This window comes from Hyalella azteca, unplaced genomic scaffold (assembly GCF_000764305.2).
Source record: "Hyalella azteca isolate HAZT.00-mixed unplaced genomic scaffold, Hazt_2.0.2 contig1513, whole genome shotgun sequence".
In the NCBI taxonomy this organism is placed as follows: Eukaryota; Metazoa; Arthropoda; class Malacostraca; order Amphipoda; family Hyalellidae; genus Hyalella; species Hyalella azteca.
The window spans coordinates 122,826-237,041 of NW_025931829.1; the positions used below are offsets into that span (position 1 = coordinate 122,826).

Sequence of the window (114,216 nt, forward strand, 5' to 3'; positions counted from 1 at the left end):
CCAAAAAAATATAACTCAGTACTCACTGCAGTGAGTGACAGAAAGCGCATTTTCTCGTCGACGAAAACTTGAGGTCACGGACGGACGGACAGACGGACGGACAGACAGACAGACAGACAGACGGACATGGCGAGCACAATGGTGCATTTTTTCCATAAATGATAAAATGCGCTAAAAACAAGAAAATGAATATGCGTACTCGATAAATAAATCAAAAGACAAAGCAAATTAAAAAATTATTTAAAAACATTAAATCTCTGTGAAATTGTCAATTGTGAAGAGAATACACGCGTTTTACATCCACTTATTTCACTAAACTATGCACAACAATTCTAGAAGTTCATTACTAAGCCGCATCAAAGTTCGCTTGCTTTCGCAGATATCGCTTGTAAGCCATCCTGTCTTTCAGTACAGTGCAAAAGTTTAATGACAGCAAGCAATTTAAAGTCAGAAAAGTCAACAATTAAACTTAGTAATTCGTTGCTAGACTTCGTATAAAGTTTTTAATCAACAAACTTTAGGCCGCTACTTTCCGTAAATCTTTATTTTCAAGCATTAATAATTGAACTATTAATCAATGGAGAAACGTGTACCTCACATTTTTCTTCCTTTAATGATATACTCGATTAAATTTCATAATTTAATCTAGCCTAGATTAAGTATTAGCCTTTCAAAGCTCTTTCATCTTCGAGGCTGAAATTGGAAAGTTATTAACTTGAAGCATTGGATTATATTCTGTTTTCAAAACAAACATATGGCGATATTCTGAGATAATGTTATTTATTTTGAATAATTAATTAAAGATTATTTTATGGCTGACATAATTCGAAATTATCGACATGGCAAGCTGCGATGCATTGTATTGCAATATGCAACTTCAATGAGAAATATTTTGGAAATATTGTTTTGCACGTTTTTTTTGGACTTTGTTCAAATTTCAATGCGCCTTTTAATGACCCAGCTAATCAGTGAATCAGTGAGAGCCGCGCGGAGCAGAGACCCAATATGACATGATATTCAAATGTCACTCAAATCATTCAAATGTCACTCAAAGAAATGATTGGGATATTGTACGAATAGCGAGGCACTTTCCGCCCAGTGTGGGTCATCCAGACGCACTTTATCCTGGTAAAATGGCGTATCAGTGCCACGAGCTGAAAGTGTATCACCATCTGGATAATGTATCACCATGTATCTGGAAAGTGTATCACCATATGCACACATTTTTTTGAGCCTATTGACAAGTTTTAGACAATATAACCAATTGATTTTACTGATTAATACCTTTAATTGCGTCACGCTAGGCAACGTTCTTCCCTGTACGTATAATAAGTGTACGTGTACTTCTAAAGCACGCAATCTGAGTAGCTCATTTGGCCGGGATAATGGGGCGGACGCAGCCGCCTTGTTTGCTCGGCTCTAATTAAAAACATCTTCTCAAGACCCGCCATGCAATTAATTACAAAAAAAATCTCTTCAAGACTCGACGAGCAACAATGAAGATCACGCGCTTAAGGAAATCTAAAGTCGTTAGTGGCGATGGAGGTCGATGGGTCACAGTAACGTACATGCACGGAGGAAAATGAATGAGACGTATTGTTCAATTATTGACTCACGTGCTTCCCTACAGCACGTGAAGAGAGCAGTTGCAGCACTAATACGCTTATTAGCCGGGTTAAATTGGGTCAAATGACCCGTGCCAGGCGATAATGCGTCGTTGTTTGGACAAAGTCTAACTAATTTCTCTGAATGTACGAAATTACATCATGCATGGTAACCTAAATGTAAATGGTTTACTTCTATCGTGCATTTTATGGCAATTTGTTGGGAAAAATTCACCCATATAAAATAAATAACTACCGGCATTACTTGAGACATTTCTAGAATTTCTCCAGAAGTTTGATCGGCCTTACCTGAATTAGAATTTTTTTATCACCCCTGAAGGTTAGTAAAATCGTATCATGTGTAGAGCAATTGATATTTCACAGATTTTATCCTGAAATTATCCAAAATTGATTACTTGAAATTCTTTCAATTCCGTGGAATAATCACATTCTATTCAAGTAGTTCAAGAGTCTCACGCATCGCACACACTAGATTCCAACGCAACTGGGACCGGAGGCCGGGACCCAATAGTTGACGATTGTCCGCGGAACGGTAAACATTATATTCTATATCTATATATGTATCGCCGAAATATATTATAAGGGTCAAATTTATATTCAATTTTTATTTAATATTCTAAATTTATGCGTGATAAATTTTTCAAACTAAGGAAGAAAGTAAACAGAATAATTTTCATTCGAATTTTTGTTGTTAGTATTTTCTTTCATCATAGTTCATTCAAATAACACGTAACTCTGCCTCCATGCTAACAAATAATATTTTAACAAAATATGAAAAATTCAATGAATACGTAGAATTCTATTATTTATATTTGAATTTCTGTTATAGTACAATTAACAATCCAATTTATTGACTCTAATTACAGATTTATTGCTAACGCAACTTTATTCGAATTCTCTTCAACCCCATCTTCATCATGCAGCAAACCTGAACCAAATACGTATACGAAAAAAAAATCCGAAATTTACTGTCTTCGGGAATACGTTTAAAGAGATTTTTACGTTCCTCCAAGTCAGACGTGGCCGACTTTTGACTATATGCCATTAAATTATGTACCAAACACAAAAATTGTAACAATATATTAACTTTAATGTTTTTGGGAATAATCTTAATGAAGTTTTACCGTTCTTCCAAGTCAGACTTGGTCGAATTTGAATATATACCATTAAATTATGTACCAAACACAAGAACGAAAACATAATCTGAAATTTATTGTTTTTGGGAATAAGTTTAATGAAGTTTTAACGTTCCTCCAAGTCAGTCACTGTGGTCGTTTAAAAGCTGGACAAGTGGTCATTTGAGGTCGTTTTCTTCATGGCAACATCCGGCGCTGCGAGCGCTTGCTTGTATGCAAATGCGACTGGTTGTAAATGGGACTTCTATAAAATATGATCCATTGGAAGAATGTTCTCTGTCTTTCTCGGTTGTGAACGTGACTCTTATAATATATAATACTATGTAGGGGGCTTTGGTTTTATTCTGGTGACGTTGTTATTATTATTTAATATTTGTATTTGTTTGTTTGTTTATGTTATAATTATTGACGTTTATATTTTTTATTGGCCCGTGTATTTTCCAGTATTATTGCGCGATTTATTGGTATTCTTATTGAATGATTTGCACTGAAATCTCCTCATAAGTATTGACCCACACAAATTACATGTAATTAACTCGAAATAAACCCGTAAAATATATTAACTTAAAAGTTAACTTACATGTGAGTAAGTTGTTGTAAGCTGAGACACTTAAAAGTCGCCGTAACGAAGTCATTTATCCTGCGAATGTCTTCTCGTTGCTGTAATTTTTGTTATATATTGCGAAATAAAAACGCTGGATGGAGCTCATTTGGTCGTCAGGCAGAACGTTTACAAAATGGGAATATTTTCATAAGAAAAACCCCAAGACATGTGTTCCTTCATGAAGGTATTGTAAAGGTTAATGGAATGGACGTTCGTTATTGCAGACAATTAGCCTTCAAAGGCAAAGGCCTATATCGAGATATCCCCTGAGGGACGTACAAAAGTTTAGTGGTATCGATAGATGCTCCTTCACATTTGTTACGTAAGTAAGTTACCAAATATTAAAAAATTCTCATTTGTATTACTGTTTCTATACAATATTATTCTGTATTACATAATCAAATCATTCCTTATGGATACTTTCTTCATGAGAAAGAATTTTCTCTGTTACCAGTATTCAAAAAAATAAGCTTTTAGAGGTGTTATGGGGTATTTACGAACAATACAAAAATATTTACAATAACTATGATCAAATACTCAAGACAAAAGTTGCAAAGCGCGGTGCAATTGTAATACTAGACAAAGCATTATTGTAAACCGAACCCACGCCCGTATTTTGATCTACAAACAATACAAGAATATTTACAATATATATTATGAATAATTCAAATCGAAAGTTGTGAAGCCCCGGTACAATTGTATCACTAGACAAAGCATTATTGTAAACCGAACCCACGCCCGTATCCTTACTCGGCACACAATACAATAATATTCACAATAAATTATGAATATTTCAAATCAAAAGTTGCGAGCCCCGGTACAATTGTATCACTAGACAAAGCATTATTGTAAACCGAACCCACACCCGTATCCTGATCCACAAACAATACAATATCCTGGAAAACATCATCGACGACGCTCGCCTCGTCTCGCCAGGAAATTAATAAGGAGACGGCGTCCTGTGAAGGCAGCCTCAGAGCACCAGAAAATGACCACGATGTCTTATTGTCGTGTGCTTTTAGGCTATGTTGTTTTCTGCTATTTTTCTCATTTATGCTGCGTTGTTTTTAGCTTTTGAGTTATTTTTTCGGCAATTTATGATATTTTCTGTTCTATTTCCATTTTGCCTGAAGGCTCTGCTTCTTTGAGAGTGATTTCTAGGAAGATCTTGAATGCATAAATTGTTTATGTTATATTTATCTAGTATCTGTGAGTGATTTGACAGAGACATCAAACAGAGCTTCTTTGCAATGGCACATAACATTGTTGTTCAATTTAATAATAAATATATGAATTGGATTGATATAAGATTGAGCACAATTAATAAATTTAACGTTAAAATGAACGTTAAAAAGTCATTATTTTACTTTTGATCGTTAGTGTCTTGAATTTTACTTTTTTTCAGATTTTCAAAGCCATGGCACGGCTTTAAAAAATACCATTCAGTTTCTAAGCACGGATAGCCATTACTAAAACTAATTTCATTTGATTGAAAAAACTTTATTTTGTTATTAATGCTGGTTATGTTAAATTAAACATAATATGGGTAAACATAATATTAATTAATTATTATTACATTAAAATGCTGATTCATTTTATTACAGAATATTTCCATATAGAACACACATCACAATGATTGGTCGGAATGAATTTTGCTTAAAAAAGTAACAACTGGTAAATTTGAGTGAATTTTTCCGGTTCTGCTGTACATTTCGGTATCTGTGATACGCACCTTTCGCTTCTATTCGTCACCTCGGCTGAAAGTTCATCTGAGGAAAAAGATACATTTTTCGGTGGAACCGCACAAGCAAGAATAAAGCACGCAAATAAAGTTAGAACAACGTCTATTAGTAGTTCACTTTGTTTGAAAAGCGTTGAATAAACTTTATTTCAACGTCAAACGCCTGTTGAGTTGCACCCAACACCACGGCCACGGGTCGTAGACAACATTGTTCATGCCGGCATTGTCGAGCCCTGAGATTGTCGTATATGTCAACAAGGCTCGGTCAGTCGCCGCCACCGAAAACTCCCTCTTGAATTTTCCGAGCCTCTGCCTCCTGAAAATGTGAAGCGTCCTTTCACTGCTGCTTCTTGTATTTTTGAATAGGGGCTTCAAAAGCAAACGAGGAAGCTTGTTGTGAGATATTATTTGTCCTTTTGGAGGAAGCACAGAAAGACTCGAGTGTTCAGTGAATATTTGCTTACTGGACTCTATTTAGAATATATTTATTAGAAAACAAGGCATGATTCACACAAAACAATATCAATTGGTTTAGTTTTCGTTTTGAAAACGTTTAGCTTTTGAATCTTTCCTTTACTTTATTTAAATAATTCGCTGCAGTTCTAAAGAAATTTAATTTAGTGAATTTATTATTAGTTGTTTATTTACTACTGAACTCCGAAGAAATTTTACTGACATTAATCAAAATTTTTCGCTGTAAGTGCAATCTATACATTGATAATTAAAGCCTCTGATGATGAAAATCCCAATTATCCATAACTTGAATAAATTATTTTTGGAGCCGTTGCGAGTTTCGTGTTTTCGAGATATTTTAACAAAACCATCACAGATGGCAAAAATATTGTTATATGAGATTGTTGTCCCAAAAATGTATCATAAATTGGTAACTCGGTATTGTCTTTATTTAGTGTGCGTAGCGCTATGTGATCATACATATTTAATTATCGGCAGAAGGGATAAATTGAGCTCAATATCATGAATAAAAATGTTTCTACTGTAACCGCTGTGAAAAAAACTTAACATACCGAAAAATTAAAACAAACTATTGGTCGATAGTCAAGAAAACCGTAAGCTATAACGCAAATATAGCTATTAAAAAATCTCAAAATATAGTAATGAAAACAACGTGTTCAAGGTAAAGGAGCTGCCAAAATAATTTCTTTTCGCGGTTTCTAGAGATTAGTAATTTTGAATATCCGGTATATGATGATTATGATTATCTCAGATGAATTATTACACTATAAACTTAAACTTAATTTTGTAAATTTTTCAGTGCTTTCCTTAATTAAATGTAACAACAAATAAATGAAAATTTTAGTTTTTGTTTTAAGATAACAATAACTTTATGTAATTATCAAGAAATTCATTATAAATCGAATAAAGTCTTAATTTTTTTCTTTTAATTTTTAGTGAATTTTTTCACCACTCAATAAATGTATAATAACACAGCCTCGAAGCAAAAAATTCAGTAATGAGCTCGTAACGAACCTTGCATAGATTTCTTTTATAAAGATTCCAAGATATTTTGTGGGCAGGAATGAGATCAATATCCTGCAGTTAAAATTAATCTTCATAGCATTAAAACAATTAATTCACGCATGTTCAACAACAATAAAAATGCTCAGCGAGGTCACATTATGAGATTATAATCAATGTTTGATTATACCTCTTTGGCGGTATAACTCTTGTATCTCAACCCCTTGAGGGATAACGTTTCCCATGGGCGCTTGTTACCATGTCATACCGAGCATAGCTAAGCATTACATTAGACTCGGTAACATGACGGGGGACATGAAGCAACACATGATATGCTGTCACACCAAACATGGCAGTCCGTGCGACAACTGTGACAGTGATAAACGCTTTTGTTTTCTGAACGGATAAATGCGTCAGTGCGCAACAGCTTGTCCCATGCAAGACGCTGTGAAGGCGAGCTTACTTCAGGAAAACGACGTTGATCCAACGATGACTGCTAGTTGATTTCGTTATTAAACGTAAAATACTATTCAACGTTATAACTTTATTCCAAATTATAAGATTATTCGTCGTTATTACAGTAATCAACGTTATAACGTTATTCCAAATTATAACATTATTTGATGGTATTACATTATTCAACGTAATTACGTTATTCAACATCATAACTTTATTCAACGTTATTGCAAAGGTTGATGCGGTGCGGTTAGCCCAATTGCAAAAGGGTAAGAGGAGCAAATATGTGAACTGACTTTCTAAAATTTGCACGCTAAATCCAAGATGTTATGTGAAATTTATTTATTTTTTCCGCTGATGGATTTTTGGTTATCTTGATTTTTACGAGCGAAAACGTGGATTTAGGATCCGAAATATAGCGCTAAATAAACGATATTCATCCTTTAAAATTTATTTTTCTACCCACTTATTAGTTTTCACTAGGGTTTAAACAAATAAATTATAGTGTTCTAATTGGAAATGCCGTTCGTCCGTTCGTCCGTTACAATTACCGTTCGTCCGTTGTTCGAGATGGCAATTATTTTAAAGCGATAATTCAAAGCAGTAATTACGTGAATAAACACAATGTCTTGTTTTCGCCATTATGTTAATATTCAAGTGGAATGTTTGGCCTCGTTTGATCTTAGTTGTAATGCAACATTAATCCAATGCAATACGTTATCAGCAAATTGCTAATCGTACATTCTAACCCAAGGATAGAAGGAAGAGATATTACATATGCAAATCCAATTGAAATCTTATTTATTGAATTAAAATTCGGATGAGTAATTGAGATATAATTATTTTATATCTCAAATATTATATTTTATATCTCAAATTATCATTATTTTATATAAATATTGCAAGGAACGGCAGTTTTAACAAAAAATATTTGTAACTCATGGAAGAGAGATAATAAATTTTTTCGGAAAACGCGGTTGCATACAGAGATTTTTCTCAAGATGAAAGTTTAATTACAAATTATTTTAGAAATGAATGACGTTGCTTAATAAATAAATTTGGATTTTAAGTTACCTGAAGCATGATATTGAATACTACCATAACGCTTCACTAGTGAATTCAGTGATTCATCAAGTTTGCTATCATGATTAGTTAGCAGAAACGTTTCCTGATTCAAGTTACATTGCGTATCAATTTCTTCTTTGTGCGAGGCTCAAGTTCCGAAAAGGCAACTGAGATTCGACTTCTGTTAAGCATATGCACCTCCCACGTATGGTGCAACTCGAGTGGACTCAACAGAAACAGATGTTTGCTCCATATCTTGTTGCTGTTTATCTCACCCGCCTCCGCTCTCAATACTCCCACTTCTTCATGTACAAGAAGAATCGAGGTTGGCTTGTCAATGGAAATCTTATTTATACATTTTAAGATAAGGAATATTGAAATGAGAATATGGATATTCTAAATTTAAGAAATAGAAATCTTTATGTGAGAATAGGAATCTTATAAATTTTTTAAATTAGGAATTTAAATGAGAACATGAATCTTCCCGATTTTAACAAAAAATCTGGTCAGGCATAAATATTCAAAGAAAAATACCGTGGTGGAAAGTTAACGTGAATGGAATTCCGCGGCAGTTTTTTGAAAAAATTGTTCCATAATAAATAATAAAACTCGGTTGGTGTCAAAACTCAGAATCCTGTGTGCAAAGCAAATGAAAAATTCCAAGAAAATGAATCCTAAAAAATGTTGGTTACCTGGAAGATTTAAGTTCTATGAGAACTGAAGATTTTATATTTATATGCCTGACATAGTGCAAATTGTGAATAAATGATGGCCAGAATAATATCGTTATTATATTATATAGAAATGTAATATAATAATATTGCATCACAATATATCAAAATATGCAATTACTTCTCCGTTTACTGCAGGAATATAATGGATACAGAGGGAAAATTCAGCGTTAGATACACATGCAATACCATGCATTGAAATACTGTGGACGTCGAAAGGTTGAATGCTGTGGTGTTACGAGTTGAAAGCATAATCAGAATGGTGAATGAAAATAATATAAAATCAAAATGGTCACATATTGTGGGGTTAAAATTGAAAGCGTAATCAAGATAGCAAATGAAAATGATATAAGATCGAAATGGCTTTGCATATTTTAAGGTAAACACATAATCAAATGGAAAATTAAAACACTATCAGCGTCAAAGAGACTCTAAAAGTAAAGAAAAGCTCTCTTCTAGCAGAAAGTGGTAATTTAAAAAAATATATTACCATTTGATAATACGAGTCCTGTTAGGATTTGGGGTGGAAATTGTGTCAGGTTGCCACCAATTTTTTCTCTTCTTTGTGTCACACGAAACAATGGACAATAAATACTGGACCCAATGCACTCAGAGAAATGAATGAGACTTTATCCACATGTAAAAATTTTAAAATCCATGAATAAAAATAAGTAGGTGATTTTGCGGGATGCCGATGATTTGTGGTCACGACGGCATACCGTGACAGCGAAGAAACGGCAGGAACTGGAGTTGAAAAAATGAACAGACTTAACCTACTCGAGCACGATTTACTAATCGATACCATCAACAGAGTGTCCAATCGTTTGATCAAAAGATCGAACGACCTATACGATGATCGACCAACTTTACTTGACTAACCAATCGATTCAGCCACGAACTGACCTTTTACTAATTTACTAACGTCTGTCCAACAGATCGATCGACCTAACCCACCTCTGCAGCAACGACCAATCCCGCAGAAATCTCCTACCGACCGAAGTCTGCGAGAGACCGACGTCTCAACGACCATGTGGGGCGGCCTTAAGACGGCAAACTATTCATCAGTGACAGAAATGACGGACAAACGACGGCTAAACATGCTGAGCTTGTCTAGAGAAGTGCACTGTCACTCAGGCAGACAACAGTCACCGCCTCAAGAAAATCTCGCAAGACCAGGGTGGAATAAAAGTGAAAACAAGACACGATTCTTGCAAGAAACCATTTGTTTTCGTTGTCAAATGAGAAGGGTTTTTCATTACGTGTGTGATTTGTCGGTTGATTTGTCCAACATTTGTTATGTTGTTTGAGAAACGTTCATAATCATTTATTACACTTACATTTTTCTTATGAAATAACTAAGATAGCTCTATCTGGTAAATGATTTAATGTATATAATTTCCTAATGAATGATTTCTAAAATTTTTAATGTATATAATTTCTAAAAACAAAGCAGGATCTTTGTGTTTCTATTTATATCCGAGGGTCTTAGTATTTAAATTTCATACTGCATAAGATTTATTATCAATAAATAAATTTGATAAAAATCGGTTTCTAAACGTAAGTATATAGTCTCAATTTAACTCTAAAGATATAGGCAAGGATATGATAAACAATATCCTCAGAAATGTAAGTAATTTCTTATAGCGCATAAACATACGAGCCTGTGCGTAGAGCAAATCTCTTCTATTTTATTTGGTACATCTCATGCATGCATCTTACGCTGAGGAAAAAACATTTAGGTTAAAGTAATGCAGTAGCGTTATTCATTTAAGTCATAATAATACAGTATTTTCATGCATTCAAGTTAGAGTAATACGGTATTGTTATACTTTTAAGTTATAGTAATATAGTATTCATTTCATTTTAAGCTACGGTAATACGGTATTGCCGTGCATTTATATGAAAATAATGCAGTAGTGTTATGTATTAAAGTTACAATTTTGCATATGTGTCGTGTATTCAAGTTAAGCTGAAGTGTTACGCATTCTGTTTTCCCTACGCGCCGAGCGTCCCCAAGACGTGCAAATCGTGACTGTATAATGAGAGTACTTTGTGTAGTGTATTTTTTATTGTACTTGCTACGTGTAGACGGTAATTGGACAGAACATTGTAACCAATCTCTTGAATGAGATACAAATTGGCGAGCGTGTGAGAGACAAAGACACAGACAGGAATTTACCAGGAAATGTTAGCCGGATTATCTTCGGCCATACAGCGGTTAATTGACAACCAGTGCTGACACGACAATAATTTTTAATAAGGATTGCGTATACGACCGCAGAGTCAGACCGCTGATTTGCAAGTGAAATGCGTTGCTCTTGTAGAGCGGCGACTCTCCATCTTCAAGCAATAAAATAAGTACTATAATGGAAACCATTTACGTGTGTGTGGTCCTGAATCATGAGCAATTGTGGCACTCACTTACAAGTGCTAATTAAACGTGACATAAATATTAATTGAAGCTCGTGTAGAAATGGCTGGTGAAAGCGAAAATAAATTCAGACTATTACATTTTCGCGCTTGGAAACATCGTTTCTTAATCTGCATTAAATTATTTTCTAACCCATATCTATTTAAAGTCAATCAGGAAAATTTATCCTTCAAGGTTGCGCAATTTTTCGGTGAAGAATCGATGGAAGTTCTGTTTATATATCAATCTCAAATCTTTATAATATTTGGTTACGGAATTATTGGATACAAACAAACTTGAAAAAAAAACACTCAAATATTCTTAAATATATTTCTTTTAGATTTTGAGAAACAGATTTTCTTGGATTACTAGATAACGTAGTTTCACTAAAAGACACTTTTAATGGAAAAACTCATTATATAACAGAGAATAGTGGAATATGGAAAAACGCCTTACCTGTTTATAAAATTTTTCCCACGTGTATAACAAATAAATTTGGAACTTAAAACGATATTAGAATTCAGTATTAGATTAAAATGACCAAGCTTTGATTGTATATTAAATTGACATTGAATAGTGATCAAAAATTATTATATTAATTCTAGTCTATGTGAAATTTCCTTTTAATCTTGTTAGTGCACCACATGGATGCAGGGGCAACGAAGCCCATGCGTAATAATACCTCATAAATTGGGAAGGCGCGATGCTGAAAGATCATCGAGGTATTTCCGTTGGTTGATTCTCTTAATTGGAGGATCGCATCGCTTATTGTCATCCTAATTGGATGCTACTATCGCGATGGCATTCCGCGATCCTGCTCTGACAGCGCGATACTGGGAGGCGATGAAGGACAAATGATAGGAAAAGAGGAAAGGGTGGAGGGCGGGGGGACAAATGATAGGAAAAGAGGAAAGAGGATAGGGAGGAGGGCAGGAGGGCAAATGATGGGAAAAGAGGAAAGGGTGGAGGGCGGGAGGACAGATGATGCGAAAAGAGGAAAGGGTGGAGGGCGGGAGGACAGATGATGCGAAAAGAGGATAGGGTGGAGGGCGGGAGGACAGATGATGGGAAAAGAGGATAGGGTGGAGGGCGGACGGACAGATGATGGGAAAAGAGGATAGGGTGGAGGGAGGGAGGACAGGTGATGGGAAAAGAGGATAGGGTGGAGGGCGGGAGGACAGATGATGGGAAAAGAGAATAGGGTGGAGGGCGGGAGGACAGATGATGAGAAAAGAGGATAAGGTGGAGGGAGGGAGGACAGATGATGGGAAAAGAGGATAAGGTGGAGGGCGGAAGGACAGATGATGGGAAAAGAGGATAGGGTGGAGGGCGCGAGGACAGATGATGGGAAAAGAGGATAGGGTGGAGGGCGCGAGGACAGATGATGGGGAAAAGAGGATAGGGTGGAGGGCTGGAGGACAAATGATGAGGAAAGGGTGGATGGCTGGAGGACAAATGATGGCGAAAGAGGATAGGGCGCCGGGATGGAGTACAACTACTGGAAAAGGAGGATAGGGTGGAGGGCTGGAGGACAACTGATGGGAAAGGAGGAGGGCTGGAGGATAAATGATGGAGAAAGAAGAAAGTTCACTTGTGGATTGGATATGATATTGTCGTTTTCAATTATGCAGTTGGCTATACTAATGCGGCAGTGAGTCACCTCAGAGGGACACAGCTTCTTATTTGCTACTGAATTCATTTATTGTTAGAATATCTCTTAGGGCAAAATATGCAAATCGGTCACTCTAAAGCGGTAACACAGCATTTAAAGCCAGTGCGGAAGGTCTTCTCGATCGGAATCAATTCGATTTTTCCGGAAAAAAGATAACTATTGAGTAGTTGAGAAAAACTCATTTAGAAAACTATGTCTGTTTTCAATGCTATTACAAAAACATTTACATCCTAGAAATGAAATTTTATTTGCGAAGACAGTAGCGCCAGGCAGCTTGATGCGGCAAGTTAAGCGGCTTGGGAGAGGCTCAAGACACCGAGACAAGGAAGCGACTCTGTCAAGCTTTGTGGCTTGAATTACTGATGAAACACGAGGCTTGTTATCGCTGCTGAACCAACACACTGTATAGGCAAACCTAAATTTGGAATAACTGGTTCACTACCTACTTTCACGTCGTAATTAAAGTATATTAATTTCCGCATGCACTTGCGAATAATGTATCCACTTTGAATGCAAAAAAATGCGATGTAAATTCTAAGTTATGCTTTTATATAATCAAATCGAATTACAGTTCGCATTTATTTATAATTCAACGTTTTATATATTATATAACTACGTTTTCAACTTCTCCATCAAGAAGTCGATACAGTTACTTATTTATAAATTTTTTTGCAACAAGTTAAGGAGCCGGCATTTCCTATTTACACTACCGAACCATTCTTTATCTTCCTTATTCCGACCACCACGAAAACAGCACCGTCAAAATCTGCACTAGGGACTTTACCATTCCTTTGTACAATATCTTATTCCTACGTTCAATTAACCCGAAATATATACTAATTTAATTTTTTCCATATTTTCTAGAGTCTCATGTTTTTCATTGTCATAGGATTTTATCACAAGTCTCGGTACCAGATACAAGGGCCACAGCAACACAATACTAGCATAGTCGCTCTCCACTTTCTTCTGACGTATTTTTTCCATTTTCTGACACATTTTCCCCATTTTTGGATTTTTTCCTCGACCCGAGAAGTCGAAAAGCAGCTTTGCTCGGCTCGCCGAGGTCGGCTTTACGCTGGCTCGACACCCAAATTCTTATCGAGGATCTAAAGTGCTTCCTTCCCTACGAGGAAACTTGAATACCGCGCCAAGAACTTGGCTGCTGCTTCTGTTGAGGAATTCAAAAAGACAACGAAATTTAACTCTTATTTCGGCTGCCCTCAGCTTGCCATAAAAAATTTATACATCATCGTTTTTCCGTTTTTTAAGTATATTCATTTATTTTCTCTTGTTTTATGCCATGTTTCCGAATGCAAACTAGAACAAGCTTCGACATTTTCTGGTTTTAGCGCCTGCTTGTTGTTACTGGACGAAACTGAAAAGATCACAATTGCCTTTTGGTTTCGTTTTTCGTTCCCTTTGTTTGATTTTAAAATTAAAATCATTGAGTCGTGTATCATGCATGAAGAAGTCACCCAGACCAATTGTTCTGATCAAACCGTAAGGTAGAAACAGCAAAATACTTTTTTTACTTTGCACACCTAAAAGTTTGTTCACCTGTCAAGGATCTTCTCAATTCCAAAACATCCGCAAAGCAAAATTTTTTGATTCACACGCCTATATTATTCATTAGAAGAGTTATACAAAATATTATGAACTATTTGAAGCGTCTCGAGAATTGTTAAACGTATTTTTACTACGAATGACTTAAGTATTAGTAATTTATTATATGTGAAAGAAAATCAAGATAATTTGGATAAATATTTGAGATTAATTCGAATGTGTGAAATGAATTTGTGCTTTTGAGATACGGCGGTTGAACGATTTGCACTCGTTACTAATTTGGTGATTTTTGAATGATTTAATTCACCTTACAATGAATTTAAACGATGATGAGGTTAACTGGAAAATTTTTATTATAACTTTGAGAATTAGATCCGAATTCAAATAAATGAAGATTGGCTTTAGAAACCGGCATGCGTTCCGAAGTGTGTTTTTTATCAATAAATAAGTCAATTGCCTTCTCTGGATGGAATTCAAATTATTACTTCCCATGTCCATATTTTCTCTTAAAATTTCGAAGAAAAACCTTTACTTCCACTTGGAAGTCAAACATCACAAGTTTGTAGGAAATTTCCTAATCCTAAACACGAATTCTATAAACTGTCGACATGAGCCCTGAAAGTTCGATCATCAAAAGAACGCGAGATCTTGGAGCCAATTTACGAATTTCTTGCTGCTGAACGTACCTAAGACCAGGAAGTTTCCCCGCGCTAATCTTCCCATTAATCTAAATCTCCCCAAATCCTCGCCTGTTTTTCATGATAGTAACTTTCATGCCGAGCTTTCTTTGTTAATCCACGCACCTCAAAAGTCGAGATTTTTGATGAGGCCAATTTCTGACTCACTTCAAACTTACGGCTGCCGTGGAATAAATTTTCGTGTTTGCCAATGAAGATGTCTCTTCTTAAACGCTTTATTATGCGCCTAAGAGATCTTGCTCATTGAAGACTGAAAGGGATTCCTTGAGGATAATTTATGAATTCTATATTATTTTTAAAACAAAATAAACAACATATACAACAAACATTAATTGATAATCGAGTTGAAATTCTTGCCTAACTTAGTAAGAATTAACTCCATTACAAATTAAAGTTAGCGCGAAACTCAAAAATCATGCATTTAGATACGTTAACCAATAATTAATATCAGCATAATTAATAGGCCTAAATCGAATTGAGTAATAACTCTCTAACTCCAAGAACTCTTGTCCCAGCCAACATATTAAGTCAGCCCGTGCAGAGAGCGAGCAGTGAAGCGTTGTGGAGCTTCATGACTTTTGCCATCAGCTGTCTGGAACTGCCAGGAGAAGGCGAAAACTTTGATTAATATTCGTGAAGGAATATTGCGCCGGAGATGAAGAGCAGAAGCCACCGAAGATCGTTTACAAAATTCTTCAAACGTAACGAAAGCCGCAAGGATGTACGTATTTCCATCGACCCTCTGAGCAGCTGGGAAAAAGACTGGCCACACTCAGACAACGAATGGATCATAGTGCCCATATAGTGACACACTTAATGCGTGTAGCTCTGATACATTCTTTTGCCGGGCAAAACTTGGTCAGGCTGGACCAGACTAGGGCAAGACGTGCATGGCTATTTAAAAAATGTCTTTCGATTTTCCCGCTTGCAGACTTTATAACGTTTGTGATAACTTGTGTGAAAGTCTTATTTTGGCATGATATTTTATAAAGAGCAATTGAATATCATTTGAATATCGTACTATTAATGCAGAAGGGTAATGTTGCCGAATGTTACTCGAGTTCATGGCGATTGTGCTCTAATTGAGTTAGCATCGGACATTAATCGTGTTAGTTAATTTTAGGGGAAAAGCCACACAATTGTCGCTGTCGTGAAAATCATTATGAGACTAACATGAAATATTAATTTCCCTGCTACATTGGTTATAGTCAAGTTAGTGATAGTTGGAAGTAATATATAATAAGTTGGTGGGTAATGCCACCAATTGTCAACAGAAAGAAATTTCACGTGTGAAACACAATAAATTCCCTCCCCGATATTGTAATAACTGACCAGCTAATATGCTGATATTCATTAGTTTGTTAATAGCCTCTGATTCGCATTAGGGTCAAGTCGAGGAGCATCTATTAACGATGTAAAGCTGTCTTCCTGTTACGTACAGATCGACGAGGTCTGTCGGGAGAAGTGGCTCTGTGAGCAGTGATGGTAGGCGGAGATTAACTGCGGTAATAAAACTAAAAGCTACTGCAGGCGATGTAGTTGACACAAGAAATCGCAATCGGTGGATTGCAGACGTCCTGCAATGGAGAATGGCCTGGCCACTCATTATACGCCTATAATTGTCGCAAGGGTAACAGGGGTATGATTTCAGGATGCCATGGAGATGGATGTCGAAGGTGGTAGACCTCCTTTGAATTAATGCGCCACGTTACCGCTAACTCGTTGATGAACACCTTAAATTAATAAATATTGTTGACCTAATGTGCAACGTGAGAATGCGAATATTTTTTTTTGCGAATATTAGAATACACAAATCCCAACAGTTGTACCATTCCATCTACTGTATGAATCCTAAATAGCAGAAGTCCCTTGTTTTGTAGAAGCACTTAAGGAAATTGTCCTCGAATGAATGCGTAGGAAAACCTCAAAATATAGCATTCCCCGGTAAGCCCTCACATTTCGTGTATACTCACACGCGCATAAAGTCCAAAGGTACGACCAGGCTAGAACTATAATAATTCTAGAGCAAGGCTTATTTATGACCTGGGGCTGCAACAACTGCCTTGCTTTCTCAAAAAGCGACAGAGAACAAGAATTGCTGCAGGCTTATAAAGCAAGGATGCTTTCCTGGATGAAAATTGAGAATAAATGCCCGTATATAAAGTAATGATGGTGACGTGCTTATGAGATGAGCATGATTTGGTGTATGTAAAATGAGCAAAGTGACTGCATTTTAAAGTGAGGCAAGCTTCGTGAATGTATGATGTACGCAAATTATCGGGATATGAAGTGCTGTTAGTTTACGCTAGTTGCTAATGGTAGAAACTCGTTGAACATAAATCCCTATAGCCGGTATATTAGCAAGTTCATATGGCCAGGAAAGTGAAGATAGACTTGTCGTTAATACAGTATTTTTTGCACAAGAAAAGCTCGTAAAAACATATCGCATTTAATGCATATAATATAGATTGAAGACAACTCATTCCTAATTACCAAATCGTGAGCTAAAATCGTATTTACTGTCGTGTCTTGTGTCAGAGTTGTGCCTTCGCCACTACTTAGACCAATCTTTTGTCTGTATCTGGTTAGGTAAAAATCACATTTCCATGATACATAGATCAAATTTTTTACTGTGATAACCTTAGAAGAAATCACTTCCCTCTAGGCAAATTACGTTACACGACTTTGATTTGTTAGTCGATTTTGTTTTAACAACGTTTAATTAACGTTATTTCACCATCAGATGCCTGATGGGAAGCTGCTGCAACCCAACACCGGCTACTTTACTGACCGTGTCAGTTCGCGCCGAGACATATCACTTCCAAGCTACTCCTCTGAGACGCAGACTACGTTTAGTCAGCGTCGGGCCACGTGAGTATCTCATCTCCAAACTACTCTTCCGAAACACAGACCACGTATAGTCAGTTTAGGTCTTCTGCAAACCGCTCCTCCAAACTACTTCTGCAAGAAATAGACCATTTTTGTCTCACCTATATGACTTCACCTCCAAGCAAACGCTCTAAAACAAAGATCTCGTGAAGCACCTTTTTAAACCTTGCACGAAGCTCATTCGTCGGCATATTATTCTCCACTCGAGGCATTTTTTCATGGAGCGCTTTGAAATATTGTCGCCAGAGCACGAGACCGGCCGTTTTTTCAAAGAAGTCTTTATTCCCCACAAGGCAGTCAAAACTGCAAAATTCTCAAAGGTAAGATTAAGACCTCAACGTCTCTCCGCTCGACAAACGTCGTAGCCTTTTGTAGCGTCGAGCTATGATTGTAGCAGTCGAGCTGTTGTAGCGTCGAGCAACAATTGCAGCATCGAGTTGCAAGTGAATTTAGAATCGTAAAAACACGATCGTCGCTAAACTGTGTCGTCTTTACAAGTGAATTTTTTCATAAACACCAGAGTTGATGAAATTAGCCGTCAAACGAAAAAAAAATTGGCTCGAGGAAACGATGTTTACTCAGATTTTCCACCAAATTTCAGCCAAAGGAAAATAGTTCGGCATGAAGTTTCTCGATAAAAAATATCGAAGATAATTCGATCATGAATTATTTTATTTTGAAAAATGAAAAAAATTTATCTGGCAAATTTCGTTAGAGATCCTTTCTACACTTTGGCAGAACGAAAGTTGCTTCTCAGTGCAACGAAGAAAAATTCTAAAAAAAATTTGTTTGGTCAAAATAAAATTTATTACTTTATATTGCATAAAAAATCGATCCGGGAAAAATGTTTACACGAGCATAAAAACTTACAAACTGGAGATCTTCTTCGTGCACGAGCCGAAGCTGCACTCAAACCAAGACTTCGCGTTGGTTTTTCTGATACTTTTAGCTTCCGAACGTCGGCCTGCTCTGACGTTTGCATTCCCGAGCGTAATGTGCTCCATAAAAATCGAATCTGGCCGAGTCATTTGCCGAGTCCAATTCTCACAAAGCACACATCAGAGTCAGTGTTTCTCTTGCCAGGAAAATCCCGGATTATAAAACACACCCAGGGCGGGATTAGCTTCCGGCTTGAAGCGACAGCCTCCATGGAATGTTTAATGTTCGTTTGAAGGCGGCTCGAGAACATCTTCCTGAAAAGATCTATCTTGCGCGATGAAAAATCTTATCCGAGACGGCCAAATTATTTATTCAGAAGCATTTTCAGAGCAAAAAGGACTACTTTTGTTCGAGAAAATAATGACCAGTGAAGAGTTTATTAAAATCTCTCTGAGAAGAAATATGTAAATCGTAAGTTCATGTTATCTCATTTAATCTATACTTCGTCTTGCATTTATGAAACCTTAAAAAGCAACAAGTTTCTTGTAAGATCTGCCGCATTTAAGATTACTTCGATCGTAAAATAAGGCTTCCTACTATTTTCATTCGGTAAGTGAATCAGAAATATTTCTTCGGTACATATCTTCTTCGATTGAAAGGTATGATAAATTAATACTTCCACAGAAAATATGACCAGCTAGCAAGATCACAGATTTAGCTCAGCTCGATTACGAATAAAATCACAATTGCTATTCGAATAGATGAACGGTCAGAAAAAATCGCAGTCAAAAACCAGAAGCGATGAAGAAGATTATTATTCAAAAGCCATCATATGAGTGCGTTAGCCAACACATCGTCTTCTGATCCATTATCAGCGAATTAGAGACGGCCGACTAGCGCCCTGTGGGTGGCCGCAGATGATCCGCTATCATTTTCCTAACAGCATTCACCAAAAGATTACATTCGTGCGCTCGAATCAGTCACTGGAGTCGTACAGAAAGAAATCTGGATTCTGAGCGGAGCACGAAGGCGCTTTTTCTTACTCATGTTGCGAGGTTTTCCGATATGCATATGCAGTCATTTATTCATGTGAAAGAAGCGTCCTTGCAGCTAAGATAGCCCATCAGGGTCCATTTGTGCCGGGACTCCGGCCATCAGTTTTGCTCCAGCTCGGCAGCTAAAGAACTAGAGGAGAGCTTTTGGCCTCTTCTTAAGTAATTACGCCACGGGACTCCCACTGCCGAAACCGAGCCTTCAGAACTTCTTTTTGTCGCATGGATCGACTACTTGACTGGCTTACAGACGCTACGCTTTTAATGGTAGATTTGCCAGCCTACTTGAAGCCGTGTTTGATTTTCCCAATGACCATGAAATGTTCCATTTTTCTCATAGTTTACATTCTAGGTTTGTGATAAATGAAGAACATCTGTCCAGGCAAACGTACAAAATAACTTTTCGAACTATGCTAAGCCGAAACTACATTCGAAATATTTCTGACGTACTTTGGCAAAGAGACTGTCAGCTATTGCAAACTACAGTTGATCATTCCGAGCTGACAATCTCCTTGCCAAGGTAGTCGATAATTTCATAAGAGCACTAAGCTTCAAGAATTTTTCATGAGAGCTTTCAGTCCAGAAAAGTCATGATAAAGCTCATCACAACCTAATATTGAACCCTTAGGCAGAATTCATCGACAATCTTAGCCTTTGTGCCAAATTCAACTTTCGTACCTACCTTTATCGAAACATACCTCTGCAGAAGCCGAAATTAACTTGTATAGCCATTATAGATAAACAAAATGCGACGTTTCCAACGAAAGCACTAAATCAACAGGTCATCAATGTCCTAAGTCACCCATAGCAGTTTTACTTCTCCCTAATTCTGAATGAGAAAGTCGGAATCAACAGTTGCGAAAATGGCCGAATTGCACCTGCACTCTGTCAAGATAACAGATATACGAAAATAAATACATGATGTTCTAATAAATTCAAATTGATCCAAATTCTTGTTGGACAATTTAAAATTGTAATTAAAGGAAAACGGTACAGTTTGATATTAATTACAGTTTCCATATATTGAATTATAGTCCTTTTCAATGGTCAAAATCTCTATCTATAATTCAAACAAGCATTAATAATAGCAGATTTATACAGGGAAACTGAATTCACGGCCACCGTTCTAAAATTCTAAGCGACTAATTTTCGAAAGAGCTTCTCACCATTTGAAATCGCGATGGACTCCATAATAAAAGGTCTTTTTAAAACTCAAGCTGATAGAATCTCAAAGCAAGTTCTCTTTATTGAAGTTTCACCTCGTCTATTGCATTATTCATGTTCAAATCGCACACTTGGATCGAGTAATTCCATTAAAACTCATTGAAAATCTCCTGTTTACCAAGAACTACTGCTTCTAGAGTCGAACAGGGGCTACCGTAGATTTTTGCCGTTCTTGATTGCGTTTGGTAAATTTAAATACCAAGCGAATTTAGAATTCTGAGGGTAAGAATTGTATTTATGGTCAGTTTGTTGTGAAAATTTAGTATTGACTATTTACTTTCACGTGTAAAAGAGCTGAATTGTTATTAAAATCAAGAATATTTGCAAAGTAATTCTTTTAGCATAAATTTGCCTATAAACTAAGGAATAAAATTTAAATAATTTTGATCATATTGCATTCCGCCAACTGTTTTAAAACAGTTGCATGTACACGAAATAAAATTCAATTAAATATCATTCCTTGTTTCCATAGTTATATTAAATAATTTTTCGTTCCGTTCTCAATGGCCTCAAAGGCCCAAAACTTAACCATTGATTACGCGCACATTATTCCATAGAATCCCAAGCTCTGTGTAGGCGGCTATGACTCGAGAAGCAGGTTTAGCTCGATATCGTTTAGCGCTTTGCGTCGGATCGAAGAAGAACGAATATTGTTCGTCATTTATGCAGAGCTTTGCATGGGCTTCCATTGAGGCCTTAAGGAACAGCTATTGAATCCCTATTGGAAAGCACTTGTCGAGTATCGCTGCCTTGATAAACTCAACACAAACGGGTCCTTTTTACGGTCCTACTCAATGAGCATCTTGTGCTGATTCATGGATACGACCGACGGGAACCAAAATATGGAAAATATATAGCACGGCCTTACAACATGGAAGGTAAAAAACTGCGTTTAAAATGTGGTGCGTGAGGTTCTTCTAAAACATTGAGAGAGCGACTGTTTCATATATGCTGCGTGAGTACTGAAACTTGGTAGTAAACTTCTGCTTCAAAATGTGCAGCTTGAGGCAGCCGTGAAACAGAAGGTATGACGACTAATCAAATACGTTTCGTGGATGTACTGAAATTTAAAGCATTGGTATAGTTTGGCGAAAGTTGTTCATTAAATGCAGGTTTGATTGAAGACTTGAGAGTATTTCTTATTAAGAATTGTCTTATTATTATTCTTTATTCATTGAATTAGGCTTTTGATAAGACTTGAAAATTGAAATATAAGGTTTCCAATGGTCATTTTATTGTAATTTGCATCGTTTTGGATTTACTGTAAAAACAAGAAACTCAAGAATTTAATAATGAAAAATAATCCATGCAAAAAGTCGTGAGCACTACAAGAAACCAATATTATTTACAAATATTCATACCAGAAAGACTGTTGTAGACTTCTCCAGAATGAAAATTACATCGGTTTGACCAGCACGACTTTGAGCCGCCGCCTAACATGCCACCTCCAGACCGGAGGACCGAAGAACCACATGAGGGAGGCTCATAATGAGACCCTCACTCGCGCGACTTTGGAGACCCACACCAGAATCATCATGAGATGCCCAGACGCCACAAGACTGGCGATTGCTGAGGCTCTCATCATCAAGCACGAGTCTCCAGCAATAAATTTGCAAACTACCGGATTTGTAAAAAAGACTTTGTAACTGTTGTTGTAATTCAAGCTATGATTTTCAATCTGTATCCATAATGCCCTATGTTTGTTTAAACGTCATTTTCAAAATTTTAAATACAAAATTGTTCCCCTACTTGTTAATGAATGTAGTTGCATTTTACCTTACATTTGAATTTTCAAGTCCTAACAGAAGCTTGATTCACCGAATACAGAAAAAATAAGAAAATCGTCAATAAGAAATACTCTCTGGTCTTCAATGAAACCTGTATGAAATTTAAAGTTAAACCACCGTTAACAATAATAATAGGACGTATGAAGCTGCGCTGAAACTGAAAGGGAATTGCTCAAAAACAATATGCAAAAACTGTAAGGCGAAGGCTAGAACCCACTACAACATGTTTGACATACGCGAAACTGGGAGGTAAATAACTTTTTGAGAATGCCGGCAGTGCTGATTCAAGACTGAAAGACTGCCCTACAAATTTGATTTTTGAGGCTACATTGAAGAAGTAAGTTAATAGAAAGTTCGAAATATAGGCCAAATGACTGCATTGTAACATTGAGGCAACTTTTCGCATACAAATGTGGTGAATTTTAACATTAGGATAAAAGACTGAAATAAAAATTTAGACAACTTTACAAGGTTGGGTGGAAAATAATCATAATCATATTCAGAATCATAATTCAGCTCCATGCATAATATGGATCATGAAGGCTGCTCCGGATTGACATCAGTTTCCCTAAATATCAAGTTCGAAGGAAAGAAAATGTAAGGGATCAGCAGAATCATTCAGATTCAAATACTTAAATTCAGAGTAAAGAATTATTAAAAAACATAAATAACTAATAAAAAAAATTGTTAATACCTGAATTCTTGGAGCATAGAATATTTTACACTTTTTTAAAAGGAATTTTACAGCGGAAAATTGTCTGAAAACCATTTAGTATATACAATTCCGACATTGTTGCATTTATTTATTTATGGTACAACAGTTTTCTCTGTTTCTTGTTTTCTTCCTGGCAGAACATATGGTAATCCTTGAGTCTTATTTCCTCGTGGTACGAACTTGCAGGATGAGGCCGGGCCTGCGGTGATTATATTTCAGGTTCCGTCAGTTCCATCACGTCTCAAAATCTGGGATATTCCATTAACAGCGCCCCCGAATATTTAGATATTTAAACTTCCGTTATGGTTTCCGAGTAAATAATGAAGAAAATACAATTAAGAGAAAATATGAGAAAATAATTAAGAAAATACAGGTAAATAATGAAGAAAATACAAATATAATTGAAAGTAATTAAAGTGCGACCGAAGAAGCAAGACAAACTTTAGAAACAGTTGGAATAGAAATCCAAATGGCATAAAATTTTCATCTAAAAATACTAAGCATATGGACGAGATAAAACCAAAATTAAAGCTAAGAAATTACATCAAAAATAAATACCCCTTAATATGATATTTGGAAATGCTTTTCATGTATCCATCCCACAACCAATAGCAAACAACAAGAAACTTTGAAAATTTCAATTTGCTTGCATTTTCGTTTATATTTGAACCCAATTTAAAAGCATTATAATACCGCAGAGTGCAGATTAGCATTCCAAGTAAACACGTTATCACGAAGCGAAGCCACGTTTTGCAGAAAATATCTTGCATGGGAATGTCAGTTTGGGTTTGGCTTTCACTTCGCACAAACATTTTGCGGGGAAAACTTTACGCGTTTATTGCTCAATCCATTAGCATTAATCTCATTGCGCGAACATTTTATGGAGGCCGAGCTCTCAGGCGCGATCGCTTCTATTAATTTCATTTTAAATCTGCCTCGGCTGGGATTTAAGACGCCTTTAACTGTACAGCCGACACCTCAGTTTCTCATAAAACTCGAATTTTATCCCCTGGTGAGAGGCGTCTTGCTTTAAAGGCTTTTTGAAATATTGCCCCACCGCGCCACAGCCTCTCATTGCCTTCAACGATGCCGCTTTATAAAGTTTTTAATTCAAATGTAAGTCTAATCGAAACTTTGTAGGCACCAAAATCTGTCCTTGATCTCCGTATCAGTATAATCGACAGATGATTAGCACTAAATTTTAATCAATTTAACTTCGTCGGCTACTACTTTTCGACTCAACAGCCAAAAAAACATAACTGTTCATCATTTCATGTCCTGATTATTAGATTATTACAGGAGCAAAATAGATTTAGTTTATTATAACCTAATATTATATTGTTTTACCCAACTAATTTGAAGTAAAAGGTATTTCTGTTTTCATCTCTCAGTGAAACTCACTGTCGGAAATACATCACTTCGCATCACGTAGCACCCACGTGCATCACCATGTAACGCTTAAACTATCATACTGCACTATTGTACCACCACTACTTTGTACCAAATTGCACAACTAATTCTCACCAGATTGTCTACTACATGCCACCTTGAACCACTTCGCTCATATAACACAACTTCACGCCTTTCACCACCTGGCCATAGCTTACACCACTTTACCTTGCACTACTCCGCCTAACTCCAGCCTGCAACACTTTACACCACCTAACACCAGCCTGCAACACTTTACACCACCTAACACCAGCCTGCAACACCTTACACCACCTAACACTAGCCTGCAACACTTTACACCAACTAACACCAGCCTGCAACACCTTACACCACCTAACACCAGCCTGCAACACCTTAAACCACCTCACACCAGCCTGCAACACCTAACACCACCTCACACCAGCCTGCAACACTTTACACCACCTAACACCAGCCTGCAACACTTTACACCACCTAACACCAGCCTGCAACACTTTACACCACCTAACACCAGCTTGCAACATTCACTATGGTTGACTCCTGCTATGATCCGCCGCAGCGGAGCTGGTGTCTGAATGACAGCATGGAAGCGCCTGCGAACATACGTCATCTGCCTTAACAATCACATGTTACTGCTCAATTATGAACAATAATTAATTTTTCGAGGCTTTCCTTTCCAGGCCTGGTTCGTAATTCAATATTTTTGAAGTCTTTTTAGCGCATTTTCTCATTTATGGAAAAATGCACTATTGTGCTCGCCATGTCCGTCTGTCTGTCCGTCTGTCCGTCCGTCTGTCCGTCCGTCTGTCCGTCCATCCGTGACCTCAAGCTTTCGTCGACGAGAAAATGCGCTCTCTGTCAATCACTGCTGTGAGTACTGAGTTATATTTTTTCAAATATATGATGATTTTTACCCTTCCGACAATTATCCTTCCATAATTTCAATGTAAAAAAACCCTCACAAATTCAACGTGAATTTACATCAAGAATTCCACAGGGTGAGTTAATCAGCAACTTTGCCCAGCGCATATCATATTTTTTGCGAACATCCTGAACATTTTTCAGAACTCTGCATCCATTATGCCATCACTAATTGACTGCTCATCGCAATTATTCACGCTATTTTGCGACTGTCTGACATTTTAGGTCGAAACGTTGGTCTCCGGTGCATGTCACTGGTAATAAAGTCTTTAAAAAAATACGTCTCGTGAATTCGTAACGACTGACACTCGGCAATTTTTTATCTGCACTCAGAAAATTAACGTTTCATATTGTCCAAATAGTGACGCACATGATGTGCGTTGCTCTGATTTGTTTTTTTATGGGCCAAAAAGAGTCGACATGACCCACACGAGGATAAAAGTGCATCATTATTTCAATAGAGTCACTTAATATCTCTAATTGTGCGATAATCAGTCTACAATTTTCTGTAGGGATTCCAGTATTAAAAATAACTTCAGGACCAGCGACGGATAAAAATCGGCCACAAGATGGCCTCCTATGGCCCTCCTATAAATTATAAGTTGAGTTCAGGAGACGATCGTGAGTCGTGGTCCCTGAGTGGCGGAGATGCATCAAAAATTCAAGCACGATTTTCCAGTTAGAAAGTTTGGTCGAACTTCAGTTGGGGCAACGACAGCGATGCCCGTCCGGCCAGCCGTTCAAAAAAGTTCCCAGTCACGATACGGAAGAAAAAAGGATAGCGAACATTTGTACACATATACTATGTATATTTTGTACATTTTATCAAGCGACAGTGACGCGGGTTCGGCTAGCCCCTTAAAAAAGTTCCCAGTCACGATACGGAAGAAAACTATAACAAAAGTAATACATATATACTAAGTATTTTCGCACACAACATTGCTGAATAGTTTATGACAATGATCGTCAGACATGGAAACAACACATATTTTTAACAATCGGATTTATATGAAATTTTGTTGCGTGTTGCGAAAGTCGATGTAATTATTTTCATTTTTTAAGCATTTAAAACAATCTCTGAGTGCAGAAGGACTTTCTTATCAGGCACCATAAATGTTATTTTCAGACGTGCTGTGTAACAAATGAAAAAACATTGCATCCTATAACAATTGCTGTGAGTAACAGGATACAATAAGCGCTGTAGCTTGGACAGGATACAATAATAAATAATCATGTTTTTTCCCCACATTAATTCCAGCGAAAATCACATTCTGTTTCTCTCTTCAACTCAAATTTTGTATTTTTGATCCGCTAATTTATCTCAAATTTTTTAATGCTTCATCTATCACAAATTTTTTCCTTAAAGACGTTCCCACGACGTAAAGTTTTATTCTGCATTTAAAGAGACGAGTTTTTTTATACCCAATACAAAGTTTACTGCCAAGAAGGGACTAAGATAACCTCCTCCGGCGCTCAGGAGTTTTATACTCTTAGAGATTTAGCAGAAATTCTGCGCTCACAAGGATAATGCTTAGGGGAGAGACGGACTTTTCTTTAATGAATAACACTATCATGCTAATTATAATTAAGTAAAGAATACAAATGGTCGCGCGGAGACCGGGATTTAAATTTATAATGGACTAAGAACTAACGACTGTGAATCTTTCCCGTCTGACAATATGAAGTTGAGGCAGAGTTCATTACGAGTTGATTTCGGTTAAACAGCGTTTAAAGAACGTTATTTCACATACAGTTGCCTGGTGAGTTATGATTTTATCAATAAAAGAAGAATACAGCCTTAAACGCAGAAATGTACAATCAATTTGTACGTCATGTCTATGGAAACATTTTTTATAGCTAATTTCAGTCGCCAGATAATATAGTGTAGGTTTGAGCAAGGTGAAAAAAGCAAAAGAAACTACAGCGCACAAACTAAGAATTAGACACACTCTTATAAGCCAAGAAAGATATATAGAATATCGACTTACGGCCGACTTTTCCTGGTGAAACCCTGGGGCCATACTTTCTAAACTCGCTAAGTGAACGTAAGTACTTACGCTCTATTTTCTTGTCAATGATTGGTGGATTTGGCTTGAAAGGCCGTCAATGATTGGCGGATGAACTTACGATGTATGGGCCCAGGGTTCATACTTTCAAAAAAAGTTAAGAGATCGTAAGTTCATCCGCCAATCATTGACGGCCTTTCAAGCCAAATCCACCAATCATAGACAAGAAAACAGAGCGTAAGTACTTACGTTCAGGATCTCACGTACGAGTATTAGGTGTGATCATGACCGTTCATGAATCCGAACAATAGGTCCTCCAACCCGCTTACGAACAAACTAGCTCAAAATTTGCTATATCAGTATGTATAAATTCTGAATTTTTCTTTCATCAGTTACGTTAATTTATAAATTAATTACATACTTCTATCTTTAGGCTCCCAGCAAAAATGTTTGCCCATAGTTGCGTCGCCGAGAAATGGTATCGGACAGAGCCCTTGTCAAATGATTCGCTAAATTCTTCAAAAAATGATTCCCCCAGAATACAGTGAATTATTCCAGGAAGATCAATTAAATGTTTCTAGATAGAATTCACCACGTAATCATTAATAATTACCCATATAATTTGTAACAGAGGCAAGCGTGTCATGAGAACAGGCCCGAGGTAAACAATGCTTGGCAGTAGGTTGCGACAGCTCGGCCGAGACTTGGCGCGACAATAAGACTGGCGACGTCGGCTTATTATCATAAGCAGCACTGTATGCTAAATTGTGCGTGACTTGGAATTGAAATGAGTTTCAGGGAGTATGATACGCATTTACCAAGCGCCTGCTGATGTTGCTCTTGTTGCTGGTGGTGGTGGTGGTGGTGGTGGTGTGGTGGTAATGTTTTGCTGTTGATGTTTTGCTGTTGATGTTTTGCTGTTGATGTTTTGCTGTTGATGTTCTCGGTTTTGCTGCTGATGCTTTTGCTCATGATTTTGCTTATGTTATATTTGCTGAGATGGCTGCTAATCTGTTGATGTTGCTGTTGGTGTTATTGCTGCTGCTTCTGCCTTTCCATCACCAAGAATTGCTGCTTTTTCTGTTGTGTTTGTATCCTAACTCCATGTACCCAGCTCATGGACTACTACATTAATATCAAGTTGCCGTCTTAATGTCTTCAAGACAGCAAGCAATTATCGCGTAATTCAAATAAAAACAAATAAAAATTAAATACAACAACTACTATTAGCCATTCATTTCATATATTCGACCTGTGGTGTTAATTTTTTTAAAAGAAATAAAAGAAAAAGGCTAAACGTTTAACTGGAAACATAAAACGAAACCGTCAACAATAAACAGTTTATTAGATTATTAACAACAGTTTATTAACAGTTTATTATTCTTGTAAATTTTTACTGCATGGTTAGCGAGCGAAGCTGCAAGTCAGTGAACCACCTCATCTCTTACGGAAGGCAAGGAAAGACGTGAATATTAATGATAAAAAACAACGTCCAATTTTTCGTCCTTGTCGTCCTTGAAGTGGAGAACGAGAAGTTTTGTTGCGGTCATGCGATCCGTACAGGAGTTAGGACATTGGCAGGAGGTAAATCGGCGCCCTGTATATTGTCGAGAGAAATTGTTTAAAGATGTGTGCTCGTATACGGAACCATACCAAGTATTGAATATCGAGGGTGCTGTACGTGTGGTATAATACAAAATTTGGAACGTATACTGGCGCAAGAGAAAATAATGCTTACTAATAAAGAGATGTTCAAAATTTGCAGGTCTAATAGAAAATTCACACGAAGGATAACAATCTAAAAAATAATACCCCTTCCCTTCGAAATTAAAAATAAAGAGATTTTTTAATTTGATCTCTCGAAGTTATTCGAAATTAAAATACACATAAAAATAGAAGTGAGCACGCAAAACATCAACCAGAAAAGATCTATCAATAATACCCACCAAAATAAATTACCAGTGAATACTAAATTGTGTAGTAATCTCAATCTTGTTATATTTCTAACGTAGTGAAACCCCTAACGAGCTTTATAACGTACCAGGAGGAACAAACAAGGCATCATAACAAAGCTCTGTACCTGGACATAGTTGAAGGCCTGCTGCCCATTCCTGAAGTTGGAGCAGCCAAGTTCCCGAAGCTAGGAACTACAGTGGACAACATCGCGTGCAATCCCATGGCGACGTCCGACATCTACTGGTAGATCCAGTTCTCAGTCCGGACCTTGCAAGAAGTTCTACGAAAAACTCTTCTTCATTACCTAACTTAAACTGCCTTGAGCAAGAGCCCACTTCTGAGACTTGAAGACTTGCACTCGCTAATTTTGAAATGAACGAGCAGGACTTGCCTCTGCAGTCCTCCTGTAGAGGAGCGAGATGGCAAGCAAGCTCAAGCCAACGTCTCTTTTAACTTGTTATGTCAACGTACGCAACTCAGGAAACTTCTGCAGATCTCGGCCGCTGAAATGCTTTGAAATTTTTCGAGTATTCGACATGCATCAGCGCAAACTTGTTCAGCGACGCTGGTGACTACTGTTTGTGTTTCAGTTTTTTCATTTAAATTATATATTTAAATAATTCGATTAAAATGGATTGAGCAGAACGGGATTTTTAATATTTTCACCAAACAGTAGACGGAATTTGTGAATCATGCAACTAGTTAAGCAGGCAACCACACTAGGTTTTCCAAGAGAAAACACTTAAAAGTTTTTTAATTTATTTTATCATGAAAATAATTCAGCTCTTTTGATCTATTCAAATAAACAGCATGAATTTCAAGAGGTGTAACAAAATTTGTACAGTTTCAATGTGACTATAAACTGTACATCTAGTATCTACATGCCTCCCTCACTGCATGCCAAGTAGCTTACAAACGAAGCACCATTCAAAACCGCCCGCGCTTATTTTTCCAGCCTTCACATGGTGGAACATTAACAACTGTGTTATTTTAGGCAGTCGTATTCCATACCAAGTGAGCGAACTGACCCTGCGGACCTCAGAACATTATTATGAAACTTGACCTCACGCGAAGGCCTTTTCAAAAGAGCTTTCTTATGCCCAGCTGTCCAATTCACCTGCTCTGCATAAAATAAAGTTTTCCGGATAGCCCAAGGCTTTTATGGCAGCTGTTTATACATGCGCTTCACGTCGTAGCTCTCATAAGGCTGCAATATTGTGGGGCCAAGGCCCCGAGCTCTATTACCGATCTGGGCGCGGGACCTAGCAGCTATCACCGGTCCCGGTGTGGGCCTCTCATTCCATCCGTTTGTCCGGGCCCTTAAGCTATATTATTGGCCCAGACCCAGGCCACTGCTTTGATTTAACTACAGTACAGGGACTGAGGACTTCATCTCATTATTCCTTCAAACCCGGGCCTATAAAATTGGCCGGAGACCAGGCCTTACGTTCCGTTATTAAACAGGATTCCGGCCTTTGTTCCATAATTGAACCGGGCCCATACCATATGAGCTGCCCACACTTTGCTCTCCATTATGATTCAGGGCCCAGGCCTTGCACTCCATTATTACTTCAGCCCCGGGACTTAAGAAGCCCGGTCCCTAATAATTGTTGATGCCCGGTCTCCATTACTGATGAAGCTCGGACCTTGATTTGACCATTATTATTTCAGCCCCGGGACTTAAGAAGCATAATTGGTGAGGCCCGGTCCCTTAACCTCCATTACTGATGAAGCTCGGGCCTTGATTTGATTTATGTGTGAAGGTTCATACCTTGCTTTACATTATTGGTACTGTAGGGCCCGGACCTTGCACCGCATCGCCTTATTATTCAAGAATAGGACTATTCACTCTGTTCTTAACTTCTGTTATGTCATTGGAAGTCATTCATATCGCAGTCACTTTCGCCATTACATGCCACGGCACCGACTCACCTTTTCATGGTCCGAGCGGATGGTTAAGGTGAGATTCTGTTCGTCTAAGATTAGATTTCAGCTAACAGATTTTAGGACCAGAATCCATATTCAAACTTCAATTTACATCGATGAAAATAAAACTAATCCTAATGCAAAAAAAAATAGTTCTGATCCTGATGCAACAGTAAGATCTAAAACCGTATTAATTTCATAGTTTTTTAAGAATTTTCATAATAATGCTGCTCAACAATACATGAACTTAATAAAATTTAAGAAGCATTACCTCTTTCCATTAGAATTTGAAATTTGAGCGAAAATAATTTGAAAGCAAAGAAAACCGCAAGTTAATTCACCATATCATATGTACTTGGCATTTTATTTTATTATTATTATTATTATTTTTTTTTTTTTTTTGCTTTTAGATTATCAGAAAACTTGTGATTTAAGACAAATGATAACTCATGTCTTAAAATAACTTGCGACTAAAGATATAAGAATATAATATTCATAAGTGTAGTGTGCATGCGTAACAATGGTTATCGGAAGCCGTGCCCAAGCTTCTATGGGGTGCTGCAAATATCGTGGAGCTGACACGAGGGCTCACCGAAACTTTTATACCCTTTTCGCTTCGCTAGTTTTATGCACTTACGCTGCATTGCCTCTGCAATACTGCACTGAAGGCGCCGTTGTTAGCATTGTTAGAGGTTGCGTTTAAAGCTTCTTAGTTTGTTTTGATTACTTACAATTTAAAATTTTCTTCGGGAAATCAAGGATCGTCCCTACTGTGAACAGACTGGGATTCAACTGCCTAACCACGTTAACGAATGATATTAAATTTAACTTCAAAGCTATAGTGGGTTGCATTACAACAAATACTAAAATTTTCATTATAACATTGAGGCAGCTTACGAGCCTCTGTTTACACGATGTTTAAGTAACTGAAATTATTAGTAAAAAAGTTACTATCGAAGCTCGAATGTCATCGCAATGGCTAAAAATTTTTTAAAACACCATAATACCGCTGTTATAATCGGTAATTACACCCACAGTATTATAGTCCCAAGCTTGAGAATGTTGACAGCGTCTGTCATTAAATCCTCTAGATTGAAGACCCATCATAATGTGGCAACTAAACATCGTCTTATAAACCTTACAATTTATTTATAACGCTGCCCTCGAATATCCTTCAGTTCTTGAGAGTGCATAATTCATGATATAACATGACAGCAAGATTATTGTATATTTAGACTTCCAAACATTATTATTATGAACATAACATGATATGGTTGCCTGCCTCTTCTTAAATCTTTTAAACAGAAGCTGCAACATGATATAGCATCCAGCCACTGTTTTAAGATTCATGATAGCAATCTTAAAATGCTGTAACATTAAAAATCTACTCTCTTTATATCTTTCATACAAGATCTGCTACATGATATGGCAACTCTTTCCGTCAAGCTTCAAGATAACTATCTTAAAATAATGTAACATTAAAAAACTGACAGCCTGTCTCTTGTAGGCTTCTGAAATGTAACGAAAACACGATACGAAGGCCATCCCTAATTCAAGTCGGGCAATGGATGCCCGAGCGTCCCATTCTCCACCGTCCACTCATATGCGCAGCTGCCAAAACTCGGCAAAAGAGGCTGGTCAATTCCTGTTAAGGCTGTCGCCCGCATTTACGCGACATTGCTGCCCAATCTTATAGGAGCCTCGCTTCCAGGAGCTGTGACAGAAATAGTGGACTTAGATCGGAGGCTGCAAAGCCTGTTTATCCTGAATGCCTTAGGCGAAAGGCTGCCCCGAGTCTGGCTGTGCTGTTTTTCATGTGAGTAACATGGGTGTTTGTTTCCTAAATAATCTTCTTTATTACTAAGTCCCCTTCAAGTTTTCCTTCCCATTTGCAAATGAACGGGGAAAGTGTCGCGTTTCGGAACGCAGCAGCTGCGATTTCCAGGAAAATCACAAAAGTTCAAGAGTTCTTAAGACTTGCTTTTTAATTGAATATTTTGTTCCCCGAATATATGAGCTTATTTCGGAGCTGAAATTGAAAGTAAACTTCCGTTCTTTGGCTGGGAATGCGAACTCATAAATAAATAATTATTTTGATGGAATTTTGTGTTGGCAATATTGTGGGAAAAGAAGATTGTGAAGAAAATTTGATTCCGTTAAAATAAATAAACTTAAAAGTGTATCAACAAATTATTATATTGAAATTGCCGATGTTCTCCAAACAAAATATGTATTCTGCTCGTTTTTATGGGCCTAAAAGATTGAAAAAAAAAATAAATTCTTTCAAATCTACTAACGGGACAGTTCAATCCGTTTGCAGATATTTTTTTTCTTAATGTGTTACAAATTGTATACGACTTGAATCTCTGATTCGTACTTAAATCTAAAAGATAACTTCATATAATTCAAAATAGTCAATTTAGTTCTTCGTATATTTCTCTGAAAAAATATTATTCAAACTTAGGCGTTAATCAATAGATATATATGTATAATTACTTTAAATTAAAAGTTAGATATTATATTAGGTCAATTTGATTTGACCACAGGCATAATTAATTCAAATACTTTCTGCAACGACTCACACAATGAAGATTAAAAAAAATATGAAACACAAGAAGGACATCACATTTACCAGTAAAAACCAATTTCGCTCAAACTGACGAGTTCGTTTCTAGATGACGGATTTAATAAGGCGTTCTAAGCCCAAAATGAGTTTTTAATCTCAAACACTACTAAAATAAACCTCTGAAAGACTGACGTGTTTGTTCATAAAATATAGTCTGATGCGCTCTATACACAAACAAAAATAAATAAAGCAAAAAAAATCTAAACATACGCTAAAAATACTTAACTTCTCTCAAAGTGGTTTTTTCATTTTTAGATTGCGGTTGTGTTAGGACGCTCTTAGCACAAACCAAATACTCAATCTCAGACAGATTGAGTTACTAGAATGTGGTCTAAATAATGAGCTTTATGTACAACCAAATAAACAATCAATCACATACGCTAATAATAACAAACTTATCTCAAACTAGCGTGTTCGTTTCTATAATATATTCGTGATAAGGCACTTTAAACACGAACCAAATAAACCATGCATCACATTAATCAAGAGGCCATGAGCTAGTAGCCGGTAGAGGGCGCTCGAGTTGCGGTCGCAAGTTTGATTTGTTTTGAGGCTTCGAGTTGCTAATGAGCAGCGGGCTGAAGCTCTGCGGGAGACCGACATGGGAGAGCTGCTAGACATCGTGGGAAGATGTTTAATTAAATCATGAATAGGCAGGGTAAGTTTGATTATTAATTCCATTTAATTATCTCTCCTTATTTTAATTTTAAGTAGATTCGATCTTATATTAGTCAGATTTCAACGGTGAGTTGAAAAGAAAATGTTCATATCTAGAACACTGAATTAAAACAATGGCCTCTTGAATTCTACTTTTAAAGCTTATATATTTACCTTCTACTAGTCGTGGGACTAATTTATGAGAATTTCATTTGAGTTTTCAATATATCACTTCATCTTACATCCCACAATTATGTTTTCTTCATGTATTATACCCCAACATTCCTCATTTACTCATAAACCAACCTCTTTTCTCCCCATATTCTACTCGTCCTCTTCCGAGCTGCAATATGACGTTGCCAATTCTTCAGACTCACTTTATTGAACGGCCTTGCGGAATAAATTTCCATAGTTTTTATAGATTGAGATCCTATGAAGAATCTTTTCGCGCAGACTTAAAGAATTTTCTTTGCCATAAAAAAATTGAATTAAAAACAAACTGATATATGCAGAATTTTACACTAACGTATTTGATTTCTGAGTTTTTGAATTTCGTACAATATTATGCATGAAATTTCGCGGAATTCAAATCTTGTTAGGATTACGTGAAATATTATTGATGATATTTCACGTAATCCTAACAACAACTTTATGGCATGAAATATCATTAATAACGTTTGATTTTAGAAGAGTAGAAGGGCCCTGCAGAACCAATAATAGAGATAATCAGAGCTTTCAAAATCCCTTTACATATATAGTCGCATTCCTTCAAAATCTCCAATAAAAATAATTTGAATGAAAAAGTCTCCTAAATGCCGCCATTTACCAAAAAATTGTATATACATATATTGAAGAACTATTGATCAGCGATTATTACGTGTTGTGTAAATCTTGTATTCAAAATCATTTATAATGCGTGATTTCACTGGATTTCGGTTTCATTTTATACGATACCGCGATTCGATAGATATTGTGATCAATGGCTCGAATAATCGCTTTACATGCGATTATTTTATTATATTATTATACGTATTTATATAGTTACGATTTAAATATACGTGCAAATAAACATAGACACTCCAAATATCTGGGATATATAATATGCTAATAAGGGATAAAATAATTACGTCCCTTTTTATATAAAACTCTAGACATTCAATTACCAGTAGATTACTGAAGAAAAATGTGAATAAATAAAATTGACAATAAAATAATCGATATTTTCATTGAAAACGTTTCAGAGACAAGCTTCCTCAATCAAAAAAATTACACATGTACTGCTGAACTTACGATGTAGCTTGCATGTGTGTGAAAAGATTTAAATGAAAATATGGTACATTTTCAGTGAAATTTATCTACCTTGCTCTATTAATTTCAAGCAAGGATTTATTCTCTTAATTTATACGAGCAGGTTACTGGAGTAATCGGAAATATACATTTATAACTTCGGTCTAGGCATCCATATCATTCATTAATTAAAGAATGGTGACAGACCGCAACATATATTTGCTAAATTAATTTTATCGTCAGGCGATATTCAGAGAAAATTTGGCACGGAAAATTGGACATCATTTTGACACGGGAGTGCTGATGACGTGCCTGAAATCATCTGTGCAAACAAATCCTGCCGAGCCTGAATATTGATGAGCAATGGATGAAAAATTGAGTTCAAAAATTTCTGAGAAAAAGACTAACTCTCAAGTTGAGCGCAGTGCCGGTTTCAACAAGATTTCATTTCTCCTCTGACGCTTGTAATTTTAGGAGAATTTTGTCGCAGCAGATTTGAATATAATATTTCATATAACTTTCTTCTACATATTGATTGTTGAAGGTTAATTTCATGTTCAGAATTTGTTCGGAATCAGAAAAAAGTGGTAATTAAAAAGAATATTAGTAGTATAATGGAGAGTAAAAGTTCATATGTTAAATTGAGTTTATTAATAATGAATGTATATCACATTTGGAAACTTCATTATTTATTATCTATGGCTCCTGCGATTCAGTATGTTTACTCATTGGTTAACGGCTATAGGTACCAATAATATTAACAAACATACACAGAATACATAAAATGTATATAGTCTACGTACCGTGCTTACTCATAATCTTGAATTAAGGAAATGTTTTTATTTTTTTATACAGTTTTTTGAGATCGCTATCAAAGTACAACGGTGGAAAACTACGATGCTTTAGATTAACTTTCAATTAAACATTTTTTTCTGGAAGGCGCACTTGAAGTAATATGTAGAGCAGAATAATGTAATTACGTTATCAGTTAATGCCAAGGCCCAAATATCAGCCTATTTACTCACGTTTAAGTGAAATTAACTTTCACATAAGTTTTAGTAATCGAACAGACCTAGAGTCAGCAATATGGGATTAAAGATACATCAAAGAAAAACAACTCAATTTAATTCAGAAGTTTGTATGAATTGCAAATACCGTTGAAGGATTTCCCCTGTTCAATTACGGGAAATAAAAACTGCATTGAATTTGCTTTGCTGCCCGAGTATCATTCAAAAAATTCCCGCACGTATCAATGTATCAGAATTAAGCGATTTCGAACTGCAGACTAACTGCAGCGAAGCCCCGACAAAAAAAAATATATTTCAATTAATCTAACGAGGCTTTCATTGTGTCGGAGTTATCTTTATTGAACAGAAATTCTGAATGAAATTTGCACGCGCTAACAGCATTTCCAGCACAGAAAAATATTCCAGAATTATTGAATATAACATCGACGACGGATAAATTGGACTAATTAATATTTTCGAACATACAAGTTCGAAGTCGTGGCTGCAGCAAGAGAAGAAGAGGGACTCGAAGAACGAATATTTAACAAAAAATTTTTTATAAACTCAATTTACAAAACCTATACCTTTGAAATATCTTTTCGTTGCAGAAAAAATTAACATTTTTTTCGAAGGTAGTCTGCACCACCAAAAAATAATGGAATATCGAGTATAGAAACAACGATGGGCGAAGAATAAATTCAATCTCTATTAAATTCTAGAGCTTCACTATCCTTGTTTAGGGTCGGTCGTCTTTTGAGACTACCGCGTTATTATATGAAAAAAGTAATGAAATGCATACAAATAATACAAAAACATGACAGGATGATTCTTTGAAAATCTTAGGTAGATTTATTAGTGGCCACCCATGCTGATCAGCCGAAGCTAATTCAAGAATGCCTCAAGTGCTCATCCTTTATCCATGCAGCAGACAGCCCAGAAATCAAGTAAGAAGTCGGGCAGAAACTCAAGCAAGATGCTAGGCAAGAAGACAGCCTAAAAGTTAGCCAAGAGAAGAAACAACAACACGTGCCTATAATGTTATACAAATAGCTTATTGTCCGGTATTTCATCTATTCGAGATCGACGTGCCTTTAATAAAAATATCCTAGAATATAGGGACTACTACAGATCTTCATCCTATGTGGTCCATCAAACTGTACAATATCTACAGAAAATCCAATGTGCAACAGCTATCGGAGTATCCTTTATACACAAGGAAATAAGGGAGGATATTGCGGAATGAATTTTTCTTCATGGTTTGTTCTGCATTTACAAGGAATTTTTATGCAGAGCGAAGAAAATAATTCGCTTGAGATATTGAAATTATCGAAAATTTATTTCTGAAATTAAATGAAAATTTGTTATTCTCCTTTCTTTAACATTCTGTATGCAGAATGAACAAGAGATTAATGAGGTCCATTTCCCGATCAACGATTTTCAATTAAAATACAAAATTATGATTGTTTTCAGTCAATGATTTGAGAAACAATGGGCTTTCACTTTCTTTAAACATCAGGAGCTGGAAAGCTCATTCCAGGCACGGTGAAGTTTATACAGTTTTCCTTGCACTTCTCTAAAAAGAATACAAATTAGTCAACTTTTATTACGCAGTTGAGTATAGCGCAGATTACACAAATTTCATTAATAAAAAATATGGCATCATAAATCCCAATATTTGAGTGACTTATGTGTTTGATTACATAATGCGGAAGGCCCATTATTAAACTTTTGAATTTTAACGCATAATCTATGAGCAATCACCGACTTCGCACTTGGAAAAAATGATTTTTTTTTAAATAAACTCTCTTTAATTCCCCCAGTGAAGTTAAACTCGATAAATCAAAGTTAAAATGTATTGGAAGCTTTATTATAAATTACTAACTGTAGATTGTAGAGTTACAGAAGACTTTAAATATTTTCGAACTTTATAAGTTCAGCGTCAGTCACCTCTTCTCAAAGTCTTTGGCTCTTTCCACGTAGCCTTAAATTTCGCAGTGATAAATTTTAAAAGGTAAGAAAAATGGCCGGGACCATTTTCTGTGACGATTTAATGGCCTCTTTCCGTCCTCCCACAATTTGAATTTTCATACATAAAATTTAACAAAAAAAAAATGAAATTCTTTTTTTGATAACCTTGAGGCTGAAGGAAACGTGCTTAATAATGAACACGATCACTAGTTATTTCAGAGGTAATTAAAATACTGCTAGTTATTCACAATTCAATTGTAACAACATTGAGCTCCCTGGAAGGAAGTGAATTTGAAACCTAATGAAACCTAAGAGTTCAAAACCTAAGAGTTCAATATAATATTTGTTGGTAGGAGAAATTAAACAGAAATTTAAATCAATGGAGGTCGATATAGCATTGCGCTCTTCTAAATTTCAATGATGAAAATTTTTTCTATTTGTGCTGCGATCCTTACTTCTTAAGTTTTTGCGGAATTCAAGACTAAAGGAATCGAGAAAAGTTTTATTTATTTGTAAAGTGACCGTCGAAGTTTACGTTGCAACAATCATCTTTGGTTAGTTCAATTTACATTATTGCACATCCCGCATCAAACTTGTAATTTTGCCGAAACCTTACATATCACAAAAATTTTGATGGTTGAGAAAAAATTCCCGATTGCTAAAAAATTGCCTGATTACGTACTCAAAAAAATCAAGTTATTAACTATAATTAGGCAACTACAAAAGAAGGTCGAAACAAATTATACTAAAATAGTTATATGAATGCTATCGATTACAACGAAAGTTGAAAGATTTATGAATATTTCAGCTTAAAAATGAGATAACAATAAATGTGTCGATGGTAACGTAAGATCCTGTTAGTAGCTACGTTGATTCACTAATTATTTTTCCTACTTTGTTCGTATCGTTGACGTCACCCCTGACGCCATTAGCACGCACACGCGTATGCCTGTCGTGTTGCATACTAAACATGTACACTCAGAATAATAAACGGGTGGTGTTGTCCAAATAGTGACACACTTTCTTACACACAGTATGAGAAGAGGGCCGGATGATACACGCAACTGGCTCTCTGTTGGATGATAAACTGGGTACGGATGACACACACGAGTGCAATAGGTGCATCTCTATTTAGACAATATTTCACACATTTCTCTGAGTGTAAGGTTCTCCAGAGAGAGTTCATTCACTCGATAAAGCAAGCGAGTGCTTAGGATTTCTGATAAAGATTTAGGATTTAAACTTTATATGAAGTATAGTTAAAGGGTGCGTGCAAACCACATCCCGGAAGCTGATTAATCCCGAAATTGTATAGAAAAAGTTATGTCGCGGAATGAACAAACTTTACAAAATGATAGTTTTATAGGATACAAAAAAATGAGTCAGTCTTACTAATTCAAAATAAAATTTTTCTATTATTTAAAGCATGAATGTGACAATTTTTACAAGTATAAGGACATGCGAATTTTGATAGAATGCTTAACTCATCTCTCAATGTTCCAATCAAGACTGAAAAATTTAGTTTATAAATTCAAATAAAAAGGACAACTAATCGCGAAGAATTTTATTCCTTTAAGCCTGTTCCGAAACTGAACTGAGGGACAAACGGATAAGTTTGGATCTTATTAAATGAATAAATAATAATTTGACAGCACCAACCCGTCATACACCAATGAAAAAAGTGTGTATTATCTTTCAATTTTTGTCCATTCATTCAACAGTATATAAATCTTCATTGTTTAGGAACAAATTGAAGGTATTGGGAATAACAGCCAACATTTATTACCGGAAGGAACAACCTAATATTCTATGTTATATTATACAGCGCATATGACGTACTTATGGACATGGATACATGATATAATTACAAAATTTGCAACAAAATCAATCGTTCAGTCGTTTTTCGTTGTGATAATCAGCGGATTTAGTCACCTCATAAAAAGGATAAGATCCCAATCGGTAATTAGCTGCAAAATTCTTCAGGAATGAAATTTGTACATGAGAAAAAAAATTTTAAACAAATCTTACTGAAAAATTCTTGGGAACACGAGAAAGAGCGAATAATGAAAGCAAAAAATTTTCCGTTAAAGCTTGATAAGGCAGAGCTTGATTAAAAGTAAAACGAATTAAAACTGCGAGAAATTCGATAACAACACTCCATTTGTCGAACGTAATGCAATTGATTTTTATAAATTAGAGACAGGAGAGGAAGGAGACCCGGTGGATTTGGTCGGAGATGCCAAGGATTTATTTCCTTTCCGACTGGATTTTCGGACAAACTCAGTCTTGGTGGAGCAGCCATCGCGGGATTGGTTGACCCAAGTCTCAGCGAGACTGGGCCGGTGTGGTACCGGCGGCGGAATCGGCCTAGCGATGGGTAAAATATCGGCATCATTTCGATAAATTTGCTCGTCCAAAATCGAAGAATTCTCGTTGATTGAATCTCCCGGTAATTTTGAGCGCCTCGGAGACACTTGCTTTGAATTTATTGAGTCACTTGGGTTAGGATGGCTTGGAGATTGAAGTAATGGACTGTTAACGAGCCCGATTGAGTAGTGATTGCTCTTAGATTCCGGTGACCGAGAATCCGAACAATTCTGAGAAAATTTTGCTGCTGAGTCATTTATGTCGTTCACAGATGGTTTGTATGATTGATCCAAGTTGACATCATAAGCCAAAGCAACACGACTAGGCGACGTGGCTTCAGATTTTCCTGACTTGATCTGAGGATTAGGCGTGAAAGGCGAGCACATCCTGTTTCCATGCAAATCGTAACTTTGCGACAAATTTATCACCTTGTCATGAGAGTTAGTTCCAACTACAATACAATTATTTGGTTGAGTTTGAATCGCGTTACCATCTCCCATAAGAGGCGTATACAAGTCGTCGCTGTCTGACGGAGAGTAATGATTAGGTGGAGAGTTAGCCGCACCACTAATTGTGGTCTTAGATTGTCTAATCTGATTCCGATAATTTTGCATCGGCATGAGAGGCGCTACTCCTTCGTTCCTGTCCTCTTCTTGCATTTGACCGGGATGGGACGAGTGTCTCTTCATCGATGGCCTTTGGAATTGAAGGCATTCATTAGCGTCTCGTCGGCCTTCATTGCCTTTTGATGAGCAAATCTGTGTCCGATCAGTCGCTGAAGAACACAAGTCAGAATCGGAATTATGGAGCGCTGCGTTTTTGGGACTTCCCTGCGATCCAACTCCGGATATCATTGAACGAGGAGAAGAAAAGCACGGGCTAGGAGGGACTTTAACGCTTCGAATAATTTTTTTAGGAGTGATGTTTGAATGAACTTTAGGCCGCAAAGAATCATAGACATGAGTTGAGGCTGGTCCGTTAATAGGACTATGATAATAGGAGGCCACCTCATAATCATCATACATTCTAACATCAAAGCTATTAGCCGCACTCATTGAAGAACATGCGCTAGCATAACCACTGTATTCATTCATCACACCTGAAGGGATCTCGCAGTAGTTATACTCAGCTCCGTTGTCTGAAGTCTGTGACTTTCCTGGCATTGTCCGCCCGAACGCATCAATATTAGAGCGGCCGTTGAAATGCTGAGCCAGCTGGCCGTGATTGAGTCTCCCGAGAGTATAACTGGACTTGTCCGGGTGAGAAACGTTATACATCTGATCCGCGTATCCTGGAGGCATTTCCTCAATAGGGAATGGTCCTCTTTGGACTTCATGAAACTCTCCGTTCTCATTCTGTGTCCTAAATCTAACAATTCCGTTCTCATTGAACACCATGGAAGCAGGACGTGATGTCGACGAATTCGAATGCTGGCCTCCCCATAGCAAATGCAAGTCTGAAGTGGCGGAATGAAGAGTGTTGGACTTGCGGCTAAGTTTCTCTGTGTCTCGCTGACCCGGCGAGTAGGTCATGCGTGAGATGGCACCGCAATCTTCAGTCAGAAGTTTCCCATTTACGTCCACACTGAAATTGCGGGCGCTTAAGTTAGAATGACACATTGTTGGGTAGAGATTCTCACTGAGTTTCTTATCAGGAGATTCCTGACACGAGCTGATGTCCGAGCAGCTCGTGCAACGCTTACAAGAAAACGTGACGAGGCTATGATCATCGTTTGTTTGTTTATCGAGCGGAGAACTGGAAGAAAGAGCAGCAGCAACACAGATACACGACCACATGATGATCTCTAAGAGCCTGCAACTTGTTTGGTAGCCAAACCACATCCACGGTTCTTTAGGTGGTAGTTGTATTAATCCGACTGGGGTCATAAGGCCGTAAACTTGCAGCACGGAGACGGCCAAGCCACAGAAGCTTGCCACTAAAAGTAATCTTGCTCCACGGCTGAGCGCTTGAGTCGGTAAACGACGCAAGGTGGAAAAATTATCCATGTTCTCTCGGTTATAGGATAGTCTCATGATTTCCTGCCGTTGACGTGCGGCTGATCTTTCTATTCTATAAAATATGATCGCATATCCAAGGCACAGGGCACCAGTCCAGCCAGCAGTAAGGGCCTGGACGCTGGCTCTGAGGGCTTCAGTCCATTTATATCTATGGTGTATCCCTGCTAAGATATCTACCAGAATGTTGCTGCAAATATATACACCGCTTATCAAACCAAACACTAAGGGGTTCTGCAGGTTCAGCGGTAATAAAATTATTCTCGCGCAGTTTAAAAGCGCAAGAGCCACAACTGAAAAAGCGGCAGTCATGCACGGCGCTCCGATGTTGAAGAGGACGTCTGAGAGAGCATTGGGAAGTTTACTACCGCTCGCGTAGGGGTCGTGGAAGAAGGAAACGCACCTAAAAAACGAAGCCAGGAAGACCAGGAGATGAGCAGTAATGTAGTAGCCCCTTGACAGCAAGTAAGTCGACATATGCACTCTCACAATACACAGAAAAGAGATGATCGCCAGTAGACTAAAGCTTGCCGCGGAGCAATAAATGTGAACTTCCCATGCCCCCTGTAAGCCTGACTGCCAATCATCTATGCCTGCTCTCTCGACATCAGTTGACGGAGTTGTCGAGGGTATTGATGAAGGGACTAATTCATCTTTCGAGTTCTCTACGTCTTCAATGTCCTGAAAATTGTTCTCTTCAACGTGATGCTGCAATTCTGCTCCTGAGCCATCTTCAAGATTTTTATTCGAATTCTGTTCTGAGGGTAAACTACTTGAAACTATAGAAATGAAAGTGGTTGTGGTAGGTTTAGGAGTGGTGGTAGGAGCAGAAGATACCCCGTATGCCACTCCTCTGAATATCGCCGCTAGGGAACTCTCGATTGAGTTGGATTTAGGTCCAATTTCCTTCTTCCGAGTCGATGTGAGTGGTGATGTTTTCAAATCAGGACCGTACCCTTGCTGTTCGTAGAAAGACCCTTCTACCGGAGGTTGGCTAAGAACATTCGATTCTCTGTACGGTGAATTATCATCGTTCGTTGTGACAGAACCCCGGGCGTCACCATACCGCCTACTGCTATCTTCGTTGAACGGATTTCGATTTTCGAACGGGTATCGGTAAAAAGGCTGCTGTCCGTAGATCGTTTGTCGTGTTGGATTGCGCTGCGGTTCATCATGAAATTGGGAGCTTGTGATGGTAATTTTGAGTGCCAATATTATAGGAATCACCGTCGCCAGAGACCAGGAACGGCGCAGCATTCCAGCCATCACAGCGGGCCCCATCGAGCGCGTTTCCACACCATCACTCTGAAACGAAGAAAAATTACTGTTAATAAACAAATTATCTTCATAAACACAACTAATTACAGGATAATTGCCTTCTTCCGACATTATAAGCACTTTGAATCTGCAATCGTAAAGTCTTCTATTCCAGAAGGGCTTTATAAAACTGCATCACAGGATACAGTGCAGATGCAAAAGTAATTGTTAACTGCGGATAGAATATGACTTAGGAATATATTCGAGCAAGGATTTCCTTCATTTCTTGGCCTCGCGAGCGACATTTCCGATGTTTGGATCAGAGTTAATGCTGTGGTGGTCGCCAGAAGCTCGGGCGCACGTCTGGACTTGAGCGACACTAATGCCAGGGTAGCGGCAGCGCGCACGCTACCAACTTGCTTGTTGAAAATTATATAAATATTATCGGTGGCCGACGATGCCTCTCCCCTCAATGTATTGTATACCAACGATGTTTCTCCCATGTTTTCTGGCTCGGATACCGGGCCGTTCAACTGGTCGATAAGAATCATAAGTACGAATGCTGAGCAAGTCACGCATTTGCCGCCATATCTTAAAGTCGGCGCGATTTGTCACCGCTGTGGGTGCTTTACTATTGCCCGGGATACAAATGAGACCATCACTTATTTCAATCCATCATTTACGAAGCTGATATCGATTCCACATGATTTTTGTTTCTTCTTTTAAGTTTTGAGAATGATACATTTCGGGCAGCTATAAAGAAACATGTAACCTAATGGGGGTAAGGTTATTAAAAAATATTTTAGAATCTATTTTGAAGAAAAATTGCATATGCATATCCACTCGAATTTCACTGAGGCCATTGAATACTAAATTTGAATAAATTTCTATTTTTATTATATTTTCACATCATAAATGCATAATTAATTTTCATTTTCACCCTCCACATCCGCAAACTTGTAGAAAAATCGAGTTTTCCTACTAAAGTGCGAGGATATAAACTAGATTAAATTCCTGTTTTTTATTCCACAGATACAATATTAATTCGTGTGAAACCCGCGCAATACTTCTTTTCTATAACAACAATACCTCAATCGAGGATTATTGAAATTTGTAATAATAACTATGACATTACAACACAATAGCAGCATTTTACACAGCACAGCGGAACCGTTTTAATCAGTCTCTCGTCAGAATTTCAAGCAGTAGCATTACAGATTGCAGTAGCAGCATTACAAAGCACAGCCTCATCATTAAACAGCACACAATCATCATACAAGTAATTATAGAATAACAATAGAAATATAATAACAGCTTTTATGCAACAAGAACAACGAAGCGTCGCACCTTTCAGGCCAGCGAACGCGATCAATACGACTGTTATATAAAATTAAAAGGCTGGTCCCTGCAACGCTTTTCACTGAACTATTCTACGGTTCGCTGAACGGTTGATTGAAGCCTCGTGGTTGACAAGTTACAGAGCACGACTCTCCCTCGAAAGCTAAGGAGTCAATTCCTCGGGCTTCATTTACCAGAAGATCTTTTAACAAGATAGTTATACATAATATAGTCCAGTTAGAATGTTTATTTTAACTGGCATATACGCTTGGCATTTTTTCCATACATAATATACTAGTATTTAAGTATGCTTTCAACAAAAAGGAGAACAGCCTTATTTGTAATTTTACATTTTATTTCAACGTCATTATTTTAAGTGGACTCTCTAAGGTAAATAATTATTAACAAAATCTATAAGTAGCAAGCTTTAATTGTGTGATTGTGTGTGGTCTGTTCTTCCAACCAACCTTAAAGTGGGTTTAGATTTTCTTGAAGCATTGTGAACTCAACAAAAGAATATTTGAAATTTTATAATTTTAAATCATCACAAACCTATATCCATGAATCACGGAATCCACTCAAAGATTTACGTAACCATGAATTAAAACAAATCTCTGGCACCTGTTAGCCATGAATTTGAACACTGAGATACAAGTAACTAGAATGTTTTGAGATTAAATAATATTGTTTAACTTATTTCATTAACTCGTATCATTGTAATCACAATAAACATTCAATAAATTGAATAATTTTAATAACAATACAATATTTAATCTAAATATTTTTCAGTTAATATCAATTTATTAACATGGGTTTCTGGCTCGAGGAACTTGTATTTGAACTCCTTGTTAGCACTAGAACGTCGACATGGCAGCGCTGCTATCTGAGACAAGGACAACCGCACCAACGGCAGGGAAGTGCAGTCGACAGCAGCATTACAGGGTTGGTTTTTTATTTATATTATTTAACAAGATCAAACTAAATAATAGCAGCTTTGGACGAATTATTCGCCTGCACGTAATCACAATTCAGCGCTGAGCGCAGCACCGCATTAGCTGTGCACGCAGCAGCACAGCACCGCAGCAGCATTTTACACAGCACAGGGGAATCTTTTTAATCAGCCTCTCAGCATAATTTCAAGCAGTAGCATTACACATTGCAGTAGCAGCAGTACGAAGCACAGCATCATCATTTTACACGGCACGGCATCATCACACAGCACAACTGCATCACGCCGCACTGTAGCATTAAATCGCACGGCAGCTTTGCACAGCACAACAGCATAACGGATCATTACACAGCAGCATTACGCAGCACAGCAGCATTACACAGCACAGTAGCATTACACAGCACAGTATTACAGAGCACAGCATTGTCATCACACAGCACCACAACAGCAGCATTGCACAGCACTACAGTATTACGCAGCACAGCAGCATTACGCAGCACAGCAGCATTTCGCAGCACAGCATTATAATTACACAGCACCACAACAGCAGCATTACACAGCAGCACAACAGCAGCATTACACAACACAGCATTATCATCACACAGCAGCACAACAGCAGCATTACACAACACAGCATTATCATCACACAGCAGCACAACAGCAGCATTACACAACACAGCATTATCATCACACAGCAGCACAACAGCAGCATTACACAGCACCCCTAAGTTCGTTAGGAGCGCCACAAAGACCGACTAGACACGCCTCATGTAAAGCTTCTCGCTGCACTCAGCCGCCGTTCTCGCGTATTGTCCGCTCGCCTAATCCAATGACAGCTTCAAGCCCACCTCGAGATGAAGCTATTTTGCTTCCGGAAACTATATACAACTAAAATCGCCGAAAATGAAAATTGAAGTCTATTTCTCAAGTTTGATAACTATGAAACATACAGAATTTTATGATAATAATTGATAATTAATAAACCCTTTAAGGGAAAAAAATGTTTTTCAGCCCACTACTCGAACGTTTCGCTCGAAAGTTAAAGAGAATGAATCTGGTAAATGTTGATAAAAACTGATGATCCAAGTCAGAGCATCGGTCATGTCACATATAAATAATCAGCTCTCAGAGACAGCTTCGCCTTTACATGCTAGATTAAATTATCACGAGAGTTGATCTAATAGCCAGCGCGTAATGTAATTTTCACATTCTCATTTGTTTCCACGCCAAGAATACTTCAAGCAGTTGATTAAATCATTATGAATACTGAATTGAATATTTATTTTGCCAGACCTTAATAATTGAACCTGCTTATTATATCATCGTCGCAGAATGAAAACTAAACTGGTTTTGTCAAGCCCATAATAATAATTATCACTAATTACAAAAATATATATAATTACCGTTTTAATGACAAATAATCAAAGTATAACACCACATTATATAATCCAAATTTAATCACCAGCTTCTAATTAAATGACCAGCACATGCCAACACAAATCCATCTTTTTTCAAGGCCGGAATAATCAAGGCAGGTGCGATGTCTTGAACTCTGCAGAAAACATCGTTTACAGCGGCTTTAATTGCATTCTCGATGAGAGAGTAATGCTCTGCTGATACATTCCCGTCATGCAGATGAGATGGTAATAATATTGGATCCAATACATAGACGTGTCAGGGACTCGGTCACTATAATTTGTTCTTCGTTGCAAAATGGAAAATCAACTGGACGCAATACCAGTAAAATTTATGAGCAAACTAGAGATTGATCAATGATGATGAATTTTTTTAATAAATATTTCAATTTCCAGGGCCTCGTCTGAAAAAGGTAAGCGGTAGCCGAAAATGCAGTCTACTTTTCAAAAAATAAAGTATGATAGTGATGAAAACAATCAATAATATTGTTGAAGAGCTGATCGAATAATAAATGTCTGTGAGACAAAAGCAAATGCATTAAATTTAAATTCAACAGTTCAATATTCTGCAGTTGTCTACGTCTACAAATATAAAAACGAGATTTTTATTACTAATAATCCTCGAAAATACAGTAATTGTCGACCATTCACCCTCAAGTCATTCAAGTCTCTATTTAGTCTCTATTCTCTATTTATTCATTTAGCCTCAGATCCGAGATAAAATAGAAGGTTATAGATAACAAAGATAATTATTGCCAATCATGTTACAATGAATTTTCAAGTTATCCTAAGTTGTACACAAAACTTGAATGCAGATCCTACTACAATAAATTTTCAAGTTATCTAAGTTGTCCACAAAACTTAAATTTAGATTATACTACAATAAATTTTCAAGTTATCCTAAGTTGCACACAAAAATTAAATGCAGATCCTACTACAATAAATTTTCAAGTTATCCTAAGTTGTCCACAAAACTTAAATTCAGATCCTACTACAATAAATTTTCAAGTTATCCTAAGTTGCACACAAAACTTGAATGCAGATCCTACTACAATAAATTTTCAAGTTATCCTAAGTTGTCCACAAAACTTGAATGCAGATTCTACTACAATAAATTTCCAAGTTATCCGAAGTTTTAAACAAAACATTATTGCACACCAAGACACGCCACTATAAAGTTGGGCTGATGCCAGGCGCTGCTTCATGAAATCAACAGCAAACCTACGCACACTTCAGCGAACTCCGTAAACTTTTCGTCAGGCCTGCAATTAAACTTTTTAGGAGCTACGGCACAAGTTTCCGTAAAGTTTTTCTCCAAGTAAGACACATATGAGAGGTAGATGAAGCCATGTTTAGCGGTAGATGAAGCCAGGTTTATAGAAGTTCGGGCTTCAAAGTAGACTGCGTTCCAAGCTCTGTTTCTCGACAGAAGAGATAATTTAGTAGTAGTGTAGTGAGAATAAATATGAGGTAGAAAAGTTTTACAGGTAGAATAAATATGAGGTAGCAAAGTTTTACAGGTAATTCGAGTGCCGTGCCACGTGTTGATGCGAAGAACTTTATCCTCATAGACAAATAACTTTGAAAAACGCTTATTAAGTGTTGATTGAGCTGAAAAAATTTTATTCGTCGTCATTTCAACGTCAGATGACTGGTGAGAACTTTTATTTTGTGTATATTTGAAATAAGAAACAGCGTTGTGTTCTTTGGTACTCTATTACCAGATAATGAGAGAACTAATTAACTAACTTAATTATTAATGAATGAAATCATTTATACTCTATTGCTATATTCCCAGCAATTTTTCCCGTGATATTCAGCACACGAAAATCCAAGATATCAACAAAAAAAAAATAAATAAGTTTAATTCGTTCACAACACAAGCCAAGCAAGAGTTATTAAGTTGTACTGAGTAAGGTAAATTTTCTTTTCAACATTGAAAAGCAGACCCTTTAGGAAATTTCTAACTATTGTGGCAATTAAAATTCATAAGAACTAATTCCTGTGAATAATGAAATGATAAACATATGACAGGCTTCTTTAAATCAATTCAAGTTTCACTATCAAAATTTATTCAGTTAATTCAACAACGGTATATTACGTTTGAACATTTTTCGTTGAAATAAAGTTTAATAAACGTTAATTGAACTTCAGATGCATTGCGGTATAATGTAACCGTGTGTAGCTTGGAAAAGATGATACATTTTGCTTAAAATCGCACGTTGAACGCATCAATTGATACAAAATGAAATATTCTAAATTCAAATGAATCTGTATAAAGTAGTAGAAACATAATACAAAATTGGCGAAAAATTAGAGGAAAAACTACCCACGCAACAGCGTTGTTTATTTTACTTGATGATCTCGCACTGAGAGCTTGACTGGTGCGTTCGTAAATTGAATGAGTGTGGTAAGTGATGACGTAAAAGAAGTGAAAATACTCAAATTGTTGATAAAATCATGGCAGTGAAATAATTTTCTTCGTAATGCTAATTTATTCTATAAAAATTCGGCTAAATATCATGAATTTTCTATTTTCCAACTGTGTTATTTCTGCACAAATTTTGAAGAAGTAATTTTTTCAAGTAATATTTGATTCAAACTTTAAAATACAGCCAATTAATTAGCATGTAATGAAATGAGCAGCGACTGGGTACTATAAAAAAAATATGAAATGCTGTTTTTTGAACGCAACGCAAATTAATTAAAATAGAAATAAAATATGACATAAATCGCTTTGCAAGGACACGAGAGTATGTTTGCGTGCGTAAATTAAACGTCTCTTTTAATTACGAGCTGAATTTTATTACAACCCAAAACTGCGCAGAATTTCACACAGAATCCGGAAAATAAAATATCCCGCTTTGTGCCAACAAAAGCTTTACATTTCCAGAGCAAATGAATTCTTTCATATTCCCTAAGTGAATTGCCGGGCTTTAAAACAATAGTACATTCGTTTGAATAAATACCGAGCACTCATCATTCACAAATATCGACCGGGCAGCTCTGCTGAGCCGCAATTCCAATATTGCAGGCAGTGGCCCGCCCAGTTTTACAAAAAAGATAACCGGAGCGATAACCGCCGGATTGCGAACGGATTACAATGACCGCAGGTAACCGACCAATCTAACTCTTAATAGGATTACCTCAACCACTTTACTGAACAACCCTGGTATTCAATGCAGGAAGCTTCATCCTGAAACTGGACTACGGAATTTTATCCAAATTGCATCACTGGAACGATTGGTCGTGAAAAGTCGATTCGAGCATCAATGGAAGCTTTAATATACACGAAATAGGTCATTTAACACTCAAACAATATAAACGTTGTAATAACGTCGTCATGCAGAGAATTCCTATAGGGTTTTCTTTTTTCGTGTCTTCATGTTTACCGAACAATGATTTTTTTGTTGAGCTTGGAACATGAGCTGTGGCATCGGTAGGCCTATAATTATAGAGAGGCTGTACATGTTAGCACAATTACACTTGTGTAGCAGCTTTGACTGCATTTTGGTTCAAGTAGAATTAATAGATCGTTTCATACTGTCTCTTAATCAATATATTTGCAGTTTTTCTCAGAAAACCCGTATTTACCGCAATCACAAGACATTCTATTATCTAAATAACGATCGTTAAATGATGTTATCTTCTCCCGTAGACTTTTAGCAGTCACGTCAGAATGCTGCTTGTCACGCATGCCACCGAGAGAATGGCAGACGCATTGAGGGCATTCCGTGCATTCCACACGCAGCTGCCTTTATGACCTTGTCTTTATGAAGCTACATTAATGAAAAATGTCTGCCACTACACGCGTAAAACTACAGGCAACGTCGAATAATATAGAGAGGATGATAAATGAAGCTTTGTCTAAACTCGCTTCTACAAAAAATCGACAAACCTTTTTATGGTCTTTTTAACATCTGTTATGTAAAGAAAGGTATATTATAAACCGTTGTAAAAACTACTCGTATTGCAGACTACATTTTTAATGAAAGTAAGCTTAGTTAAGATGTCAGGGACAAAGGAGCCGTAATCGAAGTGAGCGCGTGCCACTAAAAAGAGACGATATATATTTAATTGAATTAGCAATGGAATATGTTTAACGAACGACATGCAGTTACCAAGTGTTCATGATAGATAAACTTTCAATACAGATTTAAACAATTGATTTACGCGGTTTGAAATATTTAACTTTAATTTAATTTAATTTTAATTTGAAATATTTAACTTTAAATTTAATTTAATCAACCTACTCTAATAAATGAACGCGATAAATATAGAGGCCTGCGCATTGACGATATTTAAAATGGGCGATGCGTTAACGACTGTCAAAAAAATGTATTTGGAAAACAATGCAAATAAAAACTAGATTACAATATATTGTGATCAAGTTTTTATGCGCATTGAGAAAAATAAACTAATGTCACTATAGTGACATTAAAGTTCATTTTTCTCTTAAAATCTGGTTGTAGTACTGGAACAATGCAGACAGTACATATAATGCACTTCTGGAATTAAATTCATTTACGACATTACAATATATGTTTCTTTTGAAATGTTACTGTAATATTGCTATAATTCAGACAGCAAAAGCAATGCACTTTAATGCATAGATGCAATAACGACATCACAGTAAATGTTTCTCTTGAAACGTGACTAATTCATTGATATAATATGGACAATGCAGATTTAATATTGATACAATACAGACAATGTGGCTTTAACCTTGATACAATATAGATAATGTGGCGTTAATACTGATACAATGCAGACAATGAGGCTGAAATATACATTCAATGCAGACAGTGTGGCATTAATATTGATAAAATGCAGACAATGAGGCTGAAATATTGATACAATATCAACAATAAATAACCCACTTTGAATATCCGAGTAAAGAGGCCGGCTGAGTGGCTGGGTAATCTAAGTCAATATGCAAGTAAAACTATTTTAAAGCAGAGATGAAAATATTACACTTGGTTATGTTGAAGACTACTGTGGAACTTAAACTTCAAGAGAAAATAAAAAAGCGACGTTATTGCTATGTGTTAAAATGTTTAAATTAAGAAACGAAAAATTATTTTTAAACATGACCGCAGTTTCTACCTTCGTCGGGATTTTTCCATTAAGCCGAGGCGAAGTGCGTCACTGAAAGTCAATTTACATTGATCGTAAATGGTATTCATGATTCAGGTAGAGTGGCTTCACTATATAAGTAATTAAATAACGCTAGGCACGCTTCAGCACTACAAATTTATACGCTCGCTGCACTCCATGAGAATAAATGTAATAGCAAGTTTTATCCACATGCTTTGCAGTTTAATTTAAGCTAATTTGTACTATTACATGCACTATTTTGAAAATATATATAAAAAATTTGATCAATACTCACTGCAGTAAGTGACAGAGAGCGCATTTTATCGTCCGTCCGTGACGTACGAACATGACGAGAACAATAGCGCCTTTTTTCCATAAATGAGAAAATGCTCTAAAAAGCTAGGAATTATAGTCTCGATAGGAGTATGGTATATTTTAATTTACATTTATTGCCAATGCATTTAAAAAATTCTTTTGACTAAGTTCTAAACATTTTAACGAACGATATATAGTTCGTTCAGTATTAATTTCTAAGCAATTTTTTTATTGAGCATTCAATGAAATCCGCAACTTTTTTACTAAGCACTCAATTAAAATTGATTCTCATTGGCAAAAAAAGTTAATTGCGATGCAATAAAAAACACATAACAATTCCAGTGCTTACGTTACACTGAAAATTCATGCAAACCCAGCAACATTTGAGCAAAAATAATCCTTTTCACTCGCGTGCAATACTAGATTATTACCTCAAAAATAATCAGTCAATGCAACATTAGAACGCAGAATATCGCTTGGCCACCGTAAGAAATTTATGAAGTAATACTCCCTGGATCACAAAGATAACAGATTAATGTCTCCCTCCGACCGTAAATAGATAGAACTGTTCCGTCAATAGATGGAACCGTTTCGCCGACAGATGAAACTGTTTTGCCTATAGACGGAACTGTTTCGTTAAGAATAGAACAATTCCGTCAATAGAAAGAACTGTTTCTTCAATAGATGGAACTGTTTCGTTAATAAACAGAACTATTCCGTCAATAGATAGAACTGTTCCGTCAATAGAAAAAACTGTTTCGTTAATAAACACATCTATTCCTTCAATAAATAGAACTGTTCCGACAATGAGACAGAACAGTTCCGAAATATAAACGAAATAGCGCGGAATTAGTGCGACGTCGAACTGTAATTCGTGAATCGGCAAATCGCGTGCCCAGGTTAACGTTTGCGTGAGATTATTGAGCAAGTTTATCTTACCACAGAAATACTTTTGACACTTTCATTGGCACCTGAACGTGGACACGGGGCCAAAACATGCCATGCTTGCGTTCCAGAGCACGATGGGTCTTTCTGATCGCAGTGTATTAATGCAGGAATTTTGAACAATTTAAATACCAAAACCTAGTGAAATTTATTTTTTTTTTCAAGTATTGCCGAATTTTAGAGCAAGAATTTCGAAAAAAATGCAGATATATCCGAACCTCATTTTTAAAGTTTAGAACAATCATTATTTTTCAAATTTTGTTAAACCTCAAACATCAATACCGATAACATAAAATTATATTACTGCTAAATTGTACCTTATAATGCGCATTTATTTTGCATTATCAGTGAAATATTACTTACATGGAAGCAGTGGCAATGTAATATAAGTGAATAATCTGCAAGAGATTTTACTAAGTAAATCTGCTATGCAAGTTCAATATAGAGATGACCAATGCAGAACATGCAAAGTATATTTAACCTTCGCAGCACTAATCAGGAGACATGAAGATCCAATAGCCATCTTAGAGTGTTATTTAATAGTGTTATTACACTCGTATTCATGGAAGTTGTGTACATATGAAGTCATTTAATGGTGTCCGCAAGTGTAGAATAAGAAGCATAAAGCCATTTCTAACAGTTTTGGCTGGTATATACAGGCTTATTGATCCAGTAGGTGACTGCCACTGTAATGGCGTGGGGCTGAATTGCAGTGCTCCAATAATGACAGTCCATCATAATTGGACGGAATTAACGAATTGGTCAGTGCGTGACTTGTACAAACCTAATATACCAGCGCCACCGAGTTGAATGACACCACACCACCGAGTTGAATTATGCATCACCACAAAGTTGAATTACAACTCACCACCAAGTTGAACTACAACACACGACCAATTTGAACTTACACCTCACGACGACACGACCAAGTTGAACTACAACTCATGACCAAGTTGAACTACAACTCATGACCAAGTTGAACTACAATTCATGACCAAGTTGAACTACAACTCACGACCAAGTTGAACTACAACACACGACCAATTTGAACTTACACCTCACGACGACACGACCAAGTTGAACTACAACTCATGACCAAGTTGAACTACAACTCATGACCAAGTTGAACTACAATTCATGACCAAGTTGAACTACAACTCACGACCAAGTTGAACTACAACTCATGACCAAGTTGAACTACAATTCATGACCAAGTTGAACTACAACTCACGGCCAAGTTGAACTACAATTCATGACCAAGTTGAACTACAACTCACGACCAAGTTGAACTACAATCACGACCAAGTTGAACTACACTCACAACCAAGTTGACTTACACCTAACCACCAAGTTAAGCTACACCTAACCATAAAGTATTAGATCAACTCACCACTAAGTTGAAGTACATCTCACCACTAAGTTGAAGCATACCTCTCCACCAATTTGATCAACAAACCATATATACACGTCACTCTATTTCATACCTGCAGCGTCATGTGAAGAATTATACATAGCAACAGTTTTACCAACATGCGTACATTTTTTCACGCACAAATTGTCTTTGATTGAATGAAGATGTCAAAGAATTTCATCTTCTAACGAATCAAAGAAATAAATGTTTACTTTTGTAAACGCAGCTGCATCCCTGACGGAATTTTAGTATGAAATGGCATGACATATCCGTTGGAACGTCTTTTTATTCAAGTGATTTTTTATCAGCACAATTTCGTCAAATTTGATTTAGAGTGTGAATTGCAACTGAAGACCAAAATAATGCAAAAATATTATTTATTATTATTAAATATTAATAATCGTCGACAATTTTTTGCAATTGTTTTTGATAATGCGAACATCATTTTTCACAATATAGAAAACCAATAGTTTATAAATCAACAGAAATGCATTTTAAGGCTAAATTGAAACCTATTCATCCAATTTTTATTAAAATTCCTATATACAATTGCCACTTAAATCAATTCAATTGCAGATATGAGTGAATACCCTGACACAAAGGACATAAAATGAATCAAACTCTCTTCAGTTGTCTGAACGATGACTTTACAAGGCTAACATATCGTAAAAATACGTAAATAAAATACAAAATATAGAAATACTACATAAATAATAATTTTATATTGTTTTCACCTGGAAAAAACGTGAACTCTCTTGAGTTGTCTGAACGAAGACTTTACAAGGCCAACATACCGTAAAAATTTGTAAGTAATAAATAAAATATAGAAATACTATATAAAATACAAATGTAAATTGTTTTCACCTGAGAAAAATGTTCACCTATTGGTACAACTTTCATGAATCAACTTATAGTTAGACATGAAGCAAAACTAATATTGAATTTCACTCACAGGCAACATTTTGTAATAACTTTTTAGAAGAATGTGCACGACAGAACCGCAACGTTAGCGTATCCCAGCAACGTATGTGGAGGACAAGCTTTTTGAAAGTTGACGCATTTTCTGGGTGATTCCATCACGTATTGCTGGTCTAACTTTGTCCTCTCTGATTTCAATTGGAAACTTTGGTGCGTTTGAACTCTTTTTCCAAAGTTACGATTGAATTTTTGAAGCCTTGCTACCGTTCCTTGCTGTTTTCGTACACGTGTGAGTGACTGTGTCAAGCCTGAGCTGCACCATGCACTCAGAGAAACGAGCGGGACTTTGTCCAAATATTGATGCACACTTTTTAGCGTATTTTCTCATTTATGGAAAAATGCACTATTGTGCTCGCCATGTCCGTCTGTTCGTCTGTCTGTCTGTCCGTCCGTCCGTCCGTGACCTCAAGTTTTCGTCGACGAGAAAATGCGCGCTCTGTCACTAACTGCAGTGAGTACTGAGTTATATTTTTTAGCCTTGTGTGGGTCATCCCGACCTAGTTTGGCCAGACAAAAGAGGCGTATCAGTGCTACGTCTGCTCTCTGCTCTTGCTGTGGCAAAGAAGTGTGTCACTATTTGAACGCACTGATTTTTTTTAGTGCACGTAGAGACCGTTGAAGATATAGTGAGAGTCCATCAATTTTTAAGTCAGACATTTCCATGAAAGAAAATATTTAAAGATTACCTACCTAACAATTTAAGAATTAGAATCATTTTTTAAGAATTTAATCTGTTAAGAAGTAAAAATTTAAAGTAATTTAAATTTTTACTTTAAAAAATTTTTTACTATTACTTTAAAATTTTAAAGTAATAAAAATTTAATTGAGGAATTAAAATTCTTTAAGTTATCTTTTAAGAATTTTAAGTACAGTACGTGACATCCAGCACATTAATTGAGGTTCCAGACTCTGAAGCCGCATTTATTTATTATAAAAGGTATTGTTTAACAATCAAGGGCGTTATTAATAAATCACGAAGAGCATCCCAGCAATAAATAAAAAGAATTATCAACATGACTGGCGCTTCAAGCGCCGTCCTGTGACAACACGGCAGCTGCTTTGATGAACGCATTGCAATGCTGAATTTCCAATGAATAATCAACGACCTGAACTTGGATCTCGTCGATAGACTCGTCCATAAGTTATGAGGTGGGTCAATTTTTAGTCACCATATTTACAGAACAGAAACTTTCAGACGAGTTTGTTTGACGGAAAATAATTATCATAACGCGCTTGGTAATGACAACTTTTAACACACTAAAACTAATTACATATTATAAAAGCATCGATTTTTTTGAGTAAAAATTATATTACAGTTGTCCATGATTCCTATATACCTAACTAATGAGACCAGCACCACGTAAGTAACACGAAATAATACGACAATTATTCCCGTTACACCACTCAACATTTTCGAATTGTGCAACACAAGACTTGATGCACATGAACGAATCATTTAAATCAGTAAACCAAAAAACATTGCATTACGAAACATGTTACTTGTGAATGAACAATCAAAAATTCAACTGTCAAAAAATGAACGATTAAACAACCAAATGCGGCATACATAATAAACCAGCAGTAAAAGCATAATGACTTTACGGCTGCAGGGTTTAAATGCCGACTTTACGGCTGCAGGTTTTGAATACCGACATTACGGCTGTAAGGTTTACTTGCCGACATTACGGCTGCAGGGTTTGCAGGCCGACTTTACGGCTGCAGAGTTTACTTGCCGACATTACGGCTGGATTGAAGCGGCGAGCTTGCCATAACATTATCCCCGTAGAGGCAATTGCAATATGAGATCCTAATTAAAATTCCTAAGGCTGCAGGATGCCGAGGAGAAGCAATCTGCAAACACGGTCAGCGGAACCATAGGTCGTAAAAATTCGAAGCTCTTCATGACCCGAGTTATTGATACACAAAAAAATTAATTGGACGTTTGCGTTTCAGGTGCTGTGAAGTTTTCGTTAAAAAATTACGAGACTTTCAAGAGATGAAGTGCAAACTCAAACTGTGGTTTGAAGTTCTGTCTAAAGAAGGTAGAAATTTTGTTTACGTCTAATTTTAAACACTTATAAGCGTGTTAAAGAATATAAAAGCTCACATACTTAATTGTTAAAAGGGCTGACACCTGCAATCTGTGATTAATATGTCTTACCAGGCGAAATTTAACATAAAACAATGAAATAAATTTATTTATTGATCTTGAAAATATAAAGAAATTGTAGGTCACTAATATTACGAGTCATATCACTGCGGCAAGCAAGCTTGCACAAATAAATTTACAATCTAAACGAAAAGAAGGCTTTTACTATTAATAATGATTGCCATACATGCAACTGAACTAACGAAAAAGTTCTCTTTTCAGGAGAAGAGGAGAAATTGAAATTTCAAAATAATTTTACGTTGATATAAAATAGGTATGTTAATAGAACTTGAGCGTTGTATAAACGGGGCTACTGACAGACAATAAATATATTAAATAATAAAAGCTGGGCAGCAAAAACAGAAAGCACGCAAAGCCTCGCGACTTCCAATTACCATCAGCTCAGCTGGTATTACAACGAGCTCTAATTAGCACTCGTTACAAACTAATGAACTTGTACATATACATATATAGGCTTACTATAGCCACACACATATGCATATAGGCTTACTATAGGCACACAGCAACCGCTCCTGTAGGTTGTAGAGGTCCATTTAAATTCCATCAGTTTTTAAACAAGTCCACAAGCTCAGCTTTAAGATCTTCTTTGTATGCAAGTTATGCATTGTTCGGCTCAAGTTTTATTATTTTTAATGATAATGTTTTAGTCATATCGTCAATTTTAAACTCAATGATCCTTAGCCAATGACCGAACAGCTTCAGTTCTTGCCTCTTTATTCAAGACTAATTATTTGTAACAGAGCATTTCAGTCAGTATACTGACTTAAATTCATTACTACAGGTTGTGAAGAACACGTAGCTGACTGGTGACATAAGCACTTTAATTTGACTCTATTAACAAACCACATAATCTGTATTATTACTGATAAACATTCATTTTATGATGGATATTGCATATTTCTATAAAAAATTAATAATAAAGATTGATCTGAAATAAAAATCTAAAATGCCAAGAAATCTCCTCACAAACACAAATTATCCGATTTTCTGAGACGGGAAAGTGAAAAAAATTATAATAAACATGATCAATGTGAATCAATAATGAATTTTTATTCTGCTAGTTTGGCGTTTGCTTTTACCAACTCGCTAAAACGCAGGTCACACTTCTAAGGTATCACCAAGAAACTAGTTCATCTAACATATAATTAGGCTCGTTTATGGCCGTAATTATTCACGTCTCAGGCAGAATATTCAATGAGGTTCACGGGGCCAGCGTCTGATCGAAAAAGCATAAGACGACAGTCACGATCCTGTGCTCGGATTAGTTGCCTTCGTGCCTTGAAAAATGAGCTACATTCGCTGCTTTGCATGGGATGATGAACGCAGTGCGTGAATAATTATTGCCTCGTGTAGCCTTCTTACATTCTCCCTCATACTAGGAATAATGATCAACTGTCACGGGGACACACATATGAGCGAGACTTTATAAAATATAGATGCAATTTTTGCTCGTGTGTGAATAATCCGGACCCGTTTTGATCCGGCAAAATTGATTATATTTTTATATTTATATGCAGTACGTCCGCTTTCTGTACTGTAGGTTATGGGAAAAATGTGTAACTATTTGCACAATATGACAAATTCATTTTTATGAGTATGGTGTAGCTTCCTTGTATTCGTCGTCATTGTATTAATAACAAGAAACAGGCCAGGTCAGGCCTACCCTTCGGTCAATCGTGTTGAGTCAAATATAATATTGACCTATTATACATCACATATATTGTACATATAATAAGTCCACCGTTTCAGTGATGCACGCCGATGTTAAACAAATTTAACATCTATAATTTTGAGTCCCGAACTTTGTCTTATATAATCTAAACTTAATTAATTACCAAAGTATATTTATTCCTTGAATGAGTCTTCCTACTTTTAAAATGATATAATAAGTTTTAACCTAACTTGCCATGGTAATATGGGTGAAGACATTCAACGTCGTATGTCACAGGCAAAGGAACGCATCCGACATGCGTGTATGGAGAGTACGGCAACACAAGACTACAAGTCATCCTCCAGACCCACAGGCCAGAAATTTCTGTACTTAATAGCCTAGGTCCATTTGTTAAACGACAAGTTTATTTACATAGGGAAAATTGATAGCCATTGATTTGCGCATGGCAGCCAATGGAGCACAAAAATCGCAGGAACGGAGTTTAATGCTATGGCAGCAGAAACCGATAACCGGATTGGTGGGTGTATAACTTATCGAGATTTTGAAGAACTTTATTTCGTGCTGGCTAATTTGTGTAGAAAAATGAATGGTTTATTTCTGAAAATCAATAATTTAATTTCACTTAAATATTGGTTTTGCATAATTGGTACGCGGATAGTTATCTAATTGCAGCTTATAGTGAAGTGTGCAGAGTCGAATCTTCATGATTTCTACATTCGCCTTCTAACTTCTTAGCTTTTCTCCGGATATGATTACGTCAGAAAAGTTTACACTGTCCTTCATAATTTAATTCTCTCACCTTTGCGTAAAAAACACGACTCTTCTATACAGGTTATTTATTTTGTACGTTATATGTCATTAGCTGTTATTATAGTTATAGGTTATTTTCATTAGTTGTTATTTTTCAAAGTTGTAGGTTATTTTGATGCCTTTTTTGCTCAACGTACAAGCACTTGATGCTCTCACTCGAAAATAAGCATTTGACTACTAAATATCGAGGAAATCTGCTTTGTTTGTAATGAAGTTACAGGCAGCGACACGCATCTAGGTGAATTAAACGCACAAACACTCGGAACGGTCCTCTTAAAACCGCCTTACTATTTCAAATAACGATGAGACAATGTTTAATTAACGATTGTTCAACTCAACGCTGATTCAACGTCAGATGTCTGTAGGGGCCTTCTTAAGTACTAGTACAAATGACCTAAGAGTGCAACGTAAAACTAAAGATTTCGCGTTATCACGATGTGGCGTAGGCTGTTGTAACACTTCACTTAAACTATGTTAAACGCATGTTATAGTAGTGCAATGCTTGCGGCTAATCTAGATGATATTGTTTAACAAATATACACGAAGGATATTAGTCGAAATTGAGAGCTTAATTAAAGTGATTTAAATTATGAAGCGTAAATCAAATATATATTTCATTTCTATATTGAATTTAACTGGGTAAAAAATATTCGTCTCCATTTAGGAGCGCAGGAAAGGTTGTCGTTCATAAAATTTAGCTCAAAAAGTTGGAGGTAGGAGCAACGAGTTGAGCTTGTGATTATTTGTGAGTGCTAATTGATCCTGGGGCAACTAATAATCAATAACGAGAAATTCCAACACTGTTTTGAAGGTGCAAACAAATCCAAATCTAGTCCGATAAATCAACAAACAATTAATTGGAATATTCTATATTTTCTAAAATTTCAACCGAAATAATCCGACAAGTTGAACAAGTTCAAAAAACAAACTGAGTTATTAACGAGAATGTCAGCCTATTGATTTGTTCTATGTGTTATTTGGAATTAACAACACTAAAATCTTCGTCCAGCTTCGAGCTCTGGCTGGGAATTCACAGGGGAACTGTAGCACCAGCACTGCACTCTGCACTGTCGCGTGCACTTCTACTCACAATTCCGAATTTACAGACTTTGCACACCTCACAATACAGACCTTATAGACCTCACCTTACAGACCTTAGAGACTTAACCGACCTCACAATAGCTAGGGGTCTTATATAGATACTCTTTACATACCTTACAGACCTCGCGATACAGACTTTATAGGCCTCACAATACACACCTTAATAATCTCATAATACAGACCTTACACCTCTCGCAATACAGACCTTACAGACTCCATAATGCAGACCTTACAGATCTCACAATACTGTCCCAATCCAAACATTTCATGCAACAACATAAGCATGGCAAGTGCAGTAGCCACTGAATTTCCATCGAATATTCGTCCATTTCAAATTCAGTTCGGATGTGAATCCTGATTGCACAGAATCGGTGATGGAGTTTCAGGAGCTGAGTCGGATCAATCCGCGTACCTGATTTTTATGACCGTCCGACTTATTACGATCCCGACTTTAGGCTTGGACACTGAATACATTGCAGAGATAAATCCAGTGTTCCAGAATAGCGGGTTATAACAAAAAGTAACTTAGAAACGTGGACTTAATATTTCTAGGTCCACGTAAAGCGCTTCACGGTCACTTATATACCCTTTAAAATTCTGTTTCAATTGACCGGAGACAGATAAGTTGCCGAAGGTAGTTTCACGAGGAACTCAATCATGATTTAACGTTGCGATTTTTAGTTTCACGGGACAAAATAAAAAATTGGCTATTTTTTTATACGAGTTCGTAGTGGCTCGAAACTTCAATCAAATATAAACAAGACGAATTAAATTAGAACCATCTACAGTGTGCAAGGAATATTATATTTTATTATTTTTTTTATTAGTATTATTTATATATATTTATATATGATATATAATAATATTTTATTATTATCATATATTATTTTATTATATTATTATATATCATATTTTCAAATAAGATCTCATTACTTCAGTTGTGTCATACAAAAAAGTGAAAATATCACAGGCTAAAACATTTTAAGAATTTTTTTATGCATCCATAATAAAAAATTGTATTGCAGACTCTAAAATTATAGCTATTACTATGAAAAAGAATTTACTTGACCGTTACGGTAAATCAATATTGGTCTCAGTTCAACACGTTTTGGCTATGGTGAATGATTTTTATAACGAGAAGGACCAAATTTATTCATACAATCAATTTTGCTGTGAATAAACTTAAGAAAAGTATTCAAAGCTCGCGTTTCCAATAAGCATTTGTTTAACGAATGCATTAACTTTGGATGTACTATGCATTGAATTCAGGAGACGCAACGAAAGCTCCCATGAATAATCTGATAAGATCACGAGCCACGGCAAACTTACTCCTTGACGACTCTCTTGACAATTTCTGGCAAGGGAAATGACTTCAAGTATTTTGCTTTGTTCAAAATGCATAGTTACATTACACATATACAATATATATCACCAAAATTCATTCATAGATTAAACATGCATCATCAAAATGCATGCGTACATCAATATTTAGGCGTACATTATTAGATAAAATACAAAAAATCAAAAATTATTAGCTAAAATACTTTGATACGGAAATTTAGGCATAATTCTATATTCAAATTAAGTAATTTCGGTAATATTTATTATGATGCAATGAAATTTTTTGAAAAATTAACGATATTCAAAAGATAGCACAATCTCTATGAACAAATTTCCAAGCTCAACAAGCAAGCCTAGACGAACGAAAAATATATAGGTTAATTTAAATTCGTGTAGAATAAGCAAATGAGCTATAATTAATTTATCATCTATAATACTTGACGCATTTAGTTGTGACAGTTCTGATAAAAAGATGATGAACCTCGTGATATATTTACTAAGTTTAAAAATTTTACTTATCCGAAGAAATTATTGAAGGATTTTTAACGCAATAATGAAATCTTTGATTGGTCATTATAATGATGCTTCGGGCCAGCCTAGATCAATGATAGAAAATAACTTTTTTTCACGCACATTTTTCAGCCTTGAAATAGCTATGAAATAATAAATAAAAACTCCTAGGCATCTTGAAATCTATGTATAGAGCTTTAAAATAATTAAGCACATTTCTTCGTAGAAATAGCAAGAAAAATAAATTAATAAATAAACCACAGTTTACTGTAATGATCTTACGTGCCGAGGTTAAATAATGATCAAGTTAACACTATTAGTTTAATTTTAAATAAAGTGAACACTTGAATTAAGAACATCAAACAAGGTAAACGAGAATATACGGCATAGATATAGGGGTATAGAACTCTTCTATGTATGCTTGGGCACAGCACAGTAGGCGTTCCTGACAACTTAGTACGAGATTCCTCACAACACAGTAACGCACAACACTGAACCAACACTGAACCTTCTTGATAGCCTCTTCACTGAATCACAATACTGAATCCTCTTGATAGCCTCATCTTCTATCCGGGTTGACTTCTCCCTACATGAACAAATCAAAATTACAATTAGTCAGACAATTCCCTACTAAATATCTCCCATAATATCAACAAGCCTAATATTTACAATATTGACGAGTATCGACAGTTACACATACCTCTGCAGTTGTCTGAATTCACTAAACTAATCCTTGCTTTCGATCCCACAACAAGTCTGTTCTGAATCCTTACACTGCTACGGGATAGTCAACACCTTAACTTATTCTACGTCCCACACATTGGTTCCTTTTGTTCTTTTTCTCTCTCTGTTTCGCACAGTACACCTGAATATTTAGCCAAGATCCCTACATTTACTACAAAAAAAGCATTTTCAAACAATTCCCATACAACCATTCACCCCCAAGAAAATATTCTCAGGACGTTCAGAAAAACAATCAAGCGCTCAAAATAAAACCGTCATCAGGCCCCATTAAGACGGCGGTTGCTGCAGCCCCGTAATTGGGGCGCATCAGGGCCCATTTCGTATTCTGGAGCTCGTAATGTTTCCTAATTTCTCGGTTACGGGAATTTTATGTGCAGCCCCGTAACGCCTTATCCTCGTTGCTCTGTCAGCCGTAATCTGCATCGAGGCAGAATTTTTTCGTCTTGTGTTGCTATTTATGTCACTTTAAATCCTTAGAAGACTTAATAGATGAATTGGGATCATTTAACTGTTTTTTCTTGCTAATGAAGTGGATAAACTGTACTAAATGAAAGAATAGGGAAAATTCAACTGTAATTTTTTCATATTGGAACGGGATAATCAATATACGAATTATGACAGTTCAAGATCTTCAGTGCGGACAACATTTTGTCAATTATTAGGCTTACATTTGGTTACTATAATCGTAAAAATAATGTCTTACCTTAATATTTTGCATACATGATGTAGAACATACGCAATGAATACGATCATATACACACCATATCAGTAATTGTGTAGACGCTGAGTTGTATGAGTCAGGCATTGGGTCCGCAGCACTGTGTTGAAAAAAGCTCACACAACACACGAGTTATTTGGCAAACAAATGACCAGTCTAACAACAAGCTCCAACTTGTGAGAAACGCGCTAGGTTTACCACTGTACTTGTAAACAGCATAGCTGGTGTTGTGTCTAGGCTCACGCCTTATTTTGAATTATAGGTGGCTTATCGCTGCCCGTCATCAATTTTATACAGTGAGCATTCAACGAATCATTTTTCTTTTCCAAACGCAATATCAGTCAAATTTATTCAAGAAGTTGAACATGTATCATTTATAACTTAATTGACAGTAAATTTTGATTGAATTCAAAATGTTTCTTATTTGAATTTCATTTGTTTAAACATCTTTGCATAGAGAAAGCATGTATACCGAAATAAAAATCTTCCTAACGAATTCATTGACGAACTAAAAGGAAACTCCCATACAATTCGAACAGAAACGTTCCAGTTCAATATTTTTTTCTCATGTGCTCATATAAATGAAAGCTAGTGCAATTTTTTCAACGCCATTGGAATTCATTTAGAGTAACATTAAAATATAAACGAAAAAATTTTATCGGATAAAAATTGAAACTAATAAAATTTTGGAGCCGATTTTTATTTTACGGATTCGCTTGTAAGGAATGAGATACAAGTCCTCATACTATGTCCATTCCTACGTATGATTATAAAAACATTTTTCTTCCGAGAATGCAGTAAGGGAGTTGTTTTATTGCTATTTGTATTGCTTCTAATATTGCTTCGAACGGAGAGCTGCAGCAAGGCTTCGTAATTGCCAGCCGCTCAAAATTGCCGACACCCAAAATAAATTGCCTAAAGTTTGTTTCCGAACTGTATAACGGCGTCATCCGATGCGTAAATCTGAAACGACTTTTTCTAACCCTAGAAAAAGCTTTCAAAATTTCGGGTCATCGAAATGTGAACAATTTTGAAAGTAACTCGTCTGAAACAATTTGGTTTCGTTGCACATTGAAAACTGTTCATAGTTTACATAACAATTTTTTGCCAACATTTTTACACATGAAAAACTGCCATTCCACGCACGGCTTACAAGTAAAAAGTTTCAAAAACTAAAATTTTACTACAGAAAAAAAATCATAAAGCCCCGTTCACAAAAACACTCAATTTCACGGAATAATTTAAACTAACGTGAACCTTTATTATGACAGCTTCTTATAAGTAAAAACTTAATTAAAATTAAATTAAATCAAATTTTATAAAAAATTTTAAAGTTGACTAAAATTTCAATATTACAGTACTTTTAATATTTATTTTTCACTTCATTAAGCTCCTCCCCACCTAAAATATGTATGCTACACCAGAAGTCAATTTCCCCCCACTTTAGTTGAATAGATCATGAGAATGCAATATATATGATATGAAGAAGCGCCACCTAACGTGAGTTTCCCATGTTATCTTAGCCTTTTGTTTTAACTAGTAACGCATTAAAGTTAAAGTTAAGCATAAATTAAAGTTAAGCATTAATCATGAAAGCTTTCTGCATTCACAAATGAACTAATACATTTATATTTCTTAGCAATAAGAACGACAAAATAATTAGTTTATATAGCCATATTACGAGTACTTCATTGTTCTATTGCACGAGTTTTCAATTATCCCTACAGCCTAGAGACAAGCACAAAAATATATAAAACAATTAAAACACACTTTGACAAATAAATGGATCATATTGACCAAATAGTGACATTTTTTTTACCCACAGCACCAGTAGAGAGTGGCCGCAGCACTGATAGGCCCTTTTGCTGGGCCTATCTAGTCTAGTATGACCCGCAACACGGCAAATAAAGCATCGCTAGTTGGACAAAGCCTCACTCATTCATCTGAGTGCATGCAAACCTAAATTTTGATTTCTTACATATAAATTAAACCATAATTATTATCATTTGGCTGGACGACATAGGCCTAAATTTATAGAAAAAAGCCTTGCCGTCTCAAGTTTATCAATGTTAGTCGTGTATCCAATTAATAGAGAACAAAGTTTTCAGGTCTCAAAGGCGTGATCGTTTCAATGACAAATAAATTAGCTCATTTAAATTAAGGCCTAACGAAATTCAAGGATTCATTCAATGCTCGCAACGACAATTTTTCTATGGTGTTTTCCCGGTAGGATCGACCTCATTGATCTGCATGTCATACAACCAGAATTTCAAGTCTGCAAGTCTAATGTTTAGATAACAGTTAATCAATGGCCATAATCAGGGAAAATGTTGGTAATAATGGGAATAATATCAGGGAGACTACGATACTTTAAATATAGATGCAATGTTATATGTTTCTATGGTGGTTATCCTATGGTTGTCCTATACGACTGACGATAGCTGAGGCCCTCATCATTAAGGAGAGGACTCCGGCTATCAACCTTCAAACCACCGGCTTCGTCAGAACTTTGAGATTGTTTTCCGAGTAGTTTTTGCGCTTGTAAAATCTTCCTGTAGTATCACATTACCGAAATTTTAGCATCATTTGAATGGTATCCAATTTACTTGATTTCGTACATATGTCAACCAAAATTTCGTTACTCAATGCGTCTTTAACTTGAAAATGAATGTTGTACATTTGAAACGTCGTTCAATATTAAAAATGTCTATCGGTAATTCAATTTTCAATCTTCCAACACCTACGAATAATTTAGTACGACTTTTGAAAAGAAAAAACTAACATGAAGCTAATAAATAACACTAATTCTCTGGTCTTTGACAAAACTTGCTTAAGAGAAGAAATTCTGCCAGCCTACACTAAAATTAGAAAATGTAAACAGTGTCGTGCAATGCTGTCACAAATTCGCTATAAATCTTATAAATTCAATTAATTTCAGAAGCCCCTGTTCTCCGCATACTAAGAGCAAGCACAGCAAACATTTTCACCTACTCCTGCAAAGGAGTGCAATTAAAGTGAGCAAATATACACAATGACATGCAATAGCGTCAGCGTCTCAATAGAGGCAATAAAACCTCTCAAAATAAGGCAATAATAGCACGCTAAAAAAGCTGGCATTTTGCGCCGCGGTCGCAACAAGGACCGCTGATTGCAAGGCTGCGGCGCCGCGGCTCTCGCACGTGACCGGTGTTGCTGAACCGGCGGGAGGCGGAGAGTGCAGCAGACGTCGCGCAGTCTTGAGTAACGACGCTGGCGACGTTGATGAAATATTGAGGAACGTCGGCGTTGATGAAATCTTGAGGAACGTCGACGTTGATGAAATCTTGAGGAACGTCGACGATGGCGACGTTGATGAAATATTGAGGAACGTCGACGCTGGCGACGTTGATGAAATATTGAGGAACGTCGACGTTGGCGACGTTGATGAAATATTAAGGAACGTCGACGTTGGCGACGTTGATGAAATATTAAGGAACGTCGACGTTGGCGACGTTGATGAAATATTAAGGAACGTCGGCTTTGGCGACGTTGGTGAAATATTGGGGAACGTCGGCGTTGATGGAATCTTGGGGAACGTCTACGTTGATAAAATATTGAGGAGCGTCGGCATTGATGAAATCTTGAAAAACGTCGTTGATGTTGTAAGGTTGCAAATTATATTTAAGTAGGCGCCGATTAGAAGCGCTCGGCAGGATAGATAGACTGGGCCTTATATAGACCAGTAGTTTCTGAGCAGCCCTCCGTGAACAAACCATTTCTAGGCAGTGTTGACGATAACCATCGCGCCTTCAGCTACTTTAATTGGTTTCTAGTCAAGTTGCCTGCCTGTATTGGTACGGTGTTCCATTCAATCAAATTAAGTAATACAATAAAATCTGCTATTCATATTTGTTATAGTGTCTATTAAGCGATAATATTGCGATTCCATAATCAACGTGCTTAAATAATTAAACTCAGTCAGTTCTCAAGTATTATTATTTTCCATGTTTAGGGTTGAGGATCTCCAGTGGACTGGACTTGAGATTGATCTCTTCAACTTCACTCTTCTACTCACGTGTTTACCACGTATTCAGAGAAGGGCCGCTATAATTGTTATGTGTCCGTAATCGCAGGTCTTGCGTGTGGAAGTGTATAGTGTTCTCTAATAGTGTAAATTTTGCCTGTTGTTCTTGTTCAATTAAATTGTTGTGTTCATTAACTTTTGAAGTACCGGCGTGAGTTGAAACGAACCCGATGAAGGACAGCCATGCGATCTAGCGGAACATCGATAAATCTTGACGAACGCCGACGCAAATTCTCAGTAACATTCCGAGTGATATCGACGCTACAAGGTTGCAGCTATAAAATCTCTCGGCAATAAAAACAGGTGTATTTCTCTAAATTTGTTATAATTTAAAAATATTTAAAATACATCTTCTTATGACAAGAATATCTGTTCCTAAAAACAGGTAAATCATTGTTTACGTCATTAGCAATACTTATAAATTTTCCACGTTATTTTTATCATTTGATTTCTAGTTACCGAACTTTTTACCGTAAATGACCTTCACGAAAATGTTTCAAAAAAGAAAGCAACGGCCCAGCAGGACGGCTGGGCAGAGCCAACACAAGTCGACTTATTTCCGTGAAGCTCTTAAGAGAACCAGGATGATATCGCGCCAAGATTGCCATCACGGCGTGACGGACGATTTAGCGATTGTCGCTCTTGAGATTGCATCATCAATCATTGTGAAACGAGGGCATAAAACGTGGTGACCGGCAGCCATGATGCAGGTGATGCAGGCAAGGTCATAATGAAGCTGCCAGCAATGCTGCAATGAAGCTGCCATAATGCTGTACTGATACAGGTAACTGTGTAATGAAGCTTCCAGCAATGCTGTGCTGATGCAGGTAACTGTGTAATGAAGCTGCCAGTAATGCTGTAATGAAGCTTCCAGCAATGCTGTGCTGATGCAGGTAACTGTGTAATGAAGCTTCCAGCAATGCTGTGCTGATGCAGGTAACTGTGTAATGAAGCTGCCAGTAATGCTGTAATGAAGCTTCCAGTAATGCTGTGCTGACGCAAGTAACTGTAATGGAGCTGCCAGTAATGCTGTAATGAAGCTGCCAGTAATGCTGTGCTGACGCAAGTAACTGTAATGAAGCTGCCAGTAATGCTGTAATGAAGCTGCCATAGTAATGCTGTAATGAAGCTTCCTGCAATGCTGTGCTGATGCAAGTACTTGTGTAATGAAGCTGCCAGTAATTCTGTAATGAAGCTTCCTGCAATGTTGTACTGATGCAAGTAACTGTGTAATGAAGCTGCCAGTAATGCTGTAATGAAGCTGCCAGTAATGCTGTGCTGATGCAAGTACCTGTGTAATGAAGCTGCCAGTAATGCTGTAATGATGCAGGTAACTGTGTAATGAAGCTGCCAGTAATGCTGTGCTGATGCAGGTAATGATGAAATGATGCAAGTAACTGTGTAATGATGAAGCAGACAAGGCTGCAATATGACGATGCCAGTGATGTTGTGCTGAAACAAATAATTCTGGAAGAATAATGATGCCGGCAAGGTTGTGATGAAGGTACCAGCAATGCTGTGCTGATGCAAGTAATGCTAGAATGATGATGCAAATAGAGCTATAATTGTTCTGCCAGCATTACTCCTAAGGTATTTTCTAACGCCTCTACCATTACTGCAGAGATGACGTATGCTTCGTGTATGAATGTCATCTGGAATATAGTGAGGATGATGGTAGTTTTAATATAAAGATATTAATAAAAATATTATGAGCAATATGACTGTATACCGCAAGCAGTGGGATATAGTCATTAATACTGCAGAAACATCCGTAATGATGACACCGGTGATGCATTAATGATACTTGCGCCATGCCTGTTGCGATGATGCCTTCAACGTTGCACCATAGAATTTCACTCGCTTGAGCACCACACCGCACCACAGCAGATCACTTGAGCACCACACCGCACCACAGCAGACTGCTTCACTTGAGCACTATACCGCACCACTGCAGATCACTTGAGCACCACACCGCACCACAGCAGATCACTTGAGCACCACACCGCACCACAGCAGACTGCTTGAGCACTATACCGCACCACTGCAGATCACTTGAGCACCACACCGCACCACAGCAGATCCCTTGAGCACCACACCGCACCACAGCAGATCCCTTGAGCACCACACCGCACCACAGCAGATCACTTGAGCACCACACCGCACCACAGCAGATCACTTGAGCACCACACCGCACCACAGCAGAAAAGAACCCTCACAATACCGATGAAGCCAATAAACTATTACCATAAATGCCTAAGACTTTCCATCTTTATGCGCCTCAACTGACAGCCCATTGATATTCCCCTATTTAATTTAGTGAAGTTTCAAGACCACAATAGGGCACGAGTCCTAATATCTCACCGCATCACTAAACTCATGTAAAAATATCCAATTTAAAGACTTGTTCCTGAAGATTTTTCCCCCGCGGATCCCAACAAAGTTCTTATCGAATTTCGGGACCGAATTGAGGCTCCCTTCCCAACGTTTCCCAAGTTTGTGATCCCAACGTGAAAGATCGAGCGCACTTGAGTCGCTTCCGATCAGGGTTGGCAATGATTAAATCAAAATGATTAAATCATGTGATTAAATCACTTGATTTTTTTATAAAAAAATCATGATTTTTTTGATTTTTTCGATTTTTTTGATTTTTTTGATTTTTTCATATATTTAAATATATTAAGTGGCAGTCTTTAATTTATACTGAGGTATTTTTATTCATGGTTTAGTATAAATGTACTATGAATGACAAATTGGTATATAAACTTGTTACCTTTAGTGTGTATTAGGTTCCAATAAATTGAATGTTTTTGGTACAGAGGTACCAAGTGTGCAATATATTGTACGTAGATAGCAGCTTCGCTAATTCTTATAAGGCTATAAGTAGTCTTTAACTATTTGACTATTTGTTATATATTGATTACAATATACAATTTAAATGTGTTAGCTAGCTTATACAGGGTGGGGCAGAACTGATTGAACAGTTTTGATGCAAAATAAAAGAGTAATGGAGGTACATAAAGAAGAAAGTTTNATTTAAAGATATTTAACGATGCGTATTTGAAGATTTAAAGATATTTAACGATGCGTATTTGAAGATTTAAAGATATTTAACGATGCGTATTTGAAGATTTAAAGATATTTAACGATGCGTATTTGAAGATTTAAAGATATTTAACGATGCGTATTTGAAGATTTAAAGATATTTAACGATGCGTATTTAAAGATTTAAAGATATTTAACGATGCGTATTTGAAGATTTAAAGATATTTAACGATGCGTATTTGAAGATTTAAAGATATTTAACGATGCGTATTTAAAGATTTAAAGATATTTAACGATGCATATTTGAAGATTTAAAGATATTTAACGATGCGTATTTGAAGATTTAAATATACTTAACGATGCGTATTTGAAGATTTAAAGATACGTATTTCACGGTGCGTATTTGAAGATTTAAAGATATTTGACGATGCGTCTGTGAAGATGCTAAATTTGAAACAAAATCTATTAATTTAGTCAAAGAGATTCGAATAGTACAACCTAGCCTTTAACTCCCGCGAATATTCACACGTTCGACGTGAATATTGCGTTCGGCGTTCATTCCCATTGGAATTCAATTCCTGCTTACATTTACCATTTTAAAGGCTTAGTATTACCTGCTGCCAAGAAAATTTGTGTTTCTAATTCCAGAGCTGAAGCTCACGTCGGACGAGACTATTCCTGTTGATTTCGCCGTTCCCAGATGATGCTGCACTGATGCTGCAATATATTGTCCAGATATTGATGTACATATTACCAAGTTCTTGGTCCTCGTGACTTAATTTCAACAGGAAAAAGAGTATTTCAGGGTGATACGAACATAAAGCGTGTCACTATTCAGACATTATGACCCACTCATTTTTCAGGCTGTTCACATCAAGTATTCGGAGTGAATTGCTTACATGCAAGGAAAGCAAAAAAATATATACGAGTCTGTGACATCGCGTTTGTCAACATTGATTAGCAGTGGTTAGTATGTATCACAGCTACACTAGTCTTAGGTATGAGAGACGTAAGACGTCGGAAAATAAATTCAAACATCAAAGAACATCTAACGATAATTACTGAATTATACTATGCAACGTTCTCGGTCATAAACTATAAGAATATAAATATATTCTAAACGTCAATGTCACATTGCGCCGCATAGGTAACAGCATGACGTGAAACATAGAGAAGTTTAACGCTTTCCAGGAAACATTATTTTATTATTATTTTATATTATACTACATACGTAAATTAACGCTTCACATTCGAAGCCTCACACGTTTAGAATACATGCATGTTCAATAAACATTAACACAAACTGAGAAAAATTAATAGAACATGTTTTCTAAATAATGACATACTTTCTGCACGTAGAACAGATACGTCCCTTTGCCTGGCCAAATTGAGTCAAGATGAACCACAAAATTTTAAAAACAACATCGAAATTTTGACAAAGTTTCACTTATTCTTCAGAGTGAGCACTGGGCACATTAAAACGTACATTGCCGCCTGAAATGCCACGCATACATCATTTTATGTTTGGTATGTTTTATGTGTGTATTTACCTTCACATAACATCAATCAGGCCGCCGTTTACAGTCTCGAGTTGTTCGAGCGCGCTGTTTAGACACAACCAAGTCTTGTCGGAGGCCAGCCCCATTGTACAGGGGTAATTAAGTCACTCAAGTCAGCATTGAAGTTGAGGAAGACTTTCCAGACCACAGAAGTCTTTAGAAAGTTGACGAGCGCCTCTCAAGTTACGCAAGAAGTTCTAGGCGGGAGGCTATTTTTTCGCGACTATAAATCAGCTTATAAGCGCAGGCCGCTCGATGGAGTTTGACTCTGCAATATTGGCTACCGAGACCGGCAATGGGATTTGTGGAGCTCGGTTATTGACTAGATATACCTACGGAGTAAAGCTAAACTAAATTAATTATACAGTCAAAACGTTGAACGCAAATTATTTCACGACGTTTTCTTGTAATTTTTTACGTGCGTGTTACACCGTATATCTATTTTAATAGGTTAGAATTTTTCATGCCTCTTTTGATGCTTCAGAAATGCTGCCAATGATCTTTAAGATATCAAGTTAAGCAAATTAATATAGGATAGATGATGAGCACTCAAAACGGCATTATTGTCAGGGTTCTTAATATATTCAGTCAATATTCGAGCAAAAACTCCAGCAGCTAATAAGGTGAAATAAATACTAGCTTTCAGTTAACAATATAATAGTTGCCAAGGACCATTGCGATCATGTAAGTTGCAATAGCCGGCATCTCGCAATTTGATAGTTACAAGGTTATTCACGTGTGTTGCCAATACAAGTATTTTCCAGGATTATATATGACGTTACTGACTTGTACACGAAGTTGCCGCCAGTGATTGGCTGACGGAATTACGAATTCGTAACTATTATAGTACGGCCAATTCGTCGCTATTATAGTACGGCCTATTCGTAAATGTTATCGATACGGCCAATTCGTAACTATCATCGCTGTTACGGCCAGGGCCAATTCTTCACTATTATCGCCAGTACGGCCAATTCTTCACTATTATCGCCAGTACGGTCAATTCTTCACTATTATCGCTAGTACAAGTACGGCCAATTCTTCACTATTATCGCCAGTACGGCCAATTCTTCACTATTATCGCCAGTACGGCCAATTCTTCACTGTTATCAATAGTACGGCCAATTCGTCACTATTAACGCTAGTACGGCCACTGGAATGCATTATATGTGCAGGGAACGTCGTTGATGCGACCGTTGACGTTCCTGCAATTCTGCGCTTATCGCGTCTCGTCTGCAAGCCCCGCGTGTTATGCAGTCAAACTTGTAACGAAAAAATCATGAATAAACATGTAACGAAAAAATTCATGATTAAATACACGAAGAGAGATTCGGGAGTTAGATTGGACATTTTGGTAGGTTCGGCTGATTTTATGGAAAAATATGGTAAATGCAATTTAAGTATTAGTAATAATAAATAAATAATATAAAATAATCAAGCATTTCTTCTTATAATTTGTGCTATAAATTTTATTTACACGCAGCCATACATGGAAGTAGGGAATTCATATTAGTTAATTGGGGCACATTCGGCCTAATTAAAACGTTAAAAAAAACGACCAAAAATCATGTATTTCATTTAATATCAAAATACCAGATCCGAAAAAAACATTGTAAATCGTTCAAAATGAATATAGTCAGCGTTGATAAATTTTTCCAAGACTGAATTCCAAAGGAAATTAATAAAGCAATGTCATCAAAAGTTCAACGCTTACGAAGCCTGGAGCAACAAGGACTGATGTTGCCATGCCGACATAATTGCTTCACAGCCACAGGCCACGATTAAAGTGAACAATTTCAATAGGAGTTTCATCAGAGCCTTGAGCGAGAGTTGTGCAACAAACACATGCAAGATATAACGCATGAAAATTATGGACGTGGTATAGGTGGCCACTCGTCATTCGGTGAATTTTACTAGGGTTATTGCCGATGACGTCGCAACAGACAGCACTTAAGTCGCCGGCCTTCAATGGAAACTATCAATTTTACACTCCAAACTGAACCAAATCTTTCTAGCGATCGAAAAACCTTTTTAGTTCTTATGAGGCAATCGAACCCTAAAAATGGCACTTCTGACCAGTATTATGCACTACTGGTAGTGCACACTGGACGCAGAGTGGAGTTGAGATTTTTGTTTCCATTTGTCCTGCAGTGATTTTGCTAGACCCAAAGCGCTTCGAAATCTCTTATAATCTTACATGTTTATAAGATTATCCATAAACAATTCGTATGCCTAATGTAAACAAAATATATATAATATGCACATATTATTTCATGGAATAAAACCAATGCTAACTTTGATGATAAGAAAATGAAAAAAAAATCTGAAAAAGTTTAGAAATATTGTTGCGTTGAAAGCATGGAGCGGAGCGCAATAGACATTGTAAATACAAATGTATGTTGTATATATATGTAGTGAATATGGATGTAGTGTATATTGTATATTCAGTACAAGCAAAAGTCTATAGTAAATTCAATATGAACAGAAGCTTCGGTTGACGCGAGCCAAGCATAACCAGCCCACATTATCCTGGTCGTAATTCTGATAGCGGGGGCTCGGCATGCAGCGTCGACCAGCTGTTGTGGCTTCCAGACAAAAACCTGTCCTCTCGCAGGCAAAATTACTAATACAACAAATAATATAACCTTGAAATTTTGATAGTATTTCTTTACATTTTTTGGAATGTCTGTTATTGCCGAAATCTTGGATATAAATTAGTAATCGAACATATGGTTAAATTATGCTCAATACATTTGTCGGCAACAAAAATTTTAGACTTGAAATTAAGAAATTTCGATCATTATTCTCTTCTTACCATTTCTAAAATTTTAATCCACTTTTTTAACACAGATAACGCATGCAGAGCAGTTTTTCAAAATAATCAACGAATTAATTGAATTTATACCAGAAAAGGAAATTATTTCAACAATCAAACATGTAGAAAAAAGTTGCATGAGCATATACAGGCATAAAAATATTTCAACGAATAAATAATTCACGGTATAATTTTGAAATTTTAATATTTTACGGTTTTGAGCCAAGGTATTCATTATTCTAAGTAACCCTGTGAAAAATGCCGTGAAATTCATGCGTACAAAATGAAAAAAAAAAAAGAATAAATAAAATCCTCCGTGCACTCAGTACAAAATCCTAAAAAAGAAGAGCAAAAAATCCTCGGTGCACTTGGAACAAAATGCAAAAATGAATCCTCGGTGTTGAGGTAATGCGGCTTCGAAAGAACAAGCCTGTGTTGATGAGAGCTAATTTGTGCCGCTAAATCCCATTCCATTTTACTCGGCATCAGCCAGAGGCTCAGGCCCTGCCGCTGCCAACGAAAACGGTGCAAAGACCGCGTAAAATGCGGCCCCGGAGCTAACGGCATAGCATCACATGGAATCATAAGAGGCAGTGCACTTGGGCATCACAGGGAGAGGCAGTGCACTTGGGCATCACAGGGAGAGCCAGTGCACTTGAGCATCACAGGCAGAGGCAGTGCACTGGGCATCACGGGGAGAGGCAGTGCACTTGGCATCACAGGGAGAGGCAGTGCACTTGGGCATCACAGGGAGAGGCAGTGCACTTGCGCATCACAGGGAGAGGCAGTGCACTTGGGCATCACATATAGCCAACCATGCGCTGTATTAACCCTCTACCGCCCTAGTTCACTCTCCGAGAACATAACTTTCAACTTGAATTATATGTAAACTATTAAGTATAGCAACCTGAGGACGTTTGTACGCAACAGAGAACATTTTAGAGTTGTCGTACGTGGCGGCAACCATCAGTGCAAGTCATTTTGCGCTCATTAGAACGTATCCTTTTTGGGAAGTAGGCTTGTGACAACATTGCTCCGGCTACTCATGTCAGGCGGTAGAGGGTTGAAGACTCAGGCAAGTGTGTCTGGTTTTTATTATTGAGTTCAAGTTACACCAACTTATGTAATTTTTTTCGAAAACGATCAAAGTTTCAGCTACAAGATTGATGTGTTATTGTAAATTATGAAATTTGATAAGCTACGAAACTGATTCAAGTGTATCAAAATATATTTGAATCCCAGTGGAAAATTTTACACTGAATGATGAGCATGAAAAGAAGAGATGACGTCACAAAACGAGAAATTCAGTAGCATAAGTTCACGCTTTGTTTGCCGTCTGACGTTGATGAATATTGCTAAATATTACGAAATAAAATTTCTCTATATAATACAGTTCTTTCAAAAAATAATTCCTTTCAAACAGAATTTTTCCTAAAAAGGCAGACATTAAAATTCGCGCACAGCGACGGAGGGAAACACAATATGGAAAATTCGTCAAAAAAAGAGCCTCTCCACTTACCTTGATTTACGCAAAGTAGTCTGCTGATGGTACGCGCCTCTGAAAAGTAAAAAGGTTTCGATAAACCAAGATTTTTCATTAGACTTTCGTACCCTAAAAACTTGAATAAAATTCTGAGTAAAAGTGCAAGAGTTTCGGGCATGCAAACAAATTTAAGCTCGGTTTACTCCCTGGCCTAATTTTTCCCTTCTAACTAAGTTTTGCTCTTCTCGCTGTTGAATAACACGCGGCTCAAAAATTTCCCGGCGCGAGATCTTGCTTGAGAATTTTAGCAGTTTTCTCCACTTTGTTGTGTAAATGAAATATGCCCAAGGGGATAAACTCGGTGCAGTTGTAAAAGGTTGCTTGAAATATTCCAGGGTAGCTGTACTCGCTCTTAAGTAAAATATAAGGATTATTCCAATCTTGTTCCATAGCGCCTTAATTCTAGAGTTTGACTTTCTAAGTTCGTAAGTGAGTATTCGGTAAGTCATTTATTGTCAAAATATAAACGAGTGATGGAGGTTGTTATGACATTATGGATAAATAGAGAGCACCGTGTGTTAATTTGTTGATTGAATCAAGTATTTCTAATAACTCAGTATCAGTTAATAATGTCGGATTGGTTAATTCGAAAATAAATCAACAAGAACTTTTGATATATACTAGAAAACACTAGAAAACGTCAATCACTGCTGAACACTTGTATTGACCTTATTAATCACGGGTTATATGATTCAATGTCATTGCAAGGCAAAAATCATAAGCTCGATTACAGGCCGATGAGTTCAAAATGAACCAATTTAGTAAAATTAACCAACCACCGTTAAAATCTTTGGCGTTAAAATAGAACAACTTCCGTTGCATCTGCCGCCTAAAATGTGGAACATAAGATCCCTTGCGACCCATTTGGAAGAACGGAGCGCAAATGGCCTTCCGTTGTCCGCATTTGGAATCCTTCCGAAACCGGACGTCCGTCAGATCAAGTTGAGGGATTGGGTCGGTGGGGAATCGTTTTAGGAGGATCGAAGGAACCGAAGAAATGAAAATATGGCATGAAAGTTACCGGTAGATGAAGTACAGAAGAATGAAAGGGTAAAAAATTCCAAGAAGTATATCAGGTTGCAGAGAATGTAGAGTATGCCTAGTAAACCTACGCTAGACATCTATTTTTTCTTTATTATTCAAGATTAACACGAAGGATTTGAATTCTTTTTAGAGACTGATACCTATTGCTAACAAAAAACGGTAATCATAATTGCCAGAGCTATTCAAAGGGCGGATGCATTAAAAAAAGCAAAAGTTCTATACAAAATATAATAAATATAATCGCATGATTCAACCGTAACACTGAAAACTTTGAACAGTCAACGCGTGCAAAATCACCAAGAAACACACGAAGATCTTGCCAGAAACATGGCCCTGAATTCAGCGTTCGTCGCTTAGCACAATAATAAGAGTTCAGCACTGTGGGACTGAGGGGCGAATGTTGACACGCGAGTGGGCAATGTTGACATGAACGTGCATAATGTTGACAGACTGCTAAATTAGGAGAGACGAGTGTTGTGTGGCAACAATGACTTGGTTGACATGGCGAAGGGCGACTGCATGGGGAACTGACCGCTCGTTTGTGTGTAATAATGCGACGAAAAGTGGGCTAGGAAGCGTATAAGATGTTATTCAAACGCAAGTCTTAGTGCTATTATGTAAAGGAAAGTGGGAGTAAGCGTATAAGATGTTATTCAAACGCAAGTCTTAGTGTTATTATGTAAAGGAAAGTGGGCACGGAAGCGTATAAGATGTTATTCAAATGCACGTCTTAGTGTTATTATGTAAAGGAAAGTGGGCACGAAAGCGTATAAGATGTTATTCAAACGCACGTCTTAGTGTTATTATGTAAAGGAAAGACGGGAATTTAATGAATCAATTGTTGCGATGCCCAATATGAGACCGGGACGGCAGCGCGGGTGAAGCGACAATCTTGTTTCCATTATGACCCATGATTGTGTGCATTCTCCATGGGGCACACGAATCAAACTAAATTGCAATCTTTAAGTATTCATATGCATGGTCAAACTTTAATTACGTTTCACATAGGTACATAACGGATTTTCCAAAAATTTATTCTGGCCGAAAAAAAAAATTTAGAACGTCACATTTTTCAGTATTCGCGCTTCTCGAGAATTGTTACTCGTATTATGAAGCCCTTAAACTGTTCGTGAATCGCTACATATTTAAGGATATTTTGGAAACTGAATTGATCAGCCGATGAAACAGAAATTTTCATATATGTATTTCACCTAAAATTAAAGGGGAATGCATGTAAAAAAAGAGCTATGCTCAATATACGTGTATTTCTTCATATTGGTTATTAATATGTATCGGTTGGTATATCATGCATATATCCGGGAATAATTTTTTAAATAAAGTTGAATAACTCATAAACCAGTACATAAATAAATCAAATTAAAACTATATTTGACCTAAATAAGAAACTAATACACTAACAAATAAAAAATCTAAATAATAAGGAAACGATTAGAAGTTAAATTAATAACCCGAGAATAAATAGAAAAGAATTACAGTAGATGATGAATTGCAACTATAAAGGAAAAACAAGCAAAAAAGGCTATAAAAAGCGATTATATTAACAACCACTTCTACAAAACTCAACTGTATTATTAATATAATGTCTCTAAAAAGTACTGATGTAAAAAATATTACGTCTAAGAAAATATGAAGTGACAATGAATGAAATTAGAAGTCGCTCCCTCAGCGAAAATGCTCTGATTGTTAGTAGTTTAGTCGTGAATGTATAAAAAATATTACAAGATTTACGAATATTTCTCGTAGAATAATTTTACTGAAGATGAAGCAAGATGGAGCTGAAGCAAGTGTTGCCATCGTGCGTGCCGTGCCAGGTGATCAGTCATGTTGGTGAACATAAAAGAAGCAACGCTTCAGCCGCAGTGAAGCGAGGTCGATAAATGCCAACAAGACCTCCTCATCCATGCGTCATTAGAGGACAGATTCGCAGGAGCAACAATTTATCCTTTAATTTCGTTTTCCTCAACTTAAGAAGCTACTTCTTCCCTTTTTATATAATTGTAAACATTTGTACGTTTTATATTAACATTTATCCTTTAATTTCGTTTTCCTCAATTTAATATGCAACTTCTTCCCTTTTTATATAATTGTAAAAATATGTACGTTTTATATCAACATTTATCTCTGAATTTCGTTATAATCAATCCCAATAACTGCTTCTTTCCTGATTAAAGAATTGTAGAAATTTTGACGTTTTAGATTAACGTCATAGAATGTATATGTATACTATACAACATGAGTGATTCAATGATAATTTAATGACAGTTGCGAGCAGGGTTGGCGATTTTTTTTTTATTTTTTTTTTTTGTAAATCAAAAAAATCAAAAATCACTGATTTTTTTTATTTTTTCATGATTTTTTGATTTATTTGATTTTTTTATTTTTTCAGCTTTTTTGTCTTTTTGAAGTGTTACTTTTTATGTTGCAATTAGCTTACTAACAATAACAGTATATGGATCATAATGGATGGCTAAAAAGGGCACTTATTGCCTTCAGTAATGGCCAACAGGCCAAGGTGGTGTTTACCACTTAGGGATTTTTTGGGTTAACTATTATTGATAAATCTATTCATTAGCTTTGTAAAGTTTGTATAGAGCAAGGTAATGAGCTAAATATTGACCATTTAACTGGCTTCAATATTCGAAAACACTTCAGGAATGCAGATCTTATAAACATTGAAGAGTCACGTAACAGATAGGTAGCTGATAGCACAGTGCACAGGACTATCAATAGATCTACTAGTTTTATGTCCTATAAATGTACCAGACTCTACCCTCTATACACACCGACTAGTAGTGACTGAGTGACTGACTGCACTGTTCCCATTTAATTAAGACCAATAAACCAATACTAAACATAAACTGAACGATAACCAAACAAACCTCATACGACTTGAAACGAGACTTAAGTTATGAGAAAAGCTAACACTATTTGAAATCAACATGTGCACAATTCAAATATTTTGTATCCATTCACTGCATTAATTTTTTTATATATATAGGTATATAGTCTTATAATTGTATACAATTGTTTTGTTTCTAGTTTTAAATTCACATATTTAGATTGAAATTAAATATTTTAATTAGAATAGTACTCGTATTAGGGTAGAAAATCTAATTGCCTAAAAAGTCAATACAATCTCAACCTCTCAATATACAGGGTGGGGCAGAACCAATTGAGCAGTTTTGAGGCAAAATAAAAGAGTAATAGAGGTAAATAAAGAAGAAAGTTTATTTTCCTTGAGGTTAGCATAACATACCATTTGGAATACTTATACGTTTTGAAAACAATATCTGGAAGATGGAGGCCGTTAGCTGCAACGCACTGTTGGAGTCGTTCTCAGAGAAGGGAGTAACTATGACAGTGAATTCCGATTGCTATGCTGCAATGTTGCAAAATTTCTTGCAGCCCATGATGGAAAATCTTGTTGAAAATGAAGCATTGGAGACGTGTGGTTCCAGCAGGATATGGCTACAGCTCACACAGCCCGAATGTCACTCAATGTTTTGAAACGCATGTTCCCAGACTCTGAAGGATGATTTACAGTGGCCTGCGAGGTCACCTGATTTGAGCATTTACGATTTCTTTCTTTGAGGACATCTAAAAGAAAGGGGTTCAGAAGTCACCCTCACACCCTACCACAGCTAAGGGACCGGATTATTGCAGCAGAGGTTATGGCCATACCTCGCCATTTGTGTGAACGTGCTGTAGGAAACTTCCGAGAACGACTCCAACAGTGTTATGCAGCTCCCAAACCCCATCTTCCTGATATTGTTTTCAAAACATAAGTATTTTAAATGGTATATTATGCTAATATTGAGGAAAATAAACTTTCTTCTTTATGTACCTCCATTACTCTTATTTTGCCTCAAAACTGTTCAATCAGTTCTGCCCCACCCTGTATAAGCTAGCTAACACATTTAAATTGTATATTGTAATCAATATATAACAAATAGTCAAATAGTTAAAGACTACCATACTTATAGCCTTATAAGAATTAGCTAATTAGCTAAGAATAAGATTAGCTGCAATAGCTAAGCTGTACAATGTATTGCACACTTGATGCCACTGTACCAAAAACATTCAATTTATTGGAAACTAATACACACTAAATGCAACAAGTTTATATACCAATTTGTCATTTATAGTACATTTAAACTAAACCATGAATAATAATACCTCAATATAAATTAAAGACTGCCACTCAGTTTATTCAAATATATGAAAAAATCAAAAAATCAAATAAATAAATAAAATACAAAAAATCATGATTTTTTAATAAAAAAATCAAGTGATTTAATCACATGATTCAATCATTTTGATTTAATCATTGCCAACCCTGATTGCGAGTGATTTAATGATAGATTTTAACGGTGGATTTCGATACTCACCAAATATGGAAGCATGAAAATACAAACATAATTGGCCGCTGCATGAACTTTTGACGCATACAATTAATTATCATATTTTAATTTTATTTATTTTAATTTTGCACCGGAGATATTTGTATGTTAAAACGTCAGCTCATCCATCGATTATTATAAAGGCGGTTATGTGGCCGAGTACTAAATTTTTATTAAAATGAAATTATTATATACTACTTAAAACCGGACGTAATTGGTGCTAATCTAATCATCGGCTAAATAACAGTTAACGTATTTCAATCCTTAGTATTTTGACTAATTATTACAAACGTTTCATACATTACCAAATATAGAGGAATATGAAAACGACGTAATTGACAGATTACCTCAACATTAATTAAGTTACATACGATCAAGTAATAGATTAAAAACGGAGTTATATTCTATCGTTTTTTCACAGCCTTCCATGCTTGTATATAAAACAGCTTAGCGTTCCAATGATTTTTCAAATCCACGCAGAAAAAATGTCGGACTAAATTATGCTGAAGCGAAAGTATCACTAGAAGGTTATAATTAGCTTAAATGATATTTTACTCAATAAACCATTTTATTGCCACAGTACAATTCGCTTTTTTCTGCAATCTCCATACTTTTAACCTTTATAATCTAAATATCTCGAAACGTCTTTTAGTTTTTACTTCTAATTGTTACATTTACTTCCATTTCCAGCTCCCCTCGCGCGTCTTCAACACACACCTTAAGATCTTCAAAGGAGCCTACAGGAAAAATAAGTAAACACACCAGCCTATTCGCCCACGCAGCCGCCGTTCAATAATCCATCACTAGACAATCGATGGTCGGGAACCTATGAACAAATTGCAGGCATTTCCATCGCACGTATCGATTGCTCCTTAGACTGCGCACACTCAAGGAAATAAGTAAGACTTTGTCCCGACACCGATGTTCATTTCGCGCTTGTATGCGTCATCCTGACTCAGTTTAGCACGGTATCATAGCTACGTCCGATCTCTGCTCGCGCTGTGGATAAGAAATTTTGTCTCTATTTGGATGATACGATCCATTTATTAGTGTGAGTGTAGTCGGAGACCACCAAACAGGTTCGGATGTTTTCGATAACGCGCTGCTCGCTTCCGGAAATTGGCGTCGATTGAGACAGATGTTCCGGCGATTATACTTCCGATGCTGCAGGATTTTGGTCGATTTCTAAGCCGAATAATGACGCTGAGTTTGTGGAGATTGTAGGAGGATCCGAGGTGGAGATTGTAGGATGATGCGATGTGGAGATTGTAGGATGATCCGATGTGGAGATTGTAGGATGATCTGATGTGGAGATTGTAGGATGATCCGATGTGGAGATTGTAGGATGATCCGAGGTGGAGATTGTAGGATGATCCGAGGTGGAGATTGTAGGATGATCAGATGTTGTGGCGGTCAAAGATTTGATGGAAATGCTGACTGAAGCTTAATGTATCATGAAATAAATCGTAATCTCGTTCAAGGTTTCTTTTACGAAAATTATGATGAAATTTGACTTCAGTGGAAAGTTTGACATCAGTTGTTGGCTGCATCGTAATTCATGTGGTCATAAAGTTATTTTATGACGAAAAATCATTATGACCCAATCAAATTTCACGTTTTCTCAGAAAAAAATTAGGATGAAATTTTACCTCGATCAGGAGTTTGATAGACTTGACTCGATTTTATGAGAATATTCTTATGATCTTTTGATAACTTTTCACGGGAAGTTATAAACTTACGACACAAATTAGGCCATACTAAGGTTTTGACTCTACTAAGATTCGAATTAAATTTTTTATGAAGCGAACATAACCAGTAAGTTTGACTATAGGTACTTTCAAATGCAAATTGGTACTTGAAATTGTGTGTGTGTCAGGGGGCGAAGTATCCTATAATTATAAGTATAATTATCGGTTTATAAGTAAACTTATAATTACTATAAATAGCCACTTATCGCGGACAAGTGTGATTGAGTAGTTCCTACAACTAACAACAAGTACTTCACATTTCCTTTACTAGCGAGCCAGGAACTGCTCGTTAGTACTTGAAAGCGCAAGTCTCTGCCACTACGTACCACTGACAAGTATCATCAACAGCTAGCAAGTACCATCAACAGCTAGCAAGTACCATCAACAGCTAGCAAGTACCATCAACAGCTAGCAAGTACCATCAACAGCTAGCAAGTACCAGCAACAGCTAGCAAGTACCATCAACAGCTAGCAAGTACCAGCAACAGCTAGCAAGTACCATCAACAGCTAGCAAGTACCAGCAACAGCTAGCAAGTACCATCAACAGCTAGCAAGTACCAGCAACAGCTAGCAAGCACCATCAACAGCTAGCAAGTACCAGCAACAGCTAGCAAGTACCATCAACAGCTAACAAGTACCAGCAACAGCTAACAAGTATCATCAACAGCAAGCAAGTACCAGCAACAGCTAACAAGCACCATCAACAGCTAGCAAGTACCAGCAACAGCTAACAAGCACCATCAACAACTAGCAAGTACCAGCAAGTACCAAACTACATTCAAGTACCAGCATTTATGTCATAAGAGGAAGGATTATTTAAGAGCTGTTAATGACGCTCGCTGAGAGTGGCAGCCAATGATTGAGCTGACACGTCTCCGACAGCTCATTAGAGCCTGGCTCACACGTCACAAAGTTAAGTCAACATTCACCAAAAGCTCTCTATATTTTAATCAAAGCTCCATTATAAACCATAATATTAATCAGCTTAAATCCGATATTTGGAAGCCAAAAATTCCTCATATTTCAGTTAAAGATTATTTTTATTTATAGGCCAGAAATATCAATGAGCTTAAATCCGATATTTGTAAACCAAAAATTCCTCATATTTTAGTCAAAGCTTATTTATAGACCAGAAATGTCAATGAGCTTAAATCCGATAGTTGGAAACAAAAAGTTTGTAATAGCTCAGGCAAAGTTCATTCATAAACCCTGAATTGCGGTTAAGATTCGATATTTCCTATGAATTTTAAACTGATGCACTCCCAGTATTCAGTGTTCTTTAAATAAGTGCGATATTTGAAAATCTATGTACGTATGTGTTGCTGTAAGTGAAAGTGATACATCTACATGTGTATAGCTTAATACAACATTTGCAAGGAAAATACTCGGAAGAGTCGGATATCAAATAAGCTGAAAAAATTAGATCAGTACTTAGGAATATTTTGTTTGCCGCATACTATGATTAAAAACATACTTATCACACCAGATGTGTCGAATAAATCAGGAGTTTTTTTTATCTAATTATACGAGTTAATTACATTATGTTATAATGAAGTACGCCTATATATTTATCAGTATTTACACACAATTTCATTCAAATACAAGTAAAAATCCAACCTCAAATTCCAATTAAACCATAAATAAAAAAATATTCTATTAACCACACAACTTCTAGTTAGGCAACATTCACGATAATAAATATATATATAATATATCACGATATATATATATATAATAAATAAAACTCCCGCGGGATAAGTCTCGAAATTTTCAGGTTACACTGAAGATATCAAGTCATTTCCTGTATGAGGATCCAATTAGGCGCCTGAAAATGCTTCGTGTCCGTTTCCATTGGCGGGAGTCTCTTGCAAATTAGCCGCATAATTGACTTGGGCAGCCGTCTTTCAACGGTCACCATCAGCAGCCGTAAATAGCAGCTCTCACCATCAGCAGCCGTAAATAGCAGCTCTCACCATCAGCAGCCGTAAATAGCAGCTCTCACCATCAATAAGGAAGCCCAATATGGCGGCCATTATAATGTATTCTGAGATGATTTAATTCCACCTAGATTAAGCATTGAGCGTCTTGAATATCGAAGAAAACAGGCAATGGCTGCATGGGAGGCCGACCGGGCCGTATGGACCGAAATCATAAGGCATCATTACAGGATAGATTTCTATCGATGATAATTTAGCTTGTATAATAAGATCGCTATTATGCTGCACTCAGATGTAATTGTATTCTGATATAAAGATCATCTATTAATTAAAAGAGGAATCATTATAAAGTTTAATTATTGAAATATAACAGTATAGCGTGTAGTGTAAACAATGAAATTTCAGTGAAAAGTAATACCTTTTAGAGCTATTATGAAATTCATGAACCATTACTTTTACACTTGAATGCACTTCCTACAGTGCACATAATTTCAAAACTCAACCTGTTACTCGAGATTCTTTTACAACTTTTACATGTACATTCATGCTGCAATATAGCCTAGAAAAACAATTTGCAATTATAAATATAGTAATAATTTTCAGACATCAAAATCAATCCATTCGTCAACGTTTCAGAACACGTACATACTACAAGGGATTAAAAATTCTCACGCTGGGTGATTTCCATCAATGTTTCCAACCGCACTAAATGAAAATATTTCCTCCCAGATTGCATTTTGCGGCTTACATTTCCAGACAGAAATTAAAATTTTCAAGGGAAACGGCCAAATGCGCACTGAGAAGAGGGGATAGCGAGGCACTGCAGCGGACGTGACTTTCAATTTCAGGAAATTTTAATCACAAGTCTGCAAAATTTTAATTACATTTGAAAATGAACGAATAAATACGGCATTCCTGTTATCATGAGACGAGTTTTGAAATAAATTACTTTCACAAGTTTTTTTTTTATTCTTACAAGTTTTTTGAGGGATCTTTTTTCGATTCGCTAAATAATGCGATTTAATTTCTAAACTCGGTGACTAGACTTTTTCCAGTCGCGAAACCCAGCAAGCTAAAACTCACCCAAATTACGATGAACTACCACTCGTAAAACACGTGGATTACACGCGTAAACGAATAACTATTGAACTATCAGTCTGGAAACGCGTGAAAGCCTCGTGCATCCAAATTACAACTGAATTACTAACCCTGAAACACGCAAAATTCACGCGTAACCAAATCACAATTGCACTTCAATCCCAACGGCACGAATAAGTACGGCAGATCGCAATCCAATTACAATCCCGGCAACACCAGAAAGCAAGGCTCATCCAACACACGTCCTATTTTCAAGGAGCAATCCTCGATCGATGATTGGATGATAGGAGGTTTGAACTACGTAATCGATGATTGGATGATAGGAGACATGAACCAAATATGGGAGACAGCACAGGGCAATAAATTAGCTCCCCTTGAACCGATGCTCAATGATTATAAGAGAAGTGGTATGAACAGATCGATGATTGGATGATAGGAGGCTAGAACTGATCGTTGATTGGATGATAGGAGGCTAGAACAGATCGCTGATTGGATGATAGGAGACCTGAACCAAATATGGGAGTCAGCACAGGGCAATAAATTAGCTCCCCTGAACCGATGCTTCTCGCAGGGGGCGACAATTTCCGATCCCGCGAAGAAACTTCCGTTGCGCGTCGACTTTTGACTGTCGGCAGAGATAGAGCGAGCCGAACAACGTGCGTTCTAGGCTTGCAATATCCATGAATATCTTTAAATTATCCAAAAATTTCATAGAATACAAGAACAAATAACAGTGAAAATCAATATCTGTACGAAAGAAATAACAAGTAACAAGGAAATAACAAACGAAAACTACAATATCCATGCATATCTTTACATTCCCCAAATATTTTATAGAATACAATAACAAAGAGCAGTAAAAATGAAAATATGCACGAAAGAAATAACAAGTAACGATGAAATAACAAACGAAACATAAAAAAATTCACTGAAATTATCTCTGAAATAAATATACGTGACTTAATATTCCTCAAAGGTTAATATTGTTACGTGGCAACAACTGTGAAGGTATGGAAAGAAGAAAACTGCGTACCGTATATGCGTCTGTTTATATATTTGAAAATGATAACGAAATTATTAAAAGATTTCTATATTATTAGTAAACATCAGATCTCATAAAGTTGTGCATATATTGAATTATAGAAATTATCTTTGGTTTAGGTGTTGTTATATTCAGCTCGGTTTGAGAATGTACTCGCTTTTGGATGTGAAATTATATATAAAGTGTTAAAAATTTTTGGTTAGGTGGCTTCATAAATTTCAATTTTTTTAGACACAATTTTTTCGGATGCAACGGTGTGCTTATCTTAATAATAACAGGTTGAGGTTGATGCTGTAACATTTAAATACTAACCTGTTCGGAATTTTTTGTTTGACCAGAAACCTTAACAGTATATCCGAATTTTGACTGACGAACGCCCCACATACATGCACTCGGAAAAATGTGTGGGTAATAATTTCCAAGTACTGACACACTCTCTGCACGTAGCACTGATACGCCTCATTGTTGCAGTCAGGACGACTCACAGAAGAGCAAAAAATTCATCACTATTTGAACTAAATCTCAAAAATTTCTCTGAGCTTGTCTTGTAACAATCTAAGGACCTATAATGATGCTAGCAATCTACATATAAACGACGAGAAACTTCCCAACAAAACAATCAATAAACGGAAAGTAATTTTCAACGAAAAAATTAATAAACGACAAGTAACTTTCAACAAAAAAATATATAAGTGCCAAGTAACTTCCAAGAAACAAAGCTATAAACGACAATTAACTCTCAACAAAAAAATCAATATACGACAAGTAACCTTCAACAAAAAAATCTATAAACGATAAATAACTTTCAACGAAAAAAATAGATAAACAACAAATAACTTTCAACAAAAAAATCTCTAGACGACAATTAACTCTCAACAAAAAATCTATAACCGACAAGTAACTTTAAAAAAATCAATATACGACAAGTAACCTTCAACAAAAAATCTATAAACGATAAATAACTTTCAACACAAAAAATATATAAACGACAAAAACTTTCAACAAAAAATCTCTACACGATAATTAACTCTCAACAAAAAATCTATAACCGACAAGTAACTTTAAAAAAAATCTCGCCATGTCCATCTAATACAACAAGTAACTTTCAACAAAAAATCAATATACGACAAGTAACTTGTAACAAAAAAAGTAACATGTAACTAAGCTGCGAGATCCGCGGTCACGGTTATACCTGTGATCGGATCAGCAAATGTTGATTTTCTCACGGGACCGAACTTTTGGCCACGCCGCGCAACTTCGCTGACAAAGCCGTGTAATAAACCTCGCAATCTATAGTAAGACGTTCATTTTTTGTATACACACAGGCGTTCGTCTAGTAGTATGACATTTCATTTAGTGTTTTTAATAACATGGTCTATTTGCAAAGTAGGATATTTGCTCATCTAGGCATGTAGACTAGAGCAAAGAACCATGTCGTTCATAGTTTCAAATTTTTTCAAAGATAGAGTTCATCTCTATGTATTTTTTAGCGACGTCAAATATTATGCATTGTTTATAAAGATGTCTTTGTTTCATTCTAAAAAAAGGTATTTTCACATTTTTACAGACATGGATGAACACAAAAATTCTATTACTTTATTAGAAAGTCTTACCTTATTAAATAGTATAACAAAGCTACGAAGAGCTCCATTTATGAGAAAATGATCTGACAAAATGTTTTTATTTTTCAAAAAAGATGTTAATCCCATTGAAGGATTAGAAATTAAAAAAGAAGAAACTACTGGATATGTTTACCAAGTTGCATTTAAGTCATATATCAGGCGTTGATGCACAAATTAGTTTCTTCAAATTTCTTCGTAAATTGTCTCTTCGGGTCATTCAGACACAAATTATAAATTTTCAGATGTTAATAAAGTATCGGCGCAGCTCAATCTCCAGAGAACCTAACACCCGGAATCGTATCCGACTACAACTCACGATTACGGAGGTCTTTTCTGGGGGTTTTGATCTTCAGAAATAGAAAAGACTCCCAAGGAACGATGAGTGTAGACTCGGAAAAGTTTAAAGAGACGAAGAAAAAGACGCGTTTCAATATGGGCTTCTTTGAGACCAGGATCAAAAATTAAAGGAAAGAGACTGAAAAATTCCTTTCGGTGGGAAGAAATCCAGATGTGATCAGCGGAGCTTCGCAGGAATGGCAGGAATCAGCCGGTATTTCTGGAATCGCGGGTGACAAGATTTAGACGCGACGGTTTCTGAGACGAATTCCTGTTCTGGAATATAGGACGAAACATGGAATCCTGGATTCCGAACTTTGATGAGGTGTGTCGCCGAAATGTTAATAATCTCCTAGCTCTTAGGAGCTTGTTCTGAGCCTTGGAGCTTAATTCAACCAGATGCAGCTGAATAAAACTTATAAAATAAGCTTTAAAATTCATTCATGAACCTTGTAAAATGTGGAAAAATAAACTTTTTTATCGTATAACCGGTGTTATTTTATAACATATTCGCTGCAGAACTGTGATTAACGATGATCAAAACTTAGCTGTCTCAGATCCTTTCTATTACATAACTAGAAGAACATAAATTTATCTTCTATTAAAGATAAATTTAGACTTTTTGACCCTACAGAACTTTTTTTCCGAGAAAATTAGTTCGGATGACCATTTTACTTCTGGAATATTTTTTATTTGATTGCAGGACATGAGAGCCCCTTTTTAATGATTAAAACAAAAATAAAATCTTAAAATCAAAGAAATTGGTTTGAATATTTACAAAAGACAATAATTAAGTGTTTAATCAAGATAGTAACAGTTGCAAAGTTTTGTATTAAAAAAACTTGGTTTTAATTTTTATAGGAGATAATAACAGTTGTTAATCAGCCTCGCAAAATTGCGAACCAAATCGTATCCAGAATCCAGATTAATTTTCTGAAATAATTCTCGGGACTTCAACACGACATGCGTGGAATTTATGCCGAAAAACAAACAGATCTTTAATCAGGGTCTTCTTCTTAAGATTTCTTTAACGGATTCAACAAAAGCGCGGATTCCGTTCTTAATAAAATTGATCAAATTTCCCTTGCACTTAGAAAAATTAGCAGGTAATATTGTCCATATAGTGACCGATTTTGTAGTCCACAGCAAAAACAGAGAACAGATACGACATTTGCCGAATAAAAATGGGTAATAATGACCCATACAAGAACAAAAAATATAACTCAGTACTCACTGCAATGAGTGACAGAGAGCGCATTTTCTCGTCTACGAAAACTTGAGGTCACGGACGGACGGACAGACAGACAGGCAGACGGACAGACAGATGGACATGGCGAGAACAATAGTGCATTTTTTCCATTAATGAGAAAATGCGCTAAAAATGCATCGACATTTGAACAATACATCACTCGTTCCTCCTAGTGTGGCGTTGATCTGGAAATCCACATTAAATCCGGCTATTTCAGACTTGGTTAGCACAGCGAAAGCTATCAAGCACAAGCGATCTAAAACGTAAAACTTCGCACGAGAAAATACCTCGGAAAACTTAACTGTTCCCCAACTTCGTCCATTACACCCCAATTTAGCAGCTAGAAAAAATACTAACGTAAAGTCCGGCGACGTTTTTAGTCTGCAGTGTGGTTTGCTTGCAGTGCATCCTTCCAAAAATTGTGAAAAAAAAATAAAAAAAATTAAAAAATTTTGAATAGAATTCTGAAAAAATTCTGAGCAAACACCGATCATTCAACGACGTTCGTGGGGAAACTTGAACCAAATTTTGTCATTTACTCGGCGGTAAAATTAAATGATTTTGAATATTGAATCACATCAGGTGCAAATAAATACAACTTCTATAATGTTGTCGTATGAAGTATAGGTACATGAAAATATAATTTCAGCTATGAAAGAAGGACAGTGTATTTAAAACGGCTGAAAATGTAACGATGATGAAAATATTATAGGTATAAATAGAAAAATCAAAGCAAATGCACAAGAAATTTATAAAAAATTCTATCAGAAATGTTCTGAAAAGTATATTTGTAGCCTGCTCAGGAAGCTCCAATAAATTGCGACGATATATAGCAAATAAAACCGACCATTTGAACCAACCTGAAAACATCATTCATTAATAGCAGAAAAATTATAAAATAAAATATATAATTCCGCAGAGGCCGATATATACATAAGAATTGTAATCCAAAATTAATCCATTCAAAATTGAGAATCGAATAATTTCAAATTTACATTGTCGAATCGAAATTAAAATTGTCGATTTGAAGTTAAAATTAGTTCATCATTTGCATCAATTATGATTCAGATGTGGATCTATAACGACTCAAAGGGAATCGCTGATACAAAGAAAGTGGATGTTGCCAAGGGCGAGGTTTAGAGGGAAATCCCTCTAGATTATTGGCCAGTCTCCCCTTTGATGACGAGAATCCCGCTAGCAACAATAAGAAGAAGATCGGGGGACTAGTAATGTTCACTCAGGGATTTCATTGATGATTCACCGTTGAATAAAACTGGTGAACGCGAGGCTAATGAAAGCAACATTAGTCGTTGATTTATTCATATTCGTAAATTAATCTAGAATTAATTAGTCGATTAAAGTCAGTCTCGACGCACTATTCAAACAAAGATCGCTTATATACATGCACAAGAACTTGTCAGTACATAAAATTGAATACAAGAATTTATGCATGAAAATTACCTGTTGGTAGACCAAACAAAATACAAAATTTATCAGCCTCATAGAGCCAGCCAATAGTCACGACCCGAACATTGTGATGTAAATTACCTCCAAATATCAGTAAAATTAGGAAGTGAATAAAATTAAATCAACACTAAATATAAAGTATATAGGTACGTATCATCCTATTAATTTTTGCATCTGCAGAAGCCAGCATACATATATAATACCGTAAAAATAATAACTTCGTTACTAAAATCAATTAAATCAATGAATTAAATAAATATATACAAATCCGTTTTTTCTTGAGGACTTTATTTACCTGTGTACTCGATTTAAACCCGTTTCATCACAACAGAAAAGCCGTTTCTTCTGATCATTTGTGAATATCGTGGCCACGCTTCCTTGCCGTGAAGAGAACATCCGGCCAAGCCTCAGTGTTCCCACGAGAACTTCTTGGGAACGAAATCTCATGAATTAAGTTAATCTTGCCATGGTATTTTACAAGCAATATTATAGTTCCGACAGCACATAATTATGCTAACTTAATTGGACTTGACCTTCATTAATGTTTCTTCTTAACCTAAAAACGCAATAAATATAAAATTATTCATAACGTTTAAATTATATTTACACGTAGGTAATATAGGTATTTATATTGTAATTTACTACTATATTTACATTATAAGTCGACTTCTGTTCCAATCCCAACGCCAGCTGCCCAATCAGCATTAAGGAATATCACTAGTTAAATATAATTTGATACTCGGAATTGCAAACGTAAACAGCTGTAACAGGAGCCAGATACAGCAACAGGAGCCAGATACGGCAACAGGAGCCAGATACGGCAACAGGAGCCAGATACGGCAACAGGAGCCAGATACGGCAACAGGAGCCAGATACAGCAACAGGAGCCAGATACGGCAACAGGAGCCAGATATGGCAACAGGAGCCAGATACGGCAACAGGAGCCAGTGACGGCAACAGGAGCCAGCGACGGCAACAGCTGCAACAGGAGCCAGTGACGGCAACAGGAGCCAGCGACGGCAACAGGAGCCAGTGACGGCAACAGGAGACAGATGCGGCAACAGGCGCCAGTGTCGGCAACAGGAGCCAGATATGGCAACAGGAGCCAGTGCCGGCAACATGAACCAGATACGGCAACAGGAGACAGATACGGCAACAGGAGACAGATACGGCAACAGGAGACAGATACGGCAACAGGAGCCAGTACCGGCAACATGAACCAGATACGGCAACAGGAGACAGATACGGCAACAGGAGCCAGTGACAACAGGAGCCAGATACGGCAACAGGAGACAGATACGGCAACAGGAGCCAGATACGGCAACAGGAGACAGATACGGCAACAGGAGCCAGATACGGCAACAGGAGCCAGATACGGCAACAGGAGCCAGATACGGCAACAGGAGCCAGATACGGCAACAGGAGCCAGANACACTGCTGGCAACACTGCTGCAACACTGCTGGCAACACTGCTGCAACACTGCTGGCAACACTGCTGGCAACACTGCTGGCAACTCTGCTGTCATCTACACAGAACTAGCAACGTCTATACAGAATTCTAAACAAAAATTTGCATAGAAGTTTACACAGACGTCTGCACAAAAACCTACACTGAAGTGTACCATCGAGTAATATGCATCATTCACTCATCATTTAATCATCATTTATTCATCATTCATCATTTATCATTCATATATTTTTTAATTTATCATTTATTTATCATTTATTTATCAAACAATTTATTCAGTTAAAGTCTGCCTTTTAGCGAATGTATACCATTCATATCTATCAGTCACACCCGAGAATACAAAAAAGAAATTGATTAAAAAGAAAAAATGATTAGGTACCGTATTTGAAAATAGGATTTAAAAATCAGCCTCTAAGTGGGAGAATGAAAACATGTGTGGATAAGATAACAAATTAAAAAGAAAAGAATAAAAAAAAGCAATAAGTGAGATAAGAGAAGCGTGTAGACCAGAAGTGAAGTAACGACACAGGAGGAGCGTGTGCGTTACATGACTCTGCCTCACGCTACCCACATCGATTGTGGGAGCCACAGCCTGGAATGCTGGGAATGCTGCTGGGAATCATGAAACTGACACTGGGAATCATGAAACTGAAACTCGGAATAATGAGGCTGACGCCGGGAAACCTGGAAGTGACATTGGGAATCATGACACTGACGCTACGAATCATGAAACTTGTACTGGGAAATGGGAATCATGAAACTGATGCTAAGAATCATGAAACTTATACTGGGAAATGGGAATCATGAAACTGATGCTAAGAATCATGAAACTGAAGCTGGGAATCATGAAACTGACGCTGGGAATCATGAAACTGACGCTGGGAATCATAAAACTGACGCTGGGAATCATAAAACTGACGCTGGGAATCATAAAACTGACGCTGGGAACCATGAAACTGACGATGAGCAACATGAAACTGACACTGGTAATCATGAAACTGTAACCTTATCACTTTAAAAACCATAACCATAGCAATACCAAGCAGTAAGCACCTACCACCGTCAGAACAATAACCATACCAACTCCACCAAGTCACCAACCATAGTTGAAACGAGAACATCCATAGCTGAAAAATCCTCACCTACACTAACAAAAACTCAAATGCAAAATATTGTATGCACATCTGCGTACGCAAATGATCAAACGCCACAAATGACACAGACAACAGGTGTGTGAACAGGTGCGAAAACAGGTGCAGGTTAATGCAGCAGACAGCAGCTGCGTCTTACTTAGCTTCAATGCTAGGCAGCTAGGGCACTGATTCCAAAAATTACGGCCCATTGAGTGCACATTTGTGTAGTTCATGTGGCTGAACAACTTGCTACGTAAGTGTAATATCGGGCAAACAAAAAAATAAATAAATAAAAACGACCTAGTTTGCAATTTCTACGTTCTCTCCTGTGGAACGCGAATTTTATCTCATGGAATAGACAGGTTAATTGATGTTATCGTATTTCCATGAATGGAAAAGTCTTGCTCTTGCAAAAAATCTCATCCGTATATTTACGTTGATCGAAAAAAAGACTCACTGCATAACGCTTTATTACGTTAATCAAAAATAAGGTTTGCAGCACAACGCTTTGTTACGTTAATCTAAAATAAGGCTCATCATTGCATTACAAACCGGACATGATGTAAATCATATATAATCAGCATCGCTTGATCAAGAAATACTAGACTGGGAATAGTTTCACAAAGACGATTAACAATCAAGAACCACTCACCTGAATGCGTCGATGATCGTTGTCGCAGCATAATCGTTGTTAATTTTATGTAATATATAATCGTCTGAGGTTTTCTGGTCTCCGAAGTTTTAGTCGACCAAAGGATGTAAGCGAAATTTCTTTCAACAGAAAGGGAAAATCCAAGAGGTTTTAGCACAGCCCGCTTACTGATCAGGGACTTGCAGGATACCGATGGGAACACAGCCTAGAACAACTGGAGGGGTTCGAAAAAACTATCAACTTTTCACTTTTACCTTAATTTACACTTTATTTTCACGTATTACTTCTTTAGACGTGATTTAAATTTCATTTCAACTTTATTTCAAATTTATGCATAATTAACGGTCACGTTCAGTTCAATGTACACTGATTGCACACACTTGAATTCGATTAGTAAATAATTTTCATAAATTTATTTATTTATTTCTATGGCTGAATTTTTAAATGAATTCATTAACAGTTTTATCTATGAGATAACCTGCAAATAAAAAATTGTTTAAAGAATTTTTAGGCTATTGAATAAACGAACTCGAAACGATGAACTCTATTTTTTAGTGTATTTATGTCGTCAGACGGCCACAAACAGGCAACCAAACAATTGGATATAATATGTTAAAGTATATATTATGATATAATATATTTAGTTATTAAAGATGAGAAAACCTCAATACTGATACTTGAATTGAATAGGTGATTCCTATTATGCAACACATACCTACTACTGTCTTAATCCTATTCAGGATGATGCTGCTATTGCGAAACGTTGCGTTTTGTTCGATTATTTAACATTACGGTACTGGCCGATAAATTTTTTCCACGATGTTAAGAACCATATTATTTCACTTATAGTAATCAGGCCTATTTCAATTTTGTCGCGTGTCGATCATGTCAATCAAAGCAAGATATTTAGTAACATGCAGATTTTTTCGACGAGTTAAAAAAATACAGTTGTGGATGCGGCACTAAATTCAGCGTGAAATTTTTGGAAGGTGGTTCATTTACTCGAGATCGGTCCATCCTGGTAACTTGTTCAGTTCCAAAATCTCATTCAACTGTAAAAGGTAAATCTAGTTTTAGATTTTTATATCCAAATTCTATTATGATAGGTGCATTTGTTCATACATTACGATGATGATTACCCCTCATGAATTTTACCCTAGGAGACTAATTGATCTGGTTAATTTTAATTAATTTTTGTGGTAAGCTTGACTGGATGATCAAAGCCGAATTAAAGCTCGTATTTTTCATCATCTCTCACATATTCTGTTTATCTTAAATAATTGTCTAGGACTAGGAGTTCCGGTAACCGTAAAAAGTTACGTTAATCATGAGAAGCTTGGAACATTTTACGTCTAGCTACGTCTATTCATACCTGAAGTCTGAACTCAATCATATTAGCTTCCTCAGCAATCATGCTGTCAGCCTGTCATGCATAGTCATCGGAAACATATTTAAGTAGGTAAAGATTAAGGCTACTCAAAAATATTTGTTCAAGAAGAACGTTTCTGAATCTGTCGTCTTTACACTGGATTACAAGCTGCAGCCAGACACTCAATAAAACGTACTCCGACATCGCAAAATGACCATTTTTTTCAAAGTAATCTAACTAATTACTAAACTCCCTAAAGCTTATAGTATCAAGCCTCTTCACACCAAGTGACTAACATTTTACTTCTTAGAACGTTGGGGACATGAACTTACTAGATATCTACAGGATTATCAGCAAAATCTTGACGTGCACAACTCCTTACTTTTAGTCTCACTCCCAGTATCTAGCAGTCTAGCACCACTAACTCTTTAGGTAAACGAACGTAATTTCATCATTTCAAGGTTTGTCTTTCATGTCAGAAATTTCATAAGTTAGGGCCGCTACACGTACACAAAATCTTAACGTTCACGACTCCTTACTTCTAGACTCACTCCCAGTATCTAACACCTATAACTCTTTAGGTAAACGAACGTAATTTCATCATGCCAATGTTTGTCTTTCATGTCAGAAATTTCATAAGTGAGGTCCGCTACAGGTAGACTCTGTCATTCGGAAGACACGCAAGGCAAGGCACGATGAGCTCGAGAGAAAGTTGCGCCATAACCTCCCACGATCGTTGCTCGCAGCACACTAAGCGACTGGTCATCCAGATTCCGCTAAATATTCGCCAGCGGACAGGGATGACCGGAACGGATGATTGATGGCAGGGACACGAAGATCGAAATAAGGGAGGCCTGGGTTTGCCGCTTTTTTATATTTTAATAAATCGTGAACATACATCATTATTTAACTATAATGTTGATGTTTTATTAGCTTTAATAGTGTAACATAAATCCGTGTACACTATTCGATTCTTTCATAGCTGTCGCAAGGTAATATGTTTATTATAACTAGAGAATGGAAATGAACACTAAACATCTGCTTTCTTCGCAATAAAGTAATAGTTCTTGTTATCTTATTAAGGAGTCTAACCAATTTTTTCAGAAATGTGTTTACTGGGTCGCTCAAAAACTGAAAATTGTTAGCTACTTTTGCGTCGAAATTTTACCCTATGAGAAGAATTAACACTGATGAAAGTTTAATTCAACCTTTAAATTTTATGTGATGACCGCATTAAAATTCTGGATGAATTTAAAACATAATGATGGTAATGAAATAGTATTATCGTGGGTGTTGGGGTAAGTTGCAGTTTAATTTACCTCATTTCTTGCTTTTAGGATCAATAAACATTGTGGTTTATCTCATATGAAAGTTTTAGAGGAGATTGTAACCATAATTTACCTCCATTACAATTTGTCATGGTAAGCTGGAATAATTTACCTCCATTACAGTGTGTTAGAATGCTAGTATAAAAAAACTGTAATTTACTCGAAATTTGGCCGCATGGATGCTGTAAATTATGTCATTCATTATTCTAGGAGCCTTTATTTCAAACCAAAATATTAAAAAAATTATTTTAAACCAAACCAAACAAAATTTTTTATAATTGTATGGTTCCCGTGGCATGTCAGGAATGTTGGGGGATCAAAAGTATGAGCCAACATGGAAATTTTATCCATAAATGTATATTAAAATAATTTTAAGATGAAGAGATTAATCTCAGTTGCATTGAATATTATTTTACACATTTAAATCACTCAATGAAATGCACATACAAAAACTGCGGACTGATTTGAATAAGTTAATTTTAGACATATATAAATATTCAAACGACAAACCCATACAAACTTTGTAGTCGAACATACAATGTGTGCATTGTAATCTTAATATGCGGGCATATATGAAAATATATGTACATGTGACTAGAATATATCAAATGTTAATGAAGCTTTTCAGAGATATCTGAAAACTCGCGTATGTAATCCTTTCTGCTATTGAACTGCACGTTTTTCAATGGATACAAGTGCAGAGAAGTTAGCTTCGCTAATTTGATCTTAAGCACACACAGAGAAGGCAGTTGGCTCATTAGTTTGCGTGTCTAGAAAGCTCTTTGGGAGATTAGCCTGCGTGGCAGCCATCTTATTTGCAAAAAAAATCTGTCAAACTAAAATAACTGGCTACATAAGCTGCAAAAATAGGTATCGTTTGATTTACAAACAGCCTTCTTGAGCACTTATTTTTCTTGGACACTTCTTAGGCAAGAAATTGCGAGTCAATTCAAGCGTGGGCCAATGCTTCGTTTTACATTCATAATAATGCTAATGTTATAAATTATTGAATGCAATTTGATCATTCGTCGAAAATATCGAAAAAAATAAAGAACAAAATGTGACCTTGTTGCAGCTGAACACCACTGTTAAAAATTTTCATTTAAATATCTAAATAATTTTATGAAATTCCATGGCTGAATATCTCCCCTTTTCTCCGGTCAATTTTATATTATTGAATTACCTAATCTTAATTAACGCAAAGAAATAAATGTCATTTCAATTTTCACCAAATTTTTCGTGCTACAAGCGAGTACGCTCGTATTCTATTAATGCACAGCTTACAGAATTAATTTAATGAACATTAATTAATTAATATTGATGTAATGATTTGGACAAATAAATTATTCATCTCGCTCCTATCTAACCGACCCCTGTAAAGTTGGCCAGGGTTGCCAGCCGGTCTTTTTTTCGGACAAGTTCCGCGATTTAGTTTTTTTAATTGCGTCGGCTGGCTAAAGTCTAAGATATGGTGGTACATCCTCATTTTTAAAAGTGCGAGAAAAATGAAAATGGAATTTTTAAACCGGAACCTACATATACAAGTATATATATTATATTATAAGTGCTTTTTTGATTCTTCTGTTCGCGGACTTGGCCGTTTCTTAGGCCAAAATTAAAATTACATTATATTGCAACTCAAGTTAAGTTGTCGGTTCAATTTAAATAATCTAAAATCAGATCACCTAGACACGGGACCAAATTGATCTTGAAAGTAATCAAGTTTAAACAACAACAAAGAAACAGGTGTGTAATTATGCTCCGCCCCTAATTATATGCTCTCACGAATATTTAGCGGAATATAACCTTATTGTATAATTAAATTTTATGTCCTTGTCCGAGTGTGACATTGCCTATAAAATCTATGCTACACATCATCCACGTAGAGCGCAAAACCGTGTAAAAAACTCAAAGTATATTCCAAAGGGAATTAATATTCCATTGAAAACGAAAATTATTCTGCTGGAAACCACACATTAATTAGTCTGGTGAACTGAAGTCTGTTGTCTGTTCAACGAATCATTACTATCAGGACAACTTCGGCGTCGTTAGAATTCTGTTGTTACTCTGAAAAATTTGAATCTCATCCGCATTCTTTTAAGTAAGGAATTATCATCCAGTTGCTCTCGATTATTACAAAATTTAGCATTTGCCTTAAAGCATATTTTCATAAAGAATAATAAATTCCACAAATTTAGTCACTTGTAGCAACATGAAAAATTAAGTAATTCGGCGCTCCTGTCAGTTTCTCCTGCATTACAATTGATGGAAACTAAGCATTCAAAATGCGTTTTTCCACAAAATTTAAATTGGCGGTACGCACAGAACGAAAAGTTTAATTAGACGAGTAAGATATTTAGAATGATTTAGAATATATCGCAAACTTAAGGCAGACATAGCACTATAATGGTCTATTGACAACATTTTTTAGTGGAAATTTTTTTATGTGATTAATGGTTCTTAGGTTTCAGGAATACATTTTAACAAAAATTAACAAACTTTCTAAATTAACAAAATATGATAGATTCTTCTGCTGAAGTGCGTAAACGATAATATTCCGATTTACCGACCCGGCCCGACCGAGCACGTACATAGAGCGACATACATGCAGGCTAGTCGACAGAAAGACGCAAAGGTTAGGTTAGTCTTCGGCACCACACCTTCGTTCGATCGTGAACTCCATTTGAAAAACTCACTGGGATATTTACCAAGTTGACAAAGTTTGTCCGACTCACGTCATAACATACTGACTACTGTAAATATTGAGTGTAGAGGAGTACTACACGTAAACGTGTCCTTTAACGGGGATATTTATATTACATTGCTGAAATTATATTTACCAATACAAATGGTATAAGCACCATTAGGGTGCCAACGCCGTTCAACTGCAATCACTTCACTTTGCCGCATGCAAATGAGGCGGATAGGCATTGAGTTTATGAATCGGGGAGTCACCGGTCATGTCCGTTGTCAATATTACGTCTCAATTACAATTATCTTACCGTATAATATAATTATAATGAATATTATGGGACGCAGATTGACACCGATCGAAGATTGACACGGCAGTGCTGCGGCGCCTGCACGGCGGTGATGCGGCGCCTGCACGGCGGTGATGCAGCGCCTGCACGACGGTGATGCAGCGCCTACACGGCGGTGATGCAGCGCCAGCACGGCGGTGATGCGGCGCCTGCACGGCGGTGATGCAGCGCCTGCACGGCGGTGATGCAGTTCCTGCACGGCGGTGATGCGGTGCCTGCACGGCGGTGATGCGGTGCCTGCACGGCGGTGATGCGGTGCCTGCACGGCGGTGATGCGGCGCCAGCACGACGCCTGCACGGCGGTGAAGCAGCGCCTGCACGGCGGTGATGCGGCGCCGGCACGGCGGTGATGCAGCGCCTGCACGGCGGTGATGCAGCGCCTGCACGGCGGTGAAGCAGCGCTTGCACGGCGGTGATGCAGCGGTGATGCAGCGCCTGCACGGCGGTGATGCAGCGCCGGCACGGCGGTGAAGCAGCGCCTGCACGGCGGTGATGCAGCGCCTGCACGGCGGTGAAGCAGCGCTTGCACGGCGGTGATGCAGCGCCTGAAGGAGATTACGACGCAACAGCGGCAGCGGGCATCGCTACTCTAACTTTGCCGAATATAAAAAACTGCCGAAATTATCACCTTTTTTGCGCCAATGTGTGGGCTAAGGACAGGAAATCTGCATTTCAAAAATATGTAGTTGGATCATGAGAGCATAGGTAACGGAAAACATTTTGCCCCAGGATGTGGACTATGGATAGTGAAATGTATTGACAAATTATAAACTTGGATAATAGATGTATAGATATTGGAAGACGACCGGCGGTGTGCTGAAACAATTTAACTAAACATTCCCGCAGTCATGAGAGCATAGAACATAGGTAATGTATGCCTATCTTGTGTATAGATCAGAAATGTGTTCGCCAAAAACAATATACCTCTTGCCATGATTAGTCAGAAATTAACCCCAATGTTTATCTTCGTCCTGTTTATTGAGATAAAAAAATCATCAAGAGAGGCTTGTTTGTACAATTCGATTTTATGTTGGTTTCTTGCCTGATATTCTAGCTCGTTTCTGCCAATTTAAATTAATTGGCTAATTTCATTAATGGAGTAACATAATCTAGTTGTATAACCCATGTTTGCATTCAATATTTAGGTTGAAGTGATTACTATTCTTTTACCGGAAACAGAGGCTTAAATGAAACAAAAGTTGTTTATGCAATTTTTCAAAAGCTCGTGCTATTTCTAATAAATTTCATTCCCGCGTAGACAATAGTTGCCGTTATTCAAGCTTGTTTCGTTGATGACACCAATTGAACAAATTAAAGAAAGGAGAACAAGCCACTACAATTATTTAGATTATCATGTTTGTTGATTGTTTTTTCTGTCATTTTTGTGGTTATTTAACATGGTTGTACTTGTCGTCGCCCAAAGTGTTCAGTTCTTATTAATCATGTTATACATTATTATTCATTTCATAGTTCCATATTCGCTATTTTTAATTGTAATTATTAATTAAGTAATGTTTATTATTACTTATTTTTTCAATTATGAGTATTGTCTTCAAAATTTATATTTAGTGCTGATTAACTTCCCTTAGTATAATTCTACGGACTTTGGCACCTAAATTTCAATTACTCGTACACATTAGGTAATAACCCTTCGAATTATTTTTCCTCCTATTCAAAATTGACTAATGTTTTTTATTAGACGTCACCGAAATTTCTGTACGAGAAATTTATGAAAGATCTCTGACTGGGGAAGTTAATATTTATGCGAATGACCATTTTATTTCCAAAACACTTTTACCAAAAAATGGCAATAATCAGTATAAATGTATTTTTTAGAATTTTCCATCCAACACTTGGTTTGTGAAGCTCCTTTGTACACGACAAAGTTGGCTGATGTTTTTTGGCCACTTAGAGGGCTTAGGTTTTTTAGGAACGCTTCAGTCAGATGCAGTCCGGGAGTGCGGACGAGATTTTAAACTTCCTATCCGACTTTTCCTGATTTTTTTTATCCGGTCACGGTCACATCCTTTCTTTGCTTGGTGAGCAAAGATGGGGATACGCTCTTTAAAATTGGTTTATATTTCAATATAAAATAGTTTAGTAAAATAGTTTATCCTATGGCAGAACATCTACAGGTGCAGGCACAATAATTGAAAGAAGTTATAAATAGCGTTTGTTTACCTTCCCTTGGGTGCATTAAATTTATTCCTATATAATAAAATTTATATTTATTCAAATAAAGTGACGGTTAAGTGAAACTCACTCATTCATATTCATTCGAGTTATTCCACTTTCCGTTGAGAGTTTTGCTTCTATGACCAAACCTGCACGCACACAAAAACTACTTCAAAAACTTTGACTTCCAACCGTCTGTTTTTTTTATTTTCATTCCGTCCCTTGACAAACACTGTGATCAAATCAATGCAGTTTTTGAAAAAAGTCATCGCTTGTATTTACCGAAAATCCGCCATATTTGTCTTCTTCCAGCGAAGGTAGAGCAAAGTCCGGAGTTTGGCTTGCTGTAAAATATACTTCAACAGTTTACCAAATAAAATTCGTCTATTTTACTTCTGTATCGCCAATTGTAAAAAAAATAAAAAAAACCTGCATGTTTGAATTAACAATCGGTAACCCAGAAATTTTAAATGAAGCTCGGGCATCCCATGTGTTTCGGTCATTGCGTAGAATGTTATACAATGAAATTGCACTATCTTTAGTTAATTCTTATGCTATATGTTGCCACATCTCTATTAATATTGATGAAATAATTTAATTTAAGATTAAAATTAAGAGCTAAAATGAGTATCACTTCAATCGTCCACGCAGATCTATCAGATGAACCTGGTTTCAAAAGTGCGTGTATGCCGTCCTTTTATTCCAGAAGTCAGCATTTAATTTGAAGTCTCTACGCTATTAATCTCCAGTTCTTATACGAAATTTCAAACGAATACGGTCGTCTTTAACTGACGTATAAAAGCCTAGACATTTTTTCAGTAAGTTTAGAGTTTCTTCATCACAAAGAGAGGCTCGTAAATCACGAAAATCGACTGTGGAAGTTTTTGTGATTGTCATTCTAGGGAAAAAGTTGCGCTAGGTGCCAGGAGGAATGACTTTAGAGATAAATGGAGTTAAATGGAGCATAGATTATTCCGTTCATCGCTCATAACTCTTTTTGACGGTTGGAAAATTGTCATGTTAGTTACAATTTTACTATTGTTGATTATATTAATAATAGCTGTTGGACTTATACGAGTGACGACTGAAGACTTTTGAAATACTTTGATAGCAAAAAGGTTTTCCATCATGGCTGATATTGAGAAAACCTAAACTCAATTTATAACGCCGATGATGGTCAAAACAAATACATATTATGTAGCATTAGCAAAATTTCGTAATATATTTACTACCCACGATTGATAAAAGGTATTTTGCGTTAATGGAAGGAATGATCGAATTCTGATTGCTGTGCCTAAATGATTAGTTTCATTCATATTTAACCCCAACTCCATGGATAAAATTTAAAGGTCCTTAGGTTAAAAAACATTGAAATGAAAGACTAAGAGTTTTCTTATGCAATTATTTGTTTATAATATTTGAAACTCATCGAATGTGATGCATCAAGTCTCCATCAAACATTGCGTGATATGCTATTTCTTATCTGAACGCTTCTAATCATTAATTAAGCTACCGCTTTTATCATAAACTAAAAAATTCGATTGATACAATCTTTAGATAACTTTTACATATATTATCTGCCGCACAAGCATCTGCCATATGTACGTCAGATGTACAGTCATGTGCACAGACATTGTCTGAAAAATTTTCTTTAAAATTTAACCGGAATAAAAAAATTTTAATTAGTTTTACTAAATGAATTACCCTTGCATATGACCACGAGTCACCTAAATTACGATTAGTGTAATAAATTATCAACAAAACTGCAAGAGGAATATCGAAGGATTGAAAAAAAATTTTAAAGCTTTTAGCGTATAACTTCCTCTACATTTACTAAGTTTTTGACGTGGAAACTTCACGTGCAACTTAGTAACTTCTCTATCATCCTGCAAGTTTACGACTGAAAGTTTTATCACTAGCGACAGATGGCTGGAGACCAAACTTTTCAAGAAGTTCTTCAGTGTTTCTTTCCTCCTCCGGCAATATTTTGAAAAGCTCCAAGAGACTTGTCGGATACTAATTTCTGAAGCGGTGAAATTTCAGGAAAATTCCAGGATTAATTGCCATATTTTTATTTGTTCTAATTATTTTAATATCATTATTTATATCTAGTTATTCTTTGTAATTGTAATCTTTCATTAGTAACAAAAAATTTTTATTATACGATTATTTTGTTATTATCCCATAATTATTCAATTTTATTATTATTATCATCGTTATTATTATTATTATTGTCATTATTATTATTATTATTATTATTATTATTATTATTATTATTACTATTATTATTATTATTTGTTCTGATGCTTATCGAATCCTGATTGAAATTCTCCCCTCCAAGACGTTGTGAGTAGAAATTAAGGATAGACTACCAACCAACACAATTAGTGTGTAGTTATTTACAGTAATATATTGGCAGTAGAATTTAGTTTTTTGAAACTAAAGACCTAATTTATTGCTTAATGCAAACTGAATAAACTTTAAACAAATTTAAATGTTAGGAGCGCTATTATATGATTACTTCACTGTTTTGAAAGAAGGTCTCAACGATGTGGAATTAATCCCGCCTAGTCATATGCCACTATGCATTGGACAAGTGATCAGCGTGCGTTTGCTGTCAAGGCGTACTTTCTAATGACCGTTTTAAGATAAAAATTTAGACATATATATCGCCTGATCACTGTCTGAAAATTTAATCTGAAATTCGTCCAAAAACGTGCTAGGTTAAGCATCGAATCTTCAATGTACACTCTGAGAACTGAGGTGAATTTGTTAAATTATAAATATAGCTATGCACTTTTTATGATTATGTGGGTCAACCAGACTCAGTTTTGACCGGAAAAATTAAGGACATATTAATTCTAAGCTCGTTTACTGCTTGTGCTGCGGGTAAATAGAAAGTGCGTCATTATTTGCACAATGACCCATTCAGTTTCCTCCGCCTATCAGTTTAGTGTGGGAGAGTCGAGTACAGATTTTGGGCGAAGTACGGCTTATTTTTCCGAGTGTAACGTCCCCACCTGTCTGTCAATTTGGTGCAAGCGATTCCAGCACAGACAGCAAGTGCGTTATTTTGTACGTGTGGTAAACAGTCATGAATGTCTTGCATATATATATAAACACCTTTGTGTACACGCACAAACATTGTGTACATGAACAAACATGGCGCATTCACGATCCCCTTCATCCACTTAAGATATACTCAGAGAAACGAATACAACGTTGTCCAAATATCTATTCTCTTATTACCTTATGTGTCATCATGACCCAGTTTGGCCCCGCAAAAGAGCGTATCAGTGCTATGTCCGTTTTCTGCTCGTGCTGTGAGTAAAAAAGTGTGTCACTATTTGGACAATATGACATTATTTTTTCTGAGTATACGCTCACCCCTACGACATCATTTTAGGCGCACCCTTTTCCTGCTAGCGTATCACGCAGTCAATGTTAGTTATGAGGATATTGCTAAAATTATTTTCATAAGCTCTCTATTATTGGTATATAGCAAAAGTTTCAGAAGTACATTTTGACGGATCCAAGTCAAGTCAACCATTAAAAGTATTTAAAATCTGACCATAATTATACTGTAATGTACTGTACTTAAAATCTGTACGTATTTTAGAATTTAGGAAAGTATTTCCAGATACAATCCTTGCTTTCTAGCTGACAATGAAATATTCTAGGAGGGAAAATAACGATAATTATATAATATTCTAAGCGGGATAATAACGATAATACCATATAATATTCTAAGAGGGATAATAACGATGGTTGAGCAACATCGGCTTCCGCAACAATATTTTTGGCTAGACTCATGGTATGAACGCACCCTGGCCGCCATAGGTGTACCCAGCCCCGCTACATAAGCACAGACAGGCCCATGTTTACAGTTTCTTTTGTTTGTTTACAGCAGAACGCTACTCTCGTATCGTGCCTGTTGTTTACGTGCCCACGGATTTTTTTACGTGTCCACGAATTCCTCCAAGACGCCGTGCATAAACCTAACAAAACTTCGTGGGTGGCTTCCATGAAATTAGGATTCCACGGAACATAAATTTGACTTTAATTAATTTATCTTTAATGATGCGCAGCGTTATGCCACGTAATGTTTATGTTAAATTAATAAAAAGTTAAATTAGCAATAACCCAATTATTTCACAACTCTGTCCTGTTGTTTCCATTAACAAATGTACAGTTAAATTACTATTTCTATTTAATTTATTCATTGTTTATATGTAAGATCGTTAACGTTCAAAGTCCTTGCGATAGCCTAAATCAACTAAAAACAATTCGATTAAAAACCAAATCCCCCATAAAGAAATTGAACGCCGACAACTACTTTTTTGTCACTAAGGTAAAAGAAAATGCGGGAATTTAAATCCCCTAAAAAGAAATCGAAGCCCAACATCTATACAATATATGTTACTAAAATAAAAGCAACTGCGGGGAATTTAAATCCCCTATAACGAAATTGAAAGCCAACATCTACAAATTTTTGTCCCTAAGGTAGAAGTAAATGCGGGAAATTTTAATCATCCCATAAATAAATTGAAGACCAACATCTACAAATTTTTGTCGCTAAGGTAAAAGAAAATGCGGGGAATTTAAATCCCCAATAACGAAATTGAAGGCCAACATCTTTCTATAATCTTTCTGAAGTGCACAGCGAGGCGATAGAAAAATCGGCTCCTTTTTCCTTTTGAAAGCACGCAAGATTGGACCTTTTGTGAGGCAGATTGGATGGATGCAGTCAAAATGTTGACACGCTCGAAAGAAAACCCGTTTCGAGTTCACAGCAAAGAGCAAGAAATAGATAACATTTCAGGAATATAAGAATAATTGGAATTATTTAATCACTTATGATATCAATTACAAATGATGGAAAATGCGCCTCCGCATACCTGTGATTAAGATAATAATTATGCATGAACTCTTTGATCGCAAGTTTTTACCGATTTAAACCTTCATGAAAAGATATGGAAAAAAGGGAATGAAATTTTCAGTCGAATTATTGAGGAATTTTGAACTGAAATGTTTCACTTTTCTCGAACATTCTGCCTACAAAGGTTGAATCGCTATAAGCAGTAAGATTTTGTACATCTTGGTTAAGGTTATCATAATTATGACGTGGTGCTGTCGATCATAAGTCTTCGCTGTCAGTTACAATTACATTTTTGAGTGTCTGCAAAATGTCTAGCTTCTGAACAAAGCTGCATTTGTCGTATTAATGCGTGAACTTTTTTCGCAGTCATCTGGCATTACGATGGCGGCTACACACCAGAAAAGCGAATGGGTCGTAATGTCCAAATAGTGACACACTTTCTGCGTGTAACCGGAAAAAAATTGGGTCAGGATGACCCACACATTTGTGAAGATGCATTGATATTTCGACAAAGTCTCTTAATTTTTCAGAGCTTGCTTACAAGACACAAACAGCGAAGTTCTTGCCTAACAAAATTTAGAATTGCCCCAGCTTCTGGTAATCCAAATCAGAAGCTGCCGCGTCTGTAAATTTTCACTGGGTAGCGGTTACGTCCCAGCGAAAGATCACAGCCCATGCAATATCTCAGGTATTTGTATAGAGCTTCTTATCTCTCGCTGCTGTAATGGAACTAAAGTGACGGTCTATAAAGCACTCACCAGACGCATATCATGGAGAGCATGCATTCACTTTTCAAGTGATGTAAACCAATCAATTTAATTTTATCCGTGTCACGTAGGGCATACGCTAACTTTACAATATAAATGTAAATCAATCAATTTAATTTTTTTTCGTGTCACCTTGCAGTGTAAATGCAAACTAATAAATTTAATTTTCTTCATATGAGATTCCTATTTTCGCGATTTCGGATGATGTTCACGAACAACTTTTGTTTTATTTATTGTTTATGAACATAAATGTTTACACACTGAGCAAATTAATCACATATGCATTATTAATTGCACGTTTGAGCTACATACATGGAATGTATTCAACATTATTTTTCCTACTTATTTTCTACACTCAACATGGTTTTTGTACTATTTATTTTTTACACTCAAAATTAGATATTTACTATTCATTATTTGTACCTCTAGTATCATTATTTCAGACCACTTAAATATTCACAAGTCCCCTAAATAATTTTATGTTCATTAACTACGGTTCTTATTATTTTCAATGCCGACAAATCCAGTAACATATCGCCTGGTAATACTATAAACATATACAGTTCTTCCTGTGTTTGTTGTTGTACTGTGCTAAAGATGATAGCTCGTAGTGAAATAAAACGTCCGTTTATATCCTTTATTTCACCCGGGGGCTTAGCCCCCTGTGTCTTTAAACCCTAGTTGTGAGATTTCATAAACTTTCATTTTTGGGGGTTGTGAGATCTGATTTGGATTGCCTTCATCAATGCTTGTCTTCGTTGCTAGTAAATTGAGTTCACACAAATCTTCTTTCTTGATTGAAGCGATCCAGTCACTCCTCTCGAGGTCACTTTGGGGTCATAAAATGTTGAGTCCGGGAATTGCTATGCGAGATTCACCCGATCTCAGTTCGTAATCCTAGTGTTCGCAACAAATACAGTTTTGTATCCTTGACAAATGACTAGTTATTTCATCGAGTTTTTATGAAGTTAGTTCAAGCAGAAATTTTTTATTTGTTTGCGAATACCGGAATAGCGAACTGAGATCGGGTAGATCCAGTGTAGCAATACCCAATTTCGGGAGCGCAGCCGTGGGTAACAAAATTGACTCGTAAACAGGCCCTGGGCCCAACGCCAACCATCAACATGCAATATCTACACATAGCCTCAGATCAATGAGCTGTGGGTAACTCCGGCTAACAGTAAATCCGCTTTTCACAACACTGCCAGTGCTTCACTGCGCCGGAGCACAACTGGCCGGAGCGCAACAGGCCCTACCGCAACAGAGGCGCAGCCTCGCAGGTTAGGTTAGGTTACGTTAGGAGTAGCCTGTTGCACTCCGGCCAGTTGTGCTCCGGCCTGTATGCGCTCTGGCCTGTGACTGAACGGCGCTGTTGTGGTGGGCGCTTTGTGTCAAAAGCCGTGAAGATTCCCGGCTGCGTTACGCTCGGGAAGGTATATGAATCGCACTGTGGACTTGGGCTATGCTGACCTCTTGCTATCCACCCCCCAAATTCCACACTAGACTTGACGCCTCCGGATGCCCCCACACACACGATGCATGTGGAATGTACAGAAAAACCAATTGCCCTCACCGAATCGACACTTCAGCGAACTCGCCTGCGAGCTCAAAACGCTGGCACTCATAAATCCTTCAATAATGAACGGATTTTATTCAAATTTGAAATATAAGTAGATAATATCAGTAATTTGCGGACAGAATTTTTTCTGATTTTCGCTGAAGTGTCGGACCGGTATTGCCCTCATATTTATTGTAGTTATTT

General features: G+C 36.6%; 1 protein-coding gene across 1 annotated transcript; it reads right to left on the reverse strand.

Moving 5' to 3' along the window:
• Positions 1-37,837: 37,837 nt before the first annotated feature.
• Positions 37,838-99,374, reverse strand: LOC108670693. Its single transcript, XM_018158180.2, has 3 exons — positions 98,896-99,374; positions 79,654-79,692; positions 37,838-45,192 (listed from the first exon to the last, which is right to left on the reverse strand). The coding sequence occupies exon 3, from the start codon at positions 45,166-45,168 to the stop codon at positions 41,692-41,694; it is 3,477 nt and encodes a 1,158-aa protein (XP_018013669.1). The 5' UTR covers positions 45,169-45,192; positions 79,654-79,692; positions 98,896-99,374; the 3' UTR covers positions 37,838-41,691.
• Between the last annotated feature and the right edge of the window lie 14,842 nt (positions 99,375-114,216).

What these genes read in the sequence shown, in the direction of transcription:
- LOC108670693 (XM_018158180.2), bottom strand. Translation starts at nt 45,168, where the DNA reads ATGGGGCCCGCTGTGATGGCTGGAATGCTGCGCCGTTCCTGGTCTCTG.